At 44.0% G+C, this 120,622-nt stretch overlaps 2 protein-coding genes, 1 non-coding gene and 1 pseudogene across 6 annotated transcripts; 1 reads left to right on the top strand and 3 right to left on the bottom strand.

Moving 5' to 3' along the window:
- The first annotated feature begins 2,304 nt into the window (after positions 1–2,304).
- On the top strand, positions 2,305–2,785 carry LOC101615511 (annotated as a pseudogene).
- A 16,894-nt stretch (positions 2,786–19,679) lies between these two features.
- Tmem265 (transmembrane protein 265) lies at positions 19,680–24,093 on the bottom strand. Its single transcript, XM_012951836.2, has 3 exons — positions 23,605–24,093; positions 22,169–22,339; positions 19,680–20,165 (listed from the first exon to the last, which is right to left on the bottom strand). The coding sequence occupies exons 2-3, from the start codon at positions 22,334–22,336 to the stop codon at positions 20,004–20,006; spliced, it is 330 nt and encodes a 109-aa protein (XP_012807290.1). The 5' UTR covers positions 22,337–22,339; positions 23,605–24,093; the 3' UTR covers positions 19,680–20,003.
- Positions 24,094–24,218: 125 nt separating this feature from the next.
- On the bottom strand, positions 24,219–94,399 carry LOC101616095 (Snf2 related CREBBP activator protein). 4 transcript variants are annotated; one of them, XM_004671066.3, is made up of 34 exons: positions 94,130–94,399; positions 92,336–92,409; positions 90,905–91,167; positions 89,728–89,979; positions 81,921–82,106; positions 80,160–80,300; positions 77,066–77,288; positions 76,676–76,950; positions 74,375–74,468; positions 73,441–73,530; positions 72,645–72,818; positions 72,218–72,567; positions 71,935–72,112; positions 71,061–71,197; positions 68,921–69,090; positions 68,592–68,784; positions 63,145–63,281; positions 62,878–63,064; positions 56,767–56,936; positions 56,298–56,563; positions 55,847–56,134; positions 54,805–54,969; positions 54,188–54,373; positions 53,713–53,979; positions 51,696–53,173; positions 42,817–43,082; positions 42,477–42,679; positions 37,947–38,116; positions 37,573–37,769; positions 37,365–37,479; positions 35,499–35,618; positions 27,535–27,729; positions 27,314–27,397; positions 24,219–27,200 (listed from the first exon to the last, which is right to left on the bottom strand). In XM_004671066.3, exons 3-34 carry the CDS (start codon positions 90,956–90,958, stop codon positions 24,543–24,545), a joined length of 9,669 nt encoding a protein of 3,222 aa, XP_004671123.2. In that variant the 5' UTR covers positions 90,959–91,167; positions 92,336–92,409; positions 94,130–94,399; the 3' UTR covers positions 24,219–24,542. The 4 variants fall into 4 exon arrangements, with proteins under 4 accessions (XP_004671123.2, XP_044987058.1, XP_044987057.1 ...); XM_045131123.1 differs by having other exon boundaries at positions 53,797–53,979; XM_045131122.1 differs by lacking the exon at positions 94,130–94,399 and adding an exon at positions 93,837–93,999.
- Positions 74,546–74,674, bottom strand: LOC123453925. The gene has a single exon (XR_006633094.1). It is a non-coding gene; the product is annotated as a small nucleolar RNA SNORA30/SNORA37 family (small nucleolar RNA).
- Positions 94,400–120,622: the final 26,223 nt, after the last annotated feature.

The raw sequence follows: 120,622 nt of genomic DNA, 5'->3' as shown, positions 1-120,622 counted from the left end.
CAGTATTTGGCCTTTTAAGTTTCTCACAGGCGTCCTTGGATAAACTCATCTCTAGGACGTTAGTATCCTAGTGGAAAGTTATTGCCCTGCAAACGCTTGTGTGGAAGCAGCTTAGATATTTGGTGTGGACTGAAAATAGGCTTCCTTGTTCTGAGAAAAGACTCCTCTTGATTCATCTCCCAAACCCTGATGCTTTCTGTTGAGTTGATTGATATACTTCCCCAATGTTCCGTTACAGCCCACCAGGTCTGAGGCTCCGCTTGTAGTGACTTCGAAGGCAGTCTAGCTCTGTCATTAGCTTTCTCATTCAACAAATAAAATCTACGTTCTAGAATAACAACAATGAAAAAGCACCATATACTTGGGAAAGTTATGCTAAACATGGGATAATTGTTTTTTATTGTTATTTATTTGAGAGAGAGGATGAGAGACAGAGAGGGAGAATGGGCGTGTCAGTGCCTCCAGCCGCTGCAAACTAACTCCAGACGTTTGTGCCACCTTATGCATCTGGCTCACGTGGGTACTGGGGAATGGAACCAGGGTACTTTGGATTTGCAGACATGTGCATTAACCGCTAATCCATTTCTCCAGCCCCGGAAATTATTTATTTACGTTTTTGGTTTTTCGAGGTAGGGTCTCACTTTAGCTCAGGCTCTACTGGAATTCTCTATGCAGTCTCAGGGTGGCCTCGAACTCACGGTGATCCTCCTACCTTTGCCTCCCGAGTGCTGGGATTAAAGGCGTGCGCCACCACACCCGGCTCCTGGGAATTATTCTTTTTAAAACTTATTTTAATTTTTCGAGGTAGGGTTTCACTCTAGCTCAGGCTGACTTTATAATTCACTATATAGTCTCAGGGTGGCCTCGAACTCAAGGCTATCTTCCTACCTATGCCTCCCGAGTGCTGGGATTAAAGGCGTGCACCACCATACCTGGCCCTAAAAAAACTTTTTGACACAAAGTCTCACTCTAGTCCAGAATGGCCTGGAGCTCAACAATAAAGCCAGACTGGTTAGCTAGCAAGCCCTAGAGAACTGCCTGTCTACGACCTCACTGAGCGTTGGAATTCCACATGCACACTACCACATCCGGCTTTTTACATTGGTGCTGGGGATCCAAACTCAGGTCTTTTTTTTTTTTTTTTTTTAATCCCCCGAAGTAGGGTCTCACTCTAGCTCAAGGTGACCTGGAATTTACTATGTAATCTTAGGGTGCCCTTGAACTCACAGCGATCTCCTACCTCTGCCTCCCCAGTGCTGAGATCAAAGGGGTGCAACACTACGCCTGACTTAAACTCAGTTATGCTTACCTACCCATCTCGCTAGCCCTTCTTGAAGCTTTTATCGTTATCGTTATTTTTAAAATGAAAAATCATTATTTTTAAAATGAAAGTTACACTATACTTAAAAATACAGTCTATTGAGACGGGCGTGGTGGTGCACGTATTTAATCCCAGCACTCAGGAGGCAGAGGTTGGAGGATTGCTGTGAGTTCAAGGCCACCCTGAGACTACATAGAAAATCCCAGGTCAGCCTGGGCTAGAGTGAGACCTTACCTTGAAAAACTTAAAAAAATAATATTAAAATAAATTAAGACTTTTTTTGTGTGTGTGTGTCTTTCGAGGTAGGGTCTCACTGTAGCCCAGGCTGACCTGGAATTCACTATGGAGTCTCAGGAGGGTAGCCTTGAACTCACAGCAATCCTCCTACCTCTGCCTCCCAAGTGCTGGGACTAATGGCATGTGCCACCACACCAGCTTCAGTGTAACAAATTTGAAAGAGGTACACTTTGTAGTTTAGAGACAGAGTGAATGTCTAGATGTGAACAAGTAATTCTTGACTTAGTGGGATTTGAGCATTCAGCTCTAGCTGGAGGACCATTATTTTCAAAGCAGTAATTAATTCACTTAAGGCACATTATGACTGTCTTCCTCTCCACATCGTCCTTCCACACATTGCCACCTGTTAGGGGTAGTGAAAATGTGCCTAAAGACTTTTTTTTTTTTTGGTTTTTCGAGGTAGGGTCTCACTCTAGCCCAGGCTGTCCTGGAATTCGCTATGTATTCTCAGGCTGGCCTCGAACTCATGATGATCCTCTTACCTCTGCCTTCCAAGCGCTGGTATTAAAGGTAAGCACCACCATGCCTGGCTCTCCAAAGACATTTATACTTGCAAATTTTAGTTGAAGTAAAAAATTAGAAAGGGAGTGCTGTTCCTCTGGGAGCTTCCTCCTCACCTTCGGTTTCTGCAGCCTCCCCAGGAACTGCAGATCCTGGTGTATGCCCCACCTCTGACCCCGCTAGATATGTTGACCCCAGCTCGGCGGCGCCTCATGAAGGACTTCAAGAGGTTGCAGGAGGATGCCCCCGCTGGAGTGAGTGGAGCACCGTCTGAGAACAATATAATGGTTTGGAACGCGGTCATTTTTGGGCCCAAAGGACCCCATTTGAGGATGGAACATTTAAACTTACTATTGAATTGACTGAGGAATATCCAAACAAACCACCTACTGTTAGATTTGTCTCAAAGCTGTTTCATCCTAATGTTTATGCTGATGGTAGTATATGTCTGGATATACTTCAGAATCATTGGAGTCCAACCTATGATGTATCTTCCATTTTAACATCCATACAGTCTCTATTGGATGAACCTAACCCCAATAGTCCAGCCAACAGCCAGGCTGCATAGCTGTACTAAAACAAGCGAGACTATGAAAAACGTGTTCTGCAATAGTAGAACAAAGCTGGCGTGACTGTTGACAGGGTGGAGCAAGAGAAGAGGCTGGCCATAAGAAAAAAATATATATATATTGATATGTCTATCACCTTCTTATTCCTAATGTCATTACATTTACTTTATTAAAAGCAAAATAGCTTTGTGCTGTTTTTGTCTTCCTTGCCAAGTTTTTCTTCCCCTTTCTGTCCTCCTTTTGAGCATCAGAGATACCCTGTTTGAAATCCAATGTACTGGGCTGGAGAGATGGCTTAGTGGTTAAGCGCTTGTCTGTGAAGCCTAAGGACCCCGGTTCGAGGCTCGGTTCCCCAGGTCCCACGTTAGCCAGATGCACAAGGGGGCGCACACGTCTGGAGTTCGTTTGCAGAGGCTGGAAGCCCTGGCGCGCCCATTCTCTCTCTCTCCCTCTATCTGTCTTTCTCTCTGTGACTGTCGCTCTCAAATAAATAAGCAAAGAAAAAAAATTTAAAAAAAAAGAAAAAGAAAAAAAGAAATCCAATGTACTGTACCTGGGTTACTTGCAAACATTATTAGTCTTTATCTTCTGTTTTATCTCATCTACAGCCTCCAAGCAGTTATGTGTTACTGTACTTTACACTAAGTTTTTGAGGATGAACTGCTGAGCATAGTCTGTGGACCAGGATGTAATTTTTAATTGTTTGTTGCAATGTTTCATCCTGGTTGGCCCTTCCCTAGTGTTGGAGTTGGAAGCAAATGTGTTTAGAATATGGCCTGTTGGAAACGGAAACACAACCATGTAAAGTTTTGAAAGGGGAATGAAAGTTAAAAATCCTTTATATATTTGAGTAATATCAGTGGCAAGATGGCATTATTGGTAGCAAGGAGAATGCTGAAGAACTTAGCCAAAGTAGTGAAGCACTTATAATAACTGACACCTCCTTGCACGATATTCCTAGAACCCGTTATGTTTCAGAATCACAGCCTTCAGAGGTCTTTGTGTTTTAAAGGAAGGTGGGAACAGGAATGGAAACAGTCATGGTTTTTGAATTAGGGAATGCTGAAGAGCCTTTAATCTTTTTTTTTGTTTGTTTGTTTTAAAAAAGCAATGTTACCCTAAACAACTTTAAATCCTCTTGTCTTTTTTTGTTTTGATTCAAAGAAAGGCACCTGTCTGTGGAAAACTACTTTCCATTCAAACTGAGTTATTGCTGCATGCTTTAGTTTCTTCCTTTTCAGTGTTACAAGAACTTTAAAGACATGTCTGCAATTTAATTATCTTTAGATATACAATGGAGCAAAGCTTGTACATGTTTGATCTAATATTTTATTGTTAACCTTTATGCATATATTGTTCTTCTAACTTTGCACAAGTAACCCATGTAAAAAAATGTACATTTTCATGGCCATGGGCAGTGTGAAGCAGGTTTGCTGATGCCTGCATGGAGACCCCATGGGGCCATGAGGATGAACCATGGATTGCTGTGGAGGCCCAGTGGAGATGCCAGGATCACGAGATGGCTGCCAAGAACTGCCGGCCCCGATGAAGTTTTCCAGGACTCTTAGTAGCCTAGATGGAGGGGCAGAATTGAAATGCCAGACACTTGTTGCTGGTTAGAATTATCAGACTTGGAGATTTGTCACTGGCTAGAGTTGTTGGACTTGGAGTAACAGTTTGATGTTTGCCCTGTTTGTTTTAAATCTTGTATTGGTTAAATATTTCTGCTATGCCCAATGCCATCTTTTACAGTGTGAGTATTTATTCTGTGTCATTATGGGTTTTTTTGGGGGGCGGATTTTTTGGTTATTATGGCTCAGTTAAAAGATCTTGGACTATGGGAATGTTCAAACATCACCGGGATTGATAAAAACTATGGGGACTTTTAAAGTTGGACTGATTGCATTGCATTTTACATCATGTATGGATATCAGTTTATGGGGATCAGGGGTGGAATGTGGTGGTTTGAATCAGGTGTCCCCCATGAACTTAGGTGTTCTGAATGCTAGGTTCCCAGCTGATGGAGATTTGGGAATTAATGCCTCCTGGAGGAGGTGTATTTTTGGGAGTGGGCTTATGGATGTTATAGCCAATTTCTCCTTGCCAGTGTTCGACACACTCTCCTGTTGCTATTGTCCATATTATGTTGGCCAGGGGGTGATGACCACCCTCTGCTCATGCCATCATTTTCTCCTGCCATGGTGGAGCTTCCCCTCGAGCCTGTAAGCCAATAAACTTCTTTTTCCCAGTAAAAAAAAAAAAAAAAAAAAAAAAAAAAAAAAAAAAAAAAAAAAAAAAAAAAAAAAAAAATGTACATTTTCAAAAGTTGTAAATAAAAATAACCTTGAAAAAAATTAGAAAGGAATTTTCTAGTATAATTTCAGGTACTACCTGAGAATGCATAAATGAAATATCAGCCTGTGTACAGGGTGGAACAGTCCCTATTAAAAAAAGATCAGAATCTAGAGAGTTCCTTTTGATTGTAGTACAGGCTAGCCTTGAACTCACAATGATCCTCCTTCCTCATCCTCTGGAGTGCTGGAATAAATGGCCTGAGCCATCACAACAGGCTAAGAACAATCATTTCTTTCTCCCCCCCCCCCCCCAGGTAGGGTTTCACTCTAGCCCAGGCTGACGTGGAATTCACTCTGTAGTCTCAGGGTGGCCTCAAACACACAGCGATCCTCCTACCTCTGCTTCCTGAGTGCTGGGATTAAAGGTGTGCGCTATCATGCCTGGCAACAATCTTTTTTTTTTTAATTTTTATTTATTTGAGGTAGGGTTTTGCTCTAGCTCAGGCTGACCTGGAATTTACTATGTAGTCTCAGGGTGGCCTTAAAATCACTGTAATCCTCCTACCTCTGCCTCCCAAGTGCTGGGCTCAAAGGCATGCACCACCATGCCCGGCAACAATCTTTTAAAAATATTTTATTTTTATTTATTTAGTTATTAGGGAGACAGAATGAGTGTGACAAAGACCTTAGCCACTGCAAACAAATTCTAGATGCATGTGCCATCTTATGCATCTGGATTTACATGAGTACTGGGGAATCGAAACTGGGTCCTAATGCTTGGTAGGCAAGTGCCTCAAACACTAATCAATCTCCTGGCTAAGAACAATCTTTTAACAGCTATCTTGTTTTGTAATGAATCCAAGTACATACACAGGTGTGTAGAACCCAAGGGAGTCCAAAGGACAAACTCCAGTGGCATGCCTCAGGTACCCTGTCTTTATTTATTTATTTATTTATTTATTTATTTATTTATTTAAGAGCGACAGACACAGAGAGAAAGACAGATAGAGGGAGAGAAAGAGAGTGGGCGTGCCAGGGCTTCCAGCCTCTGCAAACGAACTCCAGACGCATGCGCCCCCTTGTGCATCTGGCTAACGTGGGACCTGGGGAACCGAGCCTCGAACCGGGGTCCTTAGGCTTCACAGGCAAGTGCTTAACCGCTAAGCCATCTCTCCAGCCCAACCCTGTCTTTTAAAAACAAATTTTTACTTTTTTGTGTGTGTTTGTTTTCGAGGTAGGGTTTCACTGTAACCCAGGCTGACCTGGAATTCACTATGTAGTTTCAGGGTGGCCTTGAAATCACAGCAATCCTTCTACTTCTGAGTGCTGGTTTAAAGGCTTGTGCCACCATGACTGGCTCAGCTCGACTTTTTTTTGAGGTAGGGTCTCACTCTAGCCCAGGCTGACCTGGAATTCGCTCTGTAGTCTCAGGATGGCCTTGAACTCATGGCAATCCTCCTAATTCTTCCACCAGAGTGCTGGGATTAAAGGCATGCACGACCATGTCCAGCCCTGCTCCATTTTTTAAAAAAATATTTCAGAGAGGGGCAGGTACATAGAGACAGGGGAAGGAGAAAATGGGCATGCCAGAGCATCTAACTACTGTAAATCAACTCCAGCTGCATGTGCCACCTTGTGTATCTGGCCTACATGGGTACTGGGGAATTGAACCTGGGTCCTTAGGCTTCACAGGCAAGCGCCTTAACCACTAAGGCATCACTCCAGCCCTTTTATTTTTGATTGAGTGCTTGGATTAAAGGCATGTGCCACCATGCCTGGCATTTGAGAGTGAATATATAGGGCCTCTTGCTATTGCAAACAAACTCCAGAAGCATATGCCACTTTATGAATCTGATGTTTTGTGGGTAGTGGGAAATCAAACTTGGGCCAGCAGGCTTTGTAAGCAATTGTCTTGAACTGCTGATCCATCTCCCCAGCCACTTTATCTTTTTTGAGACAGGGTTTCGCATTAGCCTGGAAGTAGCTAATTGATCCAGGCTTGTTGGCCAATGAGTACCAGGGCTCCACCTGTCTAGATCTCCCCAGTGATAAACTTGCAATGTGTATTAGTGCACGTGCATGCATCTTACAGCACAGACAACTCTCAGGTCGATTCTTTGCCTTTACAACTCATTGTAGGTACGGTTCATTTTCTGGATGCTTTGCTGTGCTCTCCTGAGCTTCTGAGAAATTATCACCATGAGTGTTGGCAGGCTGGCTTTTCACATGGGGTTTGAGGACTGAACTTGGGCACTCCAACTTCTTAGCATTTTGGTGAACGTTGAGTCTTCCCAGTAGTCATTACCACCTGAAAAGAGAAGTTTCTCTAACCAAAAGTGACGGTATCATTAATATATGGGCATAGACATAATTATTTAGAGGGAAGTTTGATGAGCAAAATATATTCATTTAGCTAGACAACAGTGGTAGTTTCCCCCTAGGACCTCCTCAGCCATAGGCTTTGGATTAAGTTTTCAGTGCCAGGAATAAATTCCTTTCCATGGATATGGACTCAAGTCCAATTAGAAAACAGTTGGTTTCCCCCATAACAGACATGGCAACATTGCACCACTTGGTATATCTGGCCTGGATGGCCAGCTGTAAATCTTACTAAGTTCTACTACTGGTTAACACCATTGATGACTTTATTCCTCTGACAAGCTCTTTCCAGCATCCTGACAAGAGGGAGGCTTCCAGCTCAGCTACAGCTTGATTTCTCAGTGTCCTGGAGCCCAAACATATGGAGTCTTCAGCACTAGGGTCTTACTATCTAGTTCTGGTGGGCAACCAAGAGCTTTAACAATGGCTTGTAGTGTGTGTGGGAGGGATCAGGAGCCTAATTGACCAATACAAAACAGGACATCTTATAACAATCCATGACTTCTGGGCAGTTTTATTCACTCACTCCACCCATTTTTTCCTTCTTCTTCTTTTTTTCTTTTTTGAGGTAGGGTCTCACTCTAGATCAGGCTGACCTGGAACTCACTATAGAGTCTCAGGGTGGCCTTGAACTCACAGAGATCCTCTTACTTCTGCCTTCCAAGTGCTGGCATTAAAGGCATGTGCCACCACGCCCGGCTTACATCTTTAATTTTGATTAGCCCTCCTCCCACCATTCCATACTCTGACACCATTTTCTACATATTTTTGAGGTAGGGTCTCATTCTACCTCAAAACTCTGAATGGAACTCACTATGTAGTCTCAGGCTAGCCTCAAACTCATGGTGATCTTCCTACTTCTGCCTCCCCAGTGCTGGGATTAAAGGCTCCCCCCCACCCAAGTAGGGTCTTACTCTAGACTGACCTTGACATTCACTCTGTTCTCCCAGGTTGGGCTTGAACTCAGTGATCCCCCAACCTCTTCTGCCCAAGTGCTGGGATTAAAGCTGTACACCACCACACATGGTCTACCTTCTACCTTTTTTTTTTTTGGTTGTTGGGTTTTTGGTTTTTCAAGTTAGGGTCCTGCTCTAGCCCAGGCTGACCTGGAATTCACTATGTAGTCTCAGGCTTACCTCCAATTCACACTTATCAGTCTATCTCAGCCTCTCAAATACTGGGATTCAAGATGCACGCCACCAGGTCTGCCTGACTACCAGAATTTCTATTTTTTTTTTTTTTGGACTGGTATCCACAGGCAAGCACTCTATCACTGTGCTCTATCTCTGTTTTTCTTTCTTTCTTTTCTCTCTGTTGGGAACCATTTGGCAGCAAGACATTAGCAAGACTTTAGCACCTACATGTAAGCAAGAATATGTATATTCAGTGTTAGAAGCTGAGAAATGAATGAAGTGCAAAAACTCTATAACAGGAAGGTTTTTTTTTTTTGTTTTGTTTTTTTAATACATTTTTTTAATTATTTATTTATTTGAGAGCAACAGACACAGAGAGAAAGACAGACAGAGGGAGAGAGAGAGAATGGGTGCGCCAGGGCTTCCAGCCTCTGCAAACGAACTCCAGACGCGTGCGCCCCCTTGTGCATCTGGCTAACGTGGGACCTGGGGAACCGAACCTCGAACCGGGGTCCTTAGGCTTCACAGGCAAGTGCTTAACCGCTAAGCCATCTCTCCAGCCCTGTTTTTTTTTTTTAATTTTTATTTATTTATTTGAGAGCGACAGACACAGAGAGAAAGACAGATAGAGGAAGAGAGAGAGAATGGGCGCGCCAGGGCTTCCAGCCACTGCAAACGAACTCCAGACGCGTGCGCCCCCTTGTGCATCTGGCTAACGTGGGACCTGGGGAACCGAGCCTCGAACCGGGGTCCTTAGGCTTCACAGGCAAGCGCTTAACTGCTAAGCCATCTCTCCAGCCCTTTTTATTTTTATTTATTTTTGTTTTGTTTTTTAATAGAAACTCCTGTGAGGTTCATGGAACTTTTGTCCATGGAAAAACTGTAAGAAGGTACAAAAAGGAATGCTGTGAAATAAACCTTGCTTCAGTCCTGGGTTCAGTCCTTGCTTCAGCCCTGTCTCTCTCTCCTGTCTTTCTTTAATTCTCACTCCCCATCAGGCTAAAACCCTTTCAGCCCACACGCTCTGGCATCTCTCTCTCTTTTTCTTACTGTCTTTCTTTGAGAGTAGAGATTCCCTTTACCACAGGCTGGCTTGGAATTTACAGTGATCCTCCTACTTTTGCCTCCAGAATGGTGGGATTAAAATCATGCACCACCATGCCAGGGCCTCCTGCCCCTGTAAACTACAGATGCATGGCCCACTTTGTGAATCTGGGTCTAAATGTGTACTGGGAAATCAAACCCGGTCTGCCAGGCTTTGAAAGCAAGTGGCTTTAACCACTGAGCAATTTCTCCAGCATTTATTTGGTCGTTGTTTAAGTAGTGCCTCAGTATAGTCCAGGCTGGGCTTTGGATTCACTGTGATTCCCTACCACATGAATGCTGGGATTACAGGCAGCAGCCCACACCTTACAGTTTTTATTTATTTATTTATTTATTTATTTATTTATTTATTTTGAGGTAGGGTCTCACTCTAGCCCAGGCTGACATGGAATTCACTATGTAGTCTCAGGGTGGCCTTGAACTTATGGTGATCCTCCTATCTCTGCTTCCCAAGTGCTGGGATGAAAGACATGCAGCACCACACCCAGCTCCCAGCTGTAATTTTTTTTTTTTTCAAGGTAGGTTTTCACTCTAATCCAGGCTGATTTGGAGTTTACTATGTAATCTCAGGGTGGCCTTGAACTCACAGTGATCCTCCTATCTCAGCCTTCCTGAATGGTAGGATTAAAGGCATAAACCACCACATTGCTTGTTCTCCCTCATATGCGGATCCTAGCTACAGATGATTGGGGCTTCTGTGTGAGAAGGAAAAAACTCAGTAGCAGAGGCCAGTAAGTTGAAAAGGAGATGAAAAGGAAGAGAAAGGAAGGAAGGAAGGTACCTAATAGGTTGGTATTGTATATATGTAAGTAGAAGAATAGATTAAGGGGGGGCGGGGAGGGGGTGAAAAGGCCCAAAGTGAGGTTAGGGGAAGAGATTGAATCAAGGAAAGGTGGAGGGCTGGCTAACCAAAATCTAAGAGGATGCAAATAAATCATATGGAATCCCCCGGTTTCAGACAATGGAACACTCAGGAGCCATAGATCATTGTTAGAAAATTTTCAGTGTCAGGGATGGGATACCTCCAGTGAGTTGCTGGCAAGGGAGGTCCCTGATGCCCCCAGAACATTATAGGCCATTGTCAAGGTCCTTGGATTCCCACCAGGAATAGACGGTAAGACCCTATTGCTGAAGACTCCACATACTTGGGCTGCAAAGCCCCTGAGAAATCCTGCTGGAACTGAGCTGATAACCTCCTCCATGTAGACCAGCTGACAGAAAGCGGGAAGAAGCCATTTTACATGTAGTTCAATGGGAGAAAGAGATACCACCAGTGAAGATACTCAACAGTGGACATGGCAAGCCTTATAATTGGCCAGCCAGCCCAAATGAGCCAGTGGGTGCAATAGTGGTCCGTCTGTCATGGTGAAAACCAACTGCCCTCCAATTGGACTGGAGGCCCGCTCCACGGGAGGAAACACATCCGTGATACTGAAAACTAAACACAGGGGTAGTCATGAGCCCTAGGGCCGGCCTTTTTTTTTTTTTTTTTTTAATGTTTTTGTTTATTGGAAAGTGACAGAGAAAGAGGCAGATAGAGAGACAGAATGGGCATGCCAGGGCCTCTAGGCACTGCAAACGAACTCCAGACACATGCGCCCCCCTGTGTATCTGGCTAACGTGGGTCCTTAGGCTTTGAACCAGGGTCCTTAGGCTTCACAGGCAAGTGCTTAACCACTAAGCCATCTCTCCAGCGCAGGCTCATTTTTAAAAAAAAATTATTATTATTATTTATTATTTTTTTTTACGAGAGAGAGAGAGAATATGAATTGGCATGCTAGGGTCTCCAGCCACTGCAATCAAACTCCAGATGTGTTGGTGTAACTCTGGGTGTCAAGCTTAAGTGGGATCTCAAGGGTCAAACGTGGGTCATTAGGTTTTGCAGGCAAGCACCTTAACTGCTAAGCCATCTTTCCAGCCCTGATGCACCCCCCTGCCCGGCAGGGGAGCATAGATCTCTGCTGCCCTACAGGATTAGTGTTACAGATGTGTATTGTCACACCCACCTGTTTTAAGTGGGTTCTAGGACACCTTTTCTTTCTACTGTTTAATAATAAAGTCTCCAGAGCCAGATGTGGTGACACACAAGTTTAATCCCAGCACTTGGGAGGCAGGGTAAGAGGATTGCTATAAGTTTGAGGCCAGCCTGAGACTACATAGTGAATTCCAGGTCAGCTTAGGCTAGAGTGAGATCCTGCCTTGAAAAACCAAAAAATAAAAGCAAATTAAATAAACACACACAAAAAAAATCTAAAAATAAAATAAAGTCTTCCAAACTTTCCTTCATATTCACCTCTTCTAGAATCCATTCTAGCCTTGGTTCCACAAACCTTGGGTTTCACCTGGGTGGAGAGCTCTAAAAGAACTCCCAGGATACACAATCTCTTCTATCTCGTCACTGATATTCTGAAATTCACACACACACTGTGGTATGTGCATGCCCACTCACACATGCCACATATACAGACATATCATATGCACACACCAAAAAGTTCATAAAGACCCATTTGTTCAATTCAGGAGATTCTGTGGTACCATAGTATCTGGATTTACTGATTAGCTTTAAAGATTTCTCCAAGCTGGGTGTGGTGGTGCATGACTTTACTCTGAGCACTCAGGAGGCAGGAGGAGGAGGACCTACAGGAGTGCCATGCCACCCAGAGACTACATCATGAATTCTAGGTCAGCCTGAGCTAGAGTGAGACCCCACATCAAAAAAAAAGCATAACAAAAAAAAAATATTTCTCCAAGATGAAGACTGGAAAGATGGCTCAGTGGTTAAAAGGTGCTTGTTTGCAAAGCCTGATGGCCCAGGTTCAATTCTCCAATACCCATGTATACAGTCAGATGCACAAAGTGGCACATGCATCTGGAGTTCATTTGCTATCTGCATCAAATAAATTATATGTGTGTGTTTTCAAGGTAGGGTCTCACTCTAGCCAGACTGACCTGGAATTCACTATAGAGCCTCAGGCTGGCCTCAAACTCACAGTGGTCCTACATCAGCCTCCAGAGTGCTGGGACTAAAGGCATGTGCCATCCTACTCAGCTTTAACCTTTTTTTCTTTTTCTTTGTTGAAACAGGATCTCATACTGAAAGACCTCATGCAGAAAGCCAAATATCACATGTTCTCTCTCATATGTGGATCCTAACTACAGATGACTGGACTTCTGTGTGAGTAGGAAGAAAACCCAGTAGCAAAGGCCAGTAAGCTAGAAAAGAGATATAAAGGGAAAAGAAAGGGAGAGGGGTACTTAATAGGATGGTATTGTATATATGTAAGAAGAACAACAGATTAATGGGGGTGAAAAGGCCCAAGTAAGGTCAGGGGAAGAGATCGAGTAAAGGATACATGGAGGGAGGGCTAATAAAAATCTGAGAGAATATAAATAAGTCACATGGAAACCAACTTTTTTGGACAACGGAACATACAGGAGCCATAGATTGTTACTAGGAAATTCTTAGTGCCAAGGATGGGATACCTTCCAGTGAGTTGTTGGCCAGGGAGGCCCCTGATGCCCCCAAAACATTACAGGTAATTGCTGTGGCCCTTGGTTTCCCACCAGAAATAGATGGTAAGACCCTATTGCTGAAGATTCCACATACATGGGCTGCAAGGCCACTAAGAAATCCTGCTGGAACTGAGCTGAAAACCTCCTCCATGTAGACCAGCTGAAAGAAAGCTGGAAGAAGCCATGCTGCATGCAGTTCAATGGGAGAGAAAAATCACCATTGAATATACTCAACAGTGACACTGGAAGCCTTATATTTGGGCAGCCAGGCCAAATGAGCCAAGGGGTGCAATAGTGGCACATCTGTCATGGTGGAAACCACCTAATTGGACTGCAGGCCTGTTCCATGGGAGGGAATACATCTCTGATACTGAACACCTACAACAAGGGTATAACATCTGCTGCTATGTATAAATGTATATACTATGTATATACTATGCTCATTAACCTGCCCAAGAATCACTTCTCTTAATGTCCACACATATATATTAAGGCTACTCTCACTTCTGGTAGAGAACCTTCTCTTTTCAGATGGCAGTGACCTTGGGATGACTCAGAAAGCATCATGGTGCTGGGAAGAAGTGACAGAGGAGTGCTCAGCACTGCAGTATCTCTATCATACCTTCTAAGGCTCAGGGTCCATTGTGGAAGAGGTGGCAGAAAGAATGTAAGAGCCAAAGGAAGGGTAGGACTCCTTACAACATGTTCCTCCAGACACAAAATGGCCTGGATATCCAAGACCTCACAATGCCTGATACTACCTACACAAGACTATCATAATAGGAAGAAAAGATCATGACATCAGAAAAAGAGAGAGATTGATTGAGAGGGGAAGGGATATGATGGAGAACAGAGTTTCAAAGGGGAAAGTGGGGGAGGGGAATATCATGGTTTATTGTCTGTAAGTATAGAAGTTGTCAATAAAAAAATTTTTAAAAATTATAAGAGGATATAAATAAGTCATATGGAAACCTTCTTTTTTGGACAATGGAACAACCAGAAGACATAGATGGTTAGAAAATTTTCAGTGCCAGGAATGGGATACTTTCTAGTGAGTTTTTGGCCAGGGAGGGCACTGATACTCCCACCAGGAATAGATAGTAAGACACTAAGACACTATTGCTGAAGAATCCACATACTTGGGCTACAAGGTCACTGAAAAATCCTACTGGAACTGAACTGAAAAACGCCTCCATGTAGACCAGCTGACAGAATGCTGTAAAAAGCTATGCTGCATGCAGTTCAATGGGAGAGAGAGAAATCACTAGTGGAGAGACTCAACAGTGGACACTGTAAGCCTTAAGTTTGGCCAGCCAGGCCAAATGAGCCAACAGATACAATAGTGGCATGTCTGTTATGGGGGAAACCAACAGCTGTCCAATTGGACTGGTGGCCTGCTCCATGGGTAGGATACTGAAAACCTACAACAGGGGTAGTCATGAACCCTAGGGATGTAACATCTGCTGGTGTATGGCTTAATGTATATACTATGCTCATTAAACTGCCCAGTGAACACTCCCCTTAATGTATACATTTTTTTTGTTGTTGTTTTCTTCTGAGGTAGCATCTCACTATAGCCCAGGCTGACCTAGAAATCACTATGTAGTCTCAGGGTAGCTTCGAACACATGGTGATCCTCCTACCTCTACCTCCCAAGTGCTGGGACATGCATGCTCATACCCATGTATGAATGCTACTCTCACTTTTGGTTAGAGAAGCTTCTCTTCTCAGATGGCAGTGACCTTGGGATGAGTCAGAAAGCATCATGGTGCTGAGAAGTGACAGAGGAGTGCTGAGCACTGATATATCTCTACCACATCTTCCAAGGCTCAGAGTCCATTGTGGAAGATGTGGCAGAAGGAATGTAAGAGCAAACAGCTGGAGAGATGGCTTAGTGGTTAAGGCATCTGCATGCAAAGCCAAAGGATTCCAGTTTGATTCTCCAGGACTCACGTATGCCAGATGCACAAGTGGTCACATGCACCTGGAGTTCGTGTGCAGGAGGCCCTGGCGTGCCTATTCTCTCCTCTCTCTCCCCCAAACAAATAAATATATTAAAAATAAAAGAAGAACCAAAGGAAGGGTAGGACTCCTTACAACTTGCTCCTCCAGTCACAAAATGGCCTGGATATCCATGACCCCACAGTGCCTGACACTACCTACACAAGACCATCATAAGAGAAGGAAAAGATCATGACATCAAAGGGAGATTGATTGAGAGGGGAAGGAGGTATGATGGAGTGGAACTTCAAAGGTGAAAGTGGGGGAGAGGGAGAGGATTACCATGGGTTATTGTCTACAATTATGGAAGTTGTCAGTAAAAAAAAAAATTAAGCTGGGGGTGGTGACGTACACCTTTAATCCCAGCACTCAGGAGGCAGAGGTAGGAGGATTGCTGTGAGTTCAAGGCCACCCTGAGACTAAAGATTGAATTCCAGGTCAGCCTGAGCTAGGGTGAAACCCTCGAAAAACCACCACCAACACCAACACCAAAAAGAATTGTTTGTGAAGGACTGGGTGTGGTGGTGCATGATTTTCAAAAATTTATTATTTGACAGAAAGGGGGGGAGAGAAAGAGAGGGAAGTAAGGGGACACACCAGGGCTTCTAAACACTGCACACAAATTCCATATGCATGTACCACCTCATGCTTATGTGGGTTCTGGGGAATTGAACCTGGGTCCTTTCCTTTTGCAGGTAAGCACCTTACTGTTAAGCTGTCCCCACAGCCCTGGTATACTCTTAATATATTTTATTTATTTATTTATTTTGAGAGAGAGATAAAGAGGGAGAATGGCCTCCAGCCACTGCAAACAAACTCCAGACACATGTGTCCACTTGTGCATCTGGCTTACATGGGTCCTAGAGTGGAACTGGGGTCCTTTAGCTTTGTAGGCAAGTGTCTTAACCACTAAGCCATCTCTCCAGTCCCCTGGCGTACACTTTTAATCCCAGAACTTGGGAGGCCATAGTAGGAGTATCACCTTGAGTTCAATACCACCTAAGACTACATAGTGAATTCAAGGTCAGCTTTTCCTAGAGAGATCCTACTTTGAAAAACAAAAATAAAATAAAAATATACATACACATATATTTTTTCTCTTGGGGGAGGGGTTTGAGATAGGGTCTCAATCTAGCCCAGGCTGACCTGGAATTTACTCTGTATTCTCAGGGTGGCCTCAAATTCAAGGTGATCGTCCTCCCTCTGCCTCCAGAGTGCTGGGATTAAAGGCAAGCCCCACCATGACCAGCTTTGTAGGGTCTCACTCTAGCCCAAGCTGACCTGGAATTAACTCTGTAGTCTCGGGGTGGCCTCGAATTCATAACAATCCTCCTGCATCTGCCTCCCAAGTGCTAGGATTAAAGGCATGTGCCACCATGTCCGCTTTTTTAAAAAAATACTTTTTTACTTATTAGAGAGAGAATGAGCATGCCAGGGCTCCTAGCCACTGCAAATGAACTCTAGATGCATGTACCACCTTTTGTATCTGGTTTACGTGGGTCCTGGGGAATTAGAACCGAGGTCCAAGGTTAAACTATCTCTCTAGTCCCTGTTTTTGGCTTTTTGTTTTGCTTTTGGCTTTAACTGCTGGGCCATCTCTCCAGCTCCTGGCTTTTTTTTTTTTTAGCATGGTTTTGTTAAAGCCCAGAATGGTCTTGAACTCATGATGACCTTCCTACCACAGGAGTGCTGGGACTAATCGCATATACTACCACACCTCATACCATATTGTTCTGATGAAACAACTGATTCGAGTGATGGGTCTTTTTCATGAAAATGAGACCAACCAGGTGTAGTGGCACACACCTTTAATCCCAGCACTCTAGAGGCTGAGGTAGGATCACTTTGGTACATAGTGAATCCAAAACAAAAAGACTCATGGTGAAGCGGAGACTAGGGTATTGCTCTGGCTCATGAAAAACAGCAAAGGGCTGGGTGTGGTGGTGCACGCCTTTAATCCCAGCACTTGGAAGGCAGAGGTAGGAGGATCACCATGAGATCGAGGCTACCTACCCTTAGACTATGAATGGTGAATTCCAGGTCAGCCTGAGCTAGAGAGACCCTACCTTGAAAAACCAAAAAGAAAGAAAGAAAAGTAGAAAGTTCCAGTATCATCAGTAAGACTCCAGCTCAAACAAAAATGGACAGAAGCCAGTTGTGGCAATACACATTTTTTTTTTAAAGATACATTTCGGATTCTTTGTTCAAAGATTTATCTAAAAAAATTTTTTTGTCATTATTTATTTATTTGAGAGTGACAGACACAGGGCTAGAAAGATGGCTTAGCAGTTAAGCACTTGCTTGTGAAGGCTAAGGACCCTGGTTCGAGGCTCAATTCCCAAGGACCCATGTTAGCCAGATGCACAAGGGGGCACACGCGTCTGGAGTTTGTTTGCAGTGGCTGGAAGCCCTGGTGCGCCCATTCTGTCTCTCTATCTGCCTTTCTATCTATGTCTGTCGCTCTCAAATAAATAAATAATGGACAAAAAAAATTTTTTAGATAAATCTTTGAACAAAGAATCCGAAATGTATCTTTAAAAAAAAAAAATGTGTGGCATCACCCAGCAAAACTTTTTGCTTGTTTTTTTGGTTTTTCGAGGTAGGGTCTCACTCTAGCTCAGGCTGACCTGGAACTCACTATGTAGTCTCAGGGTGGCCTCAAACTCACAGTGATCCTCCTACCTCTGCCTCCTGAGTGCTGGGATTAAAAGGCACGCACCACCATGCTCAGCTTCAGCAAATTTTCTTTTAAGTACACTTTATTTTTTTTATTTTTTTATTGGTTTATTTTTATTTATTTGAGAGCGACAGACAAGAGAAAGAGGCAGAGAGAGAGAGAGAATGGGCGCGTCAGGGCTTCCAGTCACTGCAGATGAATTCCAGATGCATGCGCCCCCTTGTGCATCTGGCTAACGTGGGTCCTGGGGAATTGAGCCTCGAACCAGGGTCCTTAGGCTTCATAGGCAAGTGCTTAACCGCTAAGCCATCTCTCCAGCCCAGCAAAGATTTTTTAATGTGTTCATTTAAAATGTACTTATGTGCATGTGTGGAGGTAAGAGGAATCATCAGAGAAAGGGTCTGTTACTGCTTCAAATTAGTCTGGCCTTCGACCACCTTTACATGGGTACTGGGGGATTTTACCTGGGCCAGCAGGCTCTACAAGCCTTTACCTTTAACTGTTGCACCATCTCTCAGGTTTCCTATGCTTTACAGTTCAAAAGTGTTTAAGCTGGGCGTGGTTTAATCCTAGCATTCCAGAGGCACAGGCAATAAGATTTCAAGTTTAAGTAGTCCTGCCTCAGCTACCTAGTCAGCTACCTACCTCACGAAACAAAATCTACAGCCAGACGTGGTGGTACACACCAGTAATCCTAGCACTTGGGAGACGAAGACAGGAGAATCAGGAATTCAAGACTAGCCTTGACTACATAGTAGGGTGTAGGTAAGCCTAGGCACTATGAAATTCTGACTCAAGACCAAAATCAGGGGCTAGGGAGGTGGCTCAGTAGGCAAAAGACTTGATATTCAAGCACAAGGACCCAGCAACTACAGAGAATGCCAGGTGTGGTGGGCATGTGCTTTGTAATGCCAATGCTGGATAGGTGGACAGGTGGATCCTTAGGGCTTGCTGGTTAGCTTATCTAGCTACATCAGCGAGCTCTAGGTTAAGAGAACAGCTGAGAGAGCAAGATCCAAATCTCAGGAGGAAAAAAAAAAAAGTGTGGTAAGTCATTGACAAAGATACTTGACACTGACTTCTGGACATACAAGGTACACAATCACCTGCACAACACACACATATGCATCCACACTAACATGAATACATACAGACATTTACACACACACACACACACACACACACACCAAAAGTTATCAGGAAGGCTAGGCATGGTGGCTAATCCCAGCACTTGGGAGGCTGAGGTAGGAGAAATGCTTATGAGTTCAAGGCTACCCTGAGATTACAGAGTGAATTTCAGGTCAGCCTGGGTTACAGCAAAACCCTACCTTGAAGACCCAAAAAAAAAAAAAAAAAAAAAAAAAACACCAACCCAAAGTAAATAAATGTATTTATTAGGAATCCCAAGAAAAATATAGAAATCTAGAATTCACTTAATCATACAAATGCCCAAATACAGAGTGATTGCTTCTGATATCTTACCTTTTCACTCCTCTCTTGGCTTTGGAATCAAAGTGTCTGGACTCAATCCTACCTTGGTTATTTACTAGCTGAAGGACCGTGGACAAATCTGTGCCCGTTTTTTCAACTATAAAGTGACAGTCATGATACTGAGTCATTGTGAGGACTGAAAAAATGTACATTCAGAATGAAGCTTAGCAATAAATAAAACAGTAACTACTTCTACTCTTCTTCTGACATCAGGGTCTTCACTGGTATGTGAAAGTACGGGTTTTTCAAGAGAAATTTCTAGAAGAAGAAAAAATTCCTTTTCATGAAGTTCTTAAATCGAAATTAAAGGCCAAACTTAAGAGAGATCAATCAGATATCCAGCCAAGCTCTTACCAAGGGCCCAAGGGAAAGCAGGAAAAAGAAAATTAGACAAGAGCATTTAATCAACAAAAAAGGTTTTTATTATAAAACAATTTCTAATTAAAAATCAAGCCTGGTCTTCAACCCCTCCTCTGAATGGAGGCCCTAAGATGGAGGAGCATAGGAGACAGAAGGTGGGAGAGCACTGAAAGAACAGAGAAGGCGTGATGTCCCCTCAGTCTCAGGTGCTTTTATAAAGCTATATGAGCTCTTCCAAAGGCCCTTCAGAGAGACAACATCTTTACAACCAGGAAGGGCCAGTGCTGTCACCAGAACTGAGCAATGCCGCACTGTTGGACTGGATCCAGGTCTTGGCTGACTCACAGCAGAGGCCACCCAGTGTCACTCAGCCTGAGCGATGGTGTAGGAGAGCAGAAACAGCAGCAAGGGACCCAGAACAAGGACAGCAAGCCAGACAGCAAAACTGGCCAGGATGAACCTCCGGGCCCGGGCCCCCCAGTACACTGCCTCCTCGGATCGGCCTGCCTTATGCCGCTCTTCTGCCTGTGGGGGCAGGGTCTTGGTTAGGTTTGCCCCCTGCTTTTGCCCAAAGTGCCCATTGTCCCATTCCACTTATTCATCAATCATAGCTCATAATCTCATATATAAACATTTTATGTCTCTGCCTCATCTACAAAGTAAGATATCCACACCTGCCCTGCCTACTTTCCAAAGTGGCCATGGTTAGCTCATAAGATCACTCAGTTTTGGTGTTTTATGATATGGAAAAGGATCCTGCGGCCTGTGCATGCTAAGAGAGCATTCTACTACTGAGTTGCATTGCTAGCCTAGATGGTTTTTAACCTTTTATCATAACCCCATTCTTTTCGATTCATCCCACATTCATCCAGAATTTGGAGCTCTTGGCTCATTTTGACTCATGTCAAATCAAATCCTTCTCCCAGCCCAAAACAGATCATCTCTACCATTAAGGATCCTTTTTAGGGGCTGGAGAGATGACTCAACGGTTGAAGGTGCTTGCTTGCAAAGCCTGAAGACCTGGGGTCGATTCCCCAGTAACCATGTAAAGCCAGATGCACAAAGTGGTACATACATCTGCAGTTCATCTGTAGAGGCAGAAGACACTGGCATGCTCATTCTTTATCTCAAATCATACTTTTAAATGATTCTTTTAATAATTTTCCCTAATGAAGTTCTTATGGGCATAGAAAATTTCTCACTCCTAAAACACATCTACTGTGTGAGGAAATTCCAGCATGGTGTTTAAGTTAGCCTGAGGCATGCATGTGCTGGGGCTATAGCTCAATGGTAGTGTAGTTGGCATGGGCAAGGCTCTGAACTCAATTCCCAGTAATTGCTCCCTTGGGCCCCTCAAGACACACACACAGACAGGAAATACATGGAGGTAAAGCACTCTCAATAACTCTACTACTTCCTTCAGACTGCTCAGTGGCCTCAACTCTTGACCCTTGCAATTCACTCTCCATGGAGGTCTTGAGAGATCTATTTCTGTTGTTGGTTTTTTAAGGTAGGGTCTTACTCTAATCCAGGCTGACCTGGAACTCACTCTGTAGTCCCAGGGTGACCTCAAACTCCCAGCAATCCTTCCCCTTTGACTACTAAGGGCTAGGGTTAAAAGCATGCGCCAACATACCATGCTCTATTTTATGTGTGTACATATGTATGCTCACGACTACACATGCATGGGTGCCGTGACATGTGTGGAAGTGAGAGGGCAACTTTAAGTGCAAGTACTCAGCTTCTATCTTATTTGAGGCAGGGTCCCTTGTTCATTGTTGCATATGCCAGGCTAGCTAGCCTGAGAGCTTCTAGGATTCTCCTATCTCTGCTCCCATCTTGACATAAGAGGGCTATGCACTACCATATCCAGCTTAGGTGGTTTCTGGGGATACAAACTCAGGTAGTCAGCCTTAGACATTAAGCACCTTTATCCATTGAACCATATCCTCACCACTGAAGAGTGGATCTCTCTAAATCACAAATCTGCCTATGTCATTCTCCTCTGCAAAAACTCTTTGATAGCTCCTTAGTATTAAGGATAAAGTTAAATTTGTTAAAACACAGAGTTGACCCTCAGTGATCTGGACCCTCTGGCTTCATCTTTCAGGATTCTTCACTACACCAGTTGTGCTGAAATAACAATTCAAGTATTTGTATACAATACTACTTTATCTGGAGTGTCCTTTTACCTTCATCCACTCATCCTTTAATGTTACTTTCCTATCATCTCCTTTTGGATGCTACCTACTTTCTTTCTCTCTTCACTCTCTCTCACTCACACACAATCCCTCTTTGTTTCTGAGTACCCTGTGCTTCCTCTATCACAGGATTAATGAGCTGCATTCCATTAATTAGCCATTTTCAACTGTCAACTCTTGACACTAAGTACTTTGACAACTGGAATCATGTGTCTTGTTCTGGGACTAAGCCCACAGCCAGCTATTTATGAACTGATTAATGTAGATAGGCCAGATACCAGAAATGCTGCTTTAAACCCACCCTTGTTCCCACAGGAATTTCCTCACCTTGATGGCAAACACAAGAGCCATGACTCCCAGGCAAGAACAGCCACAGACAATGCTAGTAGCTGCCCAATAGCGGAGGCGGAGCCAGCAGCAGCGGATGGGGGATGGAGAATGAGCAGATTCCTTGTTGCTCACCAAGCTCTCCACTGCTTTCTCCTCGTCCTCCATCACCTGTGGGCGATATAGTCAAGGCACTTGTAAACCCAACAAATTAGCCCTTCTATGGCTTGCTGACTCCACCCCTCAAAACATTCTATCTGCTGGCCTTGCCCAACTCTCAGGAATGCTGCCTTACTGGGGAATCCTCTAGTGACTCAGACCAGGAGATAAAAGGTGTGACTGGATTCCTTTCCCTCAGTTTAAGATTCTGAATCTTTGAAGACAAGTGTGAACACATTACTCTTGTCAAAACAGAAAGACTGAAATGAACACTGAGAAGCAAGAGAAATTCAGAATCTCAAACTTTTTATTTTTTTTTTTGTTTTTGAGGAAGGGTCTCACTCTAGCCCAGGCTGACCTGGAGTTCACTATGTAATCTCTGAGTGGCCTTGAATTCACAGGGATCCTCCTACCTCTGCCTCCCTATTACTGGGATTAAAGGCGTGAGCCACCACACTTGGCTAAAATGAGTAAGACTAATAAATTGACTAAGTGGTATTTTGTAGACAGGGTGGCTTTGAACTTTCTCCCTCTGCCTACTGAACAGTAGAACTATATGAATGTGCCATCATGCCCAGGTGATTTTAAACTGCATTTTAAAGGGCCCTAAGGATTCCCTAGGGCCACTACAGGAGTATGAAAGAGTCAGAGAACATCCCACTTCAAATAGCCATTTCACACGAAAACACCCCTGGGAATGGAAGAAGGGAAAAAGCAGAGTGAAGTGTTTTTATAATTAAAAACTAACAAACAAGTTGTTGTAGTGGCACACACCTGTATCCTCAATACCCAGGAGTAGAAACTGGAAGGTCAGGGAGCCAGTCAGTTTGAAGGCAGCCTGGGTTACCTGAAAACCCCTATATGTCAGGAAGTCCTTACTTCTCCAAGCTGGGGCCTCCTTTCCTCCTCCCTCCATTTTAATCCTAACCACACGAAACAATCAAATCAACAGTCCAAATGACCTCATCACTTACAAAGAAACCTACATACTGATGCCCTCCTTTTCTCTCAGGCACTCTATACTCCTCATCAAACCACTTTTCCATCCTCACATCCTATCATTCTCCTAGTTTCTCCTAAACAAAATAAAGTCAACTGTCATTTTCCAAACACAAATAGGGTAAAAAAAGCAGAGGAAAAGGAAATGAGCTACAACAAAACTGCAGGGATTGTAGCTATGAGAAAAGAACTCCAATGAAGTAGTCAGCAAGGGGGAAACAATCCAAGAAGAGAGACCAGGAGTTGAAGTCAGAAAATATATGAACATGGGATCTTACCTGGCTATAGGCTTTGATGGACTGTTTCGGCTCCTGCCTCAGGTTTGATTTGGCTTGGGTACAGATGAAGCTGACTCAGGGCTCCAAGCCAAGCCAAGGTGGGGTTGGATGGCCAGTCACCATGTGAAGAGCCCAGGGAGCTGGGAAGGGGTGTGGCCAACTCAAACCAGTTTGGCTACATGGAGAGCAGAGGAGGGCCATGGGATAAAGCAAATGGAGTAGGATGTCTGCCTTCTGAAGAAAGGAGTGAAAGCACCTGAGCAAGAGGGTTAAAAGAAGGGAAGGCTGAGGTATTGGGAGAGTCGAGGGAAGTCCAGCAATCAGGAGAACTGTCTGAGTGATTTAACTGAGACTCTAGGGAAACAATCTACCAGATCAGAATTACCTATTTTCCCTTTGCTTTAGTGGGAAAGAGTTCTGCCTTAAAGGTATACAATCCTGGATTTAAAGATCAGATATTAGTCTTTGCAAGAGGGAGAGGAGAAAAATGATGCCCAATTTCCCACCCAACCCTCCACCAGACCAGAAAATCAGAAGCCTCCTTACACGGATGCTTGTACAGAAACTATGTTTATTATTTTTTTCTTCTTTAAAAAAAAAAAAAAAACTCATTGTAGAGAAGCCCCTCCCCTTTTTCCTAAGAGTGTGGAGCTGTGAAAGACCTTGGGAATCAAGTACAAGGGGGTGGGGACAGAGACTATCTTGCCACCCTTAACACTGCCCAGCTATGTGGGGTAGGAGAGAAGGGGGTTGTGATGAGCCCCATTTCCATGACAACCAGTTACCTACCCCCTACTTTGGTGAAAAGAAGGGAGAAGGTCCCTATGTCTCCTTGGAGGCTTTTCCCCTCAAGACTTCAAGTAGTGGTTAACAGAGTCAGGCCTGGTCATGGAGGGACAGCGGCTATGGTGGGATACCTAGATGGAGGGGCAGCCCACTCACGTCTTGGCCTTGCGGCCTCTGTGACTAATGATAGGGCCAGACAGGTGGGGAGGAGCACTGCTGCGCAGAATACGCTGGTCCCCTTGGTTGGTGGTCCCAGTGAGCCTGCGGGGACCAGGCCGACGACGTGGGGTCCCATCCCCTTCCTCTTCACCTGAGGCTTCAGCCTCAGACTCCTCTACTGAGCCCTCAGGCCCCAAGGGACTTGGGGGCTGTAGACGGCCCCGCTTTGTCATCACAGGACTCCCAGCAACTGGAGCCCCTGACCTTTTGCGAGGCACCTTCTCAGTCTCTAGTGGGGGGACTAAAGACCCTGGACGCAGGCGGGTTGAGCGCAATTTGGGGGTTAAAGAGACCACAGGAGGTGTCAGTTCTAACCCACTTGGCCCCCTATCTGCTAAATCCAAGTCATCCTGAATTACGGCCACCACCATGGACCCTTCGCTCTTTCGTCCCCGTATTCCCTCTGCTTCAAGTCGCAGGCGGGCCAGGCGGGTGAGAGGGCGGCTTCCATCTTCATCAGAGGAACTGCCCTCACTCTCCCCCTGGCACAAGGGTTGCTGCCGTTTCCCCAATCCACAGCTCTCAAGCACAGAAGAGCTGTCACGGTCCAAGACAGGGAGCTGGCTGGGCCGTGGTGATGGTGGATTCTTGGGAGGTCGGCCCCGTTTCCGCTTGGGTGGGGACGTTGAAATGGTGACGGTGGTGACAGTGTTGGCGACAGTAGCAGTGGGACAGGGTGGCAAGGATGGGAGTGGTGTCAGGGGTGGTGGGGGTGGCTGTGTCCGGCTCTCTAAATTGCCGTCCCCTGGAGAAGAAGTGGTCCCAGGGATGGGCAATTCCCGTGTCTTAGGGGGCCGCCCACGTCTTCTTTTCTCCACAGGTGACAGGACGATGGGCTCTGGTCTGTGCACAGGTTGGGGTACAAGGGGCTGAGACCCAGAAATAAGCTGGGACCCTGAGACAGGATCTGCAGCCATTACAGTCTCAGTCCCAGGACCAGGATCAACCCCATTGGTTTTTTCCTTAGAGGTGGATGAGGGTGCCTCATCCATCCCTCTCCTGCAATCTGCCGGAGATCTGTTCTTCTTAGGTGGCCTTCCTCTCCGACGTTTCACAGCAGGTGGTGTGATAGCAAGCGGTGTTCTATCTCCATTCTCTGGGCTGCTCCCACCTGTCAGCCCTAGCTCAACATGACGACGAGCTATGAAGGGCTGTTGGGTTAGGGTGGGGAGTGAGGATGAGGGAGCAGCTTCACAGGGCCCACCCATGATAGGTGAGGTTTCTGGCCCTGACACACTGTGAGTTGATGGGCTTCCAGGGCTGGCAATCGTTTCAGAGATTCCAGGCACTAGGGTGCTGGCAGCTGCCCGATGCTGTCGCCGTCGTCTCACAAGCTCTTTTTCTTCCACCACGGTTACTAGCCTTCCTGGAAGCTTGCGAAGCACTTTGGGACCTGGAGGTTGCCCTAGTCGGCCAGTCCCCTGACCCCTAATTTCTACATCAGCACTGGTGCGACGCCGTGGGGGCCGGGCAGGTGAAGGACCCTCAGGAGAGGAAGTGGATGAAGAGGAGGTTGATGGGGCTGGGACCTCAACAAGTTCTTGTGGCTTTTCTTGGTTGGAGATGGAGGGTTGATCATCACCCAACTCTTCCAAGTTCCTATTAGCCTCCAATGGCTCCTGAAGTGGCTCATTGGATGCTGCTGAAGGTGGGAGCTCCAACCCATTGCTCTCATTCAGATCCACGGGGGATTCCTCAGTACTAGGCAGCACTGTGAGAATGGCCGCCTCCTCAGGGTCTGTTGCTTCCTGCTCCTGACCGTTGGGGATGCTGGCAGCCTCCAAAGTTGGACTGGGTGCAGAAGTAAGATTCTTCTCTGACTCAGGTAGAGTCTCATTAGCAGCTGGCAACAGATCCTTTGAAGATACAAGACTAGGTGGGGAAGCCTCAGAACTGATCATGCCAGCCAGTTCCAGAGACTCCATAGATGCCAACTCTTCTACACAGAGATCCGCCTCAGGGCCCAAGCCCAAGGGAAGGTTGGTGACTGGGTGAGAGATGGGCACAGAAGGAGAACCAAGCAGGATAGGTGAGGAAGGAGTTGAGAGAGAAGTATGAGCAGGTGGGGAGGTGTGAGGAGATACAGGGCTACAGGTAGTAGTAGTAGTACAGGTAGGAGGAGGGGTACAGGCAGGAGAACAAGGAGGAGGAAGCTGAGGCACAGGTGCAGGAGTAGGCAAGATATGGACAGGAAGAATGGTCACTGGATTTGAGGCTGAAATGGGTACAGGGGCTGGGACAGGATCTGTGGCAGGAACAGGAGCAGATCGAGGCCTAGACACTGGTCTGGAAACACGATCCCTCACAGGGCTGCATCTGGGGGGTGTGGAGGTATTGCGGGTATGATGGCTAGATGTGACAGGAGTGTGGTTTGCCCCTTGAGTTTCAACCCGAGCTCCACGAAGACGCTCACTGATACGAGTCCCGGGCCTCTCAGGAGCTTTGACTTTCTTGTTGCGCCGGTGGCTGCCTCCACTAGTCCCACAGCACATGTCATCCCCAGCCCCTGGCCCTTCCATCTCCTCTTGGGGTAGACGGAACACTTCTTCCTTGGCTTGGTCCAGGTCTTTGCGGGCAGCTTCCACTTGCTCCTACCAACAACATAGCCCAAGGTGGTTATCAGCAGGAAGCAAGCAGAGTATAAATTAGCATAGTAGAAATTAGCTATTTCCAACTATATGCCCCATGCCCCCAAAATACTCACTTCTGCCTGCTTGAGCTCCTCCCGGCTCACTTCCTCCAATGAGGCTTCAAGGAATTTCATGGCATATCGTTCAATGGGAGTAAGCTGTGGGGAGTACAGTTGATGAATATAAGGTCATTGTGGTCAGGATTTATCACTCATTTATTATCAAGAAAGACAGAAGTTCTAAGTCCTGGTGTAAGCTATTAAGTATAAAAACAAGTAGTGGGTCTGACACTGACCTGTTCTACAAGAGCAGCAATCTCCTGCTCAGCCCGTGACATCTCCTCATCTTCAACCCCAGGCCGACTGACCTCTTCTCCCTCACCAGAAGGAAAGCCTTCGGTCTCATTAAATTCTGCAAGTTCAGCCACTTGTTCAGCTTTGGCCTGGGTGGCTGCACGAATGTCTTCTTCATCCTCTGCACGACACAATGCCTAAAGGATGTGCAGAAGGGGGGAAAAAAGCGTAAGAAATTAGCTGGGCATGGTAGTGCATACCTTTTATCCCGGCACTCAGAAGGCAGACTTTGGAGGATCACTGTGAGTTGGAGGCCCACCAGAAATATACAGCAAGACCTTCTCCAACAAAAAAACAAAGAAAGCTCTTCATGGTGGCTAATACTTTTAGTCCCAGAACTTGGGAGGCTGAGGTGAAAGAATTGCTTTGAGTGTGAGGCCTTGTCTGAGACTACAGAGTGAATTCCAGTCTGCTATTAGCATGGGCTCCAGACCTTGCTTCAAAAAGATGGGGGCCAGGCAGGTTGCACATGCCTTTAATCCCAGCACATAGGCAATAGAGGCAGGAGGATCACCATGAGGTCAAGTCTAGCCTGGGAATAGAGTATGAGTTTCAGGTCAGCCAGGGCTAGAGTGAGACTTGGGCTTAAAAAAAATAAATTAGAGCCGGGCGTGGTGGCGCACGCCTTTAATCCCAGCACTCGGGAGGCAGAGGTAGGAGGATCACCGAGAGTTCGAGGCCACCCTGAGACTACACAGTGAATTCCAGGTCAGCCTGAGCCAGAGTGAGACCCTACCTCGAAAAACCACAAAATAAATAAATAAATAATAAATAAATAAATTAGATAAATTAAAAGGGTCCATTGTTAAAGATTCTACATGCTTGGGCTGCAGAGCACTGAGAAAGAAAACTTCCTCCCTGTGACAAGCTCATAGAGAGCTGGAAAAAGCTTTGCTGCATGCAGCTCCATGGGAGAGAAAGAAGTCATCAGTGAAGAAGAATAAACAACAGGAGATACTGCAAGCCTTAAGTTTGGCCAGCCAGGCCAAAGGAGGCAACAGGCGCAGTAATGGCATGACTGTTATGGGGGAACCAACTGCTCTGTGATTGGAAGGCAGGCCCACTCCATGGGAGGGAATACATGCCTACCACTGAAAACCTAATCAAAAGCTTATGGGAGAAGAGATAATGAGCCCTAGGGGAGTAATGCATGCTGTTGTCTGGCTAAATGCATATGTTATGTTTATCCCATATATTACTACCACTCTCTTTTCACATTGTGGTGACCACTGGGATGACTCAAAAGGCACCGCAGTGCTGAAAAGAAGTGACAGAGGGGTGCTCAACACTAAATCATCTCTATCACACCTTCCAAGGCTCATTATGACAGAAGGAAAAAAAGGAGCCAAAGGAAGAGCACTCTTACACAAAATGGCCTGGATATCCATGACCTCATAGTGCATGACACCACACACACAAGAACTTAAAAATAGGAGGAAAGGATGATGACATCAAAATAAGAGAGATACTTGCAAGGTATGGGGGCTCATGCCTTTTCATTTCAAAACTTGGAAGGCAGAGGCAGGAGGACTGCCATGAGTTCAAGGCCATCCTGAAACTACATAGTAAATTCTGTATCAACCTGGGCTAGAGTGAGCTAGATGCTACCTCAACAAACCAAAAACAGGGTTGGAGAGATGGCTTAGCAGTTAAGGCACTTGCCTGCAAAGCCCAAGAATGCCATGGTCTAATCTCCAGGTCCCATATAAGTTAGATGCAGTGATGCAAGCATGCAATGTTGTACATGCGCCACAAGGAGGCACATGCATCTGGAGTTTATTCACAATGGCTGAAAGACTCTGGTGTACCCTTTTTCTTTCTCTGTCTCTCAAAAATAAAATAGTAAAAATACATAAATAACTAAAGGAAAAAGGCAGTCTGTTGGGCTTACCTATTAAAAAAGAAAGGCTGGGAAAATGGCTCAGTAGTTAAGGTGCTTGCCTGCAAAGCCTAACAACCAGGGTTCAATCGCACAATACCCACATAACCAAATGCACAGAGAGATATGCATTTGGAGTTCGTTTACAGTTGCTGGAGGCCATGGTGTGCCCATTTTCTCTGTCTCTTTTCTATCTCCCTGCTTGCAAATAAATGAACAAAAAAAGTTGTTTTTTTTTTTTTCAATAGCAATTTACATCCTGTGAATTTGTTCTTGCAAAAAAAAATTTAGGCCAAGTTAACACAAAACCAGGTTTGTAGCTTAACTCAGAAAGTGTTCTGAGGGCTGGAGAGATGACTCAGTGGTTAAGCACTTGTTTGCAATACCGGATGACTAGGTACACACACAAAGCCAGATGCACAAATTGGTATATTATCTGGAGTTTATGGTGGCTGGAAGCCCTGTTGGGCCCATATTCATATTCTGTCTCTCTGCTTGTAAATAAATAAATAGAATAAAATTCATAACAAATAAAGTAAGTATTCTGAGACTTCCAAAGTTATCAAAGCAACTCAATGGTTCACAAAGGATGGAATGAATTTCACTAGCATTGTCGCTAGGAACAACTGGCTATTTGAGAGAACCTGAACTCTACCTCTTTTCCTTTAGAGTCAACTTTAACAGTTTTTTTTTGGGGGGGGGGCAAGGAGAGAGAATATGAATGAATGAATGAATGAATGAATGAATGAATGAATGAACGAACAAACACACCAGGGACTCCTACCACTACAAATGAACTCTAGACCCATGCACTTGGCTTCTCTCCATCACCCAGGCTGACCTGGAATTCACCTTGTACTCTCAGGCTGTCCTTGAATTCATGGACAGCCTCATAACTCTGCCTTCTAAATGCTGGGATTAAAGGCGTGTGCCACCATACCTGCCATACACCTGGCTTTATGTGGGTATGAGAGAATGAAACACAGGTTATCAGGCTTTGCAAACAAGTGCCTTTAACCAATGAAACCACATTCTCAGCCCCAAGAGTTTTTAAAATTTTATTTGCAAGGAAAGAGAATTATGAATATGTATGAGTCAAGGCCTCTAGGTGCTGCAAACAAACTCCAGAAACATGTATCACTGTGCATGTGGCTCTACGTAGATACTGGAGAATCAAACCCAGATCATTAGGCTTTGCAGCAAGTGCCTTAACCACTGAACCATACCTCCATTCTATGATTACTACTACTTTTTTAAATTAGGAAAGGGGAGTACGACAGGGCTGAGTATGTAGCACTTGACTAGGACACACAAGGCATTAGGTTCTATCCCTAGAAACAACAAAAGCAGTCACAAAGACTTGAACATCCCAAAGCCTATTAATGTTTCACACAATTTATTAACTTATTTGAGAGAGAGAAGTACACCTGGGCCTATCGCCACTGCAAACTAACTCCAGATGCATGTGCTGCTTTATCCATTTGGTACTGGGAAGTTGAACAGGGGTCCTTACATTTCGCAGGCAAGCACCTTAACCAAGCCATCTATCCAGTCCAAAATCTATTAATTTTTCTCACCAAGATGCCACCAACAAAATATTAATCATATATGATCTTTACTTGAGATACTATCTAGGATATCAACCCAAACTCATTGAAAAGGTGACTCAGAAGCTGGGTGTAGGAGCAACAGCACTTGTAAGGCAGAGGCAGGAGGACTGCCATGAGTTCAAGGCTACCCTGAAACTAGAGAGTGAATTCCAGGTCAGCCTGGACTAGATAGAGTGATACCCTACCTTGAAAAATAAAAACAAAAACAACAACCAAAAAAAGGTGAGCCAGGGCTGGAGAGATGGCCTAGCAGTTAAGGCTGCGAAGCCTTAGGAACCATGTTTGATCTCTCTCCAGGTCCTAAGTAAGCCAGATGAACAAAGTTGATGCAAGCGCAAGGGTGCACATGCCCATTAGGTGGCACAAGTGTATTGAGTTTGATTGCAATGGCAGAGGCCCTGGTTCACCAATTATCCCACTCTCTATCAAAAGAAAAAAGGTGACCTAGCAACAAGGAAGAGATTCCGTAGGTTAAAATTTGATAAAGATGTTCTACACCCTTACTTATTTCTCCTTTTAATTTTTTATTATTTATTTCTGTGTGTATAGGTGCACCAGTACCTCTTGCCAATGCAACTGAATGCTTGTTTGGTTTTATGTAGGTAAATCAGTGTTCTCTAAGTCCTTGGACATATGATTGATTCCAGAGATCTCGTTTCATTTAAAAAAAAAAAAAAAAAGGGGGGGGGGCATAGGAATTCCCCAGAACCTATGTAAGGCAAATGCACAAGGTGGCACATGACACTGGAGTTCATCTGCAATGGTTGAAGGCCCTGACTTGCCCATTCATTCTCTCTTTCTCTCTCCTGCACTCTATCTGTCTCTTTCTCTCTCAAATAAATAAATAACACAATGAAATTTTAAAAATTATAGGGCTGGAGAGATGGCTTAGCTGTTAAGCACTTGCCTGTGAAGCCTAAGGACCCCGGTTCGAGACTCGATTCCTCAGGACCCACGTTAGCCAGATGCACAAGGGGGCGCAAGCATCTGGAATTTGTCTGCAGTGGCTGGAAGCCCTGGCGCGTCCATTCTCTCTCTCTCTCTCTCTGCCTTTCTCTGTCGCTCTCAAATAAATAAATAAAAATAAACCAAAAAAGTTTTTTTTTAATTATATATATACAAAACCAGGCATGGTGGTGCATGCCTTTCATCCCATCACTTAGAAGGTAGAGGTAGGAGGATCAACATGACTTTGAGGCCACCCAGAGATTGCATAATGAATTCCAGGTCAGCCTGGGCTAGAGTAAAACTCTGATCTCAAAAAGACAAAAATAAATAGATAGATAAATATACATACATACATATATATTTACACACACACACATAAGGGATGTGGTGGCACATGACTTTAATCCCAGCACTTGGGAAGCCACCAAAGTAGGTTTATCACCAGACTTTTTCCCACAAACACATTTTTAAGGATTTTTATTTATTTATTTATTTATTTATTTACGACAGAAAGAGGGGGAAAAGAGTAAGAATGGGCATGTCAGGGCCTCCAGTCACTGCAAACAAACTCCAGATGCATGATCCACCATATGTATCTGGCTTATGTGGGACCTCAAGAATCAAACCTGGGTCATTAGGCTTCGCAGGCAAGCACATTAGCCACTAAGTCATCTTTCCAGTCCCCTCAACACTTGCCTCCAGCCACAGCAAACAAACTCAAGATGCATGAGCCATGAGCTCAGGGCCGCTATGAGACTACATAGTGAATACCAGGTCAGCCTGGGCTAGAGTGAGGCCCAACCTTGTAAAACAAGCAAAAAACATATATATATATATATAAAGAACAGGCAACCCTGCTTTCTCATCTCCATTAGTGAACCTGTAAGCAATGACCACACTGGAGATGAGGAAGCACATGTCAATTATATTGGGTCCTCAGCAGTTATCTAGAAGGAAACTTTCCCCTTAGGATACTTAAAGGTATATATATATATCTTTATCTAAAGAGTTTGGAAACAATACAAACGCTCAGCTCCAACAGCTAACAATTGTGATTTGGTAGATTTTGAGATGAGGCCAAGGAATCTTTTGTTGTTACTGTTTTTTTGCTGTAACCCAGGCTGTAGTCTCATGCTGGCCAGAAACTCACAGTGATCCTCCTACCTGTGCCTCCTGAGTACTAGAATTAAAGATGTGCTAAGAAACAATTTTTATTTTGTTTTGTTTTGTTGGAGGTAGGGTCTCACTGTAGCCCAGGCTGACCTGGAATTCACTGTCATCTCAGGGTGACCTCAAACTCACACTCATCTTACTACCTTTGCCTCTCTAGCACAGAGATTAAAGGCATGTGCCACCACACTTGGCATAGGAATCAAATTTTTTTTTTTTTTTAAGGAATCACTTTTTTAAAAACACTTCCCAGGCAGGAAGCTGAGACAGGAAGTCACTGTATTTAAAAAAAATTAAGCCAGGTGTAGTGGCACATGCCTTTAACCCTAGCACTTGGAAGCAAAGGTAGGAGGATCACCGTGAGTTCAAAGCCACCCTGAGACTACATAGTGAATTCCAGGTCAGCCTGAGCTAGAGTGAGACCCTACCTTGAAAAACAAAAAAAAGGGGGGGTGGTGGTGGAGAAATGGCTTAGCGGTTAAACGCTTGCCTGTGAAGCTAAGGACCCCAGTTCAAGGTTCGATTCCCAGGACCCAAGTTAGCCAGATGCACAAGGGGACGCACATATCTGGAGTTCGTTTGCAGTGACTGGAGGCCCTGGTGCGCCCATTCTCTCTCTCTGCCTGTTCTCAAATAAATTTTAAAAAATGAACAACAAAAACTCGGACTGGTGAAATGGCTTAGCAGTTAAGGTGTTTGCTAAGGATCCTGGTTCAATTCCCCAGGACCCACATAAGCCAGATGCACAAGGGTCGCATGCTTCTGGAGTTCATGTGCAATGGCTAGAGTCCCTGGTGCACCCATTCTTTCTTTGTCTGTATCTGCCTCTCTCTCAAATAAATAAATATTAAAAAAAAAAAAACAAAAAACTTTAGGGTTGGGAGGAGATGGCTCAGCAGGTGGGTGTGACCATGCATTCCTGTAAACCCAGTCCTGTGGGGAAGGAGACCAGAGAATGCAGGGGCTCATTGGTCAGCCAGTCTGACTGAAAAAAACAGCAGTTCTGAGTTCAGCAAGACTTCATCTGAAGCAAACATGAAGACAAGTATTAGTAGACACTCAATGTTCTCTGGCCTGCATACACACGTACCTGGGGCAAACACAAACATTCCTGCACAGGCACACGTTCATCTACTACTACAGTATTACCACTATTACTAGTACTATTACACACATAAAAACTTTTAAATAAAAAAATTGGAGCCTGGCATGGTGGCACATGCTTTTAATCCTAGTATTTGGGAGGCAGAGATAGGAGTATCACTGTGAGTTCAAGGTAGTCAATTCAAGGTCAGCCTGCACCTTGAAAAACCACCAAAAAAGAAAGAAACAAAGAAAGAAAGAGAGAGAGAGAGAGAGAGCGCAATGCCATTTTTGAGGTAACAGAATGGCTTGAGCCCAGTAATTCAAATGATACAGGCAGTTCAAGATAATTACATAGTGATAATTTTGTTTTGTTTGGTTTTTTTTGAGGTAGGGTCTCACTCTAGCTCAGGCTCACCTGGAATTCACTATGTAGTCTCAGGGTGGCCTTGGACTCTTGGCAATCCTGCTACCTCTGCCTCCTGAGTGCTGGGACTAAAGGTGTACACCACCACGCCTGGCTACATGAATTTTTTTAACCCTTGCAGGCAGAGTCTTACTATAGCCCAGGCTGACTTGGAACTAACTCTGAAGCGCAGGTTAGACTGAAACCCAGTGATCCTCCTATCTCAGCCTTTAAAGAGCTGGGATGAAAAGCATGCACCACAATACCTAGCAATACCTCCATTTATAAAAAGAAAACAAAAACCTTGCATTGTTGCAGTCAAAACTCAGACTTACAGGTCCAAATCCTGCTTTCCCCCATAACATCAAATACTTAAAAGCAATGCATTGTACTAAAGCTAGCAAACACTGTACTTCAAACTAGCAAATACTGGGGACAGGGCAAGTTCTAAAGTTAAAGTACTTGCTTGCAAAGCCTACCACAACTTGGGTTTCATTTCCCTGGACACAAAGTACAACATGCCACATATGTCTGGAGTCTGTCTGCAGCAGCAAGAGCTTGAGTACTTAAGTTCCCATCCCTGACACTCATGTAAAATGATGGGTGTATATGCCTGTAATCATAGTGCTGGGGAGGTAGAAAGCAGGATCCCTAGGGCTGGCTAGCTAGCAGTCTAGCCATGCCATGACCTTGGGGTTCAGTAAGAAACTCTGTTTCAAAAGAAGAGTGACAGGAAGATACTCAATGTCAACCACTGGCCTCCACATCTACAAGCATGCATTCACACACACAGTTTCATTCTTTTATCACCTGTTCCAAAATATGGGTCTGTTTGCTGGCCACAGTCTCTTCCTCCTCCTCAGGGGCAGTAGGTACAGATGAGCCAGGTGGCTCCTCCAAAGGCATATCAAATAGCTCTCGGATGGTCTGCTATTAGATATAACAGAAGAGAAGGAGTTAGCCAATAGAATATGATGATTTACAGAGCAGGCCTGGTGGCTCCTGCCCGTAATCCTAGCACTCATGAGGCAGAGGAAGAAGGATCTCTGAGTTCAAGGCCAGTCTGGGGCTATAGTGAGTTCCAGGTCAGCTTGGGCTAGAGACCCTGCCTAAAAAATGGGGGACGAGGGTATTGGAAAGAAGACTCAGTGGTTAAGGTGCTTGCATGCAAAGTAAAATGGCACAGGTTTGATTCCCCAGTACATACATCTGGAGTTCTTTTGCAGTGGCTAGATACCCTGGCACACCCAGTGTCTCGCTTTCACTCTTCTCTGTTGCTCTGATTACAAATAAATGCATTTTTTTTTTTAAGTTTTTCGAGGTTTCACTCTGGTCCAGGCTGTCTGGAATTCACTATGTAGTCTCAGGGTGGCCTCGAACTCACCGTGATCCTCCTACCTCTGCCTCCTGAGTGCTGGGATTAAAAGTGTGTGCCACCATGCCTGGCTGATATATTTTTTTTTTTACAACATATTTTATTTATTTATTGGGGGGAGAGAAGGGAGAGAATGGGTGGGCAAGGGCCTCCAGCCACTGCAAATAAACTCCAGACACATGTGTCTCCTTGTGCACTTGGCTTACATGGGTCTTGGAGAATCGAACCGGGATCCTTTGGCTTTACTGGCAAATGCTTTAATCACCAAGCCATCTCTGCAACCCTAATAAATTTTTTTTTAAGGGCTGAGACTAGAGATGGCTCAGCAGTTAAAGCACCTGCCTGCAAAACCTAAGGACCCGAGTTTCATTCCACATGGCCCACGTAAAGCACAACATGGGGCATGCATCTGGAGTTCGTTTGCAGCAGCTGGAGGCAGCCCTGGCATGCCCCTTCTCATTGTCTCTCTGTGCAAATAAATATTTAAGATAAAATAAAACTATTTTAGGGATGGGGGAGATGGCTCAGCAGTTAAGGCACTTGCCAGCAATGCCTAATGACCTGGGTTCAATTCCCCAGTATCCATGTAAAACCAGATGCACAAAGTGGTGCACACACCTGAAGTTTGCAGTGGCTAGAGGCCCTAGCACAACTATTCATTCTCTCTCCCCTTGCAAATAATTCAGTAAAATATTTAATTAAACAATACTATTTTAGGGCTTCAGAGATGGCCTACTGGTTGAGATACTTGCCTGAGAAGCCTAAGGACTCAGGTTCAATTCCCCAATACCCACGTAAGCCAGATGCATAAGGTGGCACATGCATCTGGAGTTCATTTGCAGTAACTAGGGCCCTGGTGCTTCTATTCTAGCTGCCTCTTTCTCTCAATTAAATAATAAATACTCTTTTAAAAAAATTATTTATTTATTTATTTGAGAGCGACAGACACAGAGAGAAAGGCAGATAGAGGGAGAGAGAGAGTGAATGGGCGCGCCAGGGCTTCCAGCCTCTGCAAATGAACTCCAGATGCGTGCGCCCCCTTGTGCATCTGGCTAACATGGGACCTGGGGAACTGAGCCTTAGGCTTCATAGGCAAGCGCTTAACCGCTAAGCAATCTCTCAGCCCATAAATACTTTTAATAAAGGCCTATATGCCCAGCTTTGAAGCATGGAAATATAAAGTTCTGCTAGTAGAGAGACAAGTTTGTTGAGGCCAAAGCAGCTACTTTTCAAGAAGCAGGACAAACTTCTTTAGCAGCAAGAAATTGTTTGTGCCCAGGGTAAATGTTCTTATTTTGTACCTGTTTAAAATAGGCTGTGGTGAAGTTGCCTCCCTCAATGGCCATGTCTCCCAACATTCTCTTCTGGTTTGCCTTTTTAAGAATGTTCTCCTCTACTGTGCGTTCACTGATAAGCCTAGGAGAAGCACATAGGGTATAAATAGCCAAATATATCAAAATACTCACAATCAGTAAAAAGGAAGTAAGACAAAGGAAGAGTAGGTAATACCTATAGATGTGGACATCTCTAGTCTGTCCAATTCTGTGACAGCGATCCTGTGCCTGAGCATCCATGGTTGGATTCCAGTCACTGTCATAAAAAACAACAGTGTCTGCTCCTGTCAGGTTCACACCAACACCCCCACTTCGAGTTGAAAGGATGAAACAAAATATGCGCTTGTCTGCATTGAACCTTTCCATCAAGGCCTAGGGGAAACAAACAAAAAAGACCATATTCAGAGACTACTCAATCCCTTCTCCTGACTTCACCTAGGCCACTGTACCCCCAAAACAGGTCCAAGGATCCTTCTGAAAACCCATGGCTTGGGAAAAAGACACAGAAGCAGAAGTGAGTCTCTAAAGGGCCAAGGACACCTGGGTTACCTGTCTCTGCTCAACTCTAGTTGACCCATCTAGACGCAAATAGAGGTGACCATGGTAAGTGAGAAACTGTTCCAATACGTCCAACATTCGGGTCATTTGGGTGAAGATGAGAACTCGGTGGCCCTCTGCCTTGAGCTGCCGCAAGAGCACTGCCAATGTTTGCAATTTTCCTGAAGAGATATGAAGGAATTCAGGGGTAGAGCAAACTACATGATGAAATAGGGAAAATACCAAGTACTAGAAGACTGCAAATAAAAACAAAAGAAGGAAGGAAGGAAAGGTGCTACAAATGAAAGGTAATTAAGGCTTTAGGCCAAAATTTCAATGAGCCCACTTAGACAAAAATATTTAACTCGGGCTGGAGGGATGGTTAGCAGTTAAGGCGTTTGCCTGGAAAGCCAAAGGACACAGGCTCAACATTCCCCAAGACCCATGTTAGCCAGATGCACAAGGGGGTGCAAGAGTCTGGAGTAGGTTTGCAGTGGCTGGAAGCCCTTGAGCACCCATTCTCTCTCTTTCTCTGCCAAATAAATAAATAAATAAAAATAAAATACTTAAAACATATATATTTAACTCCTAGCCAGGTGTGGTGGTGCACGCCTTTAATCCTAGCACTTGAGAGGCAGAGGTAGGAGAATCGCTGTGAGTTCAAGGCCACCCTGAGACTACAAAATGAATTCCAGGTCAGCCTGGGCTAAAGCAAAACCCTACCTCAAAAAGTGAAAAAAAAAAAGAGCTGAAGAGATGGCATAGCAGTTAAGGTACTTGCCTGCAAAGCCAAAGGACCCAGGCTCAATTCCTCAGTACCCACATAAAAGTCAGATGTACAAGGTGACAATGTGTCTGGAGTTTTTAGTGGCTATAGGCTCTGGTGTACCATTCTCTATATACTTCTTTCTTGCTTCCTTTCATATTAACAAAAATTAACATTATACATTTTCCCCCCTTGGTCACCCTCATCAGAATTTTTACCTGGTATCTAATTTCTGAGTCCCTAACTAGGACTATAGACAGATAGCAACAGACAATCAGGGAGGGAAAAAATAAATCCTCAGTGCTTTATGAGCAAGACACCTCTAGTCATACCAGCTGAAAACAGAATAAATTCACAGGTCAGACACAAACAAAATCTGTAGTCATGGTTTACAGAGGTTAAAGTTGACAAATGAGAACCATAGGTTAAGACGGGATATTAGAAGGTTGCTTCATATAAATATAGAAATAATATTTCTAAGTAAGTCAGAACTTTTTTTTTTTTTGAGGGATAGAGTTATACCTCCAACCTTCCTGTTTCAATACTTTTAACAAAGGCCTTCCTTCCCTTCCTCCCTCCCTTCCTCCCTCCCTTCCTCCCTCCCTCCCTCCCTCCCTTCCTTCCTTCCTTCCTTCTTTCTTTCTTTCTGTGTTGTTTTTGAGGTAGGGTATCGCTCTATCCCAGGCTGACCTGGAATTCACTATGGAGTCTCAGGGTGGCCTCAAACCCACATCGATCCTCCTACCTCTGCCTCCTGAGTGCTGGGATTAAAGGATAAAGAAGTGAATTACCTTGCCTGGTCCACTGTTCATTCTTCTGTCTTTAGTGTTTTTAGTTTTCCTACTTTTTTTTGAGACAAGGTCTTAGCAAGTAGACCAGACTAGCCTCAAACCTGTGATCCTTCTCTATCAGATTCTCAAATTCTGAGAATACAGGTATGCCCCCCATGCCAGGCTAATTTTTTTTTTTAAACTAACACATGTATCGGACACATGTGAATAAAAGTTCTGGTTCTTACACTTTAGGACATTTGAGAAGAGTGTCAAAACATGTTGGCAGGCCAGGCATGGTGGTACATGCCTTTAATTCCAGAACTCGGGAAGCAGAGTTTAAGAGTACTGCTGTAAGTTAAAGTCCAGCCTGGCACTACAGAGTGAGTTCTGGTCAGCCTGAGCTATAGTGTGACACTATCTCCAAAAAAAACAAAATGCTGATGGTGAAATGTCTGCAGGGTTATGGCAGAAACTATCCACTGTGGTACAACAACCATGTTTTAGATAAAACACTGAACACCAGTAGAGATCTACAGCTTAAAAATTCAGTCCCAGGAAACAAAGACCATATGGTCTAAATAAATCATAGCTTCTCTTAGCTATTCCCCTTTATCAGTGATTATCATTGACCCCTAGGAATGTGGTTCAATTTGAGCCAGTGAACTATGAAGCAAAATTCAATTAAGAGGACTCTTGTCCACCAGCAAAGAGCAGGGTTCAGTCAGGTCTCACTCTAGTCAAGGCTGACCTAGAATTTACTATGTAGTCTCAGTCTGGCCTTGAACTGTTAGCGATCCTCCTACCTTTGCCTTCCTAGACTGAGATTAAAGGTGTGCGCCACTACATGGGCTAAGACTTCTTTTTATAAATTGAGAGAGAGAGAGAGAGAGAGAGGAGAATTGGAATGCCAGGGCCTCTAGCCATTGCAAATGAACTCCAGACGCTTGTGCCACCTTGTGTACACGTGTGACCTTGTGTGCTTGCATTACCTTGTGCATCTGGTTTACATGGAACCTGGAAAGCCAAACATGAAACCTTAGGCTTTGCAGCCAAGCACTGTAACTACAAAGCCATCTATTCAGCCCACCGAGACTATTTTTATCCCAACGCTTTGCTTCCTGCTTACAGGGTCAATGTGCTCCCTGAAGCTGTGGCAGCCATTTTAACACTATGAAGAAATAAGGAAAACAGACATATTGGAACAGAGTATGGTAGGCAGGGTAGAAAAATAAGGTGGTCTTATTGACTAATGAACCAGCCACAAACTATTATTTTCAAAACTACTAATTACGTAAAAAATAGATTGTCCTGTGATTTAAGTCACTGTTAGTTGGGTTTTTTAAAACTACTTTATTTGGGGCTGGAGAGATGGCTTAGTGGTTAAAGTACTTGCCTGTAAATCCAAAGGACCCAGGTTCAATCCCCCAGTACCCACATAAAGCTGGATGCACAAGAAAGAAAATCCTAAAGAGACCATTGTATTGATCGAATGCATCTGATTACAAGTAACAAAACCAATGAACAGTGCTGGAGAGATGGCTTAGCTGTTAAGATGCTTCCTGGCAAAGCCGAAAAACCCAGGTTTGATTCCTCAGTACTCTCTATCTACACTGACCCGCAGACAAATTTTTAAAAATATTATATGTATTGGGGGGGGGCAGAAAGAGAAAATGGACATGTCAAGGCCTCTAGCCACTGCAAAGGAATTCCAGATACACTGCCACCTTGTGCATCTGGCTTACATGGGGACTGTGGAAATCTATCCTGGGTCCTTGGGCTTTGCAGGCAAGTGCCTTTAACGGTCTAGCCCCCCCCCCCCCCATCTCTCCTTTTTTGAGATGAGTCTTGCTTCATATTCCTGGCTGGCTGGGAACCTGTCATGTAGATTAGGCTGGCCTCAAATTTGCAGCACTTCTGCCTGTGCCTTCTTTTCAAAAAAGAAAGAAGCCAAGCAAGCTGGTGTACACCCTTCTTTAATCCCAGCACTGGGAAGGCAGAGGTAGGAGGACTACCATGAGTTTGAGGCCACCCTGAGACTACATGGTGAATTCCAGGGCAGCCTGGACTATAGTGAAACTCTACTTTGAATCCCGCCCCTGCTCCCAAAACTGTATTGGGCATGGTGGCTCACACCTTTAATCCCAGCACTCAGGAGGCGGAGGTAGAAGGTTTGCCATGAGTTTGAGACCATCTTGAGACTACATAGTGAATTCCAGGTCAATCTGGGTGACAGTAAGACCCTACTTAAAAAAAAAACAAAAAAAAAAAAAAACCACCAAGAGATTATCAGAGAGAGAGAGAAAGAGGAAGAGATAGGCAGAAAGAGTGTGGGCCAGAGCCTGCAGTCTCTGCAAATGAACTCTACTCACATAATGTGCCAGCCTGTATACCTGCCTTATGTGAGAATCAAACCTGGGTCCTTTCGCTTTACAGCAAGCACCTTAACTGCAGTCCCCTGCCTCTGCCTTCTCAGTGGTATGATTACAGATGTGTTCCACCATGCACAGCTATCTTTTTGGTAAATTTAAAAACTGTATGTTAAGTTGTCTCACTTGGTCTTTTATCCCAAATTATTAACAAAATGACAGATGTTTACAAAATAATCTGAGTGAATAAAAGAATTAGCACCAATTATTTTTAACAAAATGAATGCTGCATTTCTTTATCTTGCTTATAAATTAATTAAATAAAACAAACAGAAAATGCTTAAAAATATATTTTAAAGGGCTGGAGAGATGGCTTAGCAGTTAAGGTGTTTGCCAGCAAAGCCAAAGGACCTCGGTTCGATTCCCCAGGACCCACGTAAGCCAGATGCACAAAGTGGCATATGCATCTGGAGTCCATTTGCAGTGGTTGGAGGGCCTGGTGTGCCTATCCTCTGTCTATATATGTGTGTCAGTCTCTCTCTAATATATAATAATAAAAAAATTCCTAATTAAAAATATATTATTTTTAAAAAGTAAAGACAATAATCAGGGGTCCTGCAATGGCCAATGAACTCACCACAATCATACTGGATAAGTCTCAGGTCAGGGAACTGGGTGCGCATATTACACACAATACGATGCAAAGGACGAGCCCGGGGCCAGAGCTCACAGGCTAATTGCTCCTGGAAGGCTGCCTGATGAGGGGCGAGCCAAGGAGGTGGGTGACAGGCATGCAGGGAAGGGGGTGGTGCCTCCACAGGAGGCATGACAAAGATGAACCTGTGAACAGAAGAAGGCAAACCATTAAAATGTATGACCTAGAAATACCAAAGAAGGTAGCACCTTCACCAGCCCTAAGAACTATATCCACTGAGGCCCCAAGACCTACTTCCCCATCAGCACTTAGCCCTGCCAACCTCTCAATGATTTCTGATAGCTGGTCTAGTCGCTGCTGGGGAAACAGTACAGCCCGGTGGGCAGCCTCTGTATATGTCCAAAAGGTGGGGTGGCTGGGACCAGGAGAACGAGGGCCGATGGGGCTGGCAACAGGTTGGGGCAGAGTACAGAAATCCAGCACTTCAGTCCCATACACGGGTGCCAGGGCCCCATGAGCCTCACTAAGCTGGAAAATCCGTTCCAGGCGTTCAGACCGCTGGTGTTTCCGTTTTTCCTCCAGACAATCCTAGGGAATAAATAACAAGACAGAAAATAATCAGCACACTCAAGAGTTCACATAAAAACCCTATATAAGGGCTGGAGGGATGGCTTAGCACTTAAGGGCACTTGGCTGCAAAGACAGAAGATTCAGGTTCAATTCCCCAGGACCCATGTAAGCCAGATGCACAAGGTGGTGCATTTGTCTACAGTTCATTTACAGTGGTTGAAGACCCTGGCATGCCCATTCTGTCTCTCTCAGCTATCTGCTCTTTTATATCTATGTGTATACACACACACATACACAATAATTTTACTTATTTATTTGAGAGAGAAAAGAAAATAGGCCAGGGTCTCTAGCCACTGCAAATGAACTCCAGATGCATGTACCACCTTGTACATCTGGCTTATGTGGGTCCTGGGTCCTTTGGCTTTGTAGGCAAGCATCTTAACCACTAAACTATCCCTCCAACCCCTATCTTTTTCTCTCTCTCAAATAATATAATATAAAATAAATAAATATATTTAAAAAAAATCTATAGAAGGGCTAGAAAGATGGCTTAGCAGTTAAGGTGTTTGCCTGCAAAGCCTAAGAATTCATGTTCAACTTTCCAGGAAACACATAAACCAAATGCAAATGCATGTTGCACATGCGCACAAGGGGCCACACACACACCTGGAGTTCAACTGCAGCGGCTGGAGGCCCTGGCATGCCAATTCTCTTTCTCAGTTTCTCTCTCATTAGAAAAAAAAGAAGAAAACACTGCTGGGCATGCCACGCCTTTAACCCAGCATGTGGGAGGCAGAGAGGTAGGAGGATCCCTGTGAGTTCAAGGTCACCTTGAGATGACATACTGAATTTCAGGTCTGCCTAGGCTAGAGTGAGACTGGGGTGGGGGTGGGGAAAATTGGCTTCAGAAACTCTATGGTGGCCTGATCCTCACTTTATCCTCTGATCCTAGAGTGAGACCTATGTGGACAAAGGGAAAAAAAAAAAAAAAGCCAGCCTACTGTTGGGCTTCCCAAAAAATTAATTAATTAATTACAGGTCAGTCTGAGCTAGTGAGACAGTGCCTCAGAGAGAGAAAAATAAAAAAGCGGGGCTGGAGAGATGGCTTAGCGGTTAAGGCACATGCCTGCAAAGCCTAAAGACCTTGGTTCAATTCTATAGGTCCCAAGTAAGCCAGATGTACATGGTGGTGCATGCATCTGGAGTTCCTTTGCAGTGTCTGGAGGCCCTGACACACCCCATTCTCTCTCTGTCTCATGCAAGTAAGTATAAAAAAAAAAAACATCCTTAAAGATGTTTTTTTGTTTTTGTTTCCTCCCTCCTTCCTCACTTTTTTTTTTTTTTTTTTTTTTTTGAGACAAGGTCTCGTGTATCCCATGATAAACTAACTTTAAAGGGTTGGAGAGATGGCTTAGCAGTTAATAAATTTGCCTGGAAAGCCCAAGTACCCAGGTTCGATTCCCCAGGACCCACATAAGCCAAATACACAAGATTGTGCATTTGTCTGGAGTTCATTTGCAGTGGCTAGAAGTTACAATGCACTCATTCTCCCCCCGCCCGCCTGTCCAATAAATAAAAAAAGTATCTTTAAAAAAAGAAAATAAAGGGCTGGAGTGATGGCTTAGTGGCTAAGTACTTGTCTGTGAGGCCTAAGGACCCCAGTTCGAGGCTCAATTCCCCAGTACCCACGTTAGCCAGATGCACAAAGAGGCGCACGTGTCTGGAGGCCCTGGTGTGCCCATTCTCTCTCTCTCTGTCTCTCTCTCTCTCTCTCTCTGCCTCTCTCTGTCTGTTGCTCTCAAATTTTTAAATAAATAAGGGGCTGGAGAGATGGCTTAGCGGTTAAGCACTTGCCTGTGAAGCCTAAGGACCCCGGTTCGAGGCTCGGTTCCCCAGGTCCCACGTTAGCCAGATACACAAGGGGGCGCACGCGTCTGGAGTTCGTTTGCAGAGGCTGGAAGCCCTGGCACGCCCATTCTCTCTCTCTCCCTCTATCTGTCTTTCTCTCTGTGTCTGTCGCTCTCAAATAAATAAATAATTTTTTAAAATAAAAAATAAAAATAAGTAAGAAAAGAAAATATAGCCAGGCATGGTAGTGCACACCTTTAATCCCACCCAGTACTCTGTAGGCAGAGGTAGGAGGATTGCAGTGAGGCCACAATGAGACTACACAGTGAATTCCAGGTCAGCATGGGGCTACTGTGAGACTCTATGGGGGAAGGGGGGGGAGGGAATCTGGCCTCAGAAACTCTAAGGTGACCTGAACCTTCTGATATTCTTTCCCCTTAAAGGATGTTGGGTTACAAGTGTGTACCCACTATGCAGTTTTATGTGGTGCTAAGGAATAAATTCACACTATTACACCAACTCTCTATCCCCATACCTGAGTTCTTCCAGATGGAAATAATCTATAGAAATTACAAGATCCAAAAAATACACCACACTATTTACATAATTTTTCATTATGTCAAAAAACTGTCCAGGACCACTAAGAATCACTCCTTCTGAGGCTAAGGAGGAGGTTCAATGGAATAAGTGCTTGCAACACCAGCATTAAGGTTTGAATCTCCATTACCCACAAAAATGCTGGGTGGATATGGTCACCTGCTTATAATCCCCTAAAATGGGGATCACCAGGTACGCAGGCTAGCTAGACTTGACAAATTGTCAAGCTCTAGGCTTAGTGAGAAATTTTGCTTTGGTAAATAAAAAACAGAATATGAATTGGAAAAAAAAAAAGAAGGGATTCAATAGGGAAGGGGGTAAAATGAGGGTGATAGATTATGATCATGCCTTTATATATGGAGTTTGTCAATAAAAAAATGAAAAACACAGCCAGGCATGATGACGCACGCCTTTAATCCCAGCATTTGGGAGGCAAAGGTAGGAAGATTGTTGTGAGTTCGAGGCCACCCTGAGACTTCATAGTGAATTCCAGGTCAGCCTGGGCTAGAGTGAGACCCTACCTCGAAAAACAAAAAAACAAACAAAAAAAAAAAAACAAAAAAAAAAGAAAGAAAGAAAAACACTAACATGGCCAGGCATGGTGGTGCACACCTTTAATCCCAGCACTCGGGAGGCAGAGGTACGATGATCACTGGGAGTTAAGAGGCCACCCTGAGACTCCACAGTGAATTCCAGGTCAGCCTGGACTAGAGTGAAATCCTACCTTGAAGAAAAAAAAAAAAAAAAGGAAAAATACTAACATGGACTATGCCAAAATAAAACTGTTCCTCCAACAATATAAAAGAGAAAAATTTTCTTTCTTTGTATACTAGTAAAGCAGAATACAAAATTAAAATCTGCATATTCAATAGTTTATAATATGGATGATTTATAGAAATTTCCTATGTAGGACTAGAGATGGCTTAGCAGTTAAGGTTTGCTGGTAAAGCTGAAGGAGCCAGGTTTAATTCTCCAATGCCCACATAAAGCCTGATGCACAAAGTGGTGCATGTGTCTGAAGTTCGTTTGTAGTGGCTAGAGACCCTAGCCTTCCCAATCTCTCTCTCTCTCTAATGAATAAATAAATAAATACTTAAAAAAGGAAATTTCCTATGTACTCAATTTCAGAATATCTAATCTAATTCATGGTTAATCCCATGTACTTATTAGAAGCCTTCCTCAACCTGTTGATCAAAGTCAGGTGTGGTAGCGCACACCTTTAATCCTGACACTCAGAAAGCAGAGACAGGAGCATCACTGTAAGTTGGAGGCCAGCCTGGAACTACAGAGTGAGACCCTACCTCAAAATAAATAACTTTATCAAGATGCAGAAGAACTAATAATCACAACAGATTTTTGCCTAGAACAAGAATTAAATGGGGTGAGGCTGGGAATAGCTAACTAGTTACCTAGTATTCAAGAGTTTAGAAATTGCCACTTATTAGTCTAGAAATCTGTATAAGCTAGATCCATTTCTTTCCCATCTCTGTGCTTCCAGTTTGTCTATAGAATCACTTAATTTTCTTCTGTGGAAGTACTTATTATGCTTGAGTTCTTTATAATTAATGTCCTCTAATCACTAAACTGTAAACCCCCTTGACTAACATCTTGCTTGCTATAATTGTAGAGTTATGTGGCACAAAGTAGGTTCTTATGAAATTTGTTACTGTGGGGACTATCGCTCCATAGTGGAGCTCTTGCCTACCATATTGAAAGCCCCTATCTGATTCACAGCACCAGAGAAGAAAAAACAAAACAAAACAAAAAAACACCAGTACTGTCTCAAATGTCCCTATTATCTGAAGATTTACTTCTTGTCCTGAAATGAAATCTGCAAAGCAGGGAGAAAAACTAACACAAGGCACTTCTCAATAGAAATAAAAGAAATACTTACAAACCACTTATTTGTTAAAGACTGTAACCAGAATTTATATATTTAAATTATTTTTTAGAATTAGAGAGACTGTTTAGTGGTTAAAGCACTTGCCTGGGAAACCTAAGAGCCCAGGTTCAATTCCCCAAGACCCATGTAAACCAGTTGCATGAAGCAGTGTATGTGCCTGGAGTTCACTTGTATCAACAGGAGGCCCTATTGGGCTCATTCTCTCTTTCCCTCTCTTAAGTAAATAAATAAATTATTCAGAGCTGGGCATGGCGATGCACACCTTTAATCCCAGCATTTGGGGGACAGAGGTAGGAAGACTGCCATGAGTTCGAGGCCACCCTGAGATTACTGAGTGAATTCCAGGTCAGCCTGGGCTAGAGCAAGACCCTATCTCAAAAAACCAATAAAATTAAATTAAATTAAAAAACAAGAACATGAACAAAAACTTTTAAAGCCAAGCATGGTGATACACACCTTTAATCCCAGCACTTGGGAGGCAGAGGTAGGAAGACTGCTGTGAGTTCAAGGCCACCCTGAGACTACATAGTGAATTCCAGGTCAATTTAGGCTAGAGACCCTACACTGAGAAACAAAACAAAACAAACAAAAAAATATATATACATACATACATATAATGATGAAAAATTTTTAATTTTGTGTACATACATATTTGTGTTTGCATGCCATGTGTATCAGCAAGAGTGCCACTGTGCACACATCAAGATAAGAGGACAGGGCTGGAGGATTGGCTTAGTGGTTAAGGTATTTGCCTGAGTTCGATTCCCCAGAACCCACGTAAAGCCCAATGCACAAAGTGGCCCATGCATCTAGAGTTTATCTGCAGTGGCTGGAGGCCCTGGTGTACCCATTCTGTCTTTCTTCTATCTCTTTCTATTTGCAAATAACTAACTTTAAAATATAATAAATAAATAAGAGGACAACTTGAAACTTGTCTTTCACCTTGTTTGAGGCAAGGCCCCTTATTGTTTACCACTTCTTTTGTGCGTTTATGGGTAATTTTACTTCCTTATCTCCTCTCTTGCCTTAAACACAGTGGGATTATAGGAAGCCTGCCACAGCTTCCAGCTTTTAATGGGGATCCGGTAATGTGAAGCTTTTTATCCACTAAACCATCCCCCTAGCCATTGGCACATCCCTCTTAAGTCTATAGCTGGCTTTAAACTTGTTATGCAGACAAGCATAACCTTGAACTTCTGAACTTCCTGCCTCTACCTCAAGTGTTAAACCTTATAATCATGCACAGTTACAATGAATTACTAAAGTTTTGTGGCTGGAGAAATAGCTCCGCAGTCTAAGAAAACAGATTCAATTATCCAGTATCCACATAAGCCAGATACACATGGAGATGCACACATCTGAATTCATTTGCAGTGACTAGAGGCTCTGGTGTGCCCATTCTCTCTCTCTCCAATTAAGAACTTTTTAAAAAATGTTAAAAGATTTTTAGCTTTTTGGACAGTCTCACTAGCCCAGGCTGACCTAGAACTCACAGCAATCTTACCTCAACATCCCAAGTCCTGGGGCAAAAGGGATTACTACATCCAGTTTATTTAAAAGATTTTGTTTTGCTATTTTTAGGCGGGGGGGGGGGGGGACAGAGACGGGGAAGAGAGAACTGATGCATCAGGGCCTCAGTCACTGCAATGGTATGCCAGACAAATGTGCTACCTAGTGGGAAATGTACAACCTTGCACTTGCCTCATCTCTGTGAATCTGGCTTAACGTGGGATCTAGAGGATGGAATATGGGTCCTTAGGCTTTGCAGGCAAGCACCTGAATGGCTAAGCCATCTTTCCAGCCCTTGTTTTGTTTTTTAAGGTAGGGTTTTGCTCTAGCCCAGGCTGACCTGTAATTCACTATGTAGTCTCAGGGTGGCTACAAACTCACAGACTTCAAACTTCCTATCTCTGACTCCCAAGTGCTGGGATTAAAGGTATGTGTCACCATGCCCAGCAGCCTCTTAAAATTTAACTTAAAAGGATTTTTCTTGTCACTTTTCATTTATTTGTTTCAAAGAAAAGATGGGGGAGAGGGGGGAGAGAGAGAGAGAGATGCAGATAAAGAGTGAATGGGCACTCCAGGGCCTCCAGCCACTGCAAAGAACTCTAGACATATGTGCCTTTTGGTGCAACTGGTTTACGTGGGTCCTGGAGAATTGAACCTGGGTTCTTTAGCTTTGCAGGCAAGCATCTTAACTGCTATGCCATTCCTCTTGCCCCCCTCCTTTTTTTTTTCTTTCTTTCCAAATGCAGGGTCTCTTTCTAGCCCAGGCTGACCTTGAATTCACTCTGTATCCTGGGCTGGCCTTGAACTCACAGAGATCCTCCCACCTCGGCCTCCCATGTACTGGGATTTTAAGAGTGAGCGCTCATGCTGGGGTGAGATCTAGGAATTCTTAAAACTCAATAGTGGAGCCAAGTGTGGTGGCAAACATCTCTAATCCCAGCACTCAGGAGGCAGAAGTAGAAAGACTGCCACCTTGAGACTGTATAGTGAATTCCAGGTGAGCCTGGGCTAGAGTGAGAACCTACCCCCCCCCAAAAAACAAAAAACAAAAACCCTCAATAATGGAAAACACTGACTTAGCAAGCATAAGGTTTCAGGCTTGGTCCCCATTATGATGGCAGTTTGCAACAGGATGGTGGCAAATCTACAGCTAGCTTGGTTCACTTAGTAGGCTAGCCTACCTCATAAAAAAAAAAAGTGGACCAGCCAGGCGTGGTGGCACACGCCTTTAATCCCAACACTCGGGAGGCAGAGGTAGGAGGATCGGCATGAGTTCAAGGCCACCCTGAGACTACAGAGTTAATTCCAGGTCAGCCTGGACCAGAGTGAGACCCTACCTTGAAAAGCCAAAAAAAAAAAAAAAAAAAAAAAAAGTGGACCAGGAAAGGGCTCAGAGTTAGAGCATTTGTCTAGTAGTATGGGGCTTTACCAGAGACTAAGCAACAGCTCTGGCAGGGGATCTAGAGGGACTCACTAGACCTTCCTTCTCAGTTCCTGGGTTATATACCCTACCTTCAACTTTGAGTTTAACTCTTTGACGCTGGGTACAATTTCCAGTAACATAAACCAAATAAAATACCCTCTGAGAAAGGAAGGCATGGACTAATATTTCTATTTTATAGATATGCGGGGGAGGTGGGAGGCTATGAGTCAAGGCCCTTGCTATTCCAACAGAATGCCAGATGCTTGCACTACTTTTTCTATCTGGTTTTCTGTGAGTAATAGGTAATCAGACCCAGGTTGGTAAGCTTTATAAATAGTTTTAACTTTTGAGCTTTCTTCCCAGTCCTATAATTATTTTTTTTCATAAATTTATTTATGTATTTATTGTGAGAAAGAGGCAGATAAAATGAAATAGAACGGGCACACCAAGGACTCCAGCCATTGCAAACTGCATGTGCCACCTTGTGCATCTAGCTTATGTGGGTCCTGGGGAATCGAACCTGGGTCCTTAGGCTTTAGAGGCAAGTGCCTTAATATCTAAGCCATCTCTCCAACCCCATTTTTTAAAAAAATTATTATTATTTTGGTGTTTTGAGGTAAGGTCTCACTCCAGCTCAGGCTGACCTGGAATTCACTATGTAATCTCAGGGTGGCCTCAACCTCACAGCAATCATACCTCTGCCTCCCGAGTGCTGGGATTAAAGGCGTGCACTACCACACCTGGCCCCATTTCTTTTTTTAATTTGAGAGAGAGAATTAATGAGTGTGTTAGAGCCTCTAGGCACTGCAAACAAACTCCAGACACATGTGCTACCTTGTGTATTTGGTTTAGGTAGACTAGGAAATTGAACCTTGGTCCTTAGGGTTCGCAGGCAAGCAAGTGTCTTAACCACCAAGACATCCCTCTAGCCCCTATAATCAGTTTTTACATGTATGTGTGTGTGTGCGCAAGCATGTGTCACAATGCACATGTGGAGGTCTGAGGACAAGTTCAGGTGTTTGTCTTCTCCCTCCACTCTGCTTGAGAGAGGGTCTCTCTTGTTGTTTTTGCCACTTTGCTTCATATGTGCCAGTCTTGCTGGCCCAGGAGCTTCTGGATTTGCCTGGCTCTGCTTCCCATAGCTGAACTAGAAACACAGAAGTGTCATTTTGCATCCGACTCTATCTGAGTGCTGAAGAGTTGAACACAAGCTGGCAGGCTTACAAGCAAGCACATTTAACTGCTTAGTTATCTCCCAAGCCTGATCTGTAATCAATCTGTTTCACCCACTCTATACCAATACTCAAAGAAAAAAAAAATTAACTTCTTATTCCTGTGAAGTAAAACTTACCAGATAGAAAGGGGAACGAGGTGGTGGTGGGGGCTGGCGTCGAGGTCGGGGGCCACTGAATGAGGTAGCAGTGGAAGGAGGGCTGGGGGGACCAGAACGCAATGTCAGTGTGTCTGGATCATCCTTGGGAACTGGTAGGCGGTTTGCCACAGTAACGGGCAAGGAAGCGGCACCAGATGCTGAAACAATGAGGGAAGATGCCTGGGGTGCTTGTGTCTGTGTTGAGGCTGGAGTCAGTGCCAAGGTCTGAGTGGGAGCTGGAACCAGGGTAGGCAGAGGAACTGGGGCAGGGCTCAAAGTCAGTGTTTGAACTGAAGCTGGGGCCAGGAGTGAAGTAGATGATGGTGGTGGGGCCAAAGTCAGTGTGTGAGCTGGAGCTGGGCCCATTGGAGAATTTGGAGCCAGAGATAGTGTCTGAGTTGGACCCAGTTGTGCTCCTGATGCCAAAGACAAAGCCTGGGTTGGAGTTGGTACCAGGGATGATGCCGGAGTCAATGATAATGTCTGTGTTGGAAAGGGCCCCAGAGAGTTTCCTGTTCCCAAAGAATGTATCTGAGATGGAGCTGAGCCACCAAGAGTGGATACTAATGTTGGGCCTAGGGCCAATGTCTGTGTCGAAGTCAGGCTTGAGAGAGGCGATGGAACTTGGGCTGGTACCATAGTCTGAGTTGATGATGGAGCCAACACAGGAGCTGGAGCTGGGACCAGTGACGATGAGGGTAAAGGATTCCCTGGCACTGATGACGGAGCCACAACAGGAAGAGGAGTCTGAGCTGAAGCCAGTACAGGAGCAGGACTTGGTGATGGAGCAAGGACTGGAAGAGGAGCCAGAGGAGAAGCTGGAGGACCCAAGATTCCTGTCTGTGAAGCCGCCATTGGAGCCAGAGAAGTGCCTAAAGCCTGAGATGTAGAAGGTGCTGGAGCAAGAAGGGAAGCCTGAGCTGGAGGAGGATTTGGTGAAGCTGGAAAAGGATTAGCCAGAGCCGAGGCTGGCAACAGGACAGGTGAGCATGCTGGGGCCATGGCTGAGTTCAATCCTGGAACATGTGAAGAGGTGGGAGCCAACAATAAAGAGTGACCAGGTGTCTGAGGTGGGGATAAGGCTGGAGCAGTAGCCAAACCTAGAGCCAAGGCTGACACTGATGGGGAAGTTCCAGCTGATACCAAAGGAGGTGGTCCAGAGGCCACTGAGACAACAGGTGCCAGTGGAGTCACACTGGTCAACAAAGCTGGGCCTGAAGCTGAACCAGGCAAAGGGGTTGAGATGGGGATGGTCAGTGATGCAGAGGCTGGGGCACAAAGTGTGGTAGGGACAGAGATTGGGAGTGAAGATGACACAGGGACTGACACTGTAGAAGACACAGGGTTAGTAAGGGGAGAGGAGTTGGGAATTGGCATCGAGGAAGAGGCTGGCCCAGGAAGTGAGGATGGCACAGGCAGAGAAGAGATGGTCATGGGAGCAGCTCCGGGTGCTGAAACTGTGGAGACACAGAGGATAAATTAGAATCAGAATTTTTTTTTGTTTTTGTTGTGTTTTTGAGGTAGGGTTTCACTCTAGCTCAGGCTGGTGTGGAATTCACTATGTAGTCTCAGAGTGGCCTCAAACTTACAGCAATCCTCCTACCTCTGCCTCTCAAGTGCTGGGATTAAAGGCATGTGACACCGTGTCTGGCAAGCGTCAGAATTATTGTCCTTATCCTGCTACTGCCTTATCCCGCTACTGCCTTATCCCACCCTGTCTTCTTTTAAGCTTAACCTATTTTTGTAGAAAGCCTTCACTCTCACATGAGGTAAAAAAAAAATTCAATGAACAGGTTAACTTAGCCTTTCCTTCTCCTCCAAGATTCAGACACATTTACCTTTTCTGGTATTAGGTTGGTCAGGGCTTGAGGCCCATTGTGAATTAAGACAGTACGCTGATAATGAAGGGATCCATTGTGCTCAGTAACCTTCACAGGGCTATCCTGTCTCATCCATTCCTGGTAAAACTTTCTGGCTTCAGCCATTAAGGACTCACCACTGACTTCAGGCGAAGGACTGTGAACCAGCTTGAGAAGGGGCCTCACCAGAGTGGGTGTGGGTATAGGGGTCCGGGCATTACCCAGAGTAGGTGTGGTAAGCCGGCCAGGGGTTAAAGTGGGGCGAGGAGTCAAAACAGCAGGAAGCCCAGAGCTTGGAGGCCGAGGTGCTGGGGCCAATGGTGGAACAGGAGTCAGTCCATCACGAGGGGCTTGTCTCACCACAATCTTCACCACGCCTGTATTATTCACCATGGATGGTGGCACTGCAAGAGAAAGCTACATTGAGAGGAAGGTAAAAAGAAAGAAATCCAAAATAATGGAAGAAGTCCAGGGAAAAAGGTGGCAGACAGATAAAGGAAATATAGGCAAGAGAAAACACTGAGGGAAGGCCAGACAGACAGTAGCCCAAGGCATGCCTGGAAGGACCAAAGCCAATAAGGGCTGAGTAAATAGGAAGGCCAAGAGCCTCACCCTGGTTAGCAGCAAGCGGAAGGCTGAGGCCAGTGGGGACAGGGGTGGTGCTGGGGGTCGAAGAAGGCAGCACAGATACAGGGGTGGGGCCAGGGGTCGGGGCCACGGCCTGGATGAGGGCCACATGGGCAGGCTGGTTGATGAGGTGGTGCTGCCCCCCTGCTGACACCAGGTGCACCACATTCCCTGGGTTAAGGAAAGAGAGAGAGAAAGAGAGAGAGAAAGATAGAAACACCTATCAGCCGGAGGAGGGCAGAGGCAAGAGAGAGAGAGAGAGGTAATCGCTCTAGAATGACCTTTCCCTATTTTTTTTTAAAAAGATCCCTTCCATCTGGGCATGGTGGCGCACACCTTTAATCCCAGCAGAGGTAGGAGGATAGTGGAGAGCTCGAGGCCACCCTGAGACTACACAGTGAGTTCCATGTCAGCCTGGACTACAGTGAGACCCTACCTGGAAAAACAAAAACAAACAAAATAGATCCCTTCCAACCATTCCCCCAGGCCCTACCCACCAAAAGCTAGGAAAAGAAACATAAAAGCTGACATCTAAAAGGAGCCACACAAACAAGAGGACAGAGAAGAGGAAAGAGGCAGGACAGGGGGTGGGTTTTACCTACTTTGCAGCGGGCGGGGCTGCCCCACAGCAAGCTGGCGCACCTGGGCACCAGTCAGAGTCAGTTTGTTGCCCTGGATTTGGAAGGTGAGAGGCTTGCTTCCCCCAGCACTAGCCACTGGACGTTGTGCCAGTGAGGCCAACTGCCCGATGCTGACCACTTCACCAGCTACAAACAAAGAATGCCTTATGTACACAGGGCTTATCTTGTCCAACACCACTTCCCAAACATCTCACCAAGAAAACACTTCTCCCACTTTCTAATTCTTCAAAGATTCCTCACATTTATCATGTCCAATAAACCAAGCCTCTATTCTCAGCCTTTGTGCTTTTCATACACTGTTAATTCCATTTGTTTCTCAATGTCCTTTACATTCTCTAATGGCCTGCCACAAGAATGAAAATTTCTACCACCTAAGTTCTATCTTATAATTTATTTTTGTCACTTTTCTTGAAGTACTGAAGACTAAACCTAAGGTCTTACATATGCTAAGCAAGTAATCTGCCACTGAACTACATTGAGGCTGTCACTGCCAGCCTCCCAAATACTTTTTTTGTGCTAAGCTTACCACTATATACATTATTCACTCTATAGGCCTTCTTCCCCATAAAATGAATTCCTTTACATCAATTATGACTACCAGTATCTATCAAAACAGCTAGCACGAATCAGCTGCCTAAAATTTTGTACTCTCACATTCCTTTTCCTCATATTATTCACTCTATAGGCTTTCTTTCCCATAAAATGAATTCCTTTACATCAATTATGTCTACCAGTATCTATCAAAACAGCTAGCACGAATCAGCTGCCTAAAATTTTATACTCTCACATTCCTTTTCCTCATATTATTCACTCTATAGGCCTTCTTTCCTATAAAATGAATTCCTTTACATCAATTATGACTACCAGTATCTATCAAAACAGCTAGCACGAATCAGCTGCCTAAAATTTTATACTCTCACATTCCTTTTCCTCATATGTGCTTCTTAGCATATAAGCCTTCTTCCCATCTCAAGTCTCATACCACAAAGCCATGGGAACTTACTGGGCAAGCGAGCTTGCATTTCAGGAGTTAAGATGAGTCGCTGTGGTGCATGAGTTGGAGCCGGCACTGCTGTGGTGGTAGCAGTGGCTGTGGTAGTAGAGGTGGTGGAAGCAGCAGCAGGAGAAAAGGTATAGCCTGGTGGCACTGTCAGGGGCTTCAACAGGCTAGAGGAGCCTGGGGGTGGGGCTGGGCTCAGGCGAACTGGGGCAGGTGGGGCTGGCTTTAGGGACAGGGTTGGTGTGGGAGGCCGAGAGGTCCCACTCAGGACTCCCAGAGGGGATGGCAATACTGAAAACACAAATAAACATCTGTCAGATGCATCCTGATAAAAGCCTCTATACCACTGCTTCCAGCCTATCAAATGCTACATATCCCCCACCCCTTAATTTCACTACTTCCCAGTCTGAAAAGCCTTCCTGAAGCAAGCCCACTTTGCTCCCTTTCAACTTACCCTGGGGAAGAGGGCCAGTGTTAGGCTGCAAGGGAGACAAGACAACAGGTCCAGGGGGCCGGGATGTAGAAACAAGTGGGGGTCCAGTAGGTGAGGCTGATACCATCAGTGGTGCTGGCAACACTGGGGTGACTGGACCAGGAGTGGGCTGAGCTAAAAGTTCAGGGCCTGGAGGGGGTCGGACTGGGACAAGGCCAAGGGGTGTCCGTGGGCTATTCACCACCACCACTGTACGGCCTTCTTGCTTGGGAACTGGCTGCAGCATTCTGCAAAGAAAAATCAAAAGGATAAGTAGACAGAGGGTGAAAGTAATAAATAGCAAAAGAAAGGTTACAAAACAAAAGAAGGGAAAGAGATCCCTGCAAAGGAAATAACTAGAAAGTACCAAGTGAAGAAAGAGCTTCCAAGTCTTTCCTTTACATCCCAAACCCCTCCACTTTTTCACAAAGCCCATCCTTAGTCCAGGTACCTGTTGACCTTCATCTTGACTGGCTTTGGCCGAGGTGGGGGGTCAGGAGCAGTAGCCACCTCTAACAGTATGCGGCGGGACAGGCGGTAGCGAGGAAGAAATGTGTCAGCCTCATATCGAGACACACGACCTTCCAGGCCAATAAGATCAAACCGACCCATGTCTATTCGCTGCCAAAGAAGAAACAAAAGGCATGGTGTCAAAGGGAACAATTTTTCAATTACTGCTTAGATTTGACACTAAAAACAACAAAAGAAGGGCTACAGAGACAGCTTAGTGATTAAGACACGTGACTACAAAGCCAAAGAACTGAGGTTCAATTCCCTGGGACCCACGTAAGTCAGATGCACAAGGTGGTGCATGCATCTGGAGTTCATTTGCAGTGGCTGGCAGCCATGGTGCACCCATTCTTTCTTTCTCACAAATAAATTTTAAAAAAAGAAAGAAAAAAGTAAAATTGACAAACTGAACTACGTTAAAATTTTAAGCTTTTGTGAATTCAATTATCTCCCCAGAAAAACAACCAGTTTTTAAAAATTCATCTAAAATCTTGAATAGATGTGGTTCCAGAGATAATGCAAATGCCCAGTAAACATAAGAAAACATGATAGCTGGGTGTGTAAGTAGAAGAAAAGATTAATGGGGGAGAAAAGGCACAAAATGAGGTCATGGGAAGAGATTGAGTAAAGGAAAGGTGGAGGGAAGGCTAGTCAAAATCTAAGCGGATATTAATAAATCATATGGAATCCTACTTTTTTGGACAATGGAACACTCAGGAGTTGTAGATTGCTGATAGCAAATTTTCAGTGCCAGAGATGAGATAACTTCTGGTGAGTTGTTGGCCAAGGAGGTCCCTGATGCCCCCAAAACATTATAAGCCATTGCTGAGGCCCCTGGTTTCCCACCAGGAATAGATGGTAAGACCCTATTGCTGAAGACTCCACATACTTGGGCTGCAAGGCACTGAGAAATCCTGCTAACTGAGCTGATAAACTCCTCCGTGTAGACCAGCTGACAGAAAGCTGGAAGAAACCATTCTGCATGCAGTTCAATGGGATACAGATAAATCACTGAAGATACTCAACAATGGATACTGCAAGCCTTGTATTTGGCCAGCCAGGCCAAATGAGCCAACGGGTGCGATAGTGGCATGTCTGTTATGGGGGAAACCAACTATCCTCTAATTGGACTGAAGGCCTGCTTCATGGGAGGAAATACATCCCTGACACTGGAAACTTAAACAGGGGTAGTCATGAGCCCTAGGGGTGTAACATCTGCTGTTGTCTGGCTAAATGTATATACTATGCTTATCCAACTGCCCAGTAAACACTTCTCTTAATGTTCATGCCCTTATATTAATGCTACTCCACTTTGGAAGAGAATCTTCTCTTTTCAGATGGCAGTGACCTTGAGATGACTCAGAAGGTTAACATGGTGATGGAAAGAAATGACCAGGGATGGAGAGATGGCTCAGCAGTTAAGCGCTTGCCTGTGAAGCCTAAGGACCCTGGTTCAAGGCTTGATTCCCCAGGACCCACGTTAGCCAGATGCACAAGGGGCACATGTGTCTTGAGTTCGTTTGCAGTGGCTGGAGGCCCTGGCGTGCCAATTCTCTCTCTCTCTCTCTCTCTCTCTCTCTCTCTCTCTCTCTCTGTCTCTTTCTCTGTCTGTCATTTTCAAATAAACAAACATAAAACAAAAAAAAAATTTAAAAAAAAAAAAAAAGAAATGACTGCAGAGCTCAGTACTGCAGTATCTCAATCACACCTTCCAAGGCTCAGGGTCTAATGCAGAAGAGGTGGCAGAAAGAATGTAAGAGCCAAAGGAAGGGTAGGACTCCATACAACATGCTCCCTCCACACACAAAATTCCCTGGATATCCATGACCTCACAGTACCTGACACTACCTACACAAGACCATCACAAGAAGAGGAAAAGATCATGACATCAAAATTAAAAGAATGACTGATTGAGATGGGGAAGGGGTATGATGGAGAATGGAATTTTAAAGGGAAAGGTGGGGGGAGGGAGGGTATTACCATGGGGTATTTTTTATAATCATGGAAATTGGAAGAAAAATTGGAAGAATTGGAAGAAATTTGGAAGAAAAAAAATTAATCGAAGATCTTGAATAAATGTAGTTCCAGAGATAATGCAAATGTCCAGTAAACATAAGAAAACATGATAGCTGGGTATAGTAGTACACACCTTTAATCCCAGCGTTTGGGAGGCAGAGGTAGGAGGATCACTTGTTAGTCTAAGGCACCCTGAGACTGAATTCCAGGTCAGCCTGGAATTTTCAAGGTAGAGTGAGAACCTACCTTGAAAAACCATAAAAAAGTGAACCCCACAATAAAGTACCATTTATCATACTAATATAACTATTAAAGAAAAAAATCCAATACTGAAGAGATACCTTAGTGGGTAAGGCACTTGCCTGTGAAGCCTAAGGACCCATGTTCAACTCTCCAGATCCCATGTTAGCCAGATGCACAAAGGTAAGCAAGTGCAAAGTCACATACCACCATTAGGTGGTGCAAGTGTCTGGAGTTTGATTGCCCTGGCTAAGGCCCCGATGCGCCAATTCTCTAGCTCTCTAAAATTAAAATATGACGGGCCTTTAATCCCAGTACTCTGGAGGCAGAGGTAGAAGTACTGCCATGAGTTCTGAGTTTAAGGCCACCCTGGGACTACATAGAGAATTCCAGGGCAGGCTGGACTACAGTGAGACCCTACCCTGAAAAACAAACAAACAAAAAATTAAAACAACAAACAAATGCCAGGCGTGGTGGTGTATACCTTTAATCCCAGCACTCAGGAGGCAGAGAGGTAAGATTGCTGTGAGTTCACAGCCACCCTGAGACTACACAGTGAATTCCAGGTCAGCCTGAGCAAGAATGAGACTCTATGTTGAAAAACCAGAAAACAAAAAAGCAACCAGAGCTGGAGAGATGGCTTAGTGGTTAAGGCACTTACCTGCAAAGCCTAATGACCCAGGTTTGACTCCCCAGAACCCGCACAAGGTGGTGCATGCATCTGGAGTTAGTTTATAGTGGATGCAGGCCCTGGCATTCTCTTAGTCTGTTTCTTTCTCACTCTCAAGCAAAATAAAAATTTAAAAAATTTTTTTTTTGATTTTTCAAGGTAGGGTCTCACTCTAGCACAGGCTGACCTGGGATTCACTATGAAGTCTCAGGGTAGCCTCGAACTCAAGGCGATCCTCCTACCTCTCCCTCCTGAGTGCTGGGATTAAAGGCATGCGCCACCATGACCGGCCAAATAAAATATTTTTTAAAAATCCTATGTGTAGGGACTGGCCAGATGGCTTAGCAGTTAAGGGGCTTGCATGCAAAGCCTAAGGACCATTGTTCCATTCTACAGGTCACACATAAAAGCCAGATGCACACGGTGGTACATGAGTCTGGAATTCAACTGCAGTGGCTAGAGGCCCTGGTGCACCCATTATCTCTCTTTGTCTCTAATAAATAATTAAATTGAGTCTTAAAAAAAATCTTACCTGTGATGGTGCATGCTTTTAATCCTAGCACTTGGGAGGCAGAGGTAGGACGACTGCCATGAGTTCAAGGTCACCCTGAGACTATCTCAGGAAAACAAACAAAAAATCCATGGGGGGGGGGGTGCTGGGATTAGATCAGTTGTTAAAGCTTGCCTGCAAAACCAGGCAACCTGGGGTTCAACTCCCTCGTCACCCACATAAAGCTTGGTGAACATTTGTTTGCAGCAGCAAGAGACTCTGTATGTCCATGCACACCCACATACACACAAATGAGTTTTTGTTTAAAAAATTCAATGGGCCGGGCATGGTGGCGCACGCCTTTAATCCCAGCACTCGGGAGGCAGAGGTAGGAGGATCTCCGAGAGTTCGAGGCCACCCTGAGACTACATAGTGAATTCCAGGTCAGCCTGAGCCAGAGTGAGACCCTACCTCGAAAAACCAAAAAAAAAAAAAAAAAAGGATAGAAAAAAAAAAAATTCAATGGAAGACCTGGGTATGGTGGCACACACCTTTAATCCCGACACTTTGGAGGCAGAGGTAGGAGGGCCGCCATGAGTTTGAGGCCATCCTGAGACTACATAGTGAATTCTAGATCAGCCTGAGCTAGAGTGAGACCCCACCTCAAAAAAAGGGGGGGGGGGCTGGAGAGATGGCTTAGCGGTTAAGCGCTTGCCTGTGAAGCCTAAGGACCCTGGTTCGAGGCTCAGTTCCCCAGGTCCCACATTAGCCAGATGCACAAGGGGGCGCATGCGTCTGGAGTTCGTTTGCAGAGGCTGGAGGCCCTGGTGCGCCCATTCTCTCTCTCTCCCTCTCTCTGTCTTTCTCTGTGTGTCTGTCGCTCTAAAATAAATAATAAAAAAAAAATTAAAAATAAATAAATAAAATCTCCAGCCCTTTCTTTTTAAATTTTTATTTGGCATGTGTTTGCACATGCAGGCAATATAAATGCCATGGTGCACATATGGGCAGTCAGAGGATAACTTTCAGATTGGTCCTCTCTACCTTGAGTCAGGGACTCTAATTTTTCACTGCTGTTTATCAGGCTAGCTGGTCTATGAACTTCCAGGAAAACTCACTCTTTCTGTCTCCTTCCCTACTGCAGAGGCACTGGAATTAGAGAGAAGCCTACCACAGCCTTTGGCATTTATATGGTCATCTGAATTTAGAAACTCAGGAGTTGGGAGGCAAGTGCTCTATCCACTCTAAGCCACTTCCCCAGCCATAGGTTTCTAAACTATAGATAATTCTCTGGGTTCCAATGAGATTTCAATACTAACTACTACGGAGCCCTCCCAGTGAGAACTAACTGAAGTGTCTTGAGGCTTTAAGAGATTCAAGGCTGGGTGTGGGGGCACACGCCTTTAATCCCAGCACTCAGGAGGCAGAAGTAGTAGGATCACTGAGTTTGAGGCCACCCTGAGACTACATAGTGAACTCCAGATCAGCCCGGGTTATAATAAGACCCTACCTCGAAAAACCAAAAAATAAAAATAAATAAATAAACGAGAAAGATTCAGCTATTGCTGGGATTTACACCTAAAAATGGCTACCCGATTCTGAGTGAAGTCTCAACAGGAATAACACTGGTATTTTCACTCGTGGTTGACCCTCAACTATGGACTAATGGTGATCTGACAGCCTCATCTACTAAAGTAAAGGTAAATTCAAAAGCTAATTTTACTTTATTGGGAGCAGACTCCTAAATTTTTATTTATTTTTGAGAATTACAGACAGAGAGAGAGTATGAGAGAGAATGGGCGCATCAGGGCCTCCAGCCACTGCAAACGAACTCCACATGCATGCGCCACCTTGTGCTTATGTGGGTACTATAGAATCAAGCCTCCAACTGGATCGTTAGGCTTCACAGGAAAGTGCTTAACCACCTAAGGCCTACTGAATTTTAAGGGGAGAGCTTGACCAAAAAGCTATCAGTCCACAACATGGTTCACAATTCTTTGGGAATGAAAATACATGTTATAAAATTATCTGGCCGGGCATGATGGTGCACGCCTTTAATCCCAGCACTTGGGAGGCAGAGGCAGGAGGACTGCTGTGAGTTCAAGGCCACCTTGATATTACATAGTCAATCCCAGGTCAGCCTGAGCTAGAGTGAAACCCTACCTTGAAAAAAAACAATTATTTGTCTGGGCTGGAGATAGATGGCTTAGCAGTTAAGGTACTTACCTGCAAAACCTAATAACCTAGGTTCAATTCCCCAGAACCCACGTAAGCCAGATGCACATGGTGGCACACCCATCTGGAGTTTGTCTGCAGTGGCTGCAGACCCTGGCCTGCCCATTCTGTCTCCATTGTCTTTCCTCCCCCGACCCCAATAAGGAAGAAAATATATTTTTTTAAAAAAAATTTGTCTGCCAGGTGTGGTAGTGCATGCCCTTTAATCTCAGCATTTGGTAGAGAAGTAGGAGGATCACTATGACCTTTCCCAAGTCACATGACTAGAAAACAATGAAGTTAAATCAATACTACTGAGTTGGTGAAATAACAGAAGTAATAAGAATGCAAAAAGTAAGACCCTAAACAAAAGAAGTAGGAGATTTGGGTAAGAAACCCTAATACTAAGGACAACTACATACCTGGAGTGGGTGAACATCAGTGGCCCTTAGCACCAGAGAGGCTGTGCTGAAGCAGATGCCTGGGGTGATGAATGGGGAAGTAACAGGTCGAGGGTCAAACAGATTTGGATGATTGCAGACTTTTCTCAATTGCATCAAGATGTTGATGACACTCATGAAATGGCCTGTAGCTAGGGTTTCCTTAGTTCTGGGGAGAGAGGAAAAATATAAATATAGAATATCCTGACAACCTCAGTGTCTGAGAGCCGACCCTCAGTTCTCCCTTACGTGGTCTGTGCCATGAAGTCATCATAAAGACAGCGTTGGCGCTTGGAAAGCCGGCAGCGGATAACATGCTCGTACTTTTTGGGCATCTGCTTCTCAACATCCACTTTAACTCGACGCAACAGAAAAGGCCGCAAAACCTAAAAGCAAGTAAGTAGGAGGTTGACAGAAGACAGGATACTAAGCCCCAGCCTAGCCCCTCTAGTTGGATCTTAGCACAATGGCTAGCAAAGAAACAGCAGACGGTGGTGGCACACACCTTTAGCCCCAGCACTGGGGAGGAAGAGTTAGAAGGATCAAGTGAGTTACAGGTCAGCCTAAGCTACAGTGAGCTCTTACCTTAAAAAAATAAAAATAGCCAGGCGTGGTGGCACATGCCTTTAATCCCAGCACTCCAGAGGCAGAGGTAGGTGGATCGCTGTTGAGTTCAAGGCCACCCTGAGACTGCATAGTGAGTTCCAGGTCAGCCTGGACTAAAGTGAGACCCTACCTCAAAAAAATCAAAAAAAAAATAATAATAATATAAATAAATAAAGACTCTGGATTTGATATCTAGTATCCACATTTGGTGGTTAAAGTGCTTGCCTGCCAAGCATAAGGACCCAGGTTCAATTCCCCAGTACCCACATAAGCAAATACACAAGGTGGTGCATGGGTCTGGAGTTCGTTTGCAGTGGCTGGAGGTCTTGGAGGCCCTAGAGTGGCCATTCTCTCTCTCCCTCCTCCCTCACTCCCCTCCCCACCTACCTCTCTCTTCCCCCCATCCATCCATCCATCCCTCCCTTCCTCCTCCTTTCTCTCTCTCTCTCTGTGTACACACACACACACACACACACACACACACACACACACACATATATATGTATATATATACATATCTGATAGGGGCTGGTGAGATGGCTTAGAGGTTAAGGCGCTTGCCTACAAAGCCTAAGGACCCAGGTTCAACTTTCCAGATCCCATGTAAGACAGATATATAAGGTGACACAAGTGTGGAAGATTGCACATGAAGGTGGTGCATAAATATGGAATTCAATTACAGTGACTACAGGCCCTGGTATTCCAATTCTCTCTCTCTCTCATGTTAAAAAAAAAAAAAAAAGCCCAGTCTGTTGGGCTTGTCTCAAAAGAAAACAGAAAGAAAAGAAAATCTGATAGGACAGGGTATTCAGTATCTGTTAAGGGAAAGAAAAAAAAATGAAGGAAGTGTAGAAGTAAAGGAAAACTTACTGGTTTCTAGCCTAATAAAGATGTGACTCACCAAGATGAAGTGCAAAAAAAGAAATCTGGCTGAGAAATAACAAACTGTAAGGTATTTGGCTGAGAACAGAATGAATTCAAAACAAAACTTTCAGGTTGGAGAAATGGCTCAGCAGTTAAGACCCAGGGTTTGATTCCCCAGTACCCATATATAGCCAGATGTACAAACTGCCATGTATTTGGAGTTTGTTTTCAATAGCTAGAGGCCCACTTTCTTTCTCTCTTCATGCAAATAAATGTTACTATTTTTCTTTCTTTTTTGGGGGGAAGGGGTGGTTTCAAGGTAGGGTCTTGCTCTAGCCCAGGCTGACCTGGAATTCACTGTGTAGTCTCTGGGTAGCCTTGAATTCAGTGATCCTCCTGCCTCTGTCTCCCTAGTGCTGGGATTAAAGGTATGTGACACTCAGCTAAGAAGATAGTTTTAGTTACAAGCATCAAGCCAAGCCAGGCATGGTGGTGCCCATGCCTTTAATCCCAGCATTCAATAGGCAGAGAGGTAGGAGGATTGCTGTGAATTTAAGGCCAGCCTGAAAATAAGAGAGTGAGTTTCAGGTCAGCCTGGGATAGACTAAAGTAAGACCCTACCTAGAAAAATGAAAACAAAATAATTAAATCAGAGCTGGACATAGCAGCTTATTGATCTAACAAGTCAAGGCTGTTGAGTGTGTTTCCTTAAAGTGTTAAAGGCAAGCTGGACTATATAACAAGACCTTTTTCTTCTTAAGAAAAAAACATGGGCTGGAGAGATGGCTTAGTGGTTAAGGTCCTTGCCTGCAAAGCCTAAGGACCCAGGTTAAATTCCCCAGTAGCCACGAAAGCCAGACACACAAGGTGGCATATGCATATGAAGTTTGTTTATAATGGCCGGAGGCCCTGGTGTGGCCCTTCTCCATCTGCCTCAAATAAACAAACAAATAAATAAATAAATAATTTTTTTTTTTTACAAATAAGGGGCTGGAGAGATGCCTTAGCGGTTAAGGTACATGCCTGCGAAGCCTAAGAATCCAGGTTCAATTCTCCAGGTCCCATGTAAGCCAGATGTACATGGAGACACATGCGTCTGGACTTCATTTGCAGTGGCTGGAAGCCCTGGCGTACCCACTCTCACTCTTCTATCTCTAATAAATAAATAAAAATAAATTTAAAAAAAAAAGAAAGAAAATAAGGGCTGGATAGATGGCTTAGTGATTAAGGCACTTGCTTGCACAGCTAAAGAACCAAGGTATAATTCCCCAGGACCTACATAAGCCAGATGCACAAAGTGACACATACGTCTGGAGTTAATCTGCAGTGGCTGGAGACCTTAGTGCACCAATTCTCTCTCTCCTCTGCTTCTTTCCCTCTCTCAAATAAACAAAAATAAAAACTAAAAACATAGCAAGTCAAATATAAAAATTTATGGTAACTCATCTAGAAATTTGAGAGATTACAAACACAGGCAACTGTCATTAATGTCTTGGGAATGAACATGTTTGTGAGCTATATACACTGAGAAGCAGAAAAGATCAGAATGTTGAAAGTTTCTCTTTAAAAACTGGAGAGATGGCTCAGACATTAAAGCACTTGCTTGTAAAGCCAAAGGACCCAGGTTTGATTTCTCAGCACCCACATAAAGCCAGATACACAAGGTGGCACATGCATTTGGAGTTCATTGGCAATGGCTAGAAGCCCTAACACACACCCATTCCATCTCTATCTGCCATGCCTTTTCAAAAAAAAAAAAAAATATATATATATATATGTAAGATAGCACTGGAGAGATGACTTAGAGGTTAAGGCATTTGCCTGCAAAGCCAAAGGACCAAGGTTCAATTCCCCAGTACCCACATAAGCCAGATACACAAGGTGGCACAGGCATCTGAAGTATGTTTGCAGTGGCTGGAAGCCCTGGTGCACCCATTCTCTCTCTCTCTCTCTCTCTCTCTCTCTCTCTCTCTCTCTCTCTGCCTCTTTCCCTCTCTCAAAGAAATAAATAAATATAAGTTCTAAAAAAAAAATTGAAAATATGTACAATGTAAAAAAAAAAAAAAAAAAAAGATGAAGAAGCCAGGCATGGTGGTGCACGCCTTTAATCCCAGAACTCAGGAGGCAGAGGTAGGAGGATGGCCATGAGTTCAAGAACACCCTGAGACTACATAGTGAATTCCAGATCAACCTGCACTAGAGCAAGACCCCACCTCAAAAAACAAAATAAGGGCTGGAGAGATGGCTTAACGGTTAAGCGCTTGCCTGTGAAGCCTAAGGACCCCGGTTCGAGGCTCGGTTCCCCAGGTCCCACGTTAGCCAGATGCACAAGGGGGCGCACGCGTCTGGAGTTCGTTTGCAGAGGCTGGAAGCCCTGGCGTGCCCATTCCCTCTCTCTCCCTCTATCTGTCTTTCTCTCTGTGTCTGTCGTTCTTAAATAAATAAATAAACAAACAAACAAACAAATAAATAAATAAATAAAAATAAAGGAGCCAAGCATAGTGGCATAGGGGTGCATGCCTTTAATTTCAGCACTTGGGAAGCAGAGGTAGGCGGATCACTGTGAGTTCAAGGCCACCCTGAGGATTCCAGGTCAGGCTTGGCTAGAGCAAGTCTCTATCTTGGAAAAAAAAAAGTGTATGGGGGAGGGGGTACTGGAGAGATGCCTTAGCAGTTAAGGTGCTTGCCTGCAAAGCATAAGGACTCATGTTTGACTCTAGATCCTACATAAGCCAGATGCACAAAGGTGAGGCAAGCACAAAGCCACACATGCCCACTAGGTGGTGAGCCTGGAGTTCAATTGTAGTGGCTGTGCAGCCCTGGCATGCCAATTCTCTCTCTCTGCGCCTCTAAAATAAAAAATAAGGAAGGGGCTGGAAGCCAAGCTGGTGGCGCCTGCCTTCAATCCCAGCACTTGGGATGCAGAGGTAAGAGGATCGCCATGAATTCGAGGCCACTCTGAGACTACATAGTGAATTTTAGGTCAGCCTGGACTAGAGTGAGACCCTATCTTGAGAAGAAAAAAAGAAGGGGCTGGAGAAATGGCTTAGCAATGAACATGCTTGCCTGCGAAGCCATAGGAGCCAGGTCTGATTCCCCAGGACCCACACAAGCCAAATACACAAGAAGGTGTTTGCATCTGGAGTTCGTTTGCACTGGCTGGAGGCCCTGGAATGCCCATTCTAATTCTCTCTCTCTGCCTCTTCCTATCTCTCTCAAATAAGTAAATAAAAATAAGATATTTTTAAAAAGAAAGAAGAGGCAGGCATGGTGACACACGCCTTTAATCCCAGCACTTGAAAAGCAGAGGTAGATGGACTGCTGTAAGTTTAAGGCTATCCTGAGACTAATTCCAGGTCAACCTGTGCTAGAGTGAGATCCTACCTTGCAAAACCAAAATTGAATAAATAAAGTAAAGAAGACAGGCTGGAGAGATGGCTCTGCAGTTAATGCACTTGCCTGTGAAGCCTAAGGACCCGGGTTTGATTTCCCAGTACCTGTGTAAAGCCAGATGCACAAAAAGGCACATGTGTCTAAAGTTCATTTACAGTGGCTAGAGGGTCTGGTGTACCCCATTCTCACTAGATCTGTCTCTGCTTACAAATAAAGTTAAGTAAAATTTTAAAAGAAAAAGGTGGTCAGGTGTGGTGGTGCACACCTTTAATCAAAGCAGAGGTAAGAGGATCACCATGAGTTCAAGGTCACCCTGAGACTACACAGTGAGTTCCAGGTCAGCCTGGGCTAGAGAGTGACACCCTACCTTGAAAAAAACAAAACAAAACAAAAAAGTGGCCAGGAATAGTGGCATATGCCTTTAATCCTACAACTCGGGAGGCAGAGGTAGGAGGATGGCCATGAGTTCAAGGCTGTCTTAGGACTACATAGTGAATTACAGGTCAGCCTGGCTAGAGTGACACCCTACCTTAAAACAAAGGCAGACAGACAAGACCAAACATTAAGTTGATGTAATTCAGACAGTGAAAACAAGCAGGGACTAAAAGAAGTATTGTTCTACTCAAAGAGCAAAAACAACAACTAAAGAAACCAACATGATGACTAAGGTAAGGTTGCTAAATTTTGCAATGGGTTAGTAACTAAAACACTGCAGCTTGATAACTGGGATAGTTCAACCTGGCACTGACTTCCTTTTCTCTTAAGGCTTTGCTGGGTATTACCCTTAGCTCCTTATCATCCCCAATGCCTTGACAGACTACTGTAAATTTTACCTTGTGGAGACGTTTAACTAGACCTTCATTATACTCTTGACTTCCCTCAATCATGCCAGTTAGGGGGTTAGAGAACCATTCCTTGAACTCGCGATGAGACTGGAAGACATGGGGCATCAAAAAATGCATCAAGGACCACAGCTCCATGAGGCTATTCTGCAAAGGAGTTCCTGTCAGGAGCAGGCGTCTCTGGCTATGAAAAGAAGGAATTAGAAGAAAGATATAGTTAGAAAGATCCCAACTTTCTGAGCACCTTTGTGATACATACCTCAACCCATGCAACCAGCCCTTCAAGCCAAGCCCTTATAAATCTCTATCTTTACTTCTACCTGTTGAAGTTAAGGAGTGACTGCCAGCGTTGGGATTTGAAGTTCTTGATGTTCTGAGCCTCATCCAGAATAAGATAGCGCCAGTTCTTGCGGCGGAAGGCTTGGTGGTCCTGTAGCACCAGCTTGTAAGATGTGATGCACACATGGAAAGCATTGGGCTTGGTCCAGCCCTGAGGGGTCAAGGAGAAAATAACATATAAACAGTAGAATGGAAAAACAAAAACGTAAGAAGGCAAAGTGGGGGGGGGGAGGAAGTTGGAGAGATTTCTCAGTGGTTAAAGGCACTTCTTTGCAGTGCCTACTGGCTAGGTTCATTCCCCAGTAACCACATAAAGCTACGTGCACAAAGTAGTGCATATATTTGGAGTTTGTTTGCAGTGGCAAGAGGCCCTGGAATAACCTTTCTCTCTCTCTACACAAAAATAAATATTTAAAAATAGGGGTTAGAGAGATTGCTTAGGGGTTAAGGTATTTATTTGTCTATGAAGCTAAATGACCCAGGTTCAATTACAAAGGATCCATGTAATCTAGATGCACAAAGGGGGTTCATGCTTGTCTGGAGTTCACTTATAGCAGCTGGATGTCCTGGCACACCCATCCTCTCTCTCTATAATAAATAAGATAAATTTTAAAAAATAATTAAGCTGTGCATTGTGGCTTGAGCCTTTAATCCCGGCAAGCACTAGGGAGGCAGAGGTAGAGGAATTGCCATGAGTTCAAGGCCACCCTGAGACTACATAGTGAATTCCAGCAAGACTCTTATCTCCAAAAACCAAAAATAAATAAATAAGAATAAAAAATTTAAAAAAAGGGGCTGGAGGGATTGCTTAGTGGTTAAGGCATTTGCCTGCAGAGCCAAAGGACCCAGGTTCCATTCCCCAGGACCCATGTTAGCCAGATGCACAAGGGGCGCACACATCTGGAGTTTGTCTACAGTGCCTAGAGGACCTGGCACACCCATTCTCTCCCACGCCCCCTTCTCTGTCAAAAAAAAAAAAAAAAAAAAAAATTTGAAAAACTAAAAGAAAGGAGCCAGGCATTGTGGCACATGCCTTTACTCCCAGCACTCAGTAGGCAGAGTTAGAGTGAGTTCAAGATTAGCCTGAGACTATATAGTGAATTCCAGGTCAGCCTGTGCTACAGTGAGATCCTACTTCAATAATCCACCCAAAAAAATTACAGGGCTGAATGTGGTGGTACACACTTTAAATTTTTTTAACTTTTTTTGTTTATTTTTATTTATTTATTTGAGAGCAACAGACACAGAGAGAAAGAGGCAAACAGAGACAGAATGGGCACTAGGGCTTCCAGCCACTGCAAACAAACTCCAGATGCATGCGCCACCTTGTGAAGAATCTGGCTTATGAGGGTTCTGGGGAAAATTGAGCCTCGAACCGGGGTCCTTAGGCTTCACAGGTAAGCGCTTAACTGCTAAGCCATTTCTCCAGCCCCTTTAATTGTTATAATTGCAGCACTCAGGAGGCAGAGGTATGAAGATAGGTATGAGTTCAAGGCCAGCCTGAGACTACAGAGTTAGCGCCATGTCAACCTGATCATAAGGAGACCCTACCTCAAAATAAATAAATAAATAATAGGGGCTGCAGTGATGACTCAGCAGTCAAGGTGCTTGCATGGAAAGCCTAATGCCACAGGTTTCATTCCCCAGGGCCCATATGTATCTGGAGTTTATTTGCAGTGCTTAGAAGCCCTGGCAGGCCCATTCTCTGTCTGTCTCTCTCTGCTTACAAATAAATACATTAAAATATTTTTTAAATATAAAACAAGGAAGACATGCTCATATACTCAAAGAACAGAAATCAGTTGCAGCAAACAAAAAGTTTCAGGTCTGGTGTGATAGCTCCAGATGTATAAAGTTACTTGCTTGTAAAGCCTGCTGGCCCAGGTTCAATTCCCCAGTACCCACATAAAGCCAGTTGCACAAATTAGTACATGCAAATGAACTTCATTTTTAGTAGCAATAGGCCCTGCTATACCCATTCTCTCTCTTGCTCTCTCTCTCTCAAGTGAACTTTTTAAAGGAAATTAAAAGTTTCACCAGGAGAATGGAATGAAAGATGGATGAGAGAAAGGACCTAAAAGCAAGTATCAATGGGGTAAATGAACACACAGAAACTCTAACCTGCCGCTTGAGCTTCCTCTCTTTCTGAGCTCCATAGTAAGTAAGGATTTTAAAGCTGGGACACCAACGTTTCAATTCCATTTCCCAGTTCAACATCACGCTGGTGGGAACAATGATTAAGTGGGGTCCCCAGTTACCTGTTTAGGAAAAGAATAACCATTGTAAGACTATATAACCTTGCAGTTCTACTTCCTTAGATAAAACCCCTGAGCACTATCTCCTGATGCCCTCTCCTAGGAATCCCAGTACCTATATTGTATCCCAGATAGTTACTGACTAGCCGATGAAGCCCCCCCAAAAGGGGGGGTGGTAATGTGGTGCATGCCTTTTAATCCCAATGAAGAAATAGGATTGACATGAGTTCAAGTGCAGCCTGGGCTAGAGTGAGACACTGCTTCAGAAAAATAAAAAAGATACAATGAATGCCCAGAACGTTAGCTGAAAGTAAACCTATACCAAATACTATTTTGAAATTTAATATTCAAGGGACAAAAAGGCTACAAAAATAGTAATCCCAGCATTTGGGAGGAAGTGGCATAAGGATAGCCATGAGTTTGAGGCCCCCTGAGAATACATACTGAACTTCAGGTCAGTCTGGGCTGCAGTAAGACCCTACTTCAAAAAACCAAAAAACATATATAAATAATAATAATAGCAAGAAGAAAAGTATGCTGAATATGGTGGCTTACACCTTTAATCCTAGAATTTGAGAGACAAAGGTAGGAGGATCTGCTGTGAGTTCCAGGTCAACCTGAGCTAGAGTAAAACCCTATTTCGAAGGAAAAGAAAAAAAGTGTTTTACTTTCCTACATGTAGAGTCATCACAATACAAGTTACCCAGGGTGTTGGCCAAGCGGCTCCAAGAAGGATTTACCTTTTTCACAGGCCAAGTGAGCAAGCAAGGAGATGGTCTGGATTGTCTTCCCCAAACCCATTTCATCTGCAAGAATGCCATTAAGCTTCTTCTCATACATAGTAACCAGCCAGTCAAGACCAATGTGTTGGTACTCACGGAGCTGGCCCCGCAGAAGCAGAGGGATAGGTGTCTTTACCTGGCAGGCAGGGGAAATTATCACACATGATGGAACTGAGGCATCTATCAGCAGGAAACAGTAAAGCCAAGACATGAGAAAGAAGAAGCTGAAGCCTTTGGATACCTGGGTAGTAGCCAAGGTGTAACCCTTGGGCTGAAGACTTTCCGCTGCTGCAGCAATATCAGTAATTTCTTTCTTGGGGCCTAGAGTGGTGGGTGGCCCTGGGGTGGGAGGCCCACTGCCTCCATCTGCCTCACTCTGTTCTTCATCCTGAGCAAGCAAGTACTCCACCCCAAAATCATCGTCTTCATCTTCCTCCTCTTCATCTTCCTCCTGTTCCTCATCTGCTTGGCTCTGTGATCGGGCATCCTCAGACTCATCAGACTCAGATTCTTCTGATTCTGAACTCCCACTTGTTTCTTCCTCCTCTGAATGCTCATCTTCCTCATCCTCACTCTGCTCTTCAACAGAGTCTAAGTCACAAGACCAAGGCTTAGTTGCTATTTTTCTAATACTGCCCCCTCACAGCCCCTCAGGACCACACACTCACCTGACTGACTGCTACTATCTTCTTGAGCTGCCTCCTCTGCTTCACAATCAGAGCTGCTGGCCTCAACCTCTTCATCTTCCTCTTCCTCCTCACTATTCCCAGAGTCTGGAGAGGAGGCATCAGAGGCATAGGCTCCTGCATACTGCTGCAACAGCTCTTCCATAGAAAGCTCACCTAGTAGGACAATTCAAGGTTAAGTACTGGGTGCTCTGAGGAAAGTAGGCATGGGAGATATTGGATTTAGGTGCTGCCTGTTGATTTTATCTTGTCTCCTAGGCCCAGGTTCAAGACTACAGCATTTACTTGCAGCCCTAGATACCAAAGCCAATGCTCATAATGTGCACTACAATCCTAAGAGGTGCTGACTTCTACTGGAAAGCACACCATCTGATGAACATCCTGGGACACAGTGGCTCACTCCTTATAATTCTATAATCCCAGCACAAAGCAGGCTGAAGCAGAAGGAACACTTCTTTCAACCTAGAGTTCTAGGTTAGAGATGGCCAGAGTGAGATCCTGCCTAAATTAAAATAGTAATATTGCCAATATCCTGTGAATGTAATGTTCTCTTCCCCTGAGCTCTTATAACACACTTTACTCAAACTTCCACCATAAATCATTCTTTTATAAGTCTATCCTTTTCATTATACTTGAGTTACCAGAAACATATATAATTACCAGCCAGCAGAACTAGGAAAATAAAAACATCTCATTTATTATTTCTTTATTCCCAACACTGTTCACAGTGGATACATCCTTGCTACAGAATTTTAGTAAAATATTTGGTGAATATCACCTTCTCGAGCCAACTCGTTCAACTCCATGGCATGATCCACCTCTCCCTCTAACTGTTCTTCAGCTGCTATAGTGTCCTCTTCATCTTCAGCTAGAAAAGAAAATGAAGCATAATCAGTGAGGACAGAGGCATGGGATTTAAACCAAGAAATTAAGGTAAGAAAGCTCAAAAAGTTGGGATCTGACAGTTTGAAGGGCAAGGAAATACAGGATTTAAAAAAAAACAAAAACAGGCCTAACTAGACGTGGTGATACATGCCTTTAATCCCAGCACTTGGGAGGCAGAGACAGGATGCCATGAGTTCAAGGCCACCCTGAGATTACACAGTGAATTCCAGGTCAGCCTGGGCCAGAGTGAAACCCTACCTCGAAAAACAAAAAAACAAACCATCAACAACAACAAAAGGCCTAACGTAAGTGACTGTGGTAGTGTATGTCTATAATCTTAGCACATGGAAGGCTCAGCCAGATTACTTCCAGTTTAAAGCTAAACTGAATTATATAGCAAATACAAGGCTAGCCATGAATACACAGCAGAGGCAGGAGGCAGGAGGATTACCATGAGTTCAAGGCCACCCTGAGACTACATACTGAATTCCAGGTTAACCTGGACTAGAGTGAGATGCTACCTTGAAAAACCAAAAATACCCTAAAGAAAGAAGAGAGGAAAGGGAGGAGAGAGGGAGAAAAGGAAGAAAAGAGGACCAGGGATATAATTGAGTCAGTACAGTGCTTGCCTAGCATGCATGAAGCCCTGATTTCAAACCCCTGGATTACATAAAACTAGGTAGGGTAGCACATGCATGTAATTCCAGCATTAGGGGAGGGGAAAACAGGAAGATGAGAAGTTCAAAGTCACACAGACTTGGCCACACAGTGAGTTCAAGGCCAACTGGGTTCTTATGACCGTATCTCGAAAAAAAAATAGGCCTGACCTTCATCCTCATTGGCAGTAAATTCTTCATCATCTTCATCTGGATGCCAAGGTTGTTTCTTGCGATGTGTGACAGAAGTAGTTAAGGGTTTCACCTATATGGCAAAGGATAAAAAGTAGGAGGTTAACACAAGAGGAAAATACTATGTTGAAAGAGAAATGAGAAAATCATCTCTGTCCCCTGGAATTACAGGGGCCACTGTTACATTCTCAGGGCAAGGATGTAATCAAGAGTTTTCTCTCAGCACCAGGTACCAAATCCTGGCCCCACTGCTTGAGGGAGGACCTGTGAAAATGCTACATAAAAATCAAACAAGGTGTCACATGCACCTGGAATTAGAGGCCCTGGCATGCCTATTCTCGCAAATAAAAAATATTTAAAAAATTAAAAAAGAATAGGGCTAGAAACCAAACACAGTGGTGCACACCTTTAATCTCAGCACTCCAGAGGCAGGACTGTTGTGAGTTTGAAGCCACCCTGAGATTACACAGTGAATTCTAGGTTAGCCTGGACTAGAGTGAGACCCTACCTTGAAAAACAAAAACAAAAAAAAAGCCAGGGGCTGGAAAGATGGCTTAGCAGTTAAAGCCCTTGCCTACAAAGCCTAAGGACCCAGGTTCAATTTTCCAGAACCCATGTTAAGTCAGATGCACAGGTGGTACATGAGTCTGAAGTTTATTTGCAGTGGCTGGAGATCCTGGTATGTCCAATCTCTCAAACTGTCTCTCTCAAATGAGTACATAAAATATAAAAACAAAACAAAACACAAAAGTCAGATGTAGTGGCACAAGCCTTAATTCCCAGAAATTGAGAGGTAGAGGTAGGAGAACTGCTGTGAGTTTGAGGCCAGCCTGAGACTAACTACAGAGTGAGTTCCAATTCAGACAGGCTGAAATCAGAACATACCTGGGGGAAGGAGGAAAAAAAAAGAAGAGAAAAGAAAAAAAAGGGGGGTTTGCTTAGTGGTTAGAACACTTGAAGCCTAAGAACCCAGGCCCAATTCTCCAGGTCCCATGTAAGCCAGACACACAAGGTGACGCAAGTGCACAAGTGTGCATATGTGCACAAGGTGGCACACACATCTGGAATTTGACTGCAGTGGCTGGAAGACCTGGCACACCAGTTCTCATTCTCTCTCAAAAAAAAAAAAAAAAAAATTACAAAAAATAGGTCCCCAGTACTCAGAGATAACGGGCCAATAGTATAGAAATCCAGGAAAGACTTCCAAGGTGACCATCACAATTTCCAAATTATAAGGGGCAAAAAGAGTATCAAGCCAGGTGTTTTTCTTTTCTTTTCCCCTCCTTCCCACAGGTATGTTCTGACTTCAGCCCGGTCTGAACTGGAACTCACTCTGTAGTCTGAGGCTGGCCTCAAACTCACAGCAGTTCTCCTACCTCTACCTCTCAATTTCTGGGAATCAAGCACACACCTTTAATCCCAGAACTTGGGAGGCAGAGGGAGGAGGATTACTGTGAATTCAAGGGCAGCTTGAGACGACGTAATGAAAAAAAAAAAAGTATGATGGCATTCCACAAAAGTGGAAAATAAAGGTCAAAATACAACATTTTAAAAGCATAATAAATTCTTCCATTACATCATCACAAATCCTGCCTATTACGGGCTCCAACTTGTCACAAACCATTTTCTCCCCTAGCCAATCACAAAATGAGAGGCAAAAATACCTTAATCAGGATTCTCAAAAAAACACCATTAGCCAGGATTGGTGGTACTTGCCTGTAATCCCAGCACTCAGGAGGATTATTACAAGTTCAAGGGCAGAATTGTAAACATAGTGACTTCCAAGCCAGCAATGCTACATAAGTAGATCCTATCTCAAAAGGAAAGTGGGGGATGGTCTGGGGAGATGGATCAGCAGTTAAAAGCACTTGCTTGCAAAGCCTGATGGCCTGGGTATCCATGTAAAGGACAATGAACAAAATAGTGCATACAAGTGAAGTTTTGTTTACACTGGCAAGAGGCCCTGGGTGTTACCATATACACATTCTCTTTATCCTCTCTCAATCTCTCTGCTCACAAGTAAATAAAAATATTTCGCTTTAAAATTTGCAAGGTGTGGTGGTGCATGCCTTTAATCCCAGTACTCAGGAGGCAGAGGTAAGAGGACCACCATGAGTTGGAGGCCACCCTGAGACTATATAGTGAATTCCAGGTCAGCCTGGGACACCTCGAAAAAATAAACAAACAAACAAAAAAAAACAAACATTAACACCTCACTCAGACTTAAAACTCCCTCTGCTTCTCCTCCAAACCATCTTTTGTCTCCACTTCGGCCTATACCTCCAAGACCTGGGAGGGTTCCTCTTCCACACTTTCTTCAGGCCCATCTCGAGTGTCACTATCACGAGATGAGGGAGTGTGAGAGGGACTGGAGGGCTCTCCCAACAGTTGAGGAGGGAGGGAACGGAGTAGCTCTTCCAGTGGCAGTTCTCCCTCATGTCGAAGCAGCTCAATTTCACGCCTCTGGGTCTCAGCATCATTGCCTTCCTGCTGTTCTTCAACCTCAATGGTTTCCTCATCATCCTCTTCCTCCTCTTGGGGTTGGAAGTCCCCATCTATAGCAGGAGAATAAGGTCACAAAGTCCACGGGCCCTGCAAGCCACAGGGTGGGTTTTTCAGCTCTGGAAAGGGTACATGGGGAAGATTAACAAGGCCAAAGAGCACACACACCTTCATCATCCAGCTGAGAAGCAGGGAGTGGAGGACTGGACGCTGCTGAAGAAGAGCCAAGGCAAGGAGAGGAGCCAGCCTTGCTGGAAGCTAATGGCTGGTTGAGGCTCTGAGACAGAAGGTCTGAGTACTTCTCAGTTTGCCCCACAATGAAATCCAGGTGTAAGTCCAAGGCTTTTTTGCGCTTTTCCTCAAGCCTGGACTGTTGCTTGAATTGTACCACCTGCCATAATCGAAAAGGAGACCAGTCACCACCATACTCTTATTTTATATGCTTTTATTTATTTTATTTATTCAGGTTTAAGATTTATTTTTATTTATTAAAGACAAGAGAGAAAGAATGAGTGAATGAATATGGGGACCCAGGGTCTCTAGCCACTGCAAATGAACTCCAGAAGCACACGACACCTTGTGCATCTGCCTTACATGGGACCTGTAGAATCGAACCTCAATCTTTAGGCTTCACAGGCAAGTACCTCAACCTCTAGGCCATCTCGCCAGCCCCCCCCTTTTTTTTTTTTTTGAGGTAGGGTTTCACTTTAGTTCAGGCCGACCTCGAATTCACTATGTTGTCCCAGGGTAGCTTCAAACTTATGGCCTCTGTACCTCTCCCTCTACCTCCCAAGTGCTGGGGTTAAAGGTATGTGCCATCACATCCAGTTATTATATTCTTTCATTCTTAATTTTATTCATTTATTTTCAAGCAGAGGAAGACAGAATGGATGCTCCTGAGCCTCTAGCAGCTGAAAATGAACTCTAGACGTATACGCCACATCATGCATCTGGCTTTATGTGGATACTAGAAAACTGAACCAGGACGTCAGCTCTGCAGGCAAATATGTACCTTAATAGGTGAACCTCTCCAGTCCTATAACCTTTTCTTATACATTTTACATATATATACACACATATATATACATATATATACACACACATATATATACACACACATATATATACACACACATATATATATACATATATATATATATTTTTTTTTTTTTTTCAGACAAGGTCTCACACTAGCTCAAGTTAACTTGGAATTCACTCTGTAGTCCCAGGTAGGCTGATCCTCCTATGTCAGCCTTCAAAGTGCTGGGACTGGAAGTGTGTACCACCATACCTATGTATTTATGTACTCTTTTAGGGCTGGGAAAATGGCTCAGCAGTTAAGCTGCTTGACTGAAAAGCCTAACAACCTGGGTTCAAGTTCCCATTATCCAAGTAAAGCCAGATGCACAAACTGGCACATACATCAAGACTTCATTTGCAAAGCAGGCAGGGAAGTGCACACCTAGCACTTGACAGGTAGAGGTAGAAGGATTGCTTGCTGTGAGTTTGAGACCAACCTGAGACTATATACTGAAATCCAGGCCAGCCTGGACTAGTAAGACCCTACCTTGAAAAAAAAAAATCAAAGAATTCATTTGCAGCAGTATTGGCACACCCATTCTCTCTCTCCTCTCCTCTCTTCTCCTCTCTTAGCTTCTCTCTGCTTGCAAATAAATGAAGTAACAAAATACATAAACTCTCTCTTTTGGCCAATTCTTAGGTCTCATTGGTTCCTGGCTTTGGACTGGCCATTCAGGAGGAATAGATAAAAATCCTTAAAGCAATCATGATTTAATGGAATGCTTCTGAAGTAGAGAGGTTTAAACACAAGGGAATGAGCTTTAAACTTGCATATCTGGACTGGATTTTAAAAAATAGTATGTAGCTGGGCATGGTGGCACATGCCTTTAATCCCAGCACTCAGGAGGCAGAGGTAGGAGGATCACCATGAGTTTGAGGCCACCCTGAGACAACATAGTAAATTCCAGGTCAGCCTGGGCTAGAGTGAATCTTGAAAAACCAAAATAAATAAATAAACAACATATAAGGCTTCCAGGGTAGCATTTGTTTCATACACACAAAGCCTAGGGTTCAATACCTAGGACATCCTCCATCCATCCAAGTACAAATGAGGACAAACAGCAGCAGCAGAAAGATCATATGTGAAGGGTCAGGGATGTAAACCAATTTCAAATCAAAAATATTCGAGGACTAGTCAGGTTCAACTGCCCAGAACCAACATAAGCCAGATGCACAAGGTGGCACATGTGCACAAGGTATTGAAAAATGTGTCTGGAGTTCAACTCCACTGGCTAGAGGCCCTGACTGCCAATTCTCTCTCACACACATTAAAAAATATATATATACAAAAAAATTTTTCGAAAGCCAGGTATGGTGACACATGCCTTTAGAGGCTGAAGTATAAGGATCAATGTAAGTTTGAGATTACATAGCATGGTGAATTCCAAACAAACAAACAAAAAATACACCTCAGGAGGCAGAAGCAACTTCTATGCCAACTTGGATTACATAGAGAAATCCTGTCTTGCTGGGCATGGTGGTGCACACGTTTAATCCCAGCACTCAGGAAGCAGAGGTAGGAGGATTGCCAAGAGTTCGAGGCCACCTTGAGACTATATAGTGAATTCCAGATCAGCCTGGGCTAGAGTGAGACCCTACCTACCTCGAATATAAAAAAATAAATAAATAAAAAGCCTGCTGTAGTGCACATGACTTTAATCCCAGCACTCAGGAGGCAGAGGTAGGAGTTTCACCGTGAGTTCAAGGCTACCCTGAGACTACATAGTGAGTTCCAGGTCAGCCTCCTGGGCTAGAATGAGACCCTACCTCAAAAACAAAACAAAAAACAAAAACACAAAGGGCTGGAGAGATGGCTTCATGGTTAAGGAACTTGCCTGCAAAGGCAAAGGACCCAGGTTCAATTTTCTAGGACCCACATAAACCAGACACACAAGGTGGTACCTGCATCTGAAGTTCATTTGCAGCAATTGGAGGCCCAGGCACGCCCATTCTCTCCTTCCCCCCCCACCACTCTCTCTGTTTCTGTCTCTGTCTCTATCAAGAAAATAAATAAGTAAATAACAATTTTCCTTCTTCCTCACAGCACTTAGTAATGAAAACGTCCAATGCTCACAAGAAATGCCATGAGAGTTGAAGTTAAAGAGTATTTACTTCCTTAAGAAGTTTTGGTCATGCCTACTAAAAGGCCACTTATTTCCCTTTTCCATTGGATCCTGAATACCTTCTCTACATTGCTCCAGAACTGTCTGACATCCTTGGCCATGGTTGAAGCAATCCTTCGCAGCTTGGCCTGTTCCTCCCTCCGAGCCCGTTCCTCTTTTTGCCGTTGCTCCTCATGATGCCGGATCACCATACGTACCACCTACAGTAATAAACACCCAGTATTAAAATGCACAAACCCAACTTTTCCCAAGTACCAAACCAAAGGTAAGTATAACCAATGGCAAAAACACATGGAGCAGGAGCCAATGATGGAACAGGAGTCCGTCCATCCTGTCTAGTTCTTTCTACCTTCCAACTAATTCATCCATCAAAGGAAGGTACACAAAACCAGGCCCGGAGGTATATGCCTTTGATTCAAGCATGTGTGTGGCAAGCACAGTTAGGAAGATCTGAGTTCAGACCAGCCTGGGATTACAGGTCAGTAAGAACCGACCTTGAAGAAACAACAACAACAAAAAAGTGACACAAAAATACTAATCTCTTGGGCTTAGTGGTTAAGGCATTTGCCTGCAAATCCAAAGGACCCCGGTTCAGGTTCAATTCTCCAGGACCCATGTTAGCCAGATGCACATGGGAGTACATGTGCCTGGAGTTCGTCTGCAGTGGCTGGAGGCCCTGGTGCACCCATATTCTCTCTCTCTCTCTCTCCCCATCTCCCTCTCTCTCTGTCAAATAAATAAATAAAAACAAAATATTTAAAAATACTAATCTCAGCCTGGAGAGATGGCTTAGTGGTTAAGGCACTTGCCTGCAGAGCCTAAGGAACTAGGTTGAACACTCTAGAAACCATATAAGCTAGACGCATACGATAACATGTGTGTCTGGAGTTTTGTTTAAAGTGGCTTGATGTCTTGGCATACCTATTCTCTCTTTTGCTCCATCAATATATAAAAAAAATATATATTTAAAAAGATAGGGGCCAGGTGTGGTGGCACACACCTTTAATCCCAGCACTAAGGAGGCATAGGTAGGAGGTTTGCTGTGATATCAAGGCCACTCAGAGACTGCGTAGTGAATTCCAGGTCAGCCTGAGCTAGAGTGAGACCCTACCTTGAAAAACCAAACACCACAAAAAAAAAAAAAAAAAAAAAAAGAGCTGGAGAGAAGGCTTAGTGGTTAAGGTGCTTGTCTGCAAAGCCTAAGGACCCATGTTTGACTCTCCAGATCCCAGGTAAGCCACACACACAAAGATGAGGCAAGCCCACTAGGTAGTGAAAGGGCCTGGAGATAGACTGCAGTGCTGATGCCCTGGAATGTCAATTCTCGCTGTCTCAAAACATTAAAATTAGCCAGGTGTAGTGGCACATGCCTTTAATCCCAGCACTTGGGAGGCAGAAGTAGGAATCGCAGTGAGTTCAAGGCAACCCTGTGAATACATAGTGAATTCCACATCAGCCTGGGCTACAGTGAGACCCTACCTTGAAAAAAAGAAACCAAAAAATAAAAAAATTAATAAAAACAAGCCAGGCATGGTAGCGCACACCTTTAATCCCTGCATTTGGGAGGCAGAGGCAGGAGAACTGCTGTGCGTTCAAGGCCACCCTGAGACTATAAAGTGAATTCCAGGGCAGCCTGGGCTACAGTGAGACCATACCTCAAAAAAAAGTGCATATTTATTTATATACACACACACACACACACACATATATATATATAAACATACACTACTCTCTATTGTTTCAATTTTAGCATATGTGCTGCCAAAGCCAATACAAGGTACATAGAAATTCACGGAAGGTAGAAGCAAGTGAGTACATACCTTTCGGGCCACACCCCGTTTCCATCTGCGCTCTTGAGCAAAGTCAGCAGACAGCCACTGCATCTCCTCACACAGATAATCCCAGTGGCCTTTAGGGCGAGGGGGCTCTGGAACCTTAGGCAGTCTTTTCAGGGACCAGAATCCCTCTTTCCGCAGCTCAGCAATCCGGGTCTCAATTTCAGCTTCCTAATGAGACAGTGACACCAATCAATAATTTCTGGACATAATTGCTACTTCATGTAAACTAGCTATAGCTGAATTCCTGAGCACAGCCTATGTTTCATGTTTTATGGTCATACTAATCTAACAAGAACATTTATATAAGATTCTCTTATTTCCAGGCATGGTGGCACATGCTTTTAATCCCATCACTGGGAAGGCAAAGGTAAGTAGATCGCTGTGAGTTCGAGGCCACCCTGAGACTACATGGTGAATTTCAAGTCAGCCTGAGCTAGGGTGAGACCCTACCTCAAAAATCTAAAAAAAAAAGTGGGGGGTGTCTAAGGAGTCTGAGGAAATGGCTCAGCAATTGTACAGCTAAAGGTGCTTGCTTGCAAAGACCAGGGTTCAATTCCCTAGCCATCCATCCACCTAGAGCCAGATGGGTATTCAGTTATAGCAGCAAGAGACCCTGGCATGCCCATACATACAGATACACACACAAATTTAAAAAAAAAAAAGTCTAAGAATTCTAGTCACCACAAATTTCACCACCTTCCCATTGTTTCACAACCTCTACAAACCCTGAACATAGGTGAGACTTATACCAAGAAGAGGTTCCTAGAGAAGCAGGTAGTTTTATTCCTTTTTACCTCTAAAAAGGATAGATATAGCTCATCACTGAAGAATTCTATTTCCTCACAGTATGTTCCAACAATACAAAAATATGAAACATAGTCTAACTGACACAACTGTGTTTATTTTATTTATTTATTTGCAAGAAGAGCAAGAACAAGAGAAGAACACCAGGGTCTCCTTCCACTGCAAATGAGCTCCAGATGCATGCACTACTTGGTGCATCTGGCTTTATGTATGTACTAGGGAATGGAACCCAGGCTATCATACTTCGCAAACATGCACCTTTAGCCACTTAAGCCTTTCTCCCAAGTACATGTTTCAGTTTTTTTTATTTTCTTCTTCTTCTTGGTTTTTTGAGGTAGGGTCTCTACCCAGGCTAACCTAGAATTCACTATAGTTTCAGGGTGGCCTTGTCCTATCTCAGCCACCAGAGGGCTAGGGTTAAAAGCATATGCCACCACACTCAGCTAACATTTTGGTTTTTAAAAGCATTATTTTGGGGGCTAGAGGGAGAGCTCAGTGGCTATACATACTTATTTACAAAGCTTTACATCCCGAGTTTTGATTCCCTAGTACCCATATAAAGCTAGATGTACAAAGTGGCCATGCAGCTAGAGTTCAACCACAGTGGCAGGAGGCCCTGATGCACCATAGTCAATTTCTGTGTCTCTCTCTATATACATAAAAAATATTTAAAAAGAAATTAAAAGCATTATTTTGGGGACTAGAGAAAAGGCCCAGCAGTTAAAGCCTCTTGCTTACAAAGCCTGACAGCCCACATCTGATTTCATAGTACCTACATATAGATGTAAAAAGTGGCACATGTACATGTGTGACCTGGCGTGCTTGCATCACCTTGTGTGTCTGGCTTACGTGGGACCTGGAGAATCAAACATGGGTCCTTAGGCTTCACAAGCAAGTGCCTTTAACCACTAAGCCATCTCTATAACCCTCCTACTGTTCTTTAAAGTCAGAGCCATTTGAAAATTGAACACAGGAGTGGGGGGGAGTGGCACATGTGCCAAATTCACTGCAAGGACACGAGGCTATTGCATGCCCATTTTCTCTGAAATAAATATGGTTTTAAAAATGTTTATTTAGCCGGGCATGGTGGTGCACGCCTTTAATCCCAGCACTCGGGAGGCAGAGGTAGGAGGATCGCCGTGAGTTCAAGGCCACCCTGAGACTACATAGTGAATTCCAGGTCAGCCTGAGCCAGAGTGAGACCCTGCCTCGAAAAACAAAAAAACAAAAAAACAAAAGTTTATTTAGATAAAGCAGGGTGTGGTGGCACATGCCTCTAATCCCAGTGCTCAGGAGGCAGAGGTAGAAGGATCACCATTGAGTTTGAGGCCACCTCGAGACTATATGGTGAGTTCCAGGTCAGCCTGGACTAGAGTGAAACCCTACTTCAAACAAACAAACAAAAAAAAAAAATGTTTATTTAGCCGGGCATGGTGGTGCATGCCTTTAATCACAGCAGTTGGGAGGCAGAGTTAGGAGGATCTCTGAGTTTGAGGTCAGCTTGACAATACATGAATTCTAGGTTAGCCTGAGCTAGAGCACAAACCTACCTTAAGATAATAATAAAAAATTAAGTTAAAATGAATAACAGCATTAAAAAAATTTGTTTCTGGTGTATGCACATGTATGTTCACCTAAGGTGCTCTGAGCACTCACATATGATAGCCAGAGAGAAAGTCTGTGCTCCACTCCATCCCTCTTCCACCTATTCATAACTTATTCAGTCTCTTACACTGTTTCTGCAGCTTGCTATCTTCCCCACCCTGGCCATTCTCCAGTCTTTATAACACCAGTGTCCACTGGTGTTAGAGACATGTATGTGGCTATGCCCACTTGTATATGAGGGTCCTGGGGATAAAACTTCAGGACTGACAACCTCTGGCCCTCCTGTTTGCAAAGGAAAGAAATGTTTTTAACTACTGAACCACCTCTAGCCTTGGGGGGAAAAATTTTTTTTTTCAAAGTAGGGTCTTGCTGTAGCACAGGCTGACCTGGAATTCACTATGTAGTCTCAGGGTGGCCTGCAATTCAGGGCAATCCTCCTACTTCTGCTTCCCTCGTGAGTACTGGTATTTAAGCGTGGTGTTGCTACCACACCATGCATTATGAGTTTTAATTTATTTGTTAAAAATTTCCAAGGCTAAAGCCAGGTGTTGTGGCACATGCCTTTAATCTCAGCACTCAGGAAGCAGAGGTAGGAGGATTGCAGAGTTTGAGGCTACCCTGAGGCTACATAGTAAATTCCAGATCAGCCTGGGCTAGACACTACCTTGAAACAGCAAAAACAAAAATAAAAACTTATAATGATCTATTTCAAACTTCAGAATAGTGGGATAAAACATATGAGCCACCACACTGTTTTGTTTTTTTTTAAAAAACAGGGTGTAATGTAACTGGCCTTGAACTCCTAATCTTCCTGTATTCACACATCCCAGTGCTGGCATTACCTAGGTAGGCCACCACACCTGGCCATAATTCCTCCTCGTTTTTATTTATTTATTTTTTTGGTTTTTGAGGTAGGGTCTCACTCTAGCCCAGGCTAACCTGGAATTCACTATGTAGTCTCAGGCTGGCCTAGAATTCAGTGATCATCCTAGTAGCTCTGCTTCCCTCCTGAGTACTGGTGGTGTTGTCACAACAGACATTGCCAGCACGCCCAGCTTCCTAATTTCTTCTTTAATTTAAATCTAGTAAAAGGGTTCAAGGGTGTTTAGTAATAGAAAGAATACTTTGTATGTGTGCAAAACTTTGAATTTCAATCCCCAGAAAAGCATGGGAGGGGTGGGAGAAAACCTCTTGGGCTGGAAAGATTGCTCAACAGTTAAAATCCCTTGTTTGCAAAGCCTCCAGGTACAGGTTCAAATCCCCAGTACACAATAAAGGCAGATGCCCAAAATAGTGCATGTGTATGGACTTTGCTTATAGTGGCAAGAGGCCCTGGTGCACTCATATACTCTCTCTCTCTCTCTCTTGCAAATAGTCTATTAACACATATTCCTTGTTTTGTTTGGCTTGTGTGTGCACGCACATGTAATGTGATATATATATGGAATATACCCACTTATGTGCCCTTGTACTCACACACCTCCACAACATGAGCTGGCCTGCATCTGTATATGCTGTGGTCAAAGGAGGTTTCAGGTAATCTACCCCACTGCTCTGTGACACTGCCTTTTTTTTTTTTTTTTTTTGCTTTGTTTTGTTGTGTTGTACTTTTTGTCTGTCTTCTGTTTTGGTTAGCTATGGAAATTCCAGGGTCTTTATTCCCTTACAAAACTGGGTGCACATTTCCACACCCAGCTGTTTGATGTGGATTCTGGAGATTAGAATTCTTGACAGTCTTATAGTTATTATTTTATTTGAGGAAACCCAGACTGCCCTGTTTTTTTTAATGGGTGAGAGAGAGAATATTGGCACACCAAGGCCTCCTGATGCTGCAATCGAACTCCACACACATGTCCCCTTGTGTGTATGGGTGTCCCTGCACACTTGTGTCACTGTGTGACGGGCTTAGGTGGGACCGGAAGAGAAGAACATGACTCCCTTCACAGGCAGCATTTTAACTGCTAAGCCATCTCTCCTGCCCGATGGTCTTATTTTTACAAAAAGGAAAATGGGGCTGGAAAGATGGCTAACCATTAAGGTGTTGTTTACAAAGCCAAAGGACCCAGGTTCGATTGCCCTGGACCCATATAAAGCCAAAGGTGACACATGCATCTGGAGTTTGTTTTCAGTGGCTGGAGGCCCACTGAACCCATTATTCACTCACTTTCACACCCTCTCGCTCTCAAATAAGTAAATAAAAGTAAAACATTCTTTTTTAAAAAAGAAAAATGACAGTGGGGGATGAGAAAAGTGGTTCCTAGAATGTGTATTTTGGGTTCAGATGGGATACCTTCCAGAGTTATTGTTCAGGGAGGTACCTGATGCCCCAAAAACATTATAGGCTATTGCCAAGGCCTCATTTCCCACCAGAAATAAATGGTAAAAACCTACTGCTGAAGACCACATGCTTGGGCTGCAAGGTTAGAGAAATCAAGCTAGAGCTAAACTCCTACCTGTAGACCAGCTAACAGAAAGCTGGAAAGAGCCACACTGCATGTAGCCCTGTGGGAGATAGAAGTCATCAGCAGTGAAACCCTGCACACTGCAAGCCTTAAGTATGGCCAGTGCAATAGTGGCATATCTGTTATGGGGGAAATCAACCATTCTCTAACTGGACTGAAGGTCCACTTCACAAGAGGGAATAGATACCTGGTATTGAAAATCTAGTCAAAAGCATATGGCAAGAGAGGTCAGGAGCCCTAGGGGAATAATGCCTGACACTATCTGGCTAAATGCATATATTATCCTCACCAAACTGCCCTGAAAGCACTTCAATTAACTTTAACTTTCATACCTATGTATTAATGCTACTCTTGCTTTCGGGTAGAGATTCTTCTCTTTTCAGATGGCAGTGACCATTGAGATGATTCAAAAGGCTGCCACAGTGCTGCAAGTGACAAGACTGTTCAGCATTGAGACATCTCTATCAAACCTTCTAAGGCTCAAGGTTTATTGTAGAAGAGGTGGCAGAAAGCATCTAAGAGCTCAGGCTTAGATAGATGTCTTAGCAGTTAAGACCCTTGCCAGTGAAGACTAAGGACCTAAGTTCAACTCCTCAGAACCCAGGTAAACCAGATGCACATGGTTGTGCATGTGTCTGGACTTCATTTACAATGGCTAGTGGTCTTGGTGCGCCCATAAAAATAGGGGAAAAAAAATCTACAGGTGTAGGACTGCTTACAATGCAATCTTCCAGACACAAAATGGCCTGGATACACATGACCTCACAGTGCCTGGTACTACCTACACAAGAACCTCATAGTAGGAAGAAAAGATGACATCGCAGCCAAGTGTGGTGGCACAGGCCTTTAATCCCAGCGCCCGGGTGGCAGAAGTAGGACTTTATGAGTTTGAGGTTACCCTGAGACTCTACATAGTGAATTCCAGGTTAGCCTTGGCTAGAGTGAGACCCTACCTTGAAAAACCAAAAGATGACAAACTGAGAGAAGGGGATATGATGGAGGGTAGATATGTGAAGGAGTAACTGGGGAAAGAAATTATGATTTATTGCCTATAATTACAGGAGCTGTCAATATAAAAACATGAAAAAAATAAAATAAACAAAGCCAGGCATGGTGGCAAACACCTTTAATCCCAGCACTACAGAGGCAAGGATAGGAGGATCACCATGAGTTTGAGGCCACCCTGAGACTGCATAGTAAATTCCAGGTCAGCTTGGGCTAGGGTGAAATCCAATGTCAGAAAAACCTAAGAAATAAAAAAATTAAAAAAGGGCTAGAGAGATGGCTTAGTTAAGGTGCTTGTCTGCAAACCCTAAACAACCAGTTTGATTCTCCAGGTCCCACATAAGCCAGAAGCACAAAAGTGCACAAGGTTGCACATGTGCAGAAGGTGGTACACACATCTGGAGTCTGTATCAGTGGCTGTAGGTCCTGGTGCACCAATTCTCTCATTAAAAAAAAAAAAAAAAAAAACTTGGACTGGAGAAATGTTTAGAGGTTAACACACTTGCCTGTAAAGTCAATGGACCCAGGTTCAACTCCCCAGAACCCACACAAACCAGAAGCACATGGTTTCACTTGCATCTGGAATTCATTTGTAGTGGTAGGAGGTCTGTTACACCAGTTCTCTCTATCTGCCCCCTTACTCTTTCTCTCCCTCAAATAAATAAATATTAGGAAAAAAATAAGGGGGCTGGAGAGATGGCTTAGTGGTTAAGGTACTTGCCTGTGAAGCCTAAGGAGCCATGTTCAACTCTTCAGATCACACATAAGAGAGACATACAAAGTTGCACATGTGCCCAAGGTAGCATACTCATCTAGAGTTTGATAACAGTGGCTGGAGGCCCTGGAACATAAATTTTCTCATTCTCTCTCTCTCATAAAAAAAAAAAAAGACCATCTGTTGGGCTTGCAAAAAAATAAGTAATTAAATAGTAGCTGGAGAGATGGCTTAGCATTTAAGGTATATCCCTGCAAAGCCAAAGGACCCAGGTTCAATTCCCAAAGATATACATAAGCCAGATGCACAAGGTGGCAAATGCATCTGGAGTTCATTTGCAGCAGATGGAGGCTGTGGCACACCCATTCTCTACCCCCTCTCTACCTCTCTCTTTCTCAAATAAAAAAACAAACAAAAAGAAAAAACAGTGACCTTGTGTTCAATTCCCAGGACAGTGCAGAAAAAGGAGGGGAGCTGGAGAGATGTCTCAGGGGTTAATGTACTTGCCTGCAAAGCCTAAGGACCAGAGTTCAATTCTCCAGTACCCACATAAAGCCAGATGTACAAAGTGGTGCATGCATCTGGAGCTCTTTTGCAATGGCTAGAGGCCCTGGCATGCACATTCTCTGTCTCAAATAAATAAACTTTTCTAAGAAAAGTGTACTTCAAGACTTCAAGCAATATGCTCAAGACGACATACCAAAGAGCCCATAGTGGAGCTGGAAAGATGGCTCAGTTGCTAACAAGCTTGCTGTGCAAGCCTCAGGACCTGAGTTTGATTCTCAGCACTCCATAAACAACAAGCATGCTGGTGGGTGCCTATAACCACACTGAGAAGGCAAACAAAAGTAGCTCCCTGGGGCTTGTTACCTAGACTAGTGAAATCAATAAACTGAGTTCAGTAACAGATTCTGTCTCACAAAATAAGATGGAGAACAACTGAAGAGAGCCACCTGATATTGACCTCTGGCCTCCACATGCAGGCACATACAAGTGTACCTGTACAGATGTGCACACACATGCATAAATACACATAAATGCTCACCACACACCTAAACATGCAAAAAAAAAAAAAAAAAAGAGAGAGAGAAAGCCCATACTCTGAATCTATAACAAGAGTAAGAGACATAAAATACACTTATGACATAAGGTTAAAGGACCATTCCCAAGAATCACCATGGGACATCCCAATACGTACATGTTTAGCCTGCTCTGCAATTTCTGCATGGCTCTTCTCCCACCTTGGGCCCTTGTTAAGCAGGTCAGCTGCCTGGAGTAGGCTGAGTCCCTCCAGGGGAACTGTGGTACCATCTGGAGGGCCAGGAGGTCCATCCAGTGAGGAATCTTGAGCTATGTGCTGAGGGGAGATACCACCTGCCCCACTAGAGGCTGGGGAACTAGATGAGGCAGGGGACACAGGATTGCTGCCTGTCATGCCGTCCGACACCATCTAGAAAAGTGAAAAATGGTACAGAAAATGAAGGCTATAAGCACTTTGCTAAGTGTTTTAAGTATGTTATTTTATGCTTCATTTATACAATGAAAAACTATGGAGTAAGTTACTTTCATTTCTATACACACAAATACTTTAACTGAAATTTTTTTGTTTCATTCTAAGATGAGATCTCATTACATGGCCCTGACTAGCCTGCAATCTACCTACTTCATACACCCAAGAGTGTGTGCCACCATACCTGGCTTGAAAATGAAATTTTTAAAAAGCCAGGTATGGTGGCACATGCCTTTAATCCCAGCAATGGGAGGCAGAGGTAGGAGGATTGCCATGAGCTCAAGGCCACCCTGAGACTACATAGTTAATTCCAGGTCAGCCTGGGCCAGATTGGGACCCTACCTTGAAAAAACAAAAAAAAAAAACAGCTTTGGGAGTTTGGGAATCAGGAATGTTGGCTCCCAGCTTTAATCTCAGCACTCCCAGCAAAACCTAATATTAACAACAACAACAACAACAAAGCCTACTGAATAAACCTAGATACATGCAGTTCAAAAGACAGGCTTGCGGATGTGTTGGCTCATGCCTTTAATCCCAGCACTAGGGAGGCAGAGATAGGAGGATCACCATGAGTTCCAGACCACACAGTAAATTCCACGTCAGCCTGGGCTTGAGCGAGACCTTACAAAGAGTCAGGCTTTCCCCCCACAAACTTCACTTTCTCAGTATGAGAAAAGAAATTCAATATTGTGCTGATAAATAGAGTATAAGTGTCCAACAGGCTTACATGGTATAATCCAGTCTATCTAGACACTAATGATTGTCCAGACGTAGTTACTCAGGTAGCTAAAAGCTACAAACCATTGCTGTCTAAAAGCCATCAATCCACAGAGCTGAAGCAGAGGAATTCTCCCCACTTTCAAACCTGTGTCTGTAGGACTGGGAGCTGAGGATGAGCAGGGGAGGGACTGCTCTGCATGGTCCCACTCCCAGGCTCCTTGCTGGATGCCTGAAGAATAATTGAGTTGTTATCACCGCTGCTGCAGGCCGAGGGGCTGGCGTCCGGCTGCAGGGCATGCTGCGAGCTGGCCTCATTCTGGGCCACCAGCCACCGGGACCCGCCTTCCAGGGCCCGGGGCCCACCAGGGCGTCCCAGCCTCTGCTCAGGTCCACCAGCCTCTGGAGCACCTAGTTCAGTAAAAAGGATACAAATAAAATTAAATAGTAAGAAAAGGACTTTTTATTCTGAGACAGGGTCTCACTAACCCCATCTAGCTGTGAACTCACAATTCTCTTGCTTTAGTCTCCCAAATGCTGAAATTAATAACTTTTCAGAGCAGAGGATGCATCATGGTTGGCAGTATGTATGCCTAACATGCATGAAGCCCCGAGTTCAATTCCCAGCACAACCTGCTCAAATACTTGAAAATATTCATTTGAAACAGAGAGAGAAGGTGTGCCAGGGACTCCTGCCACAGCAAAAGAATTCCAGACACATGTGTCAAGTTGTAAAATGTGGGTACTGGGGAATCAAATACAGGACATCAGGCTTTATAAGCAAGCTCCTTTATATGCTGAGCCATCACTCCAGCCCATGTGTCAAATATTATTAAGTACTTGCTTACCCAGGAGAAGTGGTGTACATTCCTGTAGCCATAGCTACTTAGGCAGCCGAGGAAAAGAGGAACACTTGAGCCCTGGTGTTCAAGACTAACCTGGGCAACGTACTGAGACCCCATTAAGAAAGGCTGGAGAGATGGCTTAGTAGTTAAGGCACTTTCCTGTGAAGCCTGAAAACCCAGGTTTGACTCCCTAGTACTCACATAAAACCATATGCAAAGGTGACACATCCATCTGGAGTGAGTTTGTAGTGGCTGGAGGCCCTGGTACACTTATTCTGTCCCCCCTCCCCCATCTCCAGTAAACAAATAATTTTTTTAAATGTCTGGAGAGATGGCTTAACAGTTAAAGCACTTGCCTTTTTCAGGTCCAAAGGACCCAGGTTCGATTCCCCAAGACCCACATAAACCAGATGCACAAGTTGGCTCATTGCATGTCTGGAGTTTGTTTGCAGTGGCTAGACACCTCTCTCTCTTTTTTTTCTCTAATAAGTAAAATGAAAATCCCTTAAAAAAAAAAAAAAAACTCATATACAACTCAAGTTTCCCAGAACAAAATTTCACAAGTATTAACCTATTACTTCTCTCACCTCCCATCAGTATAAATATTAATTGAAGTCAGGTGAGTTCAAAGCCACCCTGAGATTACATGAATCTCAGGTTAGCCTGAACTATAGTGAAACCCTACCCCGAAAAACAAAAAGAATTAAAAAAAAAAAAAAACAGTATGAGCTCACCTGTGTGAGCTGAGACCACACCCCCTGGGAAAGTCTGCACTTCCACGGTGCTGCCGTAATGATGGGAATCACACCTAAAATTGAAAAGAAAAAGGGTAGTGAGGAACCCATTCACATTTGCCAATATGCATGCAAGCTTGTTTGTGCCAGCATTCTGAGACTTTTAAATATACCCAATATACAGTAACAGAAAAAAACTCATGCTTAAGATGAGGGATGTAGCTCAATGATAGAGCACTTATCTAGCATGTGTGAGACCACAATTTGCTCACTAGAAAGGCCAATCTTTGTAAAAAGGTAAAAGTAAGTAAGTTTTGTGAAAAGAGAATTCCACAGGACTAGAAAATTCTGGTTGGGGTAAGAACAGAAGAACTGAACAGAAAGTTCTAAAAGCTTAAGTGTAAAGCTAGGTGTGGCTCATGCCTATAATCCCAGCTGAAAGGCTGAGGTAGGACTGCTTTAATTGAAGGCCAAGATGAGCTAGAGTGAGTTCAATGTCAGCCGAAGTTAAGGTAAAACCGTGCCTCAAAAACAAGACACCGGCACACACCTTTAGTCCAAAGCACTAGGGAAGCTGAGGTAGGGAGACTGCTGTTGAGTTCAAGGCCAGCCTGAGACTACAACTGAAATCCAAGTCAGCATGGGCTACAGTGATACCCTAACTTGAAAGAAAAAAAAGATGCTGGATGCCTGGCCAGAAGGGTTTGTCTTTCCAGTGAAATTTTCAAGGAGTACGAGTGGAACTCCCAAGAATAAGCAAGCATACTGGTGGCAAAAGAATCTACTAAGGATTCAGGGAAGCCCTCTTTGAAACCTGTGCCTGGCAGGCACCCAAGAAATACGAATAGCTATTAAAAGGTAGGTAAAAATGAGAGAGGGTATATAGAGAAAAAAACATGCGCCGGAAACAGGCAGGGTTAATCCACAGAAGGACCGGAAGTGTTTTACCAGTGTTTAAGGAAACTCCTTAACCAAGGTGCCGCCTAGATCCACTAGCCCTCCACGACATTCTCAGGACCAGAGGAAACCAAAACCCAAGAGGTTTGAACTCTTGACCCAGCCTTTATTACACTCTCCCAGCTGACTGACCCAGGATGACCCCTGACCTCTACCCAAGTTTTCACCAGCCATGTATAGCCCCGCCCCCTCCAGGACTCCCACCCCACCCAACGTGCGCGCCAGACTGGGGGAGGGGCTCGCGCGTGCGCGGCTGGAGGCGAGTGAGCCGGCTGCGCGCTTGGCCCGGGGGCTCCCGCCAGAACCCAAACCCACGCACACAAGGGTCACGGGAGTTCTCAGTCCCGCATGCACACCCGTCAGCGAACCCCCACATCACCAGACCGCAAAAGGCTCAAAGGAAGGGAGGGTTCGTGCCGCCAAGTCCTGGGTCCCTGATTGGTTTATGGTGGACAAGCACCACGATTACTCGTCCCACGCCCCCCTTCCTCTTCCCGCGCGCCCATGAGGGGAGACGAGGGTTGGTGGGCGGGCAGGAGCGCACCTGGGTCCGTCCTCAGGGTTCGCTCGCTCAGGCACGCATGCACGGAAGGGCAGCAATGGGGAGAGTAGACGTGCGAGGAGCTGATGCCGGCCAGCCGGCCGGCTTGACCCCCCTCAATCAGTCTCTATGGGCGCGCTCAGACAGCCTTGCTCACCAGCCCCAGGGCCCCGGCGAAGGTGCGCGCGCAGCACCCCGGGAAGGTGGGAGGGAGGCGGTAGTGAAGGGATGCGCGCGCAGTCACTCCGGGGAGGGAAAACTATGGAGCGTCCGCCATTTTGTCTCCCTCTCCTTACCTGCGTCCTCGGGGGCGTGCACACCACCCCCCCTCCCGCCAAGGAGGGGGGAGGGCCTCCTCTGAACCGCCGCCTTCTAGGCCTTTAAGTGCCCCTGGGGAACCGCGACTACTGCAACCGCCGTGCCTCAACTGTCTCCTCTCACTTCACGGAGGAATGAGGACAATGGGTTGGAAGAAAAGGAAACGCTATTCCCAGAGACCCGCCGCAGCCGCTCCCGAGGCCTCACCAAAATGGCCGCCACCGTCTCGGCCGCCACCACCACCACAACCACACAGGCTCACTATCGCTACCGCCGGCGCGGCCCGTCTTCTCGCGAGAGACACTAACTGGAGGTTGGAGGGGCGGGTCGGCCCGCGTGCTAGCGTAGGGCGCTGTCCGGATCGCAAAGCAGTTTGGGAGATGTAGTGTACTCGTACCTCTGTACTGGCCCCTCATGCATCAGAGCGTCTAAAACCAACGAAACTGCAGCCGGTTTGCAGTTGCTCTCTGGGACAATCGTTTTGTGGGGTTTTGTTTGGTGAGGTTTTGTTTGTTTTTGCAGATCACGCAGTGAAATGAAGCAAATTAGCAATGATACCTGGGCCTACTGTTTCCCATGCCCACTTTTTTTAGTGCTGTCTTTTTCTAAGACTGGTTTCCCAGTAGTTCAATCACCTATTTGCTTTCAAACTTTTTTTTTTTTTTTTGAGACAGGGCCCCATTTAGCTCAGACTGGCCTCAAACTCATTATGTAGCACAACATGACCTTGAATTCCTGGATCTTCCTACCTTCATTTCCTAAGTGCTCGCATTACAGATTTGAACCTCCATGCCCAGTGATTTGCAGACTTTTAATGTCCAGAACCCCTTTGAGAGACAGGCGTGATGGCTCAGCCTATAATCCCAGAATTTGAGAGGTTGACATAGTAGGCTTGAATTGCCTTCAGTTCAAGACCAGCCTGAGGTACAGAATAAATTCTGGGTTGGCCTGGACTAGAGTAAAAACCTTCCTGGAAAAGAAAAAAAAAAAAATTCCCTTTAAGGATCTGATACCGTCACACCAAATTGAACAGCCTTCAGTCAGGAGAGATGGCTTAGGAGTTGCAGTTAAGGCACTTGCCTGTGAAGCTTAAGGACCCAGGTTTGATTCCCCAGTACCCATGTAAGCCAAATGCCCAAGGTGGCATAGCATAACGGGTCTAGAATACCTTTGCAATGGCTAGAGACCCTGTGTGCCCATTCTCTACCCCCTGAAATAAATAAAATAAAATGCTTTTTAAAAAATAATAGCTGGCAGGGTGTGGTGGTTTGATTCAGGTGTCCCCCATAAACTTAGGTGTTTTGAATGCTAGGTTCCCAGCTGATGGATATTTGGGAATTAATGCCTCCTGCAGGGAGTGTATTGTTGGGGGCGGGCTTATGGGCTTTATAGCCAGTTTCCCCTTGCCAGTGTTTGGCACACCCTCCTGTTGCTGTGGTCCATCTTATGTTGCCCAGGGGGTGATGTTCACCCTCTGCTCATGCCATCGTTTTCCCCTGTCATCGTGAAGCTTCCCCTCGAGCCTGTAAGCCAAAATAAACCTCTTTTTCCCAGAAGCTACTCTTGGTTGGGTGATTTCTACTAGCAATGCGAACCGGACTGCAACAGTAAAGTGGTACCAGGAGTGGGGTTGCTGCTAGACACCTGACTGTGTGGCTTTGGCCTTTTGGAGCTTGTTTTCAAGAGGAATGTGGAAGGAGTTGAAACCTTGACCTAAGAGATGCCTTGCAGTGCTGTAAGTACAGCTTGATGGACTGTTCTGGTCTGAGCTGCAAGACCTGAATGCAGTAAGAACTATGGACTGTGAGGTTTGGCTTATGAGGGTGAGAAAGAGCTTTTGCCTGGACTGGGCTAGCAGTTTGTGTGAGAAGCTTGCTCTTGTGCCCATGTCCTGAGAAGTTGTGCAGGGTTGCGTTGCGTAGAAATGAACTGGTGTGTGCAGAGGGATATGGCACAGAAAAAAAAAAATCTGTGGGTGAACTGCTGCACGTCCAGCTGCAACTGAGAGATTACAACCTTTGAGACTGGGCCAGCTGATTTGTGCTGGGGCAATGGAAAGAATGTCAACTCTTTTGAAGGGGCCAGAGTGCTCAAGGAGTGTCCTGTTCTTCAAAGTCTGCTTTATTCCCCCCTGGATTAACAAATTGGCACCCTACCTGGTATTGTGGAGTATAAGAAATGTGGAAAGAGGGTCATTGAGTTTGCAACACGGTCTTGTGTTTTGGAAATGGCCATGGGCAGTATGAAGCGGGTTTGCTGGTTGCCTGCATAGAGACCCCATGGGGCCATGAGGATGAACCGTGGCTTGCAGTGGAGACCCAGTGGAGATGCCGGGACCATGAGATGGCTGCCAAGGAGCTGCCGGCCCCGATGAAGTTTCCCAGGACTGTGAGTAGCCTAGCTGGAGGGGTGGAATTGGAATGCCAGAGACTTGTTGCTGGTTAGAATGATCGGACTTGAAGATTTGTCACTGGTTTGAGTTGTTGGACTTGAAGCTACAGAGTTTGATGTTTGCCCTGGTCGTTTTAATACTTGTATTGGTTGAATGTTTCTTTGCTATGCCCAATGCCATCTATTGCAGTGTGAATATTTATTCTGTGCCATTCTGGGTTTTTTGAGGTTATATTTTGGTATTATGGCTCAGTTAAAAGATCTTGAACTATGGGGATATATGAACATCATTGAGATTGATAAAAACTATGGGGACTTTTAAAGTGAAACTGAAGGCATTGTATTTTACATCATGTATGATTATCAGTTTATGGGGGCCAGGGGCGGAATGTGGTGGTTTGATTCAGGTGTCCCCCATAAACTTAGGTGTTTTGAATGCTAGGTTCCCAGCTGATGGATATTTGGGAATTAATGCCTCCTGCAGGGAGTGTATTGTTGGGGGCGGGCTTATGGGCTTTATAGCCAGTTTCCCCTTGCCAGTGTTTGGCACACCCTCCTGTTGCTGTGTTCCATCTTATGTTGGCCAGGGGGTGATGTCCACCCTCTGCTCATGCCATCATTTTCCCCTGTCATCGTGAAGCTTCCCCTCGAGCCTGTAAGCCAAAATAAACCTCTTTTTCCCAGAAGCTACTCTTGGTTGGGTGATTTCTACCAGCAATGTGAACCGGACTGCAACACAGGGGAAGAGATTGAGAAAAGGAAAGGTGGAGGGAGGGCTAATCAAAATCTTAAGAGGATGCAAATAAGTCATATGGAATCCTCTGGTTTCAGACAATGGAACACTCAGGAGCCATAGATCATTGTTAGAAAATTTTCAGTGCCAGGGATGGGATACCTCCAGTAAGTTGTTAGCCAGGGAGGTCCCTGATGCCCCCAAAACATTATAGGCCATTGCTGAGGCCCTTGGTTTCCCACCAGGAATAGATGGTAAGACCCTATTGTGGAAGACTCTACATACTTGGGCTGCAAGGCCAATGAGAAATTTTGCTAGACTGAGCTGATAACCTCCTCCATGAAGACCAGCTGACAGAAAGCTGGAAAAAGCCATTCTACATGTAGTTCCATGGGAGAAAGAGATACCACCAGTGAAGATACTCAACAGTGGACACTGCAAGCCTTATAATTGACCAGCCAGGCCAAATGAGACAATGGGTGCAATAGTGGCAGGTGACAGCATGGTGGAAACCAACTGCCCTCCAATTGGACTGGAGGCCCACTCCATGAGGGGGAACACATCCCTGATACTGAAAACTTAAACGAGGGGTAGTCATGAGCCCTAGGGATGTAACATGTGCTGATGTCTGGAAAAATGTATATAATGCTTATCAAACCGCCCAGTTAGCACTTCTCTTAATATTTATACTCTTATATTAATGCTACTCTCACTTTGGGTAGAGAATCTTCTCTTTTCAGATGACAGTGACCTTGGGATGACTCAAAAGGTATCATAGTGCCAGAAAGAAGTGACTGGAGTACTGAATAACATCTCGATCACACCTTCCAAGGCTCAGGGTCTAATGCAGAAGAGGTGGCGGAAAGAATGTAAAAGCCAAAGGAAGGGTAGGACTCCTTACAATGTGCTCCCTCCAGACATAAAATGGCCTGGATATCCATGACCTCATAGTGCCTGACACTACCTACACAAGACCATCATAAGAGGAGGAAAAGATCATGACATCAAAATAAAAGAGAGACTGATTGAGATGGGGAGGGGATATGATGGAGAATGGAATTTCAAAGGGGACAGTGTGGGGGGGGGAATTACCATGGCATATTTTTTATAATCATGGAAAATGTTAATAAAAATTGAGAAAAAATAAAAAAGAGTTAAAAAAATAATAATAGCTGGCTTCAATTTAGGCTTTTTTTTCTGTTTGGTTTTTGGTGGTAGGGTCTCTTTCTAGCACAAGCTGACCTGGAATTCACTATGTAGTCTCAGATGGCCTTGAACTCACAGCGATCCAACTACTGCCTACTGAGTGCTGGGATTAAAGCTCTGCACCACCACACCCATCTAATGTTAGGCTATTTTGTGCATTATCTTTTTTAAAAAGTATTTTTATTTAGGAGTTTCAGACAGAACAGTGGGGGAAGGGAGGGCATTACCATGGGATATTGTTTACAATCATGGGAGTTGTTAATAAAAAATAAGTAAATTTTGGGCTGGAGACATGGCTTAGCGGTTAACCGCTTGCCTGTGAAGCCTAAGGATCCTGGTTCAAGGCTCGCTTCTCCAAAACCCACGTTAGCCAGATGCACAAGGGAGCGCATGTGTCTGGAGTTCATATGCAGTGGCTGGAGGCCCTGGCGCGCCCATTCTCTTTCTCTCTCTCTCTCTCTGCCTCTTTCTGTCTATTGCTCTCAAATAAATAAATAAAAATAAACAAAATATTTAAAAATAAATAAATAAATTTTTAAAAATATTTTATTTATTGGAGAGAAAGAGACAGATACAGAGAGAGAAAATGGGATTCTGGGGACTTGAACCTGGGTTCGTAGGCTTCACATGCAAAGACCTTAACAACTAAGCTTTCTTTACAGCTCCATTATCTCTTTAAAAAAGTTTTTTTGGCTGGGCATGGTGGCGCACTCAGCACTTGGGAGGCAGAGGTAGGAGGATCACCATGGGTTTGAGGCCACCCTAAGGCTACATAGTGCATTCCAGGTCAGCCTGAGCTAGAATGAGACCCTACCTCAAGGAAAAAAAAAGTTTTTTTTGAAGTAGAGTCTTGCTGTCCAGTCCAGGCTGACCTAGAATTCACTGTGTAATCTCAGGGTAGCCTCAAACTCACAGCAATCCTCCTACCTCTGCCTTGTAAGTGCTAGGATTGGGCTGGAGAGATTGCTTAGTGGTTAAGGCACTTGCCTGCAAAGCCTAAGGACCTATGTTTGACTCCAGATCCCACATAAGCCAGATACCCGAAGATGAGGCAAGTGCAAGGTCACACATGACCAGTGTGTGGCGCATCTGGAGTTCCATTACAGTGGCTGAGGCCCTGGTGCCCCAGTTATCTCTCTGTCTAAAAAGAAAAAACTGTCCTGGGATTAAAGGCATGCATCACCATGCCTGGCCTAAAATATTTTTTGCATATTTTATTTATGCTGAGCATGGTGGCATATGCCTTTAATCCCAGCACTCAGGAGACAGAGATAGAATCACTGTGAGTTTGAGGCTACCCTGAGACTAATTCCCTAACCCTTTTTATTTGCAATCAGAGAGAAAGTTTTGGTGTGTGTCAGGACCTTTAGCCACTGCAAATGAACTCCAGATGCATCTGCCACCTTATCTGGCTTTCATGAATACTGGAGAACTGAACTGGCGGAATCAAGACTGAATCATTAGGATTTGAAGGCAACTGCTTTAACTGCTGAGCCATCTCTCTCCAGCACCCCCACCCATTATCTCTTTTAATCCTAACAGTGTTCTAAATAGGTCTCTATTTTACAAATGAGGCTCCAGATTAACCCAAAAGCCAATATTCATAGCCAAAGAAAAACATACTTGCTAAAACACTCAAGCGAGAAATTGCAGAAGACACTAGAAAGTGGAGAAACATTCCTTGTTCCTGGATTGGAAGAATCAAAATTGTGAAAATGGCAATCTTACCAAAAGCAATCTACACATTTAATGCAATCCCTATCAAAATTACAAAGGCATTCTTCATGGAAATAGAAAAAATAATCCAAAAATTCATTTGGAATCACAAAAAACCTAGAATATCTAAAATAATACTGAGCAACAAAAATAAGGCTGGTGGTATCACCATACCTGATTTTAACATATACTACATAGTCATAGTAACAAAAACAGCATGGTACTGGCACAAAAACAGACATGTAGATCAGTGGAACAGAATAGGGGACCCAGATGTAAGTCCAGGTAGCTATAGCCACCTGATATTCAATAAAAATGCCAAAAATACTCATTGGAGAAAAGACAGCCTCTTCAGCAAATGGTGTTGGGAAAACTGGATATATATCTGTAGAAGGATGAAAATAGATTCTTCTCTCTCGCCATGCACAAGAATTAAGTCCAAATGGATGAAAGACCTTAACATCAGACCTGAAACTCTGAAACTGCTAGAGGAAAAAGTAGGGGAAACCCTTCAACATATTGGTCTTGGCAAAGACTTTCTGAATACAACCCCAATTGCTCAGGCAATAAAAACACAGATTAATCACTGGGACCTCATGAAATTACAAAGATTTTGCACTGCAAAGGACACAGTGAAAAGAACAAAGAGGCAACCTACAGAATGGGGAAAAAAATCTTCGCCAGCTATATATCTAATAGAGGATTAATATCTAGGATATAGAAAGAACTTAAAAAGTTAAATAATAAGGAATCAAACAAGCCAATCAAATAATGGGCTATGGAGCTAAATAAAGCATTCTCAAAGGAAGAAATATGAATGGCATATAAGCATCTAAAAAAGTATTCTACATCACTAGTCATCATGGAAATGCAGATTAAAAGTACATTGAGATTCCATCTCACTCCTGTCAGATTGGCCACCATCATGAAAACAAATGATCATGAATGTTGGCGGGGATGTGGAAAAAGAGGAACCTTTCTACACTGCTGGTGGGAATGCAATCTGGTCCAGCCATTGTGGAAATCAGTGTGGAGGTTCCTAAGACAGCTAAAGATTGATCTACTATATGACCCAGCTATAGCACTCCTAGGCATATATCCTAAGGACTCATCTCATTTCCTTAGAAGTACGTGCGCAACCTGTTTATTTCTGCTCCATTTATAATAGCTGGGAAATGGAACCAGCCTAGATGTCCCTCAACAGATGAGTGGATAATGAAGATGTGACACAGTTATACAATGGAGTTCTACTCAGCAGTAAAGAAAAATGAAGTTATGAAATTTGCAGAAAAATGGATGGACCTGGAAAGGATTATACTAAGTGAGGTAACCCAGGCCCAGAAAGCCAAGCGCCACATGTTCTCCCTCATATGTGGATCCTAGCTACAGATGATTGGGCTTCTGTGTAAGAAGGAAAATACTTAGTAGCAGAGGCCAGTAAGTTAAAAAGGAGACATAAAGGGAAGAGAAAGGAAGGGAGGAGGGTACTTAATAGGTTGGTATTGTATATATGTAAGTACAATGATTGAGATGGGGAGGTAATATGATGGAGAATGGAATTTCAAAGGGGAAAGTTGGAGGGGGGTATTACCATGGGATATTTTTTTATAATCATGGAAAATGTTAATAAAAATTGTGAAAAGAAAAAAAAAAAAAACATACTTGCACTCCAAAAATTTTAGTTGGTAAACACTCCCCCTAGGGGACAAAGTTAAGGAGCTCTGAAAAGCTCTTACAAGGCTAGGGAGAATGCTTAGTGGTTAGAAGTGCCTTCTTGTAAAGCCTGACAGCCTGGGTTTGATTCCCCAGTACCCATGTGAAGCCAGATGCTAGAGTTTGTTTGCCCTGGCAAGAATTCCTGGCATACCCATTCTCTCTTTCTCCCTCCTCTTTGCTTGCAAATAAGTAAATAAAATATTTTTTAAAAAAGAAAGTTCAGGCCTGGGGGGATTGCTTAATGGTTAAGGTGCTTGCCAGCAAAGCCAAAGGACCCAGGCTAGATTCCGCAATGCCCTCGTAAGCCAGATATACAAGGTGGCGCATGCATCTGGAGTTCATTTGCACAGCTGGAGGCCCTGGCCCACCCATTCCCTTTCTCTCTCTCTGTGCCAAATAAATGAATAAATAAAAATAATTAAAAAAAAAAAAAGAAAGAGAAAGCTGGGCATGGTGGTGCATGCCTTTAATCTCAGCACTTGGGAGGCAGAGGTAGGAGGATCTCCATGAGTTCAAGGCCACCTTGAGACTACATAGTGAATTCTGGGTCAGCCTGGGCTACAGCAAGACCTTACAAGACCTTACCTTAAAAAGGGGGGGAGAAAGAAAAAGAGGGAAGGCTGGAGAGATGGCTTAGTGGCTAAGGAAGGCACTTGCTTGCCTGTGAAGTCAAAGGACCCAAAGGGACACATGCATTTGGAGTACATTTGCAGTGGCTGGAGGTCCTGGCTCACCCATTCTCCCTCTGTCTCCTCTATCATCTGTCTCTGCTTGCAAATAAGATAAATAAAAATTAAAAATAAAAATTCTTAGCCAGGTGTGGTGGCACACACTTTTAATCCCAGCACTAGGGAGGCAGAAGTAGAAGGATTGCCATGGGTTCAAGGCCACCCTGAGACTACATAGTGAATTCCAGATCTGCCTGTGTTAGAGTGACACCCTACCTCAAAATAAATAAATAAATAAATATATTTTTTTATAAGCCAGGTGTGGTAGGCACATCTATGAACTTAGCACTTGGGAAGATGAGGAGGGTTGCTATGAATACGAGGCCAACCTGGTCTTCAAGCAAGACCATATCTTGAATATTTTTTTAATTTTTTTGTTTATTATTTATTTATTTGAGAGTGATAGAGAAAGTGGGAGAGAGAGAGAGAGAATGGGCATGTCAGGGCTTCCAGCCACTGCAAACGAACTCCAGATGCATGTGCCCCCTTGTGCATCTGGCTAACGTGGGTCCTGGGGAATCAAGCCTCAAACTGGAGTCCTTAGGCTTCACAGGCAAGTGCTTAACTGCTAAGCCATTTCTCCAGCCCCATATCTTGAATTTTAATATGAGCCATTCATGGTGACTCACCCTGTAAATCTCACACGAGGGGCTTAGATTGGAGGATCGCTATGAATTCTATACCAGCCTGAGCCACACAGTGAGTTCCAAATCAACCTGGGTTAGAGTAAGACCCTGCCTCAATTAAAAAAAATGAGGGGGGGGCTGGAGAGATAGTTCAGTGGTTAAGGCACTTGCCTGTGAAGCTTAAGCATCCATGTTCCACTCTCCAGGTACCACATGAGCCCGCTGCACAAGGTAACACAAACGCACAAGGTCGCACATGCACACAAAGTGGCATATGCATCCTGAAGGCCTTCGCATGCCAATTCTCTCTATCTCTCACTCATTTGCTTGCTCACTCATTAAAAAAAAAAAAAAAAAACAGGCCTGGAGAGATGGCTTAGTGGTTAAGGCATTTGTCTGCAAAGCCAGAGGACCTCAGTTTGATTCCCCAGGACCCATATAAGCAAGATGCACAAGGGGGTGCATGCATCTGGAATTCATTCACAGTGGGCTCTAATACCAGCACTTGAGAAGCAGAGATAGGAGGATCACTGTGAGTTCAAGGCCACCCTGAGACTACCAAGTGAATTCCAGGTGGTCAGCCTAGGCTTGAGCAAAACCCTACCTTGAAAAAAAAAAAAAAAAAAAAGCGAGATAGGGGTTGGTGAGATGGTTTAGTGGTTAAGGCATTTGCCAGGTTCAATTCCTCAGACCCACATAAGCCAGATGCACAAGGGGGCACATGTATCTGGAGTTTATTTGCAGTGGCTGGAGGCCCTGGTGCACCCATTCTCCACCCTCCCACCACTGTCCCTTTCTTTCTCTCCCTCCCTCTCTCTCTCTCACTGCCTTTTTTTTCTCTCAAATAATAAAATATTTTTAAATGCCCTTTTTTCAAATATTTTATTTTTATTTATTTATTAGGGAAAGGGATAATGGAGCAGCCCTAAAAAAAAAAAAGTTTTTAAGTGGTTGGGAGATGGCTCAGTGGGTAAAGTGGTTGCCATACAACCATGAAGATCTGAGTTTTGCCCAGCATTGGGTACAAGCCTGTAATTCCAGTAGTCGGGAGGCAGAGGACGGGGGATGACTGTAAGTTCAAGGCCAGCCTGAGACTACATAGTGAATTTCAGATCAGCCTAAAGTGAGACCTACCTCAAAAAACAAAAATAAACAAACAAAAGATCTGAGTTTGGATCCCCAGCACCCATATAAAATATCAAGTTAATCAGTGATCTTTAAATTCAGTGCCAAGAGACATTTTTTAGGTCACCCTGAGACCACATAGTGAATTCCAGGTCAGCCTGAGCTACGGTGACACCCTGCCTCAGAAAACTGAAAAAAAAAAAAAACCACCCCTAACAAAAAAGCAGGGTATGATGGTGCATGCCTTTAATCCCAGCCCTTGGAAGGCAAAGGTAGGAGGATCACAGTGAATTCGAGGCCATCCTGAGAATACACAGTGAATTCCAGGTCAGCCTGAGCTAGAGTGAGACCCTGCCTCAAAAAAAAAAGAAAGAAAGAAAGAAAGAAAGAAAGAAAGAAAGAAAGAAAGAAAGAAAGAAAAGAAAAACTTTTTTTTTTTATTGACAACTTCCAAAATTACAGACAATAAATCATGCTGATTCCCTCCCCTCCCCCGCCTTCCCCTTCACAAATCTACTTTCCATCATTATGTCCCTCCCTCTCTCCATTTTTTTTTTTTGTGGGGGGGGCTTTCAAGGTAGGGTTTCACTCTAGCTCAGGCTGACCTGGAATTCACTATGTAGTCTCAGGGTGACCAAGAACTCATGGCTACCCTCCTACCTCTGCCTCCTGAATCCTGGGATTAAAGGTATATACCACCACACCCGGCCTCTCTTTTATTTCTATTTTTTATTTTTATTTATTTACTTTTAAAATATATTTTATTTATTTATTTATTTGAGAAAGAGGGAGGGAGAGAGAAAGAGAGAATTGGTGCATCAGGACCTCCAGCCACTGCAAACGAACTCCAGATACATGTACTCCCTTGTGCATCTGGCTTACAGATCCTGGAGAATTGAACTGGGATCTTTTGGCTTTGCAGGCAAACACCTTAACCACTAAGCCATCTCTCCATCCACCTTATTTCTTATTAAAAAAAAAAAAGTTTTATAGAAAGAGGGAGAGAGATAGAATGAGAATGGGCACACCAGGGTTTCCAGCCACTGCAAACAAACTCCAGATGCATGTGCCACTTTGTGCATATGGCTTACATGGGACCTGGAGAATTGAACCTGGATCCTTAGGCTTCACAGGCATATACCTTAACCACTAAGCCATCTTTCTAGCTCCTCTCTTTTATTTTGATGTCATCAGCTTTTTCTCCTATTATGATGGTCTTGTGAAGGCAGTGCTAGGCACTGTGAACTTGTGGATATCGAAGGCAATTTCTGTGTGAACGAGTACATTGTAAGCAGTCCTACCCTTATTTTGACTCCCCTCCTTATAGACCTTCAGTGCTGGATTGGGATGGCAGAGGTATCCAGCCACATACATTGAGCAGCTATCAGGTTCTGCAACTGCTATTAGACTCCTGTAAGCTGATCTAATAAATTCCTTTTTAATATAATTCATTCTTTCAGTTCTGTTCTAGAGAACCCTGACTACTACAGACTGTGGTACCAAGAGTGGGGTGTGCTTTTGTCAGGAGGTACAACAAACATTCCATTGAACTGGAAGCTAAGGCTTCCTCCTGGTCACTTTGGGCTCCTGATGTCCTTGAATGAACAGGCTAAGAAAGGAGTTACAGTGGTAGCAGGAGTGATTGATCCAGATTACCAGAGGGTCACTGGACTGCTCCTCTACAATGGAGGCAAGGAAGAGTATATCTGGAGTGCAGGAGATCCTTTATGGCATCTCTTTGTGTTACTATCTCTGTTATCAAAGTCAATGGAAAACTGCAACAACCCAATTGAGGCAGTATGATAAATGGCCTAGATCCTTCAGGAATGAAGGTATGGGTCACCTCTCCAGGTAAGGAACCAAAACCTGCTGAGGGGCTTGCTGAATGTGGAGGAAATACAGAATGGGTAGTAGAAAAAGGCAGTTACAAATACCAGCTAAGGCCATGTGAACAGTTACAAAAATGAGGATTACAATTGCCATGAGTGTATCTGTCCTACCTTGTTAAAGAGTGTTTGTACATATCTACACCAATATTAAAATTTTTATGCAGCCAGGTGTGGTGGCACATGCTTTTAATCCCAGCACTCAGGAAGCAGAGGTAGAAGGATTGCCATGAGTTCAAGGCACTCTAAAACTATGTAGTGAATTCCACATCAACCTGGGCTAGAGTGAGACCCTACTCAAAAAAAAAAAGGGCGTGGGCTGGAGAGATGGCTTAGCATTTAAGCGCTTGCCTGTGAAGCCTAAGGACCCCCATTCAAGGCTCAATTCCCCAGGACCCATGTTAGACAGATGCACAAGGGGGCACACACATCTGGGGTTCGTCTGCAGTGGCTGGAGGCCCCGGTGCGCCCTTTCTCTCTCTCTCTCTATCTGCCTCTTTCTCTCTGTCTGTCACTCTCAAATAAATAAACAACAATAATTTAAAAAAGAAAAGATTAAGACTGGGGAAATTGCTTAGCAGTTACAGCATTTTCCTGTGAAGCCTAAGGACCCAGGTTCGATTCCCCAGGACCCACATAAGCCATATGCACAAGGGGGCACATGTGTCTGAAGTTCGTATGCAGTGGCTAGAGGCCCTGGCATGCCTGTTTCCTCTTTCTGTCTGTCTCTCTCTCTCATAAATAAATAAATAAAATCTTTTTAATTTTTTTAAATTAAAAGATTATATGACTAGTTAACGGTTGTTGCGTTTATAGTTGACCTATTGTATTAGAGACTAAGCATTCTTTAAGGAACCTTGCTTTGTGTTGGTAAGATTGTACATACCACACCATGACTGGCTTAATAAATAAATATTTTAAAAACTAACAAAATAGCTCGGTGTGAAGCTGGATGTGGTAGTGCACACCTTTAATTCCAGCACTCGGGAGGCAGAGGTAGGAGGATTGCCATGAGTTCAAGGTCACTCTGAGATTGCATAGTGAATTCCAGGTCAGCCTGGGCTAGAGTGAAATCCTACCTTGAAAAAAAAAAATCACACAAAAAAGATTAGAATAACAAAAATCATCCACACTGTTATGTATGTTTGTGATTAATTCCCATTTCACTCTTTGTTTAATATCTGCTTTGTCAAGAACCCTCAGTGTGTTTGTCCATTGTGTTGAAGGACATTCAAGTTCTCTCTGGCTTATTCTGTCATATGTACACTGCAGTTATGAATTTTTACATACATATCTCTTGGAGTACTTAGACAAGACTAGATCCTAGATATTTACTGGAGAGCAGAACTGATGGGTTATGTAAATTTTCAGATTTTACAAAAAAAAATAATATCTTTCCCAAACAACCACATGAATATATACTCTTGGCAGTAATGTACAGAAATCTATTGATCATCTTACTATCTTCAGTACTTGGTACTCGTTATTATCCAACTTTTGTTTGTTTGTTTGTTATTAGGTATTGAATTTAGAGTCTTGCCAATGAGCTATATACCCACATCTCTGCTTTTCTTGTTTGCTTGTTTTGGTTTTTCAAGGTAGGGTCTCACTCTAGCTCAGGCTGACGTGGAATTCATTATGTAGTCTTAGGGTAGTCTCAAACTCACAGCGATCCTCCTAAGCGATCCTCCTATATCTGCCTCCCAAATGGTGAGGATTAAAGGCATGTGCTACCACTCCTGGCTCCTGATTTTTTTTTTTTTTAATGATTGAGACGGACAGAACTGGCACACCATGGCCTCCAGCCACTGTAGTTGAACTCCAAATGTGTGCATCATCTTATGTGCATATGCAACCTTGTATGCTTGCTGCACCTTGTGTGTCTGGCGTACATGGGACCTGGAAAGTCAAACATGAGTCCTTAGGCTTCACAGGCAAATACCTTAACGATGAACCATATCTCCAGCGCCATACCTCTTTTTATTTATTTTTTATTTTGAGGTAGGGTCTCATTAAGTTGTGGGGATTGGCCATGAATTCAGCTCTATAGTCCAGGAATGTGTGATCTTTATACCTCATGAAGTGAGCCTCATGATTTTTTTTGAGGTAGAGTATTGCTCTAGTCCAGGCTGACCTGGAATTCACTGTGTAGTCTAAGGGTGGCCTCAAACTCACAGTGATCCTCCTACCTCTTACTCCTGAGTACTGGGATTAAAGCAATGTGCCACTATGCCTGACCAAGCTTTACATTTTTTTTTTACTAAAATAATTTTAAAAAACTTTTTTCTTATTTTATAATAAGGTGTTTGTTTTTTTTTTTTTTTTTGTTGAGGTAGGGTTTCACTCTGGTCCAGGCTGGCCTGGAATTAACTATGTAATCTCAGGGTGGCCTCAAACTCACGCCAATCTTCCTACCTCTGCCTCTCGAGTGCTGGGATTAAAGGCATGCGCCACCATGCCCAGCTATTTTTAATGTTTTTATGTTTATTTCTTTTTATTTATTTGGGAGAAAGACAGAGAGAGAAATAGGCAGATAGAGAGAGAGAGAGAATGGGCGTGCCAGGGCTTCCAGCCACTGCAAACGAACCCCCTTGTGCATCTGGCTAACGTGAGACCTGGGGAATTGAGCCTCGAACCTCAGTCCTTGGACCTACAGGCAAGCGCATAACTGCTAAGCCATCTCTCTAGCCCTAAAAGAATTTTGATTTTTGAGGTAAGTCTTGCTAGCCAGGCTATTTTTTAAAATTTGTTTTATTTAGTATTTTTGGGTTTTTGAGGTAGGGTCTGTTAGGTCAGGACAAAATGGAGTCACTGAGGATAGTAGGAGGGTGACAGAGACATAAGGAAGTGGGTCATCCTCATTCCTCAGGGAACCACCCAGCCATTATCCCTTCCTTGCCTAATAATGCCCTCAGGTTCAGGTTTCCTGCCCCCTTATCTATCAGGTCACCTGGTTACTGTTTTGGTGTCATACCCTGGCTATCTTAGATCTCCCCTAAAGAAACCTTTCTTTTACTTCCCCCTTCCTCACCTTCCCCCTGCTGAAGAGCTCTATATAGACCACTATCTATAATCCCACATTGACTGCTCTGCTCTTGAGAGTCAGTCTGGCAGCTTGTATTTTTCCCAAATAAAAGCTTCCGTCTTTGCCTCAGAGTGGTCTCCATGGTCTTGGTCACTCCTGAACCTTCCATCTGGTGCACTGACTCAGATAGGAAGGCTTCCGGTTGCCTTCTTGGGCAGCCAGACCTCTTTTCCCCTGACCAGACCACAGAGCTGCCATTTGACTCTCTGAAGGTCTTGGACCATCTCTGTCTGATACAGGCTCTCAATCCACCAAGATTTACCTCACTCTTCTTCCCTTCTCCGTCTCCTCCCTACTTCTCTATAAGTGTCCTTCTCGGGTTGGCCTTTGCTCAGGTTTCATGCCTCCTCATGGAAGCTGTGCTGGCACACTAGGCTATAGCCCTTGGCCATTAGGCCCCAATCCCAGGTCTCGAGAAAGATGCACTCTTGACACCTCAGGTATTTGCTCTCGGGTCTACTGTACCTAAAGGGGTGCCTTTTGGCTCAGTTGCACCATCTCAGGACACCCCTGTCCCTCCCTCCTCTCACTCTCCCTCCTGAGCTCTCATCTTCCACTGTCAACTGCTTTCATCTTCCACAGCCAGCAGCTCTCACCATCAGGAGCACAGTCGCCCTCACTGCCCACTAAAACAGGCTAAAAAGCTGACAGTTGTGACCTGTATGGCCTCTGCCTGCATGGAAGGTGCAGGCCCCATGCACCCTAACTGGCTAGGGGGTCATATTGGTGTTCTGTGTAAACCCAGCTTAAGCTCTAGCTTATTTTTCTCTCACCCTTGTTTTGCTCTTTCCCTGTCTCCTTAAGAACTTAAAGCCCCTAGGATTCTTGGACGATATTTTTTTTTGCAACTCTGCTTGGCCACATCCACAAGCTGGACAATGGGTCCAAAAGGCCTGAGAATGACACTTTTGATTTCCAAATTCTCAGTGATTTAAAATAAACTTCTGCCAATGTACAGGCAAATGGTCCAAAATACCCTACTTTTCACTCTGCATGCATGGTCTTCTCTCTGCTCTACCTGCTTTTCTCACCAGGTCCTTCTAACCACTTCTCCCCAACAGCTCTTCTGGCTCCTCCAGCTCTCTCAGCCTCTCCTGACACCCTGCCTGGTAACAAGATTTGATTTTAGCCTCCAGAATTGAAAATAGAATAGAAAGTAAAATGGGAATGCATAACTTCTGAATAAATGAATGAATGAAGGGGAAATGGCTGTCTAGAGTCTATATGAAAAGTGCCCTTGAAATGAATATGTGTGTGAATATATATGTGGTTCACAGCCCTAAGGCTGCAGAATGATTTCTGTTCTGAGCAGTGCCATTTCATTGCGGGGATGTTTTCCACCAAGCCCACTATACAAGCCAGCATAGCCAATTTTTACTGTTGAGTGTCCCCCAAAAGGAATACTAAAAGTAATTAAGATCATAGAAAGAAAAATGCAAGATTTTCCTACTCTTAAAGAGTTGTGAAATGGGGCTGGAGAGATGGCTTAGCGGTTAAGCGCTTGCCTGTGAAGCCTAAGGACCCCAGTTCGAGGCTCGGTTCCCCAGGTCCCACGTTAGCCAGATGCACAAGGGGGCGCACGCGTCTGGAGTTCGTTTGCAGAGGCTGGAAGCCCTGGCGCGCCTATTCTCTCTGTCTCCCTCTATCTGTCTTTCTCTCTGTGTCTGTAGCTCTCAAATAAATAAATAAAATTTAAAAAAAAAAAAAAAGAGTTGTGAAATGGCAGGATCCAAAAGCAGCCTATAGCCCTGTGTAAAGATCAAAACTCTCCCTGGAATTTAGAAAAAAACCAAAAAGGCTCTTTACTAGCTTCCCTGCCTTGCGGAGCCAGGGGGTTACAAGGAATCTCAGGATCCTGGCCCCAACTTGATGATAGGAAAATGCCAAGTCATTAAAACAGATGGAAACTTCTTATAAGAAATTTGTAACTGTTTTATGTTTACTTTATCTTTCTGTGCTTCTATGGAACTACTAACAAACAACAGCCACAAAATTTTTGCTTAACAATAGCCGGGCGTGGTGGCACAGGCCTTTATTCCTAGCACTTGGGAGGCAGAGGTAGGAGGATCACTGTGAGTTCAAGGCCACCCTGAGACTCCATAGTGAATTCCAGGTCAGCCGGGGCTAGAGTGAGACCCTACCTTGAAAAACATTTGAAGTATCCAATACTGAGTTTATAAAAAATTTTCTAAAATTTCTAATAATGTTTAAATCTGCTTCCATATATATATATATATATTTTTTTTTTCTTTTTTTTTTTGAGATAGGGTCTCACTTTAGCCCATGCTGACCTGGAATTCACTATGGAGTCTCAGGGTGGCCTTGCTGCTTTCACATTTTTAAAAATGTGTTTCAGGAAAGTTATGTAGACCACATTTGAGACATTAAACAGTATTTATCTGCCACACACTTGAAAACTATTTACTTCAAGGTGAACAGTAAGAAGAAATTCTAAACAAAGTTATATTGTGATTTATGATGTAATTCCTCATTTTCTCCTACAATCAGTCTTAATACTTCAAATTTAACTTACATCATTACTGAACAAGTTTCCAAAGTACTACAGACAGAATTATAGAGTTTATTAAGGCTCAAATAGTTAAAGGTTGTGCCATAAAATGTTTGTGTATGCTAAGAGATTAAAAATATCTTTTTGGCTCAGCAACAAAAGGTGCTTATTTGCAAAGCCAGATGCATGTAGTGGAGCATACATTTGGAAATTGTTTACAGTGGCAAGTGGCTGTGGCATGCCCATGCCCTCTCTTTTCGATCAGACTTGTCCCCTTTTTTCATTAAATCATGTCAGTTTAATCCAGTTCCTCTATTCTTTGGGTATATTAAGTATAGCTAAATTAATTTCAGAAACTACCATATAGATTGATGGACATCTTATTTAACTTTTAAAAGTGCTAAATCTCCTCATAAAATATATATGCATATATTATATAAATGTTTCCCACTTCTGATGAACTTTAAACATTACATGATTTTTTTAAATTTTTTTTCATTTTTTATTTATTTATTTGAGAGCAGCCGAGAGAGAAAGAGGGGGAGAGAGAAAGAGAGAGAGAGAGAGAGAGAATGGGCGCGCCAGGGCTTCCAGCCACTGCAAACGAACTCCAGATGCATGCGTCCCCTTGTGCATCTGGCTGACGTGGGTCCTGGGGAATGGAGCCTCGAACCGGGGTCTTTAGGCTTCATAGGCAAGCGCTCAACTGCTAAGCCATCTCTCCAGCCCTAAACATTACATGATTTTTAATGTCTTCATATTTAAGCCAAAAATGTTACTACATAATATAGAGTTCTTGTTTATTTTAAATTCTGTTAACAGATCTTTTGTTCATAGCTTACTTTCTACAACCTCATGTACCTTAAATGTGTAAACTCTTTTTGTTAATATCAGACTTTTTCAGATATCAGAATATTGTAATTTGGTTTATACAAAACCCATGATGTTTAGCTATCAATAAGCATGCACCACCATGCCTGTCTAAAACTCTGTAATTTTAAGATGGTTCTTGTCTTGTTTGTGTTGATTTTACTAGATGATAATCATTGAGGTTATAATCTAAGTCTTATAGAAAGTGATTTATTCTGATTTTGTTCTTTAAAAAAACTGAAAAAACTCCCCATATCTTAGAAAAATCCACTGTATACAAACAATGTTAATATAGTTTGTCTAAGCTTCATGTAACAGTCATAAATATTTCTTTAATTAAGTCTTAAAATTGCTCAATGGTTGAGCTGGATGTGGTGGCACATACCCTTAATCCCAGCACTCAGGAGGCAGAGGTAGGGGGATCACCATGAGTTCAAAGCCACCTTGAGACTATATAGTGAATCCCAGATCAGCCTGGGCCAGAGCAAGACCCTACCTTGAAAAACCAAACAATAACAACAACAACAACAACAACAACAAAAGAATTGTTCAGTGGTAAAAAGTACTTATTTAAGAAATTACTTTTGTGGGCTAGAGAGATGGTTTAGCAGTTAAGTGCTTGCCTGAGAAGCCTAAGGACCCTGGTTCAAGGCTCGATTCCCCAGGATCCACATTAGCCAGATGCACAAGGAGGCGCACGCGTCTAGAGTTCGTTTGCAGTGGCTGGAAGCCCTGGTGCACCCATTCTCTCTCTATCTGCCTCTTTCTCTCTCTCTCTCTGTCACTCTCAAATAAATAAATAAAAACGAACCAAAAAATTTTTTTAAAAAGAAATTACTTTTGGTCTGTCATATTGTCTCAAATGTGACTCAACAATGACCAAGTTTTATTTTATTCTTGAGCTATGTGTAATCAGCCTCAGTAAGGGTTTCACTTAATTAATTGTTTCATTTCTGGTGTCTTAAGTTCATTGCTTATATAGTTATTGATACTTAAAACATGTTTCCTGCCCTAAAAAAAAAAAAAAATCTCAAATTACTGTTCTGCTTCCAGTTTGGTTGGGTAATTGGTACTTGCATTGGTATACAGACTAGCCAAAGTTGTTTTCAAATACAGATGCTAAGTTTTTATACTGCCTTGTCTTATCCTAACATATAATTTCTAGATTAAATCAATTGCCTTAAAGTTATTGATAAAATATTGTTTTCAGGACTACTAAAATGTTCTGCCTATACTTATAACAGATACTTAAAAGATAGAATGTGTATGCTTTCTATGTCCCAGATACAGCTTACACTGTCACCTGACAACTAAACTTAAATATTAATCAGAATGATTTTAAACTATTCTGTTATTCTCTAACCAGATCTACTTTGCTAACCAGATATGTCTGCACCCTTTTAACTAATCTGTTAATCAGATATATACAGTCTTTCTGAGTGGTTAATAACCATATTTAGAAGCCAAAATCAATTGGAAACATTGGAGTTAAAAGGATAACCAATATTTTGGTTCCTGCTCCCAGGTCAAAAGGCCACAGGAGATGATGGTTCACTTGAACTTCTAGCCTCTGGTAAGTCACCTGTCTTCTTGATCAGAGAGGATGTGGAGACCCAGACATGAATTCCAAGTCTATGTATCTGCAAGAGGAGAGTCACATCAGAGGAAAATTAGTCCTCCAGGCTTCCCAAAAGAGGGAGGGCCACTTGGTCAGCACTGCCTTGACTTATCCTAGCAGATGACAATGCTGAGAGTCATAGAACTCCTCATAGGTCCCTAAAAGTCTCTCTTACAGTGCCATTATTGACCTCCCAAAATATACAGTTAATTCTGGCAGCCTACATGGTCTTAATCACACAATGAGAAAAATATATCTACAAAATATAACTACAATATAAACAATAATTTGGACTAACAATAAGTTGGACCATCTGATGCTGACTTACAATACTAAACACTAACATTGACTCATGCCTTCTGTCTCTGCCCGTCCCTGATTAACCTCACCTACCCTGACTCCAGCTCCTCCCGCCTGCTTAGCAAGAATCAGAATTATTCCTTGGGCTCCCTCCATCCTTAGCCCTTACTCTATCTCATCCAGGGATAAGTACACTGCCACCCCAATGGACACTCTCAAACTTAAACTCTCTTGTGTTCCTACTCTTCCCCTGATCCCAAAATTCCCCCTCTATCTCTCACCTCTGAATGCTCATCCTCCTTTTACACCTGGCATTTTGACAAGAGTAAAAAGCTCATTTATTCTCTCTTCTGTCTTCTCACGGGGTGCACAGAGCCCATCTCCCTCACCGTCTCTATAACAGGTGTCTGCCAATGACTGCCCCTAAAGTCAGCTCAATACAGGGATGGTATGAGAGAAGTTTCATTCAGGACCAAGCCATAAGATCAGGCTATACTGGTGCTGTTGATCTCACCACTCTGCCACCTCTAGCCACCATGAAACTGCCTCCTCATCACCTGCCCTGAAGAGAGACCCATCGACTGCATTATCCAGCCTCTCCTATAAGAACTCATCACCCTTATGATCAGATTGAAAAAAAAAATAACTTTATCATTAACAAAAGGCTGGAATGTTAGGTCAGGACAAAATGGAGTCACTGAGGACAGCAGGAGGGCAATAGAGACACAAGGAAGTGGGTCATCCACATTCATCAGGGAACCACCCAGCCATTATACCTTCCTTGTCTAACAATGCCCACAGGTCTAGGTTTCCTGCCCCCTTATCTCTTAGGTCACCTGGTTACTGTTTTGGTGTCACACTCTGGCTTAGATCTCTCCTAAAGAAACTTTTTTTTTTTTTTTTTTTTTTGGTTTTTTGAGGTGTTGTCTCACTCTAGCCCGGGCTGATCTGCTGACCTGGAATTTACTATGTAGTCTCAGGGTGGCCTCGAACTCATGGTGATCCTCCAACCTCTGCCTCCAGAGTGCTAGGATTAAAGGCATGCGCCACCACACCAGGCAGAAACTTTTTTTTACTTCCCCCTTCCTCACCTTCCCCCAACTGAAGAGCTCTATATAGCCCACTATCTGTAATCCCAAATTGACTGCTCTGCTCTTAAGAGTCAGTCCTGGCAGCTTGTATTTTTCCTGAATAAAAGCTTCCATCTTTGCCTCAGCGTGGTCTCAGTGGTCTTGGTCACTCCTGACCTCACAGGGTCTTGCTCTAGCCCAGGCTGACCTGGAATTCACTCTGTACATTCAGGGTGGCCTTGAAATCATAATGATCTTCCTACCTCTGCTTCCCAAATTCTGGGATTAAAAACATGAGCCACCATGCCTGGCCCAGCCTATTTTTTTTACATGTTTAAAAAATATTATTTATTTATTTTGACACACACAGAGAGAAAGGCAGAGAGAGAGAGAAAAAAAACTTGCCATACCGGGGCCACTAGCCACTGCAAAAAAATTTCACACACATGTGTCCCCTTCTGCATTTGGTGTATGTGTGTATTGGGGAATTGAACTTGGGTCCTTATGCTTTGCAGGAAATGCCATCTCTCCAGCCCTATTTTTTTTTTCTTTTTTGTTTTCTTAAGGTAGGGTCTCACTCTAGTCCAGACTGACCTGGAATTCATTATATAGTCTCAGGATGGCCTCAAACTCATGGTGATCCTCCTACCTCTGCCTCCTGAGTGCTGGTATTAAAGGAGTATGCCACCACACCTGGCTTCCAACCCTATTTTTAAAAACTTTAAAATTTACCTATTTAGCCAGGAATATTGGTCAAAGCCTTTAATTCCAACACTTGGGAGGCAGAGGCAGGAGGATTGCTAGAGTTCAAGGCCAGCCTGAGACTACATAGTGAACTCCACACCAGCTTGGGTAGAATGAGACCCTATCTTGGAAAACCAAAAAAAAAAAAAAAAAAAAAAAAGAGCTGGGCATGGGTGGCTCAAGTGTTTAATCCCAGCACTTGAGCACTTGGGAAGCAGAGGTATGGCAATCGTCAGGAGTTCGAAGCCACCCTGAATACATAGTGAATTCCAGGTCAACCTGGGCTAGAGTGAGACCCTACTTCAAATTTAAAAAAAAAAAAAAAAGAAAACAAATGAACAAAAATACACGGCACAGATGTGTTGTCTTTGTAACAAAAAGGGGCTTACCACACACTTAAACACATTCATATGTACAAATAGGTATTTTTATTTATTTATTTGAGAGAGAAAGAGGCATAGAGAGATAGAGAGAGAGAGAGAGAGAGAGAGAGAGAGAGAGAGAGAGAGAATGGGCACTCTAGGGTTTCTAGCCACCTCAAACAAACTCCAGACATTTGTGCCACCTTGTGCATCTGGTTTACATGGGTCCTGGGGAATTAAACCAGGTCCTCTGGCTTTGCAGGCAAGTGCCTTAACTGCTAAGCCATCTCTCCAGTCCTAGATAAATTTTTGCTGTTTTTTTTTTTTTTTTTTTGATTTTTCAAGGTAGGGGCTCACTCTAGGCTGACCTGGAATTCACTCTGTAGGCTCAAGGTGGCTTCCAACTCAGTGATCCTCCTACCTCTGCCTCCCAAGTGCTGGGATTAAGTATGTGTGCCACCATACCGGGCTAGATAACTTTTTTGTTGTTGTTATTTCTCAAAGTAGGGTCTTGTTCTAGCCCAGGATGACCTGGAATCCAGTATGTAGTCTCAGGCTGGGCTTGAACTCAGAACAATCCTCCTATCTCTTGTTCACCAAATGCTGGGACTAAAGCCTGCGCAACCAAGCCTAACTATTTTTATTGGGGTAGGTTTTCTCTCTCGCCCAGACTGACTTGGAATTTACCCTGTAGTCTTAGGGTAGCCTCAGACTCACCATGCTCTCCTACCTCTACCTGCAGAGTATTGGGCCATCATCCCAGCCAACGTCCTGCAAAGATCCAGCTATTTGCTGGGCTAAGACCTAAGATCTTGCCTTTCCTGTACATGTCCCACAGGTCCTAGCCTCTTAGTTTTTATTTTTATTTATTTATTTATTTATAAATATTTCATTTATGCATCTTATTTGAGGGAGAAAAAAAATGGACATGCCATGGTCTCAAGCTATTGCAAATGAACTCCAAGAAGTATGCACCACCTTGTGCATCTGACTTACATGGGCACTGGGGAATCAAACCTGGGCCCTTGGGCTTTGCAAGTGCCTTAACCACTAAGGCATCTCTCCAGAACTATTTATTTATTTTGGAGCAGAAAGAGAGAGAGAAAGGATGGGTGTGCCAGGGCTGCCTGCCACTGAAAACAAACTCCAGATATATGTGCTACTTTGTGCATTTGGCTCTATGTGGGTACTGAGGGATTGAACCTAGGTTAGCAGGCCTTACAACCAAGCACTTTTAAATGCTGTGCAATCTCCACAGCCCAAAATATATATTCTTAGCCTGGGTATGGTGGCATACACCTTTAATCCCAGCACTAGAAAGGCAGAGGTAGGAGAATCGCTGTGAGGTCAAAACACACTGAGACTACATAGTGAATTCCAGGTCTGTCTGAACTAGAGTGAGACCCTCCCTCAAAAAAACAAACAAAACAATATATTTATATTTTATTTTCTAACTATATACATATATAAATATAACTATATATAGTTAGAAAATAAAATAGATATTCTTGAATGTGCCTCTCAATTGGTACCTTCATTGACAGAATCACATAAAACTGGGTTTGGTAGTGCACATCTGTAAACTCAGTACTCAAGAGTTGTAAGATCAGAAGTTCAAGGTCAAGGGTAGAGAAGTGGTTCAGCTACTGAAGGCACTTTCTTCTAAACCTGTCAGCCTGAGTTTGATGCTCCCCAGCACCCACCCAAGTAAAGTGGAGATGCCTAGTAGCCCACACATCTGTAATTCCAATGTAATGGGAGGCAGAGCCAGGAGAATCCAGCAGTTCACAGGACATTTAGACCTGCACATACAAAGACATACAAAGAAAAACAACAGAGCTCTTATGTCAAACCAAGGTGAAAGGAGATGGCAAACACCTTAGGTTGCCCTCTGACCTCCCCAACTGTGCTATGGCATGCATGTGTCCCTACACACACACCATATGCATACACACAAAATAAAATAATCTGGAATTACTTTGCTGCAGGAGAGACCCTGGCATGCCCATACATACATACACACCTATGCAAATAAACAAACTTAAAAACTAAAACAAGGGGCTGACAGATGCACCAGGGGGCACATGTGTCTAGAGTTCATTTGCAGTGGCTGGAGACCCTGTGTGCCCATTCTCTCTTTCTATCTGCCTCTTTATTTCTCTAATCCTCTTTCTTTGTCTCATAAATAAATAAATAAATATTTAAAAAATAAAACAAGGGGCTGGAGAGATGGCATAGTGGTGAAGCACTTGCCTGTGAAGTCTAAGGACCCTGGTTCCAGGCTCAATTTCCCAGGACCCACGTTAGCCAGATGCACAAGGGGGCGCATGTGTCTGGAGTTCATTTGCAGTGGCTGGAGACCCTGGTGCACCCATGCATTCTCTCTCAGTCTATCTGCCTCTCTCAAATAAATAAAAATATAAATACAAAAATTAAAAAAATTCTTAAAATATAAAACAAGGGGGCTGGAGAGATGGCTTAACAGTTAAGGCACATGCCTGCGATGCCTAAGGACCCAGGTTCAATTCTCCAGGTCCTATGTAAGCCAGATGCACATGGTGGTGCATGCTTCTGGAGTTTGCTTTCAGTGTGTAGAGGCTCTGGTGTACCCATTCTCTCTCTCTCTGTCTCTAATAAATAAATAAATAAAAATAAATCTTTTAAAAAGTAATAAAAAATAAAACAAGGGCTAGAGAGATGGTTTAGCAGTTAAGACATTTGCCTGCAAAGCCGAAGGACTTCAGTTTGATTCCCCAGTACCCACATAAATTAGATGCACAAGATGGTGCATGCATCTGGAGTTGGTTTGCAGTGGCTGGAAGTCTTGGCACACCCATTCTCTTCTCTCTCTCTGTCTCTCTGCTTCTTTCCTTCTCTCAAATAAACAAATTAAAGCCAAGCATAGTGGTGCACACCTTTAATCCTAGCACTCAGGAGGCAGAGGTAGGAGGATCACCATGAGTTCAAGGCCATCCTGAGTCTACATAGTAAATTCCAGGTCACCCTGAACTAGAGTGAGACCCTGCCTCAACCCCCCCAAATTAATAATAATAATAATCAATAAAATTTTAAAATATTAAAAAAAGCAAGCAGGGCTTATGGTGCATGCCTTTAATCCCAGCACTCTGGAGGCCAAAGTAGGAAGATCTCTGTGAATTCGAGGCCAGCTCAGGCTACATAGTGAATTCTAGGTCAGCATGGGCTAGAGTGAGACCCTACCTCAAAAACCAAAAAAATGGGCTAGAGAGACATCTTAGCAGTTAAGGCACTTTCCTATGAAACCTAAGGATACAGTTCAATTACCTAGTACCCATGTAAACCAGATGCACATGGTGACACATGCATCTGGAGTTCATTTGCAGTGGCTAGAGGGCATTGTGCCTGCCATTTGTTCTCTGTCTCTCAAATAAATACATATAAATATAAATAAAATATTCAAATCCAGGTGTGGTGGTGCACGCCATTAATCCCAGCACTTGCACTTGGGAAGCAGTGGTAGGAGGATCACTGTGAGTTCAAGGCCACCCTGAGATTACACAGTGAATTCCAGGTCAGCCTGGGCTAGAGTGAGACCCTACCTTGAAAAACCAAAAATAAATAAAACAAAATATTTGTATCTTTTTTTTTTTGTGGGGGGGTTATTTTCGGTTTTTCAAGGTAGGGTCTCATTCTAGCCCATGATGACCTGGAATTCACTATGTAATCTCAGGGTGGCTTTGAATTCACAGTGATCCTCCTACCTCTGCCTGCCAAGTGCTGGGATTAAAGGCACATGCCACCATGCCT

The sequence above is a fragment of the Jaculus jaculus genome, chromosome 12, assembly GCF_020740685.1.
Source record: "Jaculus jaculus isolate mJacJac1 chromosome 12, mJacJac1.mat.Y.cur, whole genome shotgun sequence".
NCBI classification, from domain to species: domain Eukaryota; kingdom Metazoa; phylum Chordata; class Mammalia; order Rodentia; family Dipodidae; genus Jaculus; species Jaculus jaculus.
This window is presented reverse-complemented; position numbering and strand designations above follow the sequence as displayed.

What these genes read in the sequence shown, in the direction of transcription:
- Tmem265 (XM_012951836.2), bottom strand. Translation starts at nt 22,336, where the DNA reads ATGGAGGACGAGGAGAAAGCAGTGGAGAGCTTGGTGAGCAACAAGGAA. An exon ending in CTCTTGTGTTTGCCATCAAG is followed by an intron (nt 20,166 to 22,168) that starts GTGAGGAAATTC and finishes CTGCCCCCACAG; the next exon opens with GCAGAAGAGCGGCATAAGGC.
- LOC101616095 (XM_004671066.3), bottom strand. Translation starts at nt 90,958, where the DNA reads ATGCAGAGCAGTCCCTCCCCTGCTCATCCTCAGCTCCCAGTCCTACAG. An exon ending in AGAGATGTCCACATCTATAG is followed by an intron (nt 37,480 to 37,572) that starts GTATTACCTACT and finishes TGCTTCTCCTAG; the next exon opens with GCTTATCAGTGAACGCACAG. An exon ending in CCACAGCCTATTTTAAACAG is followed by an intron (nt 35,619 to 37,364) that starts GTACAAAATAAG and finishes TATATCTAATAG; the next exon opens with CAGACCATCCGAGAGCTATT.